The 140,948-nt window shown below is 55.9% G+C and overlaps 1 protein-coding gene and 1 pseudogene across 4 annotated transcripts; both read right to left on the bottom strand.

Moving 5' to 3' along the window:
* Positions 1-19,320: 19,320 nt before the first annotated feature.
* Positions 19,321-71,498, bottom strand: CD82 (CD82 molecule). Of its 4 annotated transcripts, XM_036029272.1 has the most exons (10): positions 71,377-71,443; positions 49,735-49,807; positions 43,838-43,920; positions 38,838-38,910; positions 33,732-33,856; positions 33,525-33,599; positions 24,643-24,744; positions 21,904-22,116; positions 21,519-21,602; positions 19,321-20,261 (listed from the first exon to the last, which is right to left on the bottom strand). In XM_036029272.1, exons 3-10 carry the CDS (start codon positions 43,898-43,900, stop codon positions 20,184-20,186), a joined length of 813 nt encoding a protein of 270 aa, XP_035885165.1. In that variant the 5' UTR covers positions 43,901-43,920; positions 49,735-49,807; positions 71,377-71,443; the 3' UTR covers positions 19,321-20,183. The 4 variants fall into 4 exon arrangements, 3 of the variants coding, with proteins under 3 accessions (XP_035885165.1, XP_035885166.1, XP_035885167.1); XR_004903969.1 differs by having other exon boundaries at positions 21,904-24,744; XM_036029273.1 differs by lacking the exon at positions 49,735-49,807 and having other exon boundaries at positions 43,838-43,923; positions 71,377-71,498.
* A 6,155-nt stretch (positions 71,499-77,653) lies between these two features.
* LOC114498996 lies at positions 77,654-79,349 on the bottom strand (annotated as a pseudogene).
* Positions 79,350-140,948: the final 61,599 nt, after the last annotated feature.

Below are 140,948 nucleotides of genomic sequence, written 5' to 3'. Positions count from 1 at the left end.
TTTTCTTTTAGTTTCATTTGTTGACAGTTGTGAGTTTGTTGTCATTTTACTGTTTGTATTTTTGATGTTCTTTTTCTTAGATAAGTCCCTTTAACATTTCATGTAATAATGGCTTGGTGATGATGAATTCCTTTAACTTGACCTTACCTGGGAAGCACTTTACCTGCCCTTCCATTCTAAATGAAAGCTTTGCTGGGTAGAGTCATCTTGGATGTAGGTCCTTGCCTTTCATGACTTTGAATACTTCTTTCCAGCCCCTTCTGGCCTGCAAGGTTTCTTTTGAGAAATCAGCTGACAGGCTTATGGTAACTCCTTTGTAGGTAACTCTTTCCTTTTCTCCTGCTGCTTTTTGGATTTTCTCTTTATATTTAATCTTGGGTAACTTAATGATGATGTGTCTTGGTGTGTTCCTCTTTGGGTCCAAGTTCTTTGGGACTCTCTGGGCTTCCTGGACTTCCTGGAAGTCTATTTCCTTCACCAGGTTGGGGGAGTTTTCCCTCATAATTTGTTCAAATAAGTTTTCAACTTCTTGTTGTTCTTCTTCTCCTCCTGGCACCCCTATAATTTGGATATTGGAATGTTTCATGTTGTCCCAGAGGTTCGAAAGTCTCTCTTCACTTTTTTGAATTCTTGTTTCTTCATTATGTTCCATTTGGATGTTTATTTCTTCCTTTTGCTCTAGATCGTTGCTTTGAGTTCTGGTTTCCTTCCTGTCACTGTTGGTTCCCTGAATATTTTGCTTCATTTCATTTTGGGTATCTTTCATTCATTTTTTCATTTTTTGACCAAGTTCAATCAGTTCTGGTAGCATTTTGATTACCAGGGCTTCAAATTCTCCATCAGATAGGTTGGCTATCTCCTCATTGCTTAGCTCTCTTTCTGAACTTTTGCTCTGTTCTTTCATTTGGGCCGTATTTCTTTATCTTGATGCACCAGTCTGGGCGTTCTGGCTGACTGTTTATTAAATTCCTTGGTTGTTGGAGTTCCATGCAGTTTGATTTTCTGGCACTTCTGGTTGTTTATTGATTTTAGATTGGTTGTTATCCTCCTTTTGGTTGTGCGAGGAAGTGGAGGGTTTCTACCTATGCCTCCATCTTGGCCGGAACTCTATTCTTACCTTCTAAAAAAATTTTTTTTTCTTATAACCACCCTAGTGGGTGTGCAGTGGTATCACATTGTAGTTTTGATCTTCATTTCCTTGATGGCTAATTATGTGACACATATACTTATGTGTTTATGTACTTATTGGCCATTCATATATGACAGAAAAATGCCTGTGCAAGTCCTTTGCCTATTTTTAAATTAGGTTATTTGTCTTTTCAATATAGGATTGTCATTGTTCTTTATATATTCTGGACACTAGTTCTTTATCAGATATATGATTTGCAAATATATTCTCTCATTCCGTGTCCTTTGAAGCACAGGAGTTTTAATGTTGACGAAACCAACTTATCCAGTTTCTCTTTTGCTGCTTGTGCCTTTGGTGTTGTATCTAAGAAGGTTTTGCCTCACCCAAGGTCACAAAGATTTACACCTGTTTTCTTCTGAGAGTTTTATCATTTTAGCTCTTATGTTTAGGTTTAGGATCCATTTCAAGTTAATTCTCGTGTGTGGTGTAAAGAAGAGGTTCCAACTTCTCTGTTTGGCAGGTGGGTATCCAGTTGTCCCAATACCATTTGCTGAAAACGCTACCCCCCACCCCCACCACGGAACTGTCTTGGCATGCTTCTGTATAAATGTGCTGGTCTATTTCTGGATCCCCGATTCTGTTCCCCTGATCTATATGTCTGTCCTTCTGCCAGTACTATATTCTCTTTCCAGTAAGTGTGCAGTAAGTTTTAAAACCAGAAAGTGTGAGTCCTCCAACTTTGTTCTTTTTCAAGTTTGTTTTAGCTATTCATTGTCCCTTAAATTTCCATATCAATTTTAGGATCAATCCAGTTTTAGGATCAGGATGATTTCTGTAAAAGAGCCAGCTACAGTTTTAATAGAGTTTGCCTTGAATTTGTAAGTCAGTTTGGGATGTGTTACTATCTTAACAATATTAAGTCTTCAAATTGATGATTAGGAGATATCTGACTATTTTGGTCTTCCTTATTCATTTATTTTGTGATTTTCAGAGCACAATTTCTGCCCTTCTTTTGTTAAAATATTTCAAAGTACTGTATTCTTTTTGATGTTACTGGAAAGGGCATTGTTTTCTTAAATCCATTTTCTGGATTGTTCTTTGATAATATATAGAAATACCATTAATTTTTGTACAGTGATCTTATATCTGCACCTTGTTGAATTTGCTTATTTATTCTAAGAATCTTTAGCCAATTTCTTAGGATTTTTGTACATACAAGAACATGTCCATCTGCAAATAAAGATAGCTGACACCGTTAATTTTTTTTTCTTGCCTAATCGCTCTGTCTAGAGCTTCCAGCACAATGTTTAACAGAAGTGGTGAGAGGAGAAGTCTTGTCTTGCTCTGGACTTTAGGGGGGCATGTCCTATAGTGAGGTCTGTTGGCGGTGAACCCCATCAGTTTTATTACATTTTGTTCTTGAAACAAAGATTCATTCAATAGAGAATTCTGGATTATCAGCTATTTTATTTCAGCAATATAAATTTCAAATATACTAAGAATATCAGTCTGCTGCCTTGTGGCTTGAATCACTGCTGTTGAGAAGTCAGCCATCTGCTTAAATGCTGTTCCATTAGAGGTGACTTTCGTCTCTCTGACTGCTGTCATGGTCTCTCTCTCTCTCTCTGTACCTAGGGTGGCTTCCTCTTCACTTTAAGAGTTACTGGGCTTCTGGAGGTAAGATTTGCTGTCTTTCCACAACACTTGAAACGCTCAGTTACACTCCCTTCGCACATTTCCTCCTCTCTGTACTTTCTCTCCTTTCTGTCCAGTGTTCTAATTAAACATGTTGGATGATCATCCATCTTTCTACTCCTTTCTGTTCGCCAACTGTTTTCTGTTGGAGCCGCATGCAGAATAATTTCTGCAGCTCTAGCTTATATTTTACTAGTTGTGTCTTTAGCTTCGTAGAATCTCCTGTTTGGCTTTGAATCCTGCAATTTCAAGGATGATATTTTGATTTCTAGAAGTTGTATTTGATCGATTTCCAAATCTGCCTATGTTGTATGGGCTCTTGTTGCGTGTTCATATTTTTAAGTGAGCTGAAGGATTTTATCTCCAGCTTTATATTTGTCTCCACTGCGGCTTGCTACAGTAGTCATGTACTATTGTACAATAAAAACACCCATGAAGACTCGAAGGGTTCATTGTCAGAAGCTGAGGTGGGGTTGGGCAGATGCAGAGCTTATGGGGAAGGATTTTTGCATCATTCCCCCAAGTTAGTGGACCAGGTGATCTCCCTGCTCTTACTCTGGGTTTGGCGGAGGTGTGTGTCGGTGTGTCTCTCAGGAATGAACACCTTGGAGGCAACGTGGGATGGACTCAAGCTCCCTTCCCCAGGGTGGGGTCCTGGTGGACATGACATCATTTAAACCTCACACTGGCCCTCGGAGGCAGGTTTGATTTTTATCCTAGTTCTAGAGGTGAGGACCAAGGAGATCAAGGCCCCTGCCCGGGGTGGCCCAGCTGGTGAGTGGAGCCTGTCTGTGCATTAGGGTCTGTCTGGCTTGGTGTCTGCAGCCAGCACTGCTTCCACAAGGCAGAGCCGCCTCTGGCTCGGGGGAGAGAGGGCAGTCTGAGTGTGACTGTCCCAGGGGATGGCCCCTCCTCCACCCAGGATATGTCATATTCTCAGGGGCAGCCAAGGGTGAAGGGTAAGCGGGGCCTGGGGCGGGGTGGGACCAGAGAGGGTGACGTCACCCCCAACTCTTAGTAATGATTTGGCACAGCCTGCAGCTCCCACCTTGGGAGGGAGAGGGTGGAGGAGGGGCAGTGCTGGAGCCAGAAGCTAGGAGGCTGCCAAGTCAGTGATCAGGAGTGGGCCCTGCGCCAGGAGCACCCAGGGGCCAGGCCTCCTGGAGAGAGGCCTCTGGCAGAGGAGAGACATTTTCAGAGACCTGGGAGGGGACTCTAGAAAGCAGCGTCCGTGTCAGATTGAGCCTGAGTGATGAAGGGTGGTCTCTCTGTCCTCAGCTGCCAGTGGCCAGCTGACTGTCTGATGGCCTGTTTCTTTTCTTCACTGGTCGGTGGACTGTGTGATTTATGTGACTGACACTTGGAGGCGGCAGCAGGGATGGCCCAAACCTCTGTCCACTGCTATGGGACCTTTTGCTAACCTCTCACAGGTGACTAATGCCACACCTTCTGAACAACCACCATCAGGTGGAAGGAAGGGAGGAAATGAACAGCTACAGATGGCCAGGTGCCAGAGGGACAAAGCTGAATCTGACAAGAGCCTGCTTTGAAGGAGCTCACATCCTTGGATGGTGGGGCGGGGGGGCAGGTTCACACCTGTGATGAGGGAAACCGGTGCCTTGGACAAGCAAGACCGATGGGCTGAAGGTGGAAAGCAACTTCATGCTTGTCTCCTGGCGTCCGTTGCTGGTTCATCCTCAGAAGCAAGTTCTTTCCACCTTCCAGGGTGAGAACTATGGCAGTCCCACACGTGTTCTGACCTCTGGGAGGTGACAGAAATTCTTAGGTCACTTCAAGTTGCAAACACAGAGTCAGGTTAACAACTAAAGGCGTCTAGTCTCAAGTGATAGGCACGGCTCTGAGCTCGGTTTAGAGCCAATACTTCCGCCCTTGCTCGCCTCTGCAGGCGGGGAGCCGGAGAAGGGGCTTGGACCTTCCTTCACCCCCGCGCACATCCTTGCTCCTTGCCCCTCTCCCCTCATCCTGCCATTTGCAGTTTCCGAGGCTGCCAGGGCCTAGAGAAGGAGGGGAGGAGGGAAGAAAAGCCTTTATTCTGTAGTCCTACTGTGAGCTGGCTGCTGCTCCCAGGGCCCTACATGGAGTAGGACTGCACTGGGGATCCTCAGGCCTCCTCCCCACCCGGCAACATTCAGCCATACGTCCTACAACACGGCCCATGTGCCTCCTTCATGTGACTGCTCCCCGATCCTTTGGCTTTCCAGGGCCACGAAGACCGTTCATTATTCCCCGAATGTATTAGACCACATAACCCCGATGACGAGGTATATGATGAAGATGGTGATGGCGATGCTCTGTCTTGTGAAACTTCTCACAGACTGGGCCCGTGTTTGGATCATAGAACACATATGTGTGTCCTGTGCTCTGACCAGCACTGGAGTCCTGACCCACCCACCCCCTCTTAGACACGCCTCCTTCCGCTCACCCCTGGCAGGTAGCAGCCCTTTCCTGACCCCTTTTGATTCTCCTGGTGAAGCCAACTATGTCCGGCCCACTGTGTGTCTGACCCACGAGAGACACATGGACCTGTCCTCTCTCAGTCCACAGGGTAGCCCCTGACCAAGCCGCAGCGAGGGGCGGGAGCTCCCACCTTAACCCCTTTGTCAGGATGGAAATCCCAGCACCCCCAGGTCTCACTCCAGAGAAGTCCTTTTACAACATCTCTCCCCTCTTCTGTAGCCGCCTGACCCTTGAATATCCTCGACACGGCGTGTCATCAACCAGCTCTTGACCCAGGGTTCCCTGTGACTCTCCTTCCATCGTGAACCCTTGCTTGCCTCCCCAATCACACCCCTTGTCCAGGGTCCCCGAGCCAGTACGTGGGGCTTTGCCATACTCAGTTGCCCGTGCTGGAACCTGGGAGCTTTTCCTGGCCCCTGCCCTGTAACCCCAGTCAGCCCCTTTGCTCTGTGGAGTCACCCATCTCGGGGTGACCAGCTCATCCCGTTTGCCCAGGACTCTCCAGGTTTGAGCACTGACAGTCCCACAGCCCGGGGAGTCCCTCAGTCCCAGGCAGAGCTGGACGGCTGGTCCCCCACTCAGTCTCCCCTGCAGCACCTGGTCCGAGTCCAGGCGCCTCTGTCAGACAGCGGGTCTCCCTGCCCCAACGCAGGCCCTCCAACCCATTCTCCACGCAGCCACTGGGGTGATTCTTCAAAGGTGCAGGTATGACCATGTCCCTCTGACACCCCCCATCTGCCCTTGGTTCTCACTCACCTTTTTCTCCCTCCCCTCTCCCCTGTCCCCAGCTCTGCACCCCCTGCCCAGCCAGTTCCTTGGAGGACCATCTCCCACCTCTAGGCCTTAGTGTCCCTCGTCTTCTCTCCCCTCCAGGGCCTGACTAGTATGGCTCATTTTCACCAAACCCTGGACGGTCAAGGGTGGCTCTGTCTCCTGCACTCACATCCCTCCTATCTCCCTAAGCAGCCTCAACTCTGAGAACAGGAGCAGGTCGGAGCAGGCCCTGTCCTGCCTGCAGCTCTCTGAGGGCTGCCGGTGAGTTTCATCTGACCCCGGACCGCAGGGCTGACGTGCATGTGGACAGGCTGAAACCGGCTGCATGCAGGCACCGTGCTAGGCCCTCAGGGCACGGTGGTGAAGCATCAGCGCCCCTGTGTGCATTCAGGAGCCCTGGGGTGCCTGTGGGGACACACACACACACACACACACACGGGCACAGAGACCCACAGACTCGGGCCTCAACAAAGACCTCAGCTTGCAGTGGCTTTCTGGGGGGGCTGGACTTCATGCAGCCCAAGACCATGGCCCATACCTAACAGCAAAATCTCCCTCCCACTGACTTTGCACCTTTTTAAATGCCGGTGGTCTCACCTTCCCCAGGTTCCCAGATACAGTCCACGTGCCTTCCCCGAATTCTAGCCCAGATGCCCACCATATAACTCTCTCCGGGCCATCTCTCCTCTGGACCGCAATAGAAATGGGGAATGGCGGCCATTACCAACCTCCTCTCCCTCTCCCAGCCGGTCAGAGCCAGGGGGGACTCCTCCATGCGAGCCCCCATTGGGCTAGTCACAGGCCGAGGCTTTTCTGAGTGGGCTTCCTTTAGAAAGTGCTGCCCCCCACCTCACTGCCCCCCCCCCCCAGGCAGGGCAGATGGAGGACTTCACTCTCTGGCGTTCCCCAAGGACAATGATGCACGGGAGCCCGTGGAGCTGCAGCCATCCTGCTCTGTCTTCCAGGTGTGGCCACTACGGAGGGAGCCGGGGCCCCACCCTTCTGGGCCACCTCCCACCCTCCCCTCTGCACTCCCAGTCCTCCAGGCTGGCCCCAGTGCCCTCTCCTTCAGGAAGCCCTCCAGGCTCCCCTGCCCCTGCCTCTCCCCTCAGGCAGCAGGGCACTCCTGACCCCAACCCTCTGGGATATGTTAGCGGTGTGTCTGCTCCCCTCTTCTGCTAATTTCATCTCTGAGCTTTGCTCTAAGCCAGCGTTTCCCAAGCTTCCCATGTATCAGAATCAACAGAGGTGCTTATTGAAGCACAGATTCCCAGAGCTTTCTACCTGCAGGGAACCAGGCCCCCCAGGGGTGGGCCCAGGAGTCTAGATTTCTAAGAAGAGGCTCCAATGATTGCCAAACACAGCAAGCATGGGGCGCTGCTAGGGGGACCGCAGCCTAGCAGCCTAAGCTCTTCTCTGCATCACCTTATTTCATTCTGGCACTCCTTCACATTCATTCATTCACTCACTCACTCATTCATTCACTCATTCACCCATGAAACATGCATTGAATGCCTTTAACAGGCCAGGCATTGGGGTCCAAGCCAGGGGGCAGGGCCAGGAACGAGCCAGAAGCCCTCCCTGCCCACAAGGAACTTGGAGTTCAGCAGAGGAGACAGAGACCCAGCCCGGATGACAGTGACTGCCAGGATAGCCCCGATACGGAGGACCGTGCCTGCAACCAGGCGCTGACCAAGAGCTCGCTCCCCATCGGGCAGGGGCTCTGAGCCTGCCCATGTGCTGCCCCGTTTGGTCCTTGCAGCGCCCCTGCGTGGTTGGGGCTGTCCTTGTGCCCATCTTTGAGAGGAAGAACTAAGAGGCTAGCCCATTTGCTGATGGTCACGTAGCTCGGGAGGGCAGAGTCTGGATTTGAACCCATGGGCCATGTGTGGTCCGACAGGAGATGGTGCTGAAGGAAAGGGCTGTGGGAGGGCACAGCAAAGCCGCCCATATCGTCACAGGCATGGTCAGGGAAGCTCCCTAAGGTTGACCTGAAGGGGGAGCAAGGATAGGCAGGAGAAAACCAGGGGGAGATTTTTCCAGAAGCCGGAGGAGCAGGACTCATTATCTGAGCCGGATGTCACAGCAGAGGAGTTCCGGGCACCACGGGAGCTCAGAGCTAGCGACTTACGATGTCAGGCAAGCTCGCCTGGGAGAGCGACCTGCCCGGCAGCTGCAGCATCTGGCAGGGCAATGTCCAGGCGTCTGCAAATATCTCCTTCCCCCAGGCTGCCAGCAGCCGAGTGGCTGAGCCAGGGTGGAATTCAAACGCCCTGGGGCCACCCACTCACCAGCTGTGTGACCCTGGGTAAGCTATTTAACCTCGCTAACGTTAGAAAGTTAGCATGAGGATGATGCTAAGAATTCTCAGATCTTTGTGTTGTTTCGGGGAATAGCTAAGGTAACAGGTACAGAGGGCTGGCCCGAAACATCAGTTACTAGTGTCTGTGGGATGTGGCTCTGAGCATTCTCTCCAACTTGAAGACGAGGAGACGGAGCGCCAGAGCTGTGGAGTGACTCGTCTAAGGTTTCTCAGCCCAGGGCAGGCATTTTGCGGCACCCAGAGGAGGTCCCAGAGGAGGTCCCAGAGGAGGGCAGCCACATGTGGTGCGGTTGTGGGACACACGTTCCCCCCACTGCCTAGACAACCCCAAGGCCTCATCACCCCTCACCTGGGTACCTCTCCTGCTCTCACGGACACAGCTGCTGGATGGAGCTCCTGGGCGGTGGAAAGGCCCCTCGCAGCTGGATTCTGATCGGCCAGGATGGAGCCTGCTGCCCGGCTGGAGGAGGCAGCCTTGGCAGGGGCTGGACCCTGGGAACTTAGGGGAGCCCTGTGGCTGTGACCCCCACCCCCCACCCCAGGAGTGTGATCACCGCTCTGGGAGGAAGAGACAGCCCAGATGGACCCAAACTCCCCATTTGTGAACAGTTCGGCCAGAGGCCTGGAGGTGGAAGATGGCTGTGGTCCAGTGGCTAGCAGAGGGGGGGCGGGGAGGGTGGGTGGGAGTGAACGGGGGCTGTGACTTGTCAGCCGTGGGCACTGGGGTGCAGGATGGAGCCTGTGGTTACCCCTGCCCCTCCAGCCCATGCCGCCCCTCCTCGGCCGGCTGCCGCTGCTCCTGGCACAGCCTGACACCTGAGCATCATGGAGGTAGGGAGCTGAGCAGCTCTTGGAGTTGGGGAATGCTTTCCACCCCCCCACTCCCCTTTCTTTCTCCCTCAGCCTCCCAGCCCCTTACCTATCACACACAGAACCCCGGGGGAATTTCGAAATCTCCTTTTAAAAAGCCACAGTTGTGGTAACAGAGAAGGAAGAGACCCTGCCTGAATTCAGCCAAACGTGGAACGGAACTCAGTCCTGACCGCTTACTCGTTGGGTGGCCCCAGGGTGGTCAGTGCACACCTCTGGAGCCTCCGTTTCCCCATCTGTGCAGAGGGGATGACCCTAACCACCCTGCCGTTTCCGGCAGGATTGCATTTGCTGAGCGAGGGGCTGGCGCGCGAGAGGGAACCAGGAAATGTCACAAAAGAAAAACCACTATGGAAACGGGCACAGGACAAGCCCCCAATAAATATTCTCTGATGAGCTGGGAGGGGGAATATAAAAAATGAAAAGTGATCTCAACATCCGTGCCTTTATCTTTCTTTCTAAAAGCACTTGGGGATTGGAGGCACGGGCTGGGGTGAGATACGGCACGGTTCTCGGGGCAGGGAAGAGGCTGAGAACATTCTTAATGACGTCAGCTCCTGTGCGTAGAATACATTACACACCCTCAAGCTCTCGCTGACATTGAGGCTTGTCTGGGAAGGAGATTTAGAACCGAGTGCACGAAGACAGACTCTGGGTCCCAGTCTGGTCTCCGCCTCTCTCTGGCAGGCAACCTCGGACAGGCCTGTGTCTCCTTCAAGCCTCGGTTGCATGTAATGCGAAGGTCCGAGTACCAGCTCTCAGGGCTGCCAGGAGGGTTAAAGGAGGTGACCTCCATCAAGAGCTGGGACCTGGGCCTGGCACACAGTAGGCCCTCTGCTCCTGAATGCTGTCGTTATTGCTATCTAAGGTCATCATTGTATTGGCTACTGCCGTGTCATAACTGCTCCCAATTTTAGGGACTTAAAACAACCACTATTTATCTGGCTCACAATTCAGTGTGTCCAAAATATAGTTTGGGCCCTGGCTGGCATAGCTCAGTGGATTGAGCGTGGGCTGAGAACCAAAGCATCGCAGGTTCGATTCCTAGTCAGGGCACACGCCTGGGTTGCAGGCCATGGCCCCCAGCAACAGCACATTGGTGTTTCTCTCTCTCTCCCTTTCCCCCTCCCTTCCCTCTCTAAAAATAAGTAAATAAAATCTTAAAAAAACAAAAACAAAATATAGCTTGGGCTCAGCTGGGTGGTTCTTGCCTCCCAGCCTTTTGCACGTGGTTGGCTGCAGGTGAGCTGGGTGGCTCTGCTTTCAAGGTGAGCTGGCTGCGGGCTGGGGCCATGAGGTGATTGGGCTCTTGCCTCTGACCCTCCAGCAGACAAACCAGGGCTTCGTCCTGTGGAAGAGGCAGGGTTTTGAGACGGAGAGTGGTAGGGCACAAAACCTCCTGAGGCTCAGGCTCGAAACTGGCCCCCTGTCCCCTCCCCCACATTCTTTTGGCCACAACAAGTCACGAGGCCAGCCAAGGTTCAGGGGGGAGCTGGCCGCACTGTTACCTGGCAGAGGGCATTGGTGCGGGAAGGGGGACCCCTTGACCCTTTCTGCAAACAGCCAACCACAGTGCAGCTAATCAGGGCACACCGGGGACAGAAACCGGGTTTCTGCAATTCCCAGAGCCGTGTCCCCACCTCGGCTTCCTGTGGCACAAGCAGCAAAGCTCATAGCTCCCCCAGGGGGCCTCACTGCTCCATTCTCCACCCCTGAGCAGGGCTGGGTTGCCACTTTCAAATCCCTTTCCCCTTAGGAGATGGGGACCAGACTCCCCACAGGGCCAGCCCCAGGCACCCCACTTGTGGAGTCATAGGAACCCAAGGACCCACCCCCCAGCGGGCCCCTCCCCACAGGGCAGCCCAGCTGTCCACTGAATAACTCATCAAACTCTCCCGGCGAGGTATTCCACTACCCCAGCCTCCAAGGATAGGTTCTCCTACCTGCATTGAATCAACAGAAGGCCATGTGCGTTCCCTCTGGGGGCGGGAGGTGCCTGGTCTTCACTTCTGTTCACATTCTGGTTGGTTCCTGTGCATCCTCCCTGGGCCAGTCAGCCTCCTGGTGGAGTAGTGGCCCCACAGTGTCTCAGGCAATGAGGATACCAGGTGACAAAAGCCAGTCTGGGGCAGGCTTCTTCCACCTTCGGTGCATTGCTGGTGGGCGGAGGCAGGGCCTTATCATCCGGCCGGACACAGGGTGCATTACCTGGGTCACGTTTGTGCCTGTTCCCTGTGTCGCCCCTCTGGACTGTCAGTTCCACGACATCGGTGACTTCAATCACCCCCGTGAGTCCTCAGGTCCTTCCACAGAGCATGGCATGGCGTGTGTGCCCTGCAGTTACGGCACAGATTAATGGCAAAACGTCATACTGGATGGAGTTGAGCCTCCTCGGAGGGGGCTCCTGCCTCTACCCCTTCTCAGAACCTCCGGTCTTCATTCCGATTGGCCTGAGGCCCAGTGGAGAGGGCGCTGACCACAGAGCCACAGGCCCTGGGGGCCAGTCCCAGCTTCTCCACTTTCCATGTGACCACGGACACAGGGCGGTCATGGACAGTCATACCAGTCACTCACAGCCAGCTCCAGGGGAGCCATTTATTTAGACTACACTGTGAATGGCTCCTCCAGGCCTGCTGCAAGCAACTTAGCTTTTGCAAGCCTTGGTTCCCACAACCGGACGGGATGCGGGGAGCCATCATTTCTACTTTGCCGGTGTGTAGGTTAAAGGTTAACACAGTGATTGGCTGCGGTGAAGGTGATGAGCCTGGCGACAGGGAAGGAGGCGGGGCACCAGGCAGCCACACCCACCCACCCACGCCTGGTGGCTCCCACCCTCCCCTCCCACTGCCCACCCCTGTGCCCCTTGGCCTGATGCCCAGTCACGCCTTGCCCTGCAGAGCTGGCCCAGCCCTGGTCCCCAGCTCCTCCTGTAGCTGTTTGTGATTGTAGCAAGGGCCGTGGGCAGCATTGTTCTCTCTCTCTCTCCCTCCCGCCCCGTTGCGGGTTCCCTGGGGTTTGCTGCCTGGGGAAGGGCCTCTCTCCTTCTGTCCTGCCAGGTCCCAGGGCAAGCACACCACTTGGCCCTTAAGGCCCTGAGTCCCCACTAGGACCAAGAGGATTGATTGGCTGCTGGGATCCAGGGTCGCTGTCACCCTGGAAGCCCCAAACGGGCCTCACCCAGGTGTGCAACGCAGGGGCAGAGGCTGGACCCCTTGGCTCCTGTCAGCTGCCGCCAGCTCCCCTTCCCACCCCACAGCTTCCCAGGAGGCTGCCGGGGCCTGTCCAGCCCCCAGCCCTCCATCCTCCACCCGGCCCCTCCGGCCCCTCTGCACTTCCAGCAGTTCCTGCCGGCCCCCCGCCCCCACATCCTGCAGGAAGCCCGTCTCTGTCCCCAGAGGGTGCTGCTTGAAGCATCTGAGGTAACGGTAGGGGGCAGGGTGAGGGGCTTGGCTCTGGGCCCCACGTTGCCCCCGCCCAGGAGGCAGGTGCCGGGGAAATGACTTCAGAGGGGTCAGCTGGGAGTGGGGGCGAGCTGCACCTTCCCCAGCAGCCAGGAGGCTCCCATTCCTTCCTGCCCCAGTCCCAGCCTCTGGACCTGGCCTGGAGGCACCGACGTTCCCCAGCCTGTGTGTTCCCGTCCAGGGTGGGCCCGTGCTGTGGGGTGGGGGGTCCCACTGAAGCTGGGGAGCCGTCCCGGGGACCCGTGGCAGTGGGAAGCAGCTCGTCACCTCATTTAATTCCCACAGTAACACTGGGAGGGAGCACCTGTTGCCCCATTTCACAGATGAGACTAAGAGAGGTGAAGTCGCTCTGCCAATCGCTGTTTTAATTTTATTGGGTTTCGGCTGGGAAGGACTTTGCTGGGGGAACGGCTCACTGTGCAGAGTGCGACTGGCGGGGGGGGGGGGGGGGGATGGCGGGGCCTGAGCGATGAGCGACGAGCGACGAGCGACGAGTGCTTCCACCCTCTATCCTGTTTGTTCCACCCGACGTTCATTATTCCGCTTCCTTCCACAGGATGCCCGAGGCCTTGGACGGGCCCCAGGGCTCCCGCAGCGACACTCTGCATGGGCCGTGCTGCCAGCGGTGGGCTTGGGTGTGGGCGTGTGCTGTTTGTGCGCAAGTGTCTCTTGGATCAGTGTGTATAGATGAGTGTGCAAGGCTCCCTGCTTTCACAAGCATACAGGTGACATGTGGGCTTCACTGCTGTGCTCTCAAGAACCCAGGACACCGAGTGGCACATGGTAGTGGGTGTCCATTGAGTATTCATGGAATGAGTGAGTGAAGGAATGAATGAACAAACAAACCTTAGCCCTCAGGTTCCAAAGACCCCAGGGGGTAGCCAGATATCTGCCCTGAGGCCGCTTGGCAACTTAGGTCTCTGTCCCCCTTCAGGGGAAGGAGGTGGCAGTGTCCTGGCCTGGGAGATGCCCTGGTGGCAGAATACTAGTGTCACGAGTGGCCCCCTCCATGCCGCTGCACTTCAGCCTGGGGGATCTGCTCACCTGGAAGGCCCCGGAGCAGAGCTGGAGGGGGCTGTGCTGGGAAACAGGCAGGGGTGAGATTGGTGGCCAGGGTGCTCTGTCAGCACAGGCCTGGAACATTCTAGGTGACAGACATTTGGCCTTTCCTGCCCACTGCTGGCCACCACAGCTTCGTCTGGGAGGGGAAGAGCTGGTGTCCCTCACCCTTGTAAATGGACTGAGCTCTCTGGGGGCTCAGAGCCCACGTGTGCGCATACATGCTCGCACACTAGACTGATGTTCAGCGGTGTCCGCCCATACAGCCGTGGCGATCACTGAGTACTTCTCCACTGATCGACTGCCGGTCCCCTGGGTCAACCCCTAGGTGGCCCCTGCCAATCCACACACAGAAGGCCCCTATTCCAGCCCAGGCCTGGCTTTCATTCCCATTGGTCAGCATCCGTGCCAGACAGCAGCCCCCAATTCTAGCTTCCGGGACTCTTCCTGGGTGCCTACACTGGCTCCCCAAGGGAGAGGAGAGCAAGCTGGTGCCCCCCTGTGCTTCCTGCCTGGCCTCAGGGAGCACTGCCCGGGGGACCCCTGCCTCCTCTGCCTACTGGTCCAGCGGCCAGGCCACCGCGGGGCTCCTGTGCCAGTCCTCTGAACAGCTCGGCCCTCGGCGTGGGCGTTGGTGGGTGAGGTGGCAGCCCGGGGTGGCCTCTCCCCCACAGCAGGCCTGGTAGCGGCTCCGCTGTCCAGCAGCTCGGGGAGGGAGGCAAGAAGGACAGAAGCCCCAGGCAGGCTCCAGACGAATGACCAGCTCTCGGGGCCAGCTCAGGATTTAGAGAAGGCAGACTGTGTTCCCTCCACATGGAACTGCAGCCTGAAGTGGGGTCCTCTCCAGGAGGGAGGACTAAGGGGCCCAGCAGGTCAGTGCTTAGTGACCAGATTTTGCCAAAGCTGAGGCCATGGTCTTGCCGGCGGTGGAAATTAGGCTCTCCCACGGGGTCGCGAGGAAAGCACTCCAAAGACCCATGCACGGGAGACTGTGGTGTGGCAAGGTGGCTTATCCATGGGGAAATAGAGGCTGTCCCCCGGGTTTCCAGTGTAGGCCTCCCCTGTGTCCCATCTCTGTCTGTCCTGCCACGGAAGAAGCCCAACCGTGTCCTCAGCAAGGCCAGAACAAGAGCCAGGTCCAGGGTCTCCGCTTCGTGTTAAAGCTCAGTCCTTTGGAGCCCACGCCACCTGCCGCGGGCCCTGGCAGCTGCCAGACCCACGAGGTAGTGTCCTCCTGGGCGAGAGCGTGAGCAAATGAACGGGGTGAGTCAGGGAGAGAGAGAGTGAGAGAGCGTGCGAGCACACACTTCTTTGTCCCCCTGGGATTATATTAGCTTGAGTTTGGGACAAACCAGGTGTTTTTTCCAAAAGAACCAAGCAACTTCCCAAGCTTTTGTGGGGTTTTTGATGGGCCCACCCCCTAGTTAGACTGACAGGCGTCTATGATTGAGCCCTCCCCCTGAGCCCCCCCAACAATTCCATGTGGAAGAGGGGAAGCCAGGGGTGTTAATCCCCTGGTGGAGCAACCATGGTCCCCTGGGGTGTGAAATCGTAGCTTCCTGATGAAGCAGGCAGGCTCCTGCTGCCCCGTCCACCAAGCCCGATGTCTCATTCCCTCTGCTCCCCTTTGATTCATACTCACCAACTGCCTGCGGTGACTCTCCCCACACAGCACACCCCTGGGGCGGTCCGGGGAGTCTGGGCAGCGGCAGGCATGGGGGCGTCTTCAGAGTCGGGTCCCTGCGGAGCCAGTCCTCGCGCTGGCTCTGTCCAGCTGTTTGGCCCTGGGCCCCGCCAGCCAAGGTGGCCCTGTCAGAGGAGGCAGGCTGGGGGGTTTAGCCCACCCCCCTTGGTAACCTGCATTTTTGGTCTTCTCGGACGTATCTTGCAAACAGTTTTGAGCCCACCCCCACTTCGGGGCCTGGGGCCACACAGGAAGACGGAGGTAGAGGTGAATTCCAGCCTGAGTCCCCTGCTCCAAATGACGCAGCATTTACAAAAAGCCATCCTGACACACTCCTTGTACCTTCAGGTGAAGCCGGGAGGGGATCCCACCATGAGGACACAGCCCTGCCTGTGAGGACAGGCCACATAGGACCTTTGATACTACTCTCTCCTCCCCCCACCCGCCGAGAGGGAGGTGGCCAAGGCCACAGAATGGACCTACAGCTGATCCCTCTCAGCTGGTCCCATTTAACCTGGAGGTCAGCAGGTGGCCAGGACAGGGTTATCTCAGGTCTTCCTGGCCCCTACCTTCTCAGGACGCCTTTCCAGGACGCCCAGCCCACGCCCCAGAGCCCCAGAGCCCCGGACACTGGCACCTGGCCCACTCAGATTTCATGCTCCATTCTTGGCCAGCTAACACCTGCTGCTGCTCTTTGGGGAGGGGACTCTCGGTTTCCCAGACCATCCCAGCACCCCTGTCTCCCCACCTCCCAGGCCTAGGGGGCGGGGAGAAGAGATATGGGGGACAAGGAACCCCCAGTTTCTCTGTGCTTATCTGATTGCTGACCCCACCCTGGGCGTCATCCCCAACTCCAGGGTTCTGATGGCCCGGGCAGGACCCCCACCTGGTGCACCCAAGCCCCCCTCATGGCTACTTCTACCCAGGTGTCATGCGTGGGGCTCCCACCCACAGGGTCGCTGAATGGCAATTAAGCCGCACCCTCTGACAGCCCAGACTGTCCTGCCCCCTGCCCCCTAGGGCCCTGTGCTCCTGAGTCCACGCCCCCTGCCGACCCTTGCCCTCTGTTCGACTCCCACGCCCTCCACTGCTGTGGTCTCAGCAGAGATCGGAAAGAGGTCTGCTCAGCGGGGGGCACTATGAGGTGGGCTGAGCCGAGGGCAGCCATGGCTCGCTGTGGTTCAGGGGTCTTGGGGGCCAGGCACCTTGCTAAGGGCTCTTCCCTTATCCTCCATGTGACCTGAGCCTCACACAACTGTGCCAACACCCCAGCGTTCACATGAGGAAAGGGAGGCTCCAAGAGGTGAAGGGGTCTGTCAGGGGCCACTTGGCTACAAAACACCGAGCCTCCGGTGGAAGTCTGGCCTGTCTGACCCACAACCTGCACCCTTCTCAGGGCAAAGGGGACGGGCAGCCGTGCCCCACCCAAGACCTAGTGACGTGGAATTGCTGCCCGTGCACAGAGGGACCCCTGAGCGAAGTCAGCCCCTTCCCCACCCCACACAGCTCTGAGTCCAGCTACGGCCCCAGATTCTCCTCATCTGCTACCAGGTGGCTAGGCTGTGGCTCCCAGCTCCTCTTACCGATGAACAATGTTGAGGACATTATTTAGCCTCTTGTCTTCATTGTTCTCTCTCTACAATGGGGGTCGTGATGAATGTGCACCTCACAGGACTGCAGGCAGCAGAGCAGTTAGCTGACGTCAGTGGGACTAGCACAGAGCAGGCGCCACCTGCGCACCGCTGTGTGGAGAACTGTCGCCCCACTGGTTCACCTGGATGCACTTGGTCTCTCTGGCTCGTTCTTGGCAGGGGCAAAACTGGTGTCCTCAGTGCCAATAACCAGCATGAGGTCAGACCCACAGCAGGCTCTTTCACGTCTTTGCTTTGGTCATGAGCAGCCCTCCAGGTCTGTGTGTCTGAGGGTGGTCTGGAGTTCTGGATGGTCGCCAGCCACACTCGTCCCAGTAGCTAGGCATGAGGAAACCTTGGGGAACAAGAGCAATGCAACTGACAAAAGTATCTTTTTTGCTTTGACCACCGGGGAGCTCAGAGGTAAAATGATAGACGGGGTGAGTGAAAGTAGGCGTGCAGCTGCGAGTGCACGGAACAGAGTTTATCCCTGTATTCTTAATTAATTAATTATTGTGTTGTACAAACAACGGTAGGCCTACTTTTGCCCACCCCTGTCTCGCTGAAACAGTAAGAGCTCAAGGATGGCAGCTGCTCTCATCTTGCATTCCAGTTCCAGCCTGACTAATGGGGAGTACGGGGGTGAGAAGGATTCCAAGGCTTCAGGGAGTGCTATCAGCCCTAGGAATGGCCAGGAGGCATCCGGGCCAAGAAGGTGAGACGATCGATTAGCGATGTCTGCCATGGGCGCGACAAGGGAGCGCACACTATGCGCATGGCACGCGTTTGCCATCACCAGGCTGGGCACTGCAGCTATGTGCTTATTTCATCCAAGTCCACACTTCCTCATGCAGTTTATATTTTCTCTGTTATGTTGTATATTTTATGACCTTCCTTTGTGGAATGAGGCAGGTTATACATCAAATAAGCTGACAGGCTTCACTTGCAGCCCTCAGCCCTCTTCAAATGATAAGTGCTCCAGGGAGGGTCCGTCGCGGTGGCAGAGCCCCCAAGGGGCTCAAGGCTCCTTCAGCCCCCAGTGCGGTGCCTGGCCCCTCCCACAGGCCCGAAAGTGAGTTGGCCCTGGACTTCAGCCACAGAAAGCTTCTTCCAAGAAATGAATCAAGAGTCAGATCAAGAGTTAGACTGTCACTGAGGTGTGCCCCCTACATCCTTGCTGAGGACCCTCACCCCCACCTCTCTCTTTGGGGTACGTCCGGCTCCATCTCATCAGGGAGGACTGAGAATCTAAGGTAATGAGATTCAGTCATCACCTCAGAGGGCGGCTAACAATGCAGATTCCTCGTCCCCAGCTCGAACTGCTGCGCCAGCATTCCTGGGCCCTGGGAGCTGCCTTTTTCACCAGTGTTTCCAGAGGAACCAGAGACCACAAGCCCGGCGCTGGCGAGGGCCCTGGAGACACCAGAACAGCCCTGGGCTCCTGGGCTGGAGCAGCAGCACCACCTGGTGGATTCTTCTGGAACACCTCCCTTCCGTAGCCCTCCATGCCCTGCTGCAGGGAGGCAAGTCCCCATTCCCCAGCCCTCCTCCTCCTCCTCCTCCTCCTCCTCCTCCTCCTCCTCCTCCTCCCGAGCCTCAAGAAGTCAGAGAGGAGGACACTGGGGGGGAGGGAGGAAAGGTGCCTCCTACTCAGGCTTCTCCCCCGCCTTCCACGTGTAAAGCAGCTGCCCAGGCAGAACACCTCCTCTGGGCTTCCGAGGCTGAGCACGGGGTGTGCGGGGCTCACCCTCTGTGACCAGTAGGAGCTTCCTTTAAAGTCCCACACTGCATCTTTGAAGTCCCTGAGTTCTTCTGCACACCTTACTCCTTCACATTTCTTTAATGTGAAAGTGATTCCTTCCTTTGTCGAAAACAGATGCTCTAGAGAGAACCCAGTCTTCCCCCGAGGCTCCGTCGTGCACCTGTTCCCGGGGCTCAGAGGCAGGAACCTAGAGGTACAGTCTATGCTCGTTTCGATACACAGATCGAACTCCAGCCACGTGGGCAGCCAGGCAGGGAGACCAGAATGGGGCGTCACGCACTCCTCAGGCGCCAGTCTGGACGGGGGGCCAGAGATGCTGAGAAAGGGTCCCTGCCCTCGGGGACAGCCGTGAGGTGCCCGCCGCTCTTCCCTGCGGACCCAGCCGTGCCGTTCGCCCTCTCTCTCCCCTCCGGTCCTCCTGCAGCTCGAGAAGCAGCACCCCCAAGTCAGGCTGGGTTGTTACAAATCATCTTTAATAGTCAGTCTTCATATCTTGAGTATGCTTTACAGAACTGTGCGTGGAGCCCCTTCCCACTCCCCTACAAAGCGCAGCCTCACCCACCCACTTCCCGGGAGGCAGAGGACGAGGGAAAGCATCCTTCCCGCTTCCCTGGACGGCTCAGGGGCCGGAGGACGCAGGGTCAGCTCTGCGCCATACCCCGAGGACGCACCCCTGATTCCCTAAGCAGCCCAGGGCCGGGCCAGGCCCTGCTGGGCCGAGCTCATCCGGGTCTTGCTCCCAGGACATGGCCCAGGCGGATCTGAGCTGCCTGGGCGGGGCGGGGCCAGGCCTGGGGAAGGTGCCGCCCCTAACATCAGGCGAAGCCCACCCTCTCCCACAGCCTTTCATGAAAATGTGAAAGCCAAAGGTCTAAGCATCGTAGTGGAGAAAAAGTTGACCCACGCAGTGGGCAGTCCCCTGACAGCCCAGAGTACCTTATCTACATCCCCCCCCAATTTTTAATACACTTTCCCCCATACAATATATACATCCCCAGAGGCAGGTAGAGACCCAGCCCACCTGTGCAGAGATGCTGCGGGGGTGTTTTCTCCGAGCTGCTCGGAGAACCCCGGTGGGCAGTGAGCGGAGGAGCCACAGAACAGCCGGGCTCAAGGCCAGAGGCGGAAAGGCAGGGAGTGGGGCCCAGGCCCCAGAAGGCCCCTCATTTCCAGCCAGCACAGAGCATAGAATGGGCAAGGGGCCTTGGCAGTGAGTTGGAAGGCAGGCCTGGGGGAGGGAGCCAGGGAGACGCCAAGCTCCCCCAGGGAGAGCCCTGAGGTGGGGGGACGGGCAGGGAGGTGGGGACAGCAGCTGCCTCAGTACTTGGGGACCTTGCTGTAGTCTTCGGAATGGATGTGCCGGCACAAGCAGATGGACAGGAGCATCCCCAGGAGCTGTGGAGGGAGAGGGCGAGAGTCAGAGGGTGTGGGGCTGCCCAGTCCCCCCAAGACCCCAGCTCAGCACACAGGGACCGAGAGGGGCCCCAGCCACAGCCTCCCCACCAGCCTGTGATTCAGGCAGTGGGGGGCCAGAGAGGGCCCATGCTCAGGCCAGCCTTGCCACACTGTGACGGGGTCCAGAACTTGGGGTGCTCCAGAATATAGGATAATAGGCCAGGCTGGGGGCAGGGACACATGGAGCAGGGCCATTGAGAGTTATTTTGCCGGCCAGCTTCATACCTGATATGCAAAAACAGATATTTTGTATATCAGTAACAGCAGACTAGTCTTCCAGCCAGAATGGAGCCAGAAGGCATGCATAACTTAGACCCCTGATGTACCTGGGAGGCAGCTCCCCCTGGTTACAGTGCCCGTGTGAGAGCTTGGAGACGGTTCGCTCCACGCCCCGGGGCCACGCCTGCCAGGACTTACTATGGCAGCCCAGAAAGGCAGAAAAATGCGGGAGCGCTGGCAGGTGTAGCCGATTGTGGGCAGAGTTGGAAATGGGGTTGCAGAGGAGGCTCTAGGCTGGGATTTAAACTTAAGGCAGGCCGCCAGGGGGGACGGGGAACAATGTGAGACCAAGCAGGAAGGAAAGGGGCAAAAGGACTCTTGCTGGTGGGCCACGAGGAGGTGCCACGGGGCTCTGGACTAAGAACTGGAGATGGCCCGGTGACACAGCCGATGGTGTGGGGGACCGTGGGAGACCTGCCCTGCCCAGCCCATCACGGAGGACTGGGAGGAACCGGGAGGAGGGAGCTGCGGACTTCTGCTCTTTTTCTCTGGAGGATGGCACTTCTGATCGGCACGTTCTGGGACTGGCCGGACTGGGCAAAGGCGGGAAAGTAAGGGCTGTGTGTGTTTGTGGGTGTTTTTAAGGGACTTTGGGGTTTGAACAGTGACATTCTGCCATTACCCTAAACCTATATAACTTTTGAATAAAAAGTTCCTTTCCTCTTTACCAGACTCTGGCCTTGAGAGCCACCATTCCTGAGGGCAGCAGGCAAAGAACCCACAGTGACAGAAGGACCCCGGGGGAGGGGACTCATTTCGATGACAGTGTCTGGGCCCCCCGCACCCCCCTACGGGTTCCATTCGGTAACAATGGGGCCTCTGGAAGCTGATGGCCTCAGCCTCCTCCAGGACACCCACAGAGCAGGGACAGTCCGGGGGGACAGAGCACAGACAGGGCCGCGGGGAGGGGACACAGACCTCAATGAAAGCGATGCCCACACACACGCCCAGGATGATGCCCAGGTTGTCCTGCAGCCACTCCTGCACCTTCTGCATGCAGCCCTGCAGGGGAGAACGCAGCCGTGTCGGCCCGAGTCCCGCCACGTCCCCCTGTCCCCGGCACGCAGAACCACCAAGAGGGGCCACTCCCCGCCCAGAGGGCTCTGCGTAAAGAGAGTTTCTTCAGCAGATAAGTTAATGGGTATGTAACAGAGGTGCAAATGGCGAGGGAACAAATGGGTCAAAAAGCAGGAAGAGCAGGTGGACAGAGGGAGCGGGAGCCCAGGGGAGCTGGGGTGGCCGGGGCACCTGAACCCGCGGGGGTCCCCGAGCCCAGCCCCTGGCCCCACAGCCCCCTACGTACATCCTGATACACAGGCCAGTAGTCGGGATTGTTGCCACTCTGGGTCATGTTGCTGCTGGGATGCTCGCAGAAGCCGTTACTCGTGAGGTAGCTGCTGCTGTTGTTGTTGTCGTCCTTGACCTCGCAGGAGCAGGGGTAGGTGACGGTGGTGCGGTTCATGAGCTCAGCGTTTTCCGTCCAGTTGTAGGGGCTGGCCCAGCCACAGCACTTGCCCTGGACCAAGAGGGGACAGGCTGCTCAGGCCCCGTGCCCACGCAGGCAGGCTGCCCCTCCTGGCAGAGGCGGGGCCTCCCCGGAAAGAGGCTCAGAGCTGCCACTTGCAGGCCTCCCTGGTCCCGGCCACACCGCCGGGATCCGAGTTTAGGTCTCACTGCGGCTTCCGTGAGCCACAAAGGGCTTAAAGGGGCTTTCAGGAAATACATACCACAAACTACTAAACAGTCGGAAGGAAACATCAGGACCAGCAAAAACATAAAGCAGAACAGGAGAAAAGTTCAAGTTGAAAGGCAGAACACAGGTGTGGGGACAAATAGGAGGGCAGATAACCTCTGGTTAAGAGCGTGGGGTCTGGAGTCAGGATACTGGGTTCAAATCCCAGCTCTGCCCCCTACCAGCTGCTCAGCTTTGGTCAAAGTACTGACCTCAGTTTCCTTATCTGCAAAATGGGGTAACAAGATTTCTATCTTCCAAGGGCTGTTACAGGGACCAAATGGCTGAGGCAGGTGGAGCGCCCAGCGCATGTCTGGAGAGTGCAGTAATTGCTCGGGAAAGGCTGGGTCCACTTTCAGGGGCTAAGAGTGTGCTGCCACTGTGGTTTGCCTCTGAGCTTCCTGGCTGCCCAAGTGAAAAGGGGGACATAGTCCATTCCGCCTTTGTAGGGGAGGAAATGCTCTCATTCTAGAGGGGACGAAAGACTTTCTGGGCTCCGTGTGCTACAAGGGGCCTCCATGGGGCTCAAGAAGGGGACCCCAAGAGGCTTCGGATCACATCTGGGCTGGAGTTCCCGACAGGATTGGGATCTCGGGGCTGGGCCTGGGCTGGGAACGGCCCGACTAAGCAGAGCAGAGTGGGGGCAAGGCTCCTTTCAAACCCTGGCCCTGCCCCATGCGTGGGCAAGCCGCTGCCCTTTTTGAGCTCGTTTGCTCATCTAGAGAATGGGATGGCAATACCCAGGACGTCAGGATCCCTGGGAGGATCAAATGAGCTGCAAGGGAAAGCTGCGGGCCAGTGCGCCCAGCGCGTGGTGAGTTTCCCACCTGCTTCCTATCCATCTCCTCGAGGAGCCTCGGACAAGCAGCCCAGTGGCCAGCAGGGGGCGTGCCAAGCATGCTCAGCGTTCTCAGGCTCCAGGTTGTGTTTTTTATGTAGCAGTTGCCTGGCTGCCTCCTCTCTGGCAGAAAGATTGGCATGGCAGAGCCACACCAGCCAGGGCTACAGTCTGCTTTCTTAACCACCACCCCAAGCAGCATCCGACAGACATCAGAATCATCTAGAGGACTTGCCGGCTGCAGGACCCCCCCCCCCCCCAGCAGCCAACCACCTCCCGTGGTGGGACGCTCATCTCCCCAGGGACCCGCTTTTCCCCAGGGCTCCTTGAGAGGTGGCACTTGCTCATTCTGGGGCACCTCGACTCCCTCGAATGTTAGCAAAGTGTCTCAGCAATTGTGCGTCAAGCTAAAGGTGTGATGAGAGGGCCTTCCTGGGTGCGCCAAGCCTCTGGCCGGCTCAGGCCCTCCTGCCTGGCCTCACCTGGTCCTCACGGAAAATCTGCGAGGCTCGTCAGCCAGAAAACATCCCCTTCCCCTTCCCACAGCCCAGAAAACCAGTGTGCCAGTGCCTCCTGGACAAAGTCCCCCTTCAGTCTCCAAACTCTCCTGCGGCCAGCCAGGGCCAGCAGGTCCTGACTTGTACCCAGTGTCCCCATTGGAGGAGGCTGCAGCCCAGAGGAGGCGGGGCCTGGCCTAGGACACACAGCACCTGGGGCCATGAACGAGGGGGCAGCCAGGACCGGATCAGTGATGCCGATCTGTGTGTGTGGCGGCTGGGCCACCACCAAGGCAGGCTGGGAACCCCGCGGATGGCCATTTATCCACTCAGCCAGTCAGTCACTCAGTTAGCCTGCCAGTCGTTCATCCTCCCGGTCATTCCGTCAGTACGCCCGTCTGTCTGTCAGTTGGCCGTCCACTGTTGGCCAGTCGGTGGTCTCCAGCTCCCCCACTCTAGCTGAGGTGGAGCACGCACACGCTAGAGCACACAAACCCGGCGTGCTGAGGCTGTACCTCCATCCTGGCAGGACCAGCGCCTGGACAGGGTTTGAATAGAACGTTCCTACCCCCCTACCCCTGGAGGTTTCCACGGGCTCCTCCCTAGAGGTAGTCTCCACTCACACCCGGCACCCAGTTTCTTAACCTCCAGGGCAGAGCTGCCAACACTCGCCCACCTGGCTTGAGATGGGAGGGCTGAGAGCAGCAACACCCCCCCCCCCCCGCGCCAGCCCCCTGCCATTGCAGGAAGCCCTGAAAGCCAGGGCACAGCTTCGAAGCTCTGGGGCCCCTGAGAAGCAGTTGTGGTGGGGGCTGAGGTGTCAGGATGAGAGGGCACCTCAGTGCCCCCCGTGCCCCTCAGATGCACACTCACACACAAGCTCGCTAACACACCCTGCTGGGCACGTGGACCCCAGACCCCGACGCACAGACACAAACAGGCCCGGACCTCACGCTGCCCTGCCCCCAGCCCTACCTGAGCCTGCACGTAGTCCCAGCCCTGCTGCAGCCTGTCCTTCTCGCCGTCCTTGTAGTCCCGGATGAGCTTGATCACGATGCTGCCCATCTCCTGCTTCACCTGCAGAGAGGAGAGCAAGGATGGAGGTCAGATTCCGGAATCCCATGCCCCACCTGTGGTCACAGCTACTCAGACTGCCTCTCCCCACCCTAACGTCCCGGCCTGGGGGCATGCTTACAGTGTGAGAGCATTTCATTGTCCACCCCAGCCACTTTCCTGACACTGCCTACCTGTCACCACGCAGAGCCCAGTGCAACCGGGGCCAACCACGCCCGGCCCGCAGCCTGTTCGGCACCCAGCAGCCACATGACCCTTTAAAGGTGAACCCTCCCGTGCCATGGCTGAAAGCCTCCCAGTGGCTTCCTGCGCTCTCAGGAGAAATGCCAACACCCTCTCAGTGGCCCGCAGTGCTCTTCCCAGACCTCGCTGCTTCTGCTCTTGCCTCCTCTGCTTCTGTTACACGGGTCTCCGTGCTGCCTTTGTGTGAGTCTCGCTCCTGCCCCGGGGACTTTGCACTTACTGTTTCTTCTGCCTGGAAGCTCTTCCCCCCAACATCAACATAACTCACTCCGGTACTTCCTTCAGGTCCCTGTTCAAATGCCGCCTCCTCCGCAAGGCCTTCCGGGACCACCCCTCAGAATACCATCCCTTCCCTATCCCCTCCCCAACCCCTCCCAGGCCCTCCTTATCCTACAAAGAATGCCCTGCATTTTTTTCTTTCTTTTTTTCCTCCCTCACCTCAGGACATGTTTATTGATTTCAGAGAGAGGGGAAGGGAGGGAGAAAAACATCGATATGAGAGAGACAGACATTGATCGGTTGCCTTTTGCACAGGCCCTGGCTGAGGACCAGCTATGTGCTCTGCCTGGGAATTGAACCTGCGACCTTTTGGTTTATGGGAAGACGCTCCAACCAACAGAGCCCCACTGGCCAGGGCACGTGCTTTCTTCATGGGATGGTCATTGCGTGCCCATTTGTTTCCAGGACTGGGCAGGTGTGCAGCGTCCACGGCCAGGAATGTGCATCACCACCGCTACTCCCCGAGCACCCAGCAGTCCTTGCGCACCCTCCGGGTTAACCCGCACGCCTGCTCCTGGGCCCCACAGAATCCACATCCTGACTGTGCTGCTCGCCACCACCACCATGCTCAGGCTGTCAGGGGCCCTCCCTGAGGAAGACAGTCACGCCCTGCTTTTCACTAACCCCACAGAGAAAACTCTGATTTACAAATTTACAAATAAGGTGGATGAGGGGTACAGTGATCAAAAGGACCCAGCGACCAAGGCCTTTCCCTGGGGCCCTGAACAGAGGAGCTCGCATCAGCAGCAGCAGCAGCTCCTCTGGAACGAGTCAGCTATGCAAAGGGAGGCAAAACCGGCCTGGAGAGCTGAGGGCAGGGCCTTCCGCCCAGGTGGGAGGGGGCCCCGGAGCCAGCCTGGCCTGGCCCGGCCCGGCCGCACCCAGCCTCTCCTGTGGACTTTGCCTGAGGCCCTTCTCCGCACACACGCATGCACCGGCTGGCCGTGGGACCCACAGTGGGGGGCCTGAGAGGGGCAGGGGCACGGAGGGGATGGCTGCCCACCTGCCCCTCAGTTCCTGAGAAAAGGGGATTAGGGAGAGGGGACAGGTGCTTCCAGGCAGGGGCTTTCGGAGCCTGGTTCAGAACCCTGGGTGCGGGACTTCCGCCAGCTCCCCACGGGCAGCCCCGAATGCTCGGTTCAGAGCAACCACTTCCTCCAGATGGACCTGAGGCCCGGATCCCGGCCCCTCCCATCACGAACCTGGGGAAACCGGCCCCCAGGACCTCCCTCTGCCCTTTCCTCTCCATAAAACTCTTTGCATGTTGCTTATGTTTACTTACTCAGAGCTCTCTACGATGTACAAAGCTTTCCTGTCAGTAACTAATCACAGCAATAGGAGTGGCTAACATTTATCAAATGCTTGCTCTGCACCCGGTGCTATGCTAAGTATTTTAATGTTATCTCACTTTAATCCTCAGAGCAGACCTATGGTCTGGGTGCTGACCTCGTTCCCTCATTTTACAGAGGCAGAAAACAAGGCTCAGAGAGGTTCATTAACTTGCTCAAGGTCACACAGCCCAAAAGCAGAAAAGCTGAGGTTTAGACTCAGGCCCATCTGATTCTAAACCCCGTTTTTACCCATTCCGCTCTACTGGCATTTTAACCACACGGCCGCACCTTGAAGTAGGTCAGAGCACTTTCAAGAGGGGCCCAGAGAAGCCCAGTGGTTTGCCCGTGTCCCATGGCTGGGGCTGCCGACCTGCGGACCTTGGCTCTCTGTGCCCCGACCATCCCCACCTCTGCCTCAACGATTTCTGAGGCAAGAAAAGAAGGGGGTTCCCCAGAAATATTTGCTTGGAAAACCACCCTTCCCACATCCTCCTCACTGGCCTTCCCCTCCGATCGGGCTCTATTTGCACCCCAGTGTGGTGGCCACAGCAGCCCCAACTTCCCTGTTTCGGGCCCTCCTGAAATGAGAAGGGGTGGAAACTGTGCTTTCCACCGAGACGGGGTGGTTTCCATGGGAACGCCGGCTCGTCCTCCAGCCCCGAATGTGGCTGAGGGCCACAGCTGAGCCACAGGGACCACGGCTGCAGGGGCTGGTTCAGCTTGGAGCTGGTGTCTTGGGATCCCAATGCCCACGTGGATGTCGCGCAGACAACCGGGCTGTTCCTGAGACGAGGAGGAGCAGGGAGACAGGGAGACGATGCTCGCTTCGCCCCTACAGGGGATGCCTCCGTGGTTCCTGACCGGCCTGCACCTGCCCTCCCTTCTTCCTGCAATAACAGTTCCTGTCCTGAGGGGTCAGCACCCTCAGCCCACCCATGTGGCTGGAAGTCCTGCCCCCACCTCCCTTCCTTGTGGCCACAGGCAGGTAGAGACCCAGGCTGCCACTTGGATGCCTTTCATGTCCTGGGAACAGCGAGGGGTTTAGGGGTGAGTCCATGTCCCAGGGTCACACGCGTGGGTCCTGGGCCCTCTCTTTCAGCTAATCTGATGGGAGGAGGGCCTGGGCTGCAGGTGGCCACCTTGGGCTCCACTGCGGGTGGCCCACCTGAGAGGGAGCCACGGAGGAGAGCAGGCTGGGGACGGAGAGGGGACGGGGTCCTGCTGACTGCCTGCGGGCACCTGCGCCCAGCTGGGCCTGCAGCCAGCGGCTGCCTTCCGCGGGATCGCTGCTGCAGGAGGTCAAGGGCCCTGCCCGGGAAAGAACTGCACCGTTTACAGCCCAGGGCAAGAGGAGAGCGCAGGGCCCTTGCTCAGAAATGACCAAGAATTTCAAAACAGCAGCAGCAGAGCATCACGCCAAGGGCAGGACCCTTGTGAGTGTGGGACCCCTACACTTAGGCCACACGCCTAAGAAGCCAGCCCTGGCCCCAACCAACGCCATCCTCCCGTTTCCCAAGAGAAAATGGAGGCCGCCCGGAGTCAGAACAGCTTCCCAAGATCACACAGCCGGCAGTCAGCAGAGGGGACCGTAAACTGATGTGTGCAGCCCCAGGACCCCGCGACCTCAACAAGCCGCTCACTGGGTCCACCTGCCGGGAGACCCCACCGTCCCCCGGGATGACTCCCCCCGCCTTTCTCTGCCAATCTGTGCTTTTATTTCATCCTGAAGTGTGGCTTTTCACAGAGAGGTTAAATATAATCTAAATATAAGAATCCTTCTCATACTTCTCCAGGCTCTGCTTAAATGCTCCCTTTGAGGGGGAACTCAGCCCCTCGCACAACAGCACTCTACAGGGTGGGGCCTGTCGGCACCAGCGCTTCGTTTTCAGTGGAGCCCCGAGGACTTCCACCGTCAGTGTGAGTTCTCACCCCCACCCCCACCCCCACCCCCACCCCCAGGCCCAGCTGGGACCAGACAGCACCGGCCAAGCCGCTGTCTCCGGGGACAAAGATGGCTCAGACGTCTGAGACCGACCGTGTCTCCCTTTACGCTCTCCTTTCTGGGGGAAGTTTCTGGGCCCCTTTGGCTACCCGCTGAGACAGTGTCCCGACCTCTCTCCACCCTCTGTACTCTAACGAGTCAAGTCCCCGTAGAACGAGGTGCCCCAGATGCAGTGCAGTGGGCCACGTCTCCCTGTCTTCTCCCCGGGGTTCCCACGGCGTGTTGCCAATGCTCTGAGGCTTCCCCCAGCATCCTGACAGGAAACGAGGCCCCTTAGCAGTGGTGCATGTGGTGGGGCGGCAGGTCCACTCTCAGTGACCACCTGAGTCTTTCCTGAAAGTCCGCTGTGACCCAGACAACCAGACACCCCAGGTTCAGTGGGGGGCCACTTCATGTCCTCCCCCCACTCCCCCCCACCCCCCAGTCACCTGGTAAGCTCCTGAGGGCAGGGCCCGTCCTGGCGCCCAGCAGGTGCTCACGAGTCTTTGTCCCATTTTTTTCCACAATCCCTTTCCAGAAGGACAGGCTGGGCGCAGCCCTCTGTCTTCCCAAAAGGGAAGACAAAGGCCACCTCTCCCCGTCCTGACTCTAGCTGCCTTTTCCCTCTCGGCCAGCAGACACCTCACAGACCCGCATTGTCCTCAAGGAACCTGTTTTGCTACCTGTACCTCAGGACGCCTGCGCAGTGCCTGTTTTGGGTTTCTCAGGTGGGAGAGGGAAGGAGGAGGGAGTCACAGCTGCCCTGACGCCCCCGTTCTGCAGAGCACACAGACACTGTCACCACCCCCAACCCCCAGCTCCCACCCAAGCCGTGCAAGCCCACTTCCCTCCAGGCTCTTAGCCCCTTTCTGCTGAGCCCCTGACGCAACCCCTCGGAGCCGCAGCACCCCACCTGTGCAGGTCGTTGGGGGCGGAGGCGGGTAGCAGAACGGACCGCACAAGTGCAGTAGGCCCCGGGCCCAGCACATTGTGGGAAGCACGGTCAGCCTGCTTGCTTCCTCCTGACCCGCTCCTCCCCTCCCCTCCCCTCCCCTCCCCTGCCTGCAGAGAACCAGTCAGAACCCCAGACTGGCAGAACTCAGAATGGCCCAGGAGGTCACCTGAGGCTCAGAGAGGCTGGGTAACTTGTCCAGGGACACACGGCAACTGGGGGCAGAGCCCACCCTAGAACACGGGGCCCCTGAGTCCCAGGTCAGCCCTTTGCCCACTGAACAAAAGCTGAATAAACAGGTGAGGAAGCAGCCAGGGGACCTGAGCTGCACACTTCCTGGTTCCCACAGCCCTTGCTAACCCTGGTATTGATACCAGCCGCAGCGGCAACAGCTGCCTCGTACTGGGCCCCCGCCCGGCATGAACGAGGTCAATGACGGTGACAATAACAATAGCCCTCACAAAGATGCCAGCAAACATCTGCTCCGGGCCGGCACCGCACTGCACCCTTCCCACGGGTCGGTGCCCTTCACCTTCGCCACGTCGCTGGGGTGCTCAGGGAACCCACGTGCTCCAGCACCGAGAAGTGTCCCAGTTTCACAAAGGGATCAGGGCCTGTGTCACAGCCCCGAGTGTCTCCCACTCACATCCCCGAGGGGCACCTGAGCGCAGGACACAAGGGCACAAATAGCCTCACTTCCGTTCAGGTCCATTTTGCCACCAAATGAGTTATGAATGGTTTTGTTTTGTTTTGTTTTGGCGGGGGGCATTTCAAAGTGGTTTCAGGTTTCCGAATTGCAGACAAGGAACAGGGGACCTGTGTGGTCACGGCAGTCGGCGCACGAGGCCAGGAGAGGGTGGGCGACGGGCCAAGGGTCTCGGCGCAGGGGCTCCCACACGGGCACTTGGGTTCCAGGCCCAGGCCCTGGCCACCACTCTGCATTCTATAAACACGAGGCAGCTGGTGGAGAGGGGCTACCCGCCTGGCCCAAGGACCCACCCCCCTACCCTGCCCCCGTTGCTGCCTTGGAAACAGCAGCGGCTCCAAGTGCCGGGCAGGGAAGACAGGTAGCAGCCTGGAGGCCGTTTCCGGGGGCTCCGTCCCTCCCACCTGCCCAGGGGGCCTGGAAGCAGCGGGAAAGACAGCCCTGCCTTGCAAGGGCCGTCCTTTCCCTTCAGGCGCACACACGCCCCGCCTCCGCAGCTGGGCCTCATCTGCAGGAATAAACACCATCAAGGGCATGTTTAGTCTCCCACTGGGACTCACAATGTGCCAGGAAAGAAAAAATAAATCGTTCATTCCAACTTGGGCGATAGGGTGGCGCCAGAATTTCCGAAGAAAAGCCAGAAAACTTCCCTCTGCCTTCCAGAAGAGGAGGTGGGCCAAGGTGAGGGGGCCTGGGGCCGGGGAGAGTGAGGGCCCGAGCCTGGGGCCCCCGGCGAGCGAGGCACAAAAGGGGGCAGGGGGTACAAGGGACAGAGTCTGGACTGGAGTCAGGAGAGGTGGCGCTCCACACAAGCCCTGCTCTGGGCCTGCAGGACACCTCGGGGAGGCTCTGGTCACCGGCCAAGCAGAGACCGCGCCACCTGGGGGAGGCCTGGGCCTGGAGTCAGAGGGAGCGGGAGGGACACCTCCACTCGGACGCCTCTGCCCTGTGTGTGACTGTGGCCCAAAGCCACTTCGCTCTTCTGGGCCTCGGTTTCTGACAGCGGAAAATGCTCGTAAAAGTGAAACGTGTCAAGTCCTGACATCAGCTGCTGGCACGCAGCTGGTGCCCACGGATGGGCACCGTCTTTGTCACTCTGAGATGGGGAAACTCGCAGCGGTGGCGAGGTGGACTGCCCGCCCCCCCTGCAGAGTGGGCCCGCGCTCAGTCACAGGAGCCAGCCCACCGGAGCCCCGATCCTGCCCACCCTGATGAGAAAGTGCAGCTGGCTGGGTCCCAGGGAAGCCCCAGGTGCTCGCCTCACAGCCCTTTCCCTGGAAAAGGAGTTTCCCTGCCCAAAGCATCCTCTTCCTGTGCAGTAGCCAAGTATGCTTCCTTTCATCTACTGACACTGTATTTCCCCTTTTGCCTTGGCTGCCAGGAAGTTCAGGTTCAAGTTAGCCCTCGTGTCCCAAGGAGCATTGTGTCCCGTGGCTTCAGGAACAATGGTCTTCCTCTCTCTCGGTGTGCATTCTGATCGCTCTCGTTTTGAGTTTAGTCACCCTGTGCCTACATTGGAAGTCAGGTCCAACTCCCCCGGGAAACCGGCTGGGTGTGGATTGTAAGTAAGTACAGCAGATTCAGGTAGGGGCCACAGTGAACATTTCACCAGCAGGAGCTCAAAAGCCAGGCTGCTGGGGCTCGTATCTCAGCTCTGCCATTTACTAGCTGTGTGACCTCTGGCCGAGTTGCTTAACCTCTCTGTGCCTCAGCTTCCACATCTGACAAGGCGGGTGCTCACATCCATGATCTGAGAATTTCTATGAAGTCCAAATGCTCAGTCAGCACGTGTGCAACGTTTAGTTCCAGACTGGTTCTGAGTGCTCGTTGTTGAGGGTGTAGTGCTTTCTCAGCTTCCTTCTCAGAGGGATTTGAGGCGATGTGACCGTCACGAGGTAAAACGCAGGAGCCCCGCCCCCATCTGCTGGCTCTGCCACCTGCTCAGTGGATGAGAACTGCAGCCCTGGAGGAGGGCAGGCCCCCAGGCTCAGCTGGGCCACGGCTGAGCACCGACTGGAGTCAGGTGCCTGAGCTCTCCCCTGACCTGGGCATTGACCTGCTGGGTGCCCTCCCCCCGTCACCTGTGGGACTGGGATTCTCACCCATCTTGGGAGAGTGTGGTGAGGATCGGCAAAAGAATGAATGTAAAGCGGCCAGCGCTGTACCCAGCCTATGATGTGTGCTGAACCGACACAGGGATGGCGGAGGTTATAGTTATTATTATCGTTGCTGTTTTGCTACTAATCCCTCTGAGTGTCCTTTTCCCTGTCCGACAACATAACGCCTACCGTACAGAGCTGTAGTGAGGAGGAGACGATGTGTGTAGTTTCTAGAAGAGCTCTGTGCCCATAGCAGACGTTCCAGAAACCCCTGTGATCGTCACGCTAGACTGGCTCACCCAGCGGCCATTCCTGGCTCCTTGTGTCTTCAGAGTCTAAAAGCTAGACACTTTCTCAGACACCAATAAAGCCAGGGGTAGCTTTGTAACCCAACCCGGGGAACATTTGTAGGGGGCTTGCTCTTCTGATAAAAGAAATGGCCATGGCTGGCACTGCCCCATTCCCTTTCTCCTGGCCACGGCAGCACAGGATGGTGCTGTGGCAGCCACCTTGGGACCATGAGGTGAGAGGTATGATGTAGAGAAGCCATTATGATGAGGATGCTGAAGAGACAGCCAGAACCACGGTCTCTGAGCTTCCAAACTTGCCTTCTGATTGTGTCCACAAGCGTCCTTAGATCTTAAGCCACAGTAAGTCTAATGTTCTCAAAGCTGGGCACCTTGTGACACAGCACTAATGCTTTTACTGACAGTTTCTTCCCAGGGCCTCACGCGCGGGTGCCTGGCGTGGGTGGGACGCTTGCTGAGGTGCCTCAACAATAACAAGGAGAGCAGAGATTTCCTGAGTTCTTACCCTGCCAAGCACTGGGCTGTGTTTCACTAACATAGTGTCCCTGAACCCTAGCAGCAACCCAAAGGGTTCAATGTCACCGTTGTCCCCAGTTGACAGAGGGTGACACAGGCAGGGAGAGGCAAGCAGCTTGCACACGGCAGCCACACGGAAGCCACACGGCTGGCCAGTGGGGCGGAGCGGCGTCCAGGCCCCGGAGACACTCTGCCCACAGACACTGCCTTCCCCTCTACCGCCCCCCATTTAACCACAGAGCGGTGTCCCGCGCCTCCTGCTGGGTCTGTCTGTGACAACTGCGGCTTCTTGTCTATCCCCCACCCCCAGGCCAATCCCCCAGGCGGACGGCCAGTGCAGGTTGGGGCCGGGGAGAGGGGGTGCTTACCTTGCCCATGTTGAAATAGAAGAGGACACCAGCAGTCACCTGGGCGATGAGGACCAGCAGGAGGAAGACAAAGTACTGGGAACACAGAGCAGGCAGAGTCAGCCAGGAGCCCCCCACACCAGGCCCCACTCCCCTCAGGGGCTCCCCACCCAGTCCGGGCCAGGCCGGGGCTCAGGGGCTGGGCAGGCAGCGGGGACGGCGACTCACCAGCCCCAGCAGGCAGCGGACCTCCTTCACGGCGCCGACGCAGCCCAGGAGGCCCATGAACATGGTGACGGCCCCCACGCTGATGAAGACATAGGCCCCCACGTTGAACACGCTGGAGGAGGACTCTGGGGGGACAGAAGGAAGGGTGTTCGACCCAGCCTGGCCGGCTCCCACTCATGAAGCACAAAACCAGGGGTGGGGCCCGAAGGCCCAGGACTGCCCCCAGATGTCCTCCTTAGAGTCGGGGTGCTGGGTCAGCGCCCCCTACCCCTCAGCAAGGAACCTGCTTGTCACCCTCTCTGGAAGCTGCCTGGATGTGCCCCCCTCAGTCCGTGCTAGACCCCGTCCCTGCTGAACCTGACCCCCTTGGCCCTGACCAGGGTCGGAAAGACTGCATCACGCTAGCTTATCAGGCTCATGGCCACGGCCCTACCAGAAAGCGAGTTCCAGGAGGGCAGGGCTTGGGGCTGCCCCTGCCAAGCCCCCAGCCCCCCACCTAGCAGTGTCTGGCACAGCAAAAGGGTGCATGAATAGCTGCTGAGTGAACGAGCCACAGGCCTGCCTTCCTCCTCGTCCACACGGCCAACGCCAGCCTCTCTTGCCCAGGCAATGTGCCTCGGGGGCTGCGCACACACTGTTTCCAACTCTGACGGAACTCGGCACAGCCATTCCACAGATGAGGAAACTGAGGCCCAGAGAGGTACGCCGCACAGGCCGGAGCTGGGATGGGGAAATACGCAGGCCTCCAATGCCATGCTCTCTCCTCTAGTGTGTGGGGCCGTGCCCTGGCCTGGGGTCACCAGGTGCCAGGCACTGTGGCAGCTGCTGGGGATACAGAAGTCGGACTGATGAGGTCCCCACACCAAGGAGCTGACGTCATGCAGGGTGTGGACAAAACGTAAACAGCACACCCTCCTGACTGTGTAGAGGGCCATGGAGGTGTCGAAGCTGGCTCATACAGAGAACTGTTAACGCAGGGAGTGGCTGGGGTGTTGGGAAGGCTGGTCTGGGCAGGTGACATTTGAGCTGAGGTGAGAACAGGGAAGTCAGTCAGGTGAAGACCCGAGGGAAAAGCATCCCAGGCCGTGGGAACAGCAGGTGCAAAGACCTGAGGAAGAAGTAGGCTCGATGTATGTGAAGAAAGGAAAGGACGTGAGAATGAACAGACCAGTGTGACAGGTGACACGCTCGAGGCACAGAGGAGGGGCCTGATGGCAAGAGACCCTCTGCAGGGCTGGCAGCAGACAGAGCCCACCCTGGTGGGGGCGGATCAGAGCCTCTGTAGGGGTGCTTGGCCAGCATTTTCCCGGAAGCCCAGCAGAACACACAGGGCAGAGCTCGGGGCCCCTGCAGCCTGCTGGCCTGGGCACACTCTATGCCGAGGCTGGGACACACCGGGAGGGCCAGGGCCGGGGGCTGTGGGCTCACACCATGACAGCCCCGCACTCCTGGCAGGCAGCCCAGGAGGGGGGCCCTCGGAGGCTGGAGAGCAGCCTGGAGCACACCAGCGATGGGGGTAGCGTCTTGGGGATGCAGATTCTTGGGCCCATCATGAGGAAACCGCCCAGAATCTGCATTTTCAGCGTGTTTCCACAGTGACTTGGGTGCAGTCAGGGCTGGCAGGAATGCCTGTCAGCAGGAAGCATGACCGCCTGCTGCCGGGGGGGCTGGGAGAGGCCACTGAGGGGGCGTTGGCACCCTTGATGCCTAACTACAAAGCTGGAGTGTGGGTGGAGCAGGGCCTGACCCAGCTCCCCTTTCTGGTGGCAGACAGAATGTTCTGGAGCTCAGGAAGAGCCCTGGCCCACCCACCACTCTCAGGGTGCCAGGGTAGGGCTGCCTCTGCCCTGCTCCTCACAGCAGCCCCCAGGAATCTGGGCTGAGCCCCGCTGAGTCAGGGTGGGGCTTCCTTTTTACTCCTGGCCCTCCCTGCCCTGGCTCTCAGCGATCGGCATGGCAGCAGGAGCCGCCAAATTTTACTTTTCCCGAACTTCCTGGGTTTGAGTTCCGACAGCGCTCCCGGTGACCGCACTGCAACAAAGGGGCTGGCACCGCCTGGAGACCTGCCGCATGCCAGCCCCGGCCAGGCCCTCGACCCCGATTGTTCCACAGCAGCCCCAAGGGTGGGGGTTCACACCCCGACTTGTCTCTAGGGGCCCTGATGGCCAGCAGGCGAGCGAGGCCCGGGGCTTGAGACCCCGGCCCCTTCCCCTGGGAGGCTAGCTGAGCTGTGGGGGCTGGTTTCTCAGAACGTTTTGTGGGCGCCAGGCCCTGTCGCCCGCCAGGGTCTCAGACCAGCCCCAGTCTGAGCAACTGACTTAGGAAGGGACCTGAGGACATTCCAGGGTGACCCATCCGCTGTGTGCGGCAGAAACATCTCAATCCTACTGGGTCAAGCAGGCCCTGGTGACAGGGGGGGGGGGGGGGGGGGGGGGGGGGGGGGGGGGGGGGGGGGGGGCGCGGCCCAAACTGAAAGGGACTGGGGACCACAATGGGTGAGTGCTGCCCCCAGGGCAGCTGCTGGCCGCCCCTGAGCTAGGCAGGCTCTTCCTCGGCCTCTGTGTCCTTCTCTGTGAAAAGGAACAGAGTCCTGCTTCTTAAAGATAGGATAGCTTTGTAAGGACAGATGGTATTATAAATGTTGCTATTTAACAATTTTAATACTTATTATAACAATTATTATGAACATTATTTAACCATCACTATGTAGGGTTTACTCTTCACTAGGAGTTGTTCTAAACTCTTTTTGGATAATAATTCATTTAATTGCTCACAATAACCTTATGAGGCGCATTCTCTCATCACCACTTTGCAGACAGAGGGGCGCAGAGAGGTGAAGGCGCTGGCTTGGGATCACGGAGCTCACAGGCCGCAGAGCCAGGATTCGAACCACGACAGTCTGTACCCAGCACCTGCCCTCTGAGCCACTGTGCTGGCGTCTGAGCGCCCTGCAAACCCGTGGTGCGCCACAGAACCCTGCAGGGCAAGGGCTCAGGGGCCCCGCCCCCTGGTTCCCATCCCAGCTCTCCACCTGCGGGCCGTGTGCCCTCCGATGAGCTACTTCCCCTTCCCGTGCTTCAGTTTCCTCCACTGTAAAACGTGGAGCCCCCGCCGGTGTGGCTCTGCTGGTGGGAGCATTGCCCTGGAAACCGACAGGCTCTGGTTTCGATGCCCAGTCAGGGCATGTGCCTGGGTTGGAGGCTCAGTCCCAGTTAGGGCACTTGAGAGAGGCAACCAATCGATGTTTCTCTCTCATATCGATATTTCTCTCCCTTTCTCTCTGAAATCAATAAGCATGTCCTTGGGCGAGGATTGAAAACAGGACAGTGATGCAGCGAGGATTCAATTAGGCTAAGAGCAGAGCTGTGTCGTGCAGCCCGGCACACAGTAGGTCGGGAGCCCCGGGTTCCCAGACCTGACCCCTACTTGCTATGTGACTCTCAGCAAGTCTTTTTTCCCTTTGCCAAGCCTCAGTTTACCCAACGGTACAGTGACCGGGCTAGGAGATCAGCTTGGTGCTTCTGAGCCCTGGCCGCCTGGGAAACGCCTGGGGAACTTTGTAAAAGCCACGGTGCTCCGGGCTCCCGCCCACACCGAGAGTCAGATCCCCTGGGGTGGGGCTGGGCCCTGTGTCTTTAAAAACACCCAGGGTACATGGTACATGCGGGGGGCCTCTGAAGTCTGGCCAGCTCAAGATTCTCGGACCTGAACAGGGGAGAGGCTGGAGGAGGCAGGAGTAGCAGGCGGTCCCCGGAGCCCTGGGGTGGGGTGCAGAGGGCAGAAATGCCGTGGGCGGGCTTGGCCTCCAGACTTTGCCCGGTGGCACAGCGCCCACTGGGTGTGGGCCGTGGCCCAGGAAGTAGGGAGCCTGGGCCTAGTCAGGGTCACAAGAGAATGGGGCGAGTGTGGGCACCCGGCAGAGACAGGAAACCAGGACCCTGGCCCCAGAATGGGGGTGGCGTCTGCTGCCCCCCAGGAGGAGGAAAGGCTGACAGCCGCAGGCCGAGTCTGATGTAGGTGGGGGGTGAGTCATCCTTGCTTCCATTACCCTCTGAGGGGAGGAGGCCTAGCCCCCTGGGACCGCAGGGACAGGTGTGACCCCACTGCAGCCGGTTCTGTTTTATTCAAATCGAGCAGCTGTCATGGGCCCCAGTCCAAACCTGCTACCTCCGGCAGCTGCTGGAAGGGGAAGTGAGCCAAGGATGACACGCTCACTGATGGGAGTGGCATCACCATGCTACTTGGGGCCACGTGCTAGGCCTCCTCCCACCAAAGGGCATCCAGGAGAGGTCAGTGCAGCGAGCCTGGTAGGCTTCCTGGAGGAGACTGGGAGTAGACTCAGAATGGCTCTTATCATCTTGGGCTTCTTTCCGCCTGCTTCCAAACAGCGAGAGAAGGGGCTCCCGTGTTGCGGCTCTCTCACCATGTGCAGCATTTAGGACCAAAGCTCTCAGGGTTCAAGTCCCACAACTACCACTGAGAAGCTGTGTGAACTTGAGCAAGGAGCGGAAGCCCTTCGGACCTCATTTCTTCCTCGGAAGGCAGGAATAGAACCGTTCCTACCTCGCAGAGCTGTTGTGGGATTAAGACAACCCATGTATGCAAAACGCTTAGCCCCGTGAGCTCGAACAATAGAAGCTGTGTCTGGTGACTTCCTCCTCAGTGCATGTGCCCAACGCCCCTAGACAGTGCAGGCACACAGTAGGCACTTCACCAACACCCCACAATCTGGCATTCCTGGCTCTTTCCTACATCTCTCTCAACTGGGAAAGGGAGGGACCGTTGCCCGCATTTTGCTGAACAGGCTAGTGGAGAGTGTAAGAGGCATTCTCAAAGTCGGGCTGAGGGAAGGGGCCAGGATGGGAGAACAAGCCTCCCTGTCCCCCAGGGTTCTCCAGACAGCAGACGCTTTGTTTCAGGAGGGAGAGAAAATTCCTTCCAGAACCCCCTGGAGAGGTCAGCCGCAGGACCTGGGCAGGGCCCTGGAGCCAGCTGGGAAAGTGACCGGCGGCGCTGGGGCTGCAGCACCGGTGGGGGCAGCGCGGCCTGTGGCCTGGCTCGCCCCTCCAGAGCCAGCGGGGGCAGGGGAAGCAGAGGGCTCCTTACGCAGGACAAAGATGAAACTGCTCTTGTCGGCCAGGATCCACACCCCGAAGCCCAGGATCACGCCGCCCAGGATCTAGAAGGAGAATGGGCCAGTTAGTGGGGCAGTGAGAACAGGTAGGGCGGGAGAGCACCCTGCCCACCTGTACCTACAGTCCGGCCAGGGGGGTACCGGGGAGCCACCTCCATCCTTGCCCAATCCAGGGATGTCCAAGTGGCCTCAGGCCCCGCACTCCAAGTCCCAGTGTACCCCAGCAACCCAGACAGTAGGACCACCGTAGAGAGCCCCTTCTGTCCCCCATCTCCCCACCCTGCGACCCTGTGTGGTCAGACCAAGCTCACCGGCTCTTTGGGGCACAGCCTTCTGCCAGGGGTACCCCGTACTCATCTCCTGGCCCTTTTCTGTGCTCGGGGCTCATCCCCTCCACTCCAGCCCAGCCTGGGAGCTGAGAGTGTCCCAGATAAGCCAGGCTCTGAGAAGTATCCCTGTGAACTTGCACATCAGAACCCAACATGTCCTTCCGAGCTTGGCTCCAAGGCCACCCTCCGCTGGAGCATTCCTGACTCTCCCGGGCAGACTGAGGGGCCTCTCCTCTGTGGCAGTCCCTGTGGGACCCATCTTAACAGGCGTTCCACTGGGTTTCACTACCAGGTGTGGCTCTCTGGTCAGGCTCCCGGAGGGCAGGGCAAGGTTGCATGCAGTTCGTATCCAGCACCAGGGGCTGGGGGCTTGGGAAATAAATGAGTTCACGAACCTAACTGTAAACGCAGGAGTGGAAAGGCGAAGGAGGAGGGGGTGGCTGCCAGAGGCCCAGACCCAGCATTCCCTGCCTCTTCCCTCCTCCTCCGGGGCCAGGCCCACAGGCTGAGCCCTCCTTCCCAGACGGAACCCCAGCCTTGAACCACCATGCCACCAAAGCAGCTAAGGCAGGGGAACAAAATGATGGGTTCTCCCTGGTGGCAGGTGCTGCATCACCCCGAATGGCTGGCCCTCACCTGGGGCCGGGCCTGGGCCCGCCCAGAGATAACCTACCTTGAGGGTCCCAGCGTGTCACCACCCACCTTTACCACCAGCCTTGGGCCCCCTCCTCAGCCATCATCCTGTAGCCTCAGGTGCAAGACCAGCAGCCACTGAGAAAGCCCTCAGCCCGGGGTCCGGCCCAGGGTCTTGACCAGCCCAGCTCTACCTCATTAAGACCAGGTCTGGGACCCTGAGGGAGGGGAGCAGCGCTTTTGCTTTGGGCGTTAAAAATTACAGGGTCACCAAAGACTCAGTAACCAAGACAAATAACAGCTTACAGCAATTATTTTTTAAAAATTAGTGGAAAAAACCCAGGATGGACAAAATATTTTAAACATCTACATAAAAACAGGCTCAGTATTACTGATTTTTCCTTTCGACAAGCAGCGGACGCCCCATGGGACACTGCATGGGGCTGTCTGTGGCCCTGTAGCGAGCGCCTCACAGCCTCACCCTGGCCCAGCCCCTTAAAGACAATGGCAGGGGATGGCCATGGATGCAAAGGCACAAAGGCACGAGGACCACCCCCCACCGTCCCCAGCCTTCCAGCAGCTCACCCGTCCGCCCTCTCTCCTTTGTGGGTAGACCCTGTTATTATCCTCCTTTTATAGCTAGGGAAACTGAGGCCCTGACCTTGCTCAAGGTCACCCAATTCATCCACCAGGGGCTCAAAGCCAGGTCTGACTGTTAAGCTGGGTCACCGGGTGGCAGCTTAGCTGCAGGGATACTTGGGGTCTGTCTTGGGTTTTAGCCTTAGGAAGCCAAGCATGAGGGAGAGGAAGGCTACTGAGACCCTGGGGAGGGGGAGGGTGTACCCCCATGTGGGAGTGCCTCAGACTGCACAATTGCTGGGAGGAAGGGGGGCTTTATAGGACCTGGCAGTTAGGTTCCCAAAGACTCCAGAATCCCGGCCCAACCCACCCCAAACATCACAGCGCAGCGGGGCAGGGCCAGCGGTCAGGCCCACGGTCTGGCCCTGCTACCACAGACCCACTCACCCATTAGCACTCACGGTGCAGGGCTGGGCTGGGTAGGGGTGGGGAGGACTGCCCTTCCGGGGAGAGGGAATGAGAGGCAGGGCAGAAAATCCCCTCCGGGCAAATATAATCCCAAAGAGAGTAAAATTCCCAGACTGCTGGGCTGAGCTCCTCGTCGGGCCTGGAGAAGCCCAGAGGTAAGTCCCGGGTCTGGCCGTTTCAGTTTCTCAGAGTGTCTGCTGCCTGCAGCCTGGCGGTCGGGTGTGGCCGGGCCAGCCACCAGGTCAGGAGACAGCCAGGAAGGAGGGAGGCTGGGCCTGGTGGCTGACCAGAATGGGGGAGACACCCTGGTACCCCCTTTCTCTGTGAGCAAGGCTGGGGCTCTGGGACATGCCCCACGTCAACCACGCCTGCCCTGCCGGCATCTGCCCCCAGGGCTCAGCAGCTCCGGTCGCCTCAGGGCTCCTCTGTGCGTGAGAAAAGCCGATGTGGCAACTTGGTGAGGAGTCTGGGGTCAGGAGGGTGTGCGGACAAAAACGTGTACATGTACACGTGTGCACGTGTGAGCACGCTCGGCAGCCAGAGTGATTTTTCCAAACCACGAGCCCAATCACAGAAGCGCTTCCCACTGTGCGGCAAACAGCTCGGAGTCGCTCTGGGGAGCCTGTGCCCCCGACAGACGCCCCGGACAGACGCCCCGACAGACGCCCCGGAGGGGCACACCCTGCCCCTCCCCCGAGGGACCAATGTTCTGCTGCTCAGACCCCCTCTCCCCAGACCCGAGGAACTCCGGGAAGCCTCTGCTGGCCGCCCCGACAAGCACAAGTGCCTTGGTATGTGCTGTGCTCGGGGCCGCGTCCTTTGTTGCCAGCACCTACCCTGACTGCGATTTTATCTCCCACTTGAGCAGCTGGTCAGAGGCCATCGCCGCGCAGACATAAGCCCCAGGAGTGCAGAACCCGCCGCTCTGCTGCCGGCCAGTGTGCGCCTGGCACCGCCAGGGAGTCTGAGCACACAGAGGTGTCAAACACACGCTTGGTGCGTGAGTGAACCACACACACACTGTCACCTCTAACTCTCCTTTCCCTCTGGTCCTCCTGCGATAGACGCTTCCCGCCCCCACCACACACGCCCCCCATCCTGAGGGGCCATCCGGAGCCCCAGCGCACAGGGAGTTAACACCTGATTCCCACCAGCCTCCTCCTGGAGCAGCTGGGAGGGAGCCAAGCCCCCAAGAGCAGCCCCCAGAGCTCTGGCCGGAGAGAAGCTTTTCCAGTCTCTGGGCAGCCTCGCAGAACAGGAAAGGACACCTCAGCCAAAACCATCAACCCTGCTCCCTCTCTCCAGGAAGTCTCTGCCCCTCCTCCCTCCCGCTGCACGGGTGCCGGGGGGGTGTCTACAGCCCTGAACCCCGAGCCCTGGCACCATCGGGCTATGGCCAGACCCGCTCTCGTCTCTAGAGCCCCGAGGGATGGGGCCGCAGCGTTCACTCCCCACCCCTGGCCCCCACTGGCCCTTGCAGCCGGGCCTCAGCCTGGGAGCCTCCTGCCTGCCAGGGAAAGCTTGGCTCTGGCTGCTGGGGCAGCTGCTTCACAGCAACCCGGGCCAGCCAGCAGGGACCTGAGCGCCAAGCCAGGGAAGCCCAGGTGCCCAGGCCCTGCCCGGGGTGGCGTCCAGGCCTGGCTGCCATCAGTGGAGGGCAGAGCCGCAGCGGGGCCTCAGCACGGTCCTCGGGGGAGGGAGGCGGGGCTGGAGGCAGGGTGGGCGAGAGCCGGGCAGGCGGCACCAGGGCTGTCTGTGTGTGTGCATGTACATACACGTGTGTGCTCGCATGTGCCCGGAACTCACTCGTAAGGATCCCCATGTTGAGTTACAGTTATGAGAAGGGATTTAGGATGATTCTTTATTTCCTAAACTTTCCATAATCCTATGGAACTTGTAAAACAATTTTTTTCCCACAAGTAATTCACGTCTGTTGTAGAAAATGTAAAAAATGAAGAGGCAGAGAGAACAAACCCCAAGTTTCCTGGAAGCCCGACATTAGCGTCCAGAGGTATTGTTTTTCTCTTGAAAATATTCATGTATGTGTGCAATGTCTGAGAGTAAAATTGGATCCTAATGAACATCTTCCTGTAGAACGTGGTTTTTTAACAGCACAGGGCGGGCGAGCCAACGCGGAGAGGCTGCGGCCCCAGCTCCATGGGCTGCCGTCACCGTGGCCCCTTCACACACACAGTCTCACACGTGCACACTCACACACGCCCTCTCACACACTCACACAACCCCTCATACACACCCCCACCCCCCCACCCCCGCACCATCCCGGCGGCTCCAGAGCGGCAGGAGCTGGGCGGTGCCAGGCCGGAGCGGAGATTCAAGGGCCCGGGAAAACCAGCTCCAGATGTGCGTGGAGCCTCCACTGGGCGTCCCCTGGCTCGAGGACCTGGTGACGCCCGCCGGGGAGGGTCTGGGGAAGGGAACTGTGTCTCCACTCTGGCCCGGAGCCCAGCCTCCTCATGCCCACCCTCTGGGGAGCTCCGGACACCCTCTCCACCATGGAGGTGGGAGTGATGGTGGGGGGGGCATCTGAGACCAGAGCGGTAACAGGGAGGTTCTCTGAGGGGCAGAGGGAGGTGGGGGGCAGGACAGGGCAAGAAAGACTCCGGAGACTCCTGTCCAACAATTCCCCGACGCCAAGAATTGAGGAGGCCCCCTGAGGGCTTTTCTTCCCCTCACACCTGGCGCCCCGGACAGCTGGCCTCAGCGCCCCCGGAGAGGGGAAGGCCGGGCAGGGGTCCAGTGCTCCGCCAGGGAGCCAGCCGGGAGCGCCAGCAATCTCTTCACCAGCCTGGCCCGGTCCCACTCGGAATGGCCTGCCGTCAGCCCCTGCCGACCAGGACCCACCTCCGTCCCCAGGCCTGGCTTCTCCGGAGGGTCTCAGGCTGGCACGCATCAGGGACCGGAGTCCCTGTGGGAGGCAGTCAAGCGGCGCTGGCCATACTTACCAGGAAGAGCAAGCTGAAGAGGAAGAGAAAGTACTTGGTGATTTTGATGCAGGCTGACCCCATCCTGCCGGCCCTGGAGCTCCCTGTGAGGAGAGAAGGCAGGCAGGTCAAGGTCAGTGCAGGGTGGGACTGGGCAGGGCGGGGGAAGAGAGAGAACCAAGGCCCAGGGGCACCCACCATCTGCTCGCCCCAAATCCTCCTAGCTCACCCTCACAACAACCCCAAACGCAGGTACTAATGTGAAGTCCCACTGGACGGCGCCTTGAGGCCCAGAGAGGTTAGATGACTGGCCCACAGCCACACAGCTGGGGAGTGGTCCTAGGAGTACTCTGGGCCGCTTGATGCTTGACAGTTAGGGTCTGGGCCAGCCACTCTGCGGGGGGCCAGGCCTGGGGCAAAATTGTATAGGAGAGCCTTGGGTTCGAATCCCGCCCAGGTGGGCTCCCGGAAGTCAGGAGACCAGGGCGTTGGTGAGTGACGGCTGGAGACCCGGAGGCCAGTCCTGCGGCTTGCTCTGCACATCTGGGGCCACACCTGGGGCGTGGGGGCTGCCGTGGGGGGAAGGAGAGTTCCGGCCTCTCAGAAAACGGACCGAGTGCTCCACCTACCTTGTTACAGAGGGAAGGAACGTGTGTTGTGAAACATCCAACAAATACAGAAAAACACAAATTCAACAGAAATTCTTATCTCGCCCCAGAGATAAAAACTGCCCTCCTCTGAGTGGCTGCGCCTCCAGCGTGTGGGAGCACAACAAATGGCTCAAACAAGGCCGGGCCCGTGCTGCACGCTGAGCTGCCGACTGCTTCTCCCATTCCACAGCACACCCTGTCTGCGCGTGGGGGGGTGCCCTCCCGCCACACAACCCTCCGCGCTGCACAGGGCCCCTGGTACTGCGCTGTAACTCTTATTAACGTGGCGGGGGGGGGGGGGGCGGTCAGAGACTCTCCCAGAAAACTCAGGAATAGGTAACATTTTGGAAACAACTTCTAGGGGTTCACAGACCCCATGCAGCCCATTCGGGAACCCCCCCCAGGGACTCCCAGCTAAAGTCTCAGATGGAGATAACAAAGCATCAACACTGAAGATTGAACACCCAGGTTGTTTACAACTTTGCAGTCACCCTGGGTGACACAGCCCATGCTGTGTCCCTTTACTCAGAGGACCCCAGGCAAGGGCAGGACCTGGGGCGGAAGAGGGAAGCTGGAAGCGGAAAGCCGGCTGCCTATGAGCCCTCCCCGAGGCCAGACACCCCGGGAGAGACAGCAGCCAGCTCTCAGGCCCTGTGGGGCGAAGGGACCAGCGCCAGGCAGCTCGGGCCAGGACAGCTGGCCGGGGACAGCTGCAAGGGTAGAGCCAGGCCCCGAGGGCAGGGGTGGGGATGGGGAAGCAGGCGGCAGACCGGGTCTTGTTCCCCCTGCTCTGTGGAGGGGGAGAGTGGGGGAGGGCCCAGAGCAGAGAGCATGGAGGCCCTCTCTCTGCCCCTCGCAGGGGGGGAGCCAGTCCTAAGTCATGGGAATCTCCCGTGTTCGCACAGAGGCCTCTCGCCCTCCTCTGGACATTCTAACAGTCTTCCCACATCCTTGCCAGTGGGAGCTCGGCTTTGACTTTCTGCACCTCCAGTGACGGGGAAGGGGGTTTAGAGGGAGGGCTTACCACCTCCTGAGGGGTTCAGTTCAGTTATCTAATATCCCTGTTAGAGAAAGTTTTCTTTAGCTGCCTTTGTATGGGTCAGATTTGGGCACATGAAGCAAAGGCACCTAAAAAAGAAATTAAAAAAAAAAAAAGCTGCCTAGTTGGTAGTGAGCACCCCGTCACAAGAGGCGTGGAAGCAAAGTCTGAATAAAGACTTATGGAGGAAGTTGGTTCAAGTGCTACATGGGGAAATGACGCTCTTCTAAGTCCCTAGGGTCCAAGATCTAGGTCTGAGAAATGCAGGGGCAGCAGTGACTCAGGAACCCTGAAAGCCCAGCCTCAGCAACTCTGCCTGGGACCTCCCCCAGACCCAGAGGCTACCCTCATCCCCAAGTCAGGAGACCCAGAGGTCTGAGAGGAAGGCCCGACGGGTGGGGGGGCGGGGCTGGTCCACGTACAGGAGACTACTGTTTTCCTCTCTCCCCTCCCCACATGGCACCAGAGGCCCCTCAGAAACTCACAGGGGGCAAACGGCCAGAGAGGAAAGATGCCCCCCACGGACAGAGGCGTGCTATTCTTTCCTACCAGGGACCTGCTTGCCTGTCTGGGGTTCCTCCCAGTAAAGGGCAGGGAGGGGAAGGGGTGGGGGGTGCGGATGCCAGCCCCAGGGGCAGACACAGGCCCAGCCCAACAGCCTATAGATAAGTCACCACTTCACCAGAAGCACTCTTCACCAACCGCACCATAGCCCAGGGGCGCAGAGGCCCCAGCGCGCCAGCCGGCGGTAGTGCCAGTTGGTTCTTGTGAAACTGGAGAAGTGGGGAAACAGCCCTGCGGCACCTGCGGCGGGCCCAGGGGGTCTGCGGCGCTCGCACACTTCCGGCTCCCACGTCCTGCTCCTGGGCCGGGTCTGCAGCGCAGCCTCGCAGGGCTGGGGGTGTTCAGAAGGGGCAGCTTTCAGACCAGAGCGAGACCCGGGCCTGCCAAGTAAAGGGGGCAGGGCTGCCTGTGGACAGCCATTGGCGCCAGGCCAGTCAACCCCTTTCCTGGTCGCAACCTGCCCGGGAGGTGCAGAGGGCACTCCTGCCCTGGGGAGGGGTGGGGCAGGCTCAGGCGGGTGCAGCTGACTTGCCCAAGTCACACGGCTTGTGAAGCAGCCCAAGGTCCAGGGCGCGAGATCTTCCCACTGTGAAGCGCTGTGTGCCAGGCACTGGCTGTGGACTGTCTCTGGGGATGGCTGGGGTTCCGCTGACCAAGTGGGTGGTGACGGCCCAGGTGACAGCTCGAAGGAGCTCTGGTTTAGTGGGCTGGTGGGCATCCCCGACGCTCCGACCCCTGGGCACTTCTCGCTCTCTTGGTCACTCACACAATTTACACCAGGCATTGGGCAAAGCCTTTCAACATCCTGTGAGCAAACGAAGGCCCGGAGGGCTAAAGGAGCTGGTTCAGCCACCAGTATGTGGGCAGGCCGGGGACAGAATCCAGGCTGCTGACCCCTTGGGTCGCCCCCTTCTCTCCAGGGGGAAGCTGGAAGAGGAGTCAGGCAGCCCCATGACTGGCAGGCAGCTTGGCCAATCGGGATGGGTCCAGAGACCACCTGAGAATCGCCAGAGGGAGGAAAAGGTACTAAGAACCAGAGCCTGGGGTGGGTGGCTCCCAGGCTTGTGGGCCAGGACCCTGGACATGAAGTCTTTCTGCCCTATGAGTACAGCCATCTCCCCCTCACAGCCACAGGGAGCAGGGGATGAGCGACAGTCCCCACACCTGGCAGATGGGCGGTTCCACAAAGGGCGGGTGGGGTGTCAGTGAAGGCTGGGAACACGCCCAGGTCAGCCTCTGATGGGGTGTGCTGTCAAATTTGGGGAGCCCTCCACCCCCACCAAGCCCCGAGGAGAGCCCAAAGTTGGAACCAGGGGGCGTGGGGTCACATTCCGGCTCTGCCTACCCGTGCTGACGGGACGAGCCTTGGTCTCCTCACCCACGAGACGGGGATGAGGACCCGGGCAGCACGGCGGTGGCCAGCAAGGCCTGCGGGTCAAACCCAACCCACCGCCTATTTTTTGTATGGCTTGTGAGCTGGGAACAAATTCTACGTTTTTAAAGATTTTTATTTATTTGTTTTTAGAGGGGGGGGAGAAAGGCAGGAGAAAGAGAAGGAGAGGAACAAATTGTGTGAGAGAAACACCGATCGGTTGTCTCTCGCCCACCCACAGCCAAGGGAGCTGGCCCGCAACCCAGGCACGTGCCCTGACTGGGAATCGAACTGGCGACCTTTCCGTTCACAGGCCGGCACTCAATCCACTCAACCACACCAACCAGGGCAAATTTTACATTTTTAAAGTTGGAAAAGAATTTTAAAAAAAGAATACTTTGTAACACATGAAATTCAAATTTCCAAGTCCATAAATAAATTCGGGTTGGCACCCAGCCACACCCCCTGGTTTGGGTCCTGCCTGCAGCTGCTTGGCGTTGCCAGGCAGAGCCGGGCAGTTGCGGCAGACCGTTGGCCCGCAGAGCCCTCAACGTTCACTGCCTGGCCCCTTACGGAAAAGGCTTGTCATTTCCTGGTGTAGGGGATCCTGTGGTGGTGCACAGGCTCCCCAGACCAGGGTTCAAATCCTGGCTCTGCCAAAACATGGCCACAGGGAAGGGACTTTCGGAGCCTTGTTCTCCTCACCTATAGAATGGGGGCTCCCAGCTGAGCCCCCTGTTATGAAGACACGGTGAGGTCAGCACCTGGCCGTCAGAGCTGGGATAAGCATCTTCATTAGGCCTTGGGGAAGAAGTGAGGGTGAGCGCTGCATTTGCAGACGCAGTGAAACACAGACCAGGGTCTCCCAGGGTTACACTCGCTTGTCCATACTCCCTGCAAACCCTGGAGGGTCTGCCCCTGCTTTCCTGCAAGGGTGTCCTGACAGCCGCAAAACAAGCACATTTTATTTGGAGAATGCCAGAACAGCCACTGACAGCCGCGTGAGCAGTGGGAAGAAGGTGCTGATTTTGTTATGCTTCGTAGCAGGTAAATTGACCATTTCTACGCATCTATAATTTAAATGGACCAAATATATAATTTTATGCCAAATCAGTTTGTACAGTGAAATTCTATTACACTGATATGTCATTAACCCCTCCTCATCCTCCAGTGTTCACCTCGGACTCCCACCTCCTCCAGGAAACCTCCTGCTCCAGCTGGCTGGTCAGGACCGCCCGCCGCCCCCTCCCCCTCCCTGAGAACACACGTTTGGGGGAGGGGCGCTCCCAATCCGCTTCCTTCCGACAGCACCGCACGCTGCAGCGGTTCCCAGCACAGGCTCTGGCATCGGGCTGCCTGGCTGTAAATGTGATCCTGTCACCTTCCAGCTGTGTGACTTTGGACAAAGAAATTAACCTCTCTGAGCCTCATTTTAGTCATCTGTGAAATGAGGAAAATGAAATCTCTTTTGGCAGATTTGCTCTGAGATTGAATCAGATGATGTGGGTAAAGTGCCTGGCACTGGGTAGGTAGGCTTTCAATAAATGCAGATTCCTATTCCAACTCCTAATGCTGTGCAGTGATTTTCTACTCACTTGTCCATCTCCCCAATGGGTCATGAGACCTCGGGGGGAAAGACTGTGTATTATTGATGAGAACAAAGTGGGATCCCAGAAAATGTTGCCACTGGGACTGTGGGTGGACAGAGGGATGGGAGGATGGAAGGAGGGGGTATGGAGGATGGGGTTGGGGAGTGGGGGGGAGAGGCGAATGGGAGGGGCAGGACCTCCCCACAGAACACTAGGACTTTCCACACTCGGCCACCTGCAGGGGGTCTGAGATCCACTGCCCCTGGGTCGCTGAGACTCTATTTTCAGGCCTCTCGTGCCCTCACCTAAGGGGTGGGGTGGGGGTTGTGTAGGGTTCGCACCCGGAGCCAGCTCTGAAGGCCAGGACCTACAGCCAGGGCCCCCTGGCCTTCCCCAGGGCCCCTGGTCACATCTTCGAGAGAACCCCTTCTGTGCAGCCCTCCCATGGGTTTGCACCTGTGGCCCAGGAGGCTGGGCTTGTCCCTCAGCTGCGGAAGGGGGAGGAGCCTTCCAGCCCAGCCCTGGAAACTGGATGTCCCCATACAGCCCTGGGGACACGGAGTGGCGCCTGCAGCATTCACTGTACCTGGAGGCCCAGAGTCGGAGGTGCAGGCTGTGTGCCTGCTCTGACAGGTCACTCAGGAGGAAACGGAGCGCAGGTAACCGCCCCTATCCTCCCACCCCACCCCACCACACTTCCTCACCTGTCAAACAGCAGGACCCAAGCAGCCTGTTCTGGAGCGGTTCCTCAGAATAGGAGTCCTAGGAGATGCTCTGTTAAGAACAAAAAAATTTGCTGTCACCAAGTCTGTGAAGCAACAGTTCTCCCCAAGAGTCACCGTACCTTCGGCTATTAAGGGCCGCACACCTGACTTAAAACCATCGTTCACCTCACAGCCCTTCACACCACGTGGAGCACAGCTTAGGAAACCCTCTGGAGGTCTCTTAGGGCCCAGGCTCCAGGGCTGTAAGTGCTGCAGGATTCCGAGGTGGGGAGGGGACAGCCTTGACCCACCAGTGGACTCAGGTAAATTGACCATTTCACACCTAGGAGCTCCCAGTCGGGTCTCTCTGTGCCTCGGCGCCCTTGTCCCACCCACAGCCCAACCCAGCACCCCTCCTGGCCCCCGGCCTCACCTCCCACCTGCACCAGTGCAGGTCCCCAGCTGGGCACAGGTCCCCCTCCCGCCCTCGCTGTTACCCCCACCTCGGGAAGGGCTTTGAAAAATGCAAACTGGATCTTGAAACTCCCCAACCCTGCAACCCTGCGATGGCGATACAGCCGAGATATCTGCTATAAAATTCATGCTCTCGGGGGCCCTGCCCCTCCCCGCTTCTCAGGCACACACTCATTCCGCAGGACACAAAGGCCACTCTTTCCTGTTGTTCCAATAGAGCAGGCCCTTGCCCACCAGGCCTCCCACCTGCGCTTCTTCTTTCAAGATCACTCCTCCCCCGAGGCCCGGGCTGGCTCCCGGCTCCTGGAAGGCTGAGCTCCCCCCTCCAGACGCTTTTCCCTGAACACCTGATCTACTCAGCAGGCCTCACCTCCAGCTACACATTAGAGTCAAAATATGACAATGCCCAGCGCCCACCCCCCCACAATTCCTGACCCGCAAGTCATCACAATCTTGGGGGGACTCCCCCGTGACTCGAAGGAGCAGCAGCTTTGACACCTGGGCCTGTCTCCTGTCTCGTGCCCCGCTCACTGCATTTATCTCGCTGGTTTATGGCTGTGTCTGCAGTCCCTGCTGCAGCAGGCTCCTTGGGGGGAGGGGCGGTGTCTGTCTCGTTGGCCCCACGCCCCGGAGCCTAGAGCAGTGCCTAGTCCTTAGCAAGTCCTCACCCGCGCTTGCAGGAAGCAGGAAAGGAAAATGGGGGCAGTCTGGAGAGGGGAGGAAAGGTTTCTTAGAGAGGACAGACCAACTTTTATCGTGCCACTGGGGAAGAGGCGGCCTACCCCGAGGCTGGATTTTAATCTCTTTTGGGGCAGAAAAGCCAACGCAAGCTGTGAACTGTCTCCCAACAACGATGCACATAGCAGCAGGCACGGGCTGTCCCCTGGTCAGAGGGTCACCTCACCTGGTCAGAGGGTCACCACGCCCAGAGAGCCAGGAGGTTCTTACTTCCCCGTCTCCACGCCGAGAGAGCCAGGAGGTTCTTACTTCCCCGTCTCCCATTTGTTGGGAGTAGTGGCCCCTGATCCTGGCCACACTCTGGAATTCCCCTGGGGGCTCTAAAACCTGCTGGTGCCTGCGCCCTCCTCCCAGGAGTGCTCATTTAACTGGCCCAGGGTACAGTCTGAGCTTCAGGGCTTTTTAAAAAAGATTTTACTACTTATTTTTAGACAGAGGGGAAGGGAGGGAAAAAGAGAGGGAAAGAAATATTGCTGTGCGAGAGAAACATTCATCAGTTGCCTCGCTCATGACTCCAACCAGGGGTCTGGCTGGCAACCCAGGCACGTGCTCTGACTGGGAATTGAACTGGTGGCCTTTCAGTTCCCAGGCCGGCGATCATGCACCAAGCAACACTGGCCAGGGCCATCGGGACTTTTTAAAGCTCTCCCGGGGACTCTAATGGGGCCCCGTCCCTCTGCTGGGAGTGGGGTACAGGCAGGCCTGGGGTGCCTGGAACAGCAGGGCCTGGCCAGGGAGAGTTTCCACGAAGCTCTTGGCACCTCCGCTCCACCCTGACTTCCTGGAGGCACATGCCCAGAGCAGTGTCTGCTCTGAAGGGGGAGAAGCCCTCTGGGATCCATGCATTCTTCAGAGGGGCCGAGAGAGCAGGGGCCCACAGGTCACAGTGAAATCGGGGCTGAGCACGCAGCGGAGGACTCGGAGATTCGGGGTCCAGAGATCCTCTCTCTCTGCCTCCTCCTGCCCTGCCCTGGTCCCCAGGCCTTCAGCACAGGGAGGTGTTCGAACTGAGCTCAGAGTCACTCGGCGACCGTTGCTTTCCTCCCCTGGGTCCGCCACATATCGGCCACAAAACCTCGGGCTACCTCCTTGTCAGAGAATGGGGACACTATTCATGATGCAGGGTGACCTGCGACCGGGCTAGCACCTCGTAGGGCTTACTTAGCCTGAGCCGGCACCCTAGCCCACTCCTCCTACCCTCCGTGCCTGAAAGGCCAAATCTGCCGCGTCTTGCCAGCTGTGCGGCCTTGGGCGATCGCGTCGCCACTGCGCCTCAGCTTTCCCACCTGTAAAACGGGCTTAATAATGGGTGATGGTGAGACGTACATGAGTTAGTATCTGTAAAGCACCTGGCACCAGGTAAATGTCAAATAAATGCTACCAATTACGATGATGATGATTGCTATCCCGAAGCTGTCAGTTTCCTGTCCAGAGCCCTCTGAGGGGCCCTGATCCAGCCTGCAGATCTGTGCCCAGGCCGGAGGGCTCCCGGCCAGAGGGCGAGGACCACTGCCCTGGGGCAAGGGGCCAGGACTACCTCAAATAGGGCGGGGCCGAGCCGCCGGAGGGAGGAGGGGCCTCTGTCTCCGAGCCTCTGGGCTGTGCGGAGGGGCCACCGGAGGCCTGGAGGTCCAGCCAGTCTGGTGAGTGGGACAGCTGACCCCACGGCAGCGCAGCCTGCTTACTTGGGTACAAAGTGGAGCGAGAGCCTGGCGTGGCCACCGTGCCCTGGAAGCCACCAGCCCTCGGGCACTCTGCCTGCAGCTGCTCCTTGGTGACCCAGCTCTCCCGTCCTCCGGACTTTGTCCCAGTTGCCCCTGAGAAGAGGCTGGTCACAGGTGGCTGTGTTTGTTTTCACGTGACAGGTGATGTGTTTCCTGCAAACACAGCCAAGTCCAGGGGCTGGCTTTTTGAACTCTTCTCTTATTTCCCAGTTTCTGGTCTTACCTTTCTATTGTTGTTAAAACAAACAAGAAAAACTCTGGGCAACAGGAAAATCACAAGGCCAGAGGTATGATTGGGATCACAAGGCTCCTTTGAGACCTGGGTTCGAATCCCAGCCCTGCTTCCCAGCAGCTGTGCTGTGGCCTCGAGCAAGGGAGGCACCGCTGAGCCTCTCTGAGCAGACAGCTCCTCTGGAACTCAGAAACACCAGCAGGCCCCGACCCCCAGGGTTCCTGGAACACCTAGGTAAGGTGCATCATTTGGGACACTGTCGGCTGCTCCACTCAAGGGGGCGAATGCCACCGCCCGCACCATCACGGCTCAGAGGAAACTCGTCCAGATCAGACCCTCCCAGGAATCATGGGGTTTCAGAGCCCCAAGGCCCCCTTTGGTCTCGTGGATGCGGACCCCAAGGCCCGATGAGGAACAGCTCCTGCCTGGTGACTGATTCCACCAGCCAGGGTAACAGGCCCCCATTCCCCAGAGAGTAACCCTCTGGAGCTGGAACGGACCCCTGGCATTTGGGGGAAGGAGGCCAGGGGGACGCAGGCAGCGGCCCCCCCTGGCCAGACTGTGGTGGAGGAGGGACAGCACGTTATAGTTTGTATCATGCCGTGCCCACTGCCCCTCAGTTAATTTCTCTAAAACCCCACCCGTGAGATGTCATCCCCATTTAACAGAGGAAAAAACTGAGACTCAGAGTCTCCGAGGCTTGCCCACGGTCACACAAGTAAGCCGTGAAACCTTGACTGAAACCGAGGTCTGATCTGAGGCCAGAATTCCTTCCCCCTCTCCTGCTTGCTGCCTGGGGCAATGAGGCAGATGGTGGGGCTGCCCACCCCACCCTTCCTACCTCCCTTTGCCAGCCTGACTCTCTGTCCTCCCCCAGCCCCGAGGCATGACTCTCGGCTTCCTGTCAGGAAGGAAAAGGTCAGCCCCACCAAACCTGGCGAGGGTGTTCCTTCGTTGTGGCTGATGAGTCTGACAGATGTGGCCTTCCCAGCAGGCTTTGCTCTGAAACCTAAGCAATGAGCCTGGAGAGCCTCCAACAGTATCAGGAAGGGGGCCACTCTGATGGAGGACGCAGCGTGGGGAACAGCAGACACCTGCAGCCTTCCAGCACCCCCCAGCCTCCCCACCTGGCCCCCATGCAGCCAAAGACTCAAGCTGAGGCACAGCCATAGCCTCTGGCCTCTCCTTCTCCATGGCTCCCCTTCCTGACTGTGTTTGGCCTGTTTGGGCCCCGTACGGACCCTGCTCCCCCCAACACTGTGTTCTAAGGCTCACGCACTCAGATTCACAGTGCCGGGAAGGCCTTTGACATCGCCCACCGCAGTGCCCATTGCTTGGATGAAGAGACGGTGGCCCAGAGGGGACCGTGAATCCCCACCCTTCTGGGGACAGTGTGCATTCCGTGTGCACGGTCGGGGCTGAGGGGGGATTGGTTGGAGCCATCAGTGCTTCCCGACTGATTCACACCACGAAGTGCACAGAGAAGGATCCGTATTTGTTCAGCACATGAGAGATGAACAGGATTGTGCCTGGTCTCAGCTGAGCGGCCCAGGGCTCTGTCCCAAGGGCTAAGGAGATATCTCAACACATCTGTAACCCATTTGGGCGTATCTGCTGGGAGGGCCTAATTCGCAGGGAAATTCAGGAAGATGAGAGGCTGTTCAGGAGTCCCAGATTCCAGGGGCCCTCATCAGAGGACCCAGATCCCCAGGTGGCCTCCCAAAGCCATCCGCCTTTCAAGGACCCCCCCCCACAGCCCCATGGAGGGAAGCGGAACAATGACCCAGGTCGCGGTAGGGACTTGGAATTGAGAGAGACGTAATTCCAATACCATTTCGTCGAGCTGTGTGACCTTGGACGAGTTGCCCACCCACTCTGAGCATCATCTGTGAAACGGGGAGACCACGGCTCGTCCAGGGGGACGGCAGAATCAGCTTGTCACGCCCCAGAATGTGAGCGTGACGAAGACAGAAGACTCTGGGAGGAGGTCATGTGTGAGAGACAGTCCCCTCCTCGCGCGTCAGGAGGAGAGTATGCATAAAGGCTGTCCCCTGAGAGCCTCGGGTTCCTATGAACGGCCCTGGAAAGGTCACCACGGGCCAAGAACTTGAACTTCCAGTTGAGCAGAGGGGGGGCTGGAGGATAAAATGAGCACACAGGAAAGCCCCCCATGGCAGCGTGTCTCGCTCATCTCATTCTCACTGAACCTGTACCGCCCTTCCAGGTGGGGGGCATGGCTTCATGATCCCTGCTCCAGAAGCAGGACCTCTGGGGCCCAGGGAGACCGTGGCACTTGTCCTGGTCACATGAAGAACAGTGGCCCTGCTGAGATTTGTGCTCCAGACCCTCTGACACCGAAGCCGAAGGTCCCCCCTACTTTGCAATACTGTTTCCTGCCACAGAAGGCCTGAGGGGCCGCCATCCCCAGGGGTAGCCAAGTGGCCATCCTCTGCTCGGCATTTCCGTCCCGAGCCACTGCCACTGCAGTTCGCTGGACCCCCACTCCCGGCGGGCCCCGGGCTGGACACGGGCAGGGGATGAATGAGACCCATCTCCGCCCCCGGGAAGTGCCAGGTCCAGAGCAGCAGAGCCGTGAAGATGAGTAATCGCACACCAACGCACATCATAAAGCAGCACGGCGGGTCCACCCAGCCTCCAGCTCTCCTTTTAAGGGACACAATAGGCTCTCAAGAACATAGTGTCCAGTATTTAACAACGAAAGTATTTAATAACAACATTTCTGCAGCACACTTGCCAGAGAGTGTGCTACGTGCTTCGTGTGGCTCAGTGTATCCTTGCAATGCCCCTCTGAGGCCAGCACTGCTTTCCCCCTTTTACAGTGGAAGACACTGGGACGCAAGGCCCAAGGTCACAGCCAATGGAGCTGCAGGTCGAGCCCCAACAGTCTACCCCAGAGGCCCTGAGCTTTGCTGTCTTGCTATGCTGCCTGCAGAAGCAGTTATACATGGTAGGCAACTAGGATAACCTAGCCGAGGCCCAGGCTACGTGAACTGGGTTTCATGGGCCAGGCTCACCAATCAACTGAAGTCAGCTTCTGGCTGCACTGGGCCCCAGGGGCCAGCCTGCACACCAAGAGGCTGGCCAGCTGGGGCAAGTGGCTAACAAAGTGGTAACATCTGGACCACAGCTGGGGTTCCTAAGAGACTGACACTGGGTGCTGGGGTGCTGGTGGGGTGATTAGGAAGGAGGGGGACGATAATTAGGGACCCCATATGGCAGCAAGCGAGCAACTCAGTTACAACACACCCTCCCCAGGCACTGGGCTCGGGGGCGAGAGAGCTGCTGAGATGCCACCTCCTCCAAGCAGCCTTCCCAGAATATTCTCCTGCACAGACCCTCACAGAGCACTATCTGACACACCTCGGCATGAGGAGCTAGGGTGGGCATCAGATGGATGTGGGCTCAAACCATGGCTCTGTCTACCCCTGTGACATAACTTTTCGGAGCCTCAGTTCCTCCATCTGTAAAATGGGCTAATACTCCCTACTTCCCTGGACTGTAGTTCTCAGCAACTCCCTGGCCTGAGAGCCGCTGTGGTTTTAGGGGCACTTGATGGAGGGAGCGGGAGGCAGGGAGGGGAAGGGAGAACGTGAGCGAGACGCAGTGAAGACACGGCGTGGGCAGCACATGCAGCTATGGGCACTCTTTCTCCCGCGTGTCCTTGGGTAGAAACACAGGAAAGATGGGCGACTCTAACTGAGAGCTCGAAGGTGGGCAGAGGGTAGCCTTCCTGGTGGAGACCCACGTAAGGAGAAGGCAGGGCAGGGCTCTCGGGGGGCTCACCCTCCTGTCCCTCGGTGCTTCCCTCTCACCTGTCTCTGTCTCCGCCAGCGGCTTCCTCTGAGCCTGTCCCTCTGCCCTGTCTCTCCCTGTTCCCAAGACCATCTGTTAAGTCTCCTTCTCATGCCCCGAGAGCCTCTGAGCATCCAGTGTCCAGGGCAACCTCACCCAGCACACGGACCTGGGCTCCGGCCCAGCCAGCCCTCCGCAGGGTGGGCACGTGGCTCCAGGGAGGAGTGGCCCCGAGAACCCCGTGTCCAGTCACCTGCAGGGCCCCGGATTTCTGAGGGTGGGGTGAAGGGCTGCGCTGTCCACATGGTGCTTAGATCCCGAACCCCAAGGCCCGGGCTGGGCGACAGCATTTCACCAGACACCTGGGGGTTGGGCCAGAAAGGGGTGACAGCCCAGCACAGCCTGTCGGGGCTCCCCACACAGGGGGAGGGAGCTCTGGGCCTCTCAGGCCCTCTGGGATTGCTGAGGAGCCGGACGGGGGCTGCTCCATCCACCCAGCTCCGCCTGGACTCAGCCGGGTGGCCTCGGGCCTCAGTGCCTGCCAGACCCTCCAGAGATGCCCTCGCTTCACAGGAAACCAAGGGGGGGAAGAAGAGAGAGAAGGGAGGGTGGGGAGGGGTGAGTGCCAGAGGCAGGGAGGGACAAAGAGGTGGGGAAAGAGAGATGGGGATGATGGAGAAAGGGACGGAGAAACAGACGCCAGGAGCAGGCAGCCTGCTGCACACCCGGGGCCCCAGCCTGCCGACCACGGGCCCCCTCTGGTCTCCGTGCACGTCCCCAGGGGAGCCTGAGGCAAAACCCGCTCAGCAGTGCAGCCCTGCTGACCCGGGCAAAGCCTACCCTGGGAGCCGGCCCGATCGACCACCCAAATGCCCAGCCCCATCCTCTTCTGTAGCCAAGAGAAGTGGTCTTCTGGAGGGACCAGGACCCTCTGGCTGTTTCCCACACCACCCTCCCCCCACCAGCCACCCGCAGTGTCCCAGCCGCTGCCCAGCCCATTCCTCCTGGCCTTGGCCTCCCCCGGATTCTGTGAGCGCTGGGCGGTGCCTCGGCTGGAACCCCTCACAGCCCCCCTCACTGAGATTCCTGAGGAGCCTGGGTCTCCAGCGCTAGCAGGCCCTGCGGGAGTTGGAGCAGGGAGAGGGGCTTGACTTCGCCAGCAGGGCCCGGTCAACATGGGCGTGAGGTCCCAAGCGGCCAAGCGGCCGCATGAAATCCCCCCTCCACTGGAGCCGCAGGGCCCTGGGGAGGAAAGAAGAAAGCGACCAAGCCCAACAGGCCCTACCCTGTCATCAGCCCCTTCCCTAAACCTCACCGTTCCTACCTGTGCAAGGCAGATGGTCCCTACGCAGCCCCTAACACAGGGTGAGCATCTAGGAACCCCCACCCTGGAGACCTAGGTCTCTGCCCGCCTCCCCTTCTCTCAACCCACTTCCCACTCTGGACTGGAGGGGCGTGACCCTGGAAGAGCACAGTCAGCCAAGAATGTGAGCGCCCACTGCGAGCTGGGGGGACGGCAGGGAGGTCAGGAGTCCCAGCTGTGGGCCTCGGATGTTTCCCGACGCCCCAGCTCCATTGGCCCCAGACCCCCACCACCACTCCAGACCAGGGCACTCAGCGGTGGAGTTTGGGGTGGAAAGCCCTTGGGCAAGGAGTTTCAGCCCCAGGCCCCTCCCTCTCTGGGAGAACAACCGTCCGCTCCTAGGGCACTGCCAGGTGTGAGGACTGAGGTGCGCAAGCGAGGAACACAGTCACTCTGGCACAACGGAGGTAAGCGGGGTGACTATTATTGCTGCAGGAGGTTCTGGGCCACAGAGAGTTGGCAGAAAGGGCTACAGAGACAGAGAGAAAACAGAGAGGGAAAGGAAATGTGTTTGGTGCTACAGGAAGTGGTCTGGCATGAGGTTCCTGAGGCCAGGCACGCGGTTTCAAGAGCTCTCAGCACAGGGTCCTTGCAGTGACAGACCTTGGTCTCAAAGGGCCGGGCAGGGCCCTGTCTGCACAGGAGAGAGCTCAGAGAGGGGCGGCTTCCCCTTGGGAGAGGCCCAGCACCCGGGCCGAGGGCCAAGAGCATGACAGCCTGGTAAGCCTCCGGGTATCCAGGGGGAAAGGAGGCTCTTTGCTTTGCAACAGGAAAACAAGTGTGTAAATGAACCACTACTGACCGGACTCGAGGCTCCAGGGAGGGGGCGCTCAGAGCTTCAGGTCCCTCACCTGGATTCCCACCCATACTCATCCAGCTCTACTGGCGAGCCCTGTGTGGCCCCGAGAACGCAGGAGACATACGAGCCTCTACCACAGATCTGGAAACTGAGGCCCAGGGAGGCACTGTGCCCAAGGTCACGCCTCGGAGCTGGCCTGAGCCTGCTTGGAGCCGATTCTGTCCTTCTGCCCAACCTTTCCCCCATTGTCAGCCTAGAACACCCCTAGCTGGAGCAGACAGAGTTGAGGCTTAGATCAAGGCCCAGCCAGACACCCCACTCGAGGGGGCTGGGTGGGTGGAGGTGGAATGAAGCCCGAGCTGATTGCGGGGAAGGGGAGGGATCGGCATTTCCTGAGCGCCTGGAATCCACCAGATGTCCGCGGTAGGTGTTTTGCATGCTTTACTTCATGCAAGCCTCCCAAGGGGTCAGTGCGGAATATGGCTTTTTTATTTTCAGGACAAGGAAGCCAGGAGTCCAAGAAGATAAGTGGCTTGCTCAGGGTCACAAAGTCTGGGGGTCACAGGTCTGAGGCCAACCCTGAAGTTATCAGCTTCCCCCAGCCCGGACAGACCCAGGACCTTGAGCTCTGCCAGCCTGGGAGACCCCTCAGGGGCCTTGAACCCGCAGCAGCGGCCCCAGCCCTTGCTCGCACAGCCTCACTGCGGAGTGAATTAACCCAGCTAGCCAGTTCTCCCAGCGCACAGACTTGAGACAGCTGAGTTGGCTGGCCAGAGCACCAAGGCTGTCCCGAGGGAAGAAGTGGCTGGAGCCAGGCCTGGAAGAATGAGGAAGACGCAGGCAGGTCAGGAGACAGGGAGGAGGTGAGGGCATTCACGCAGAACCACAGGGCTGGGGCACCAAGGTCTGAGAGCCTGGAAAATTCTGTGCTGTGCATCTGGTACAGTTCCCAGGGGAAGCCAGGGGCCGAGGTAGAGGTCAGGGGGAGCGGGGCTGGATTCCTCTTTTCCCCACCTCCAGGGGTCCCAAACGCCCAGGCCTGGGTAGGGCCTGGTAACAGAGGCAGCTGGACCACCCTATCTTGTGTCTCCAGGTTCTTGGCCTAGAGCGAGGATCTCAAGCCACCCTTTCCTGGAGATCTGGGCCCCTTGCACCCAAGGCCCACACCCCCAACCCAACTAAAGCCCTTGGGATCCATAATCTCAGGCTGAGAATAGAGCAGAACCCAGAATTCTCCCTCCTTACTTAGGAGGCAGGGTGGGGTGAGGGACCAAGCTCGGATGGGGAGCAAAGACAACATGCGTTTAAGTCCCGGCTCCAGTCCCTCCTTAGCTGTAGGGTCCTGGGCATCACACTCACAGCCTCTGTCACCAACTGGAAAATGGGCTTAATGATCATTCCCTCCCCGCCCACCTCACACGGTGCTGGGAGGCTTGCGCGATTAAGTGTGTGAGGAAGTGCCCACTGCTAAAAGCTGTAAAGCACAAGGTGTCATCAGGAGAAATGAGGACTTGGATGCCTCAAGCACGGGAGTGACTTGCCCAAGGTCACATGGCCAGGTGGCCGCAGAACTTGATTTTAACTGGGTCTCCTGATGGCTAGGCCGGGACGCTCCCACTGAGAGACTCCAAACCCCAGAGAAGCCGTGCCTGTGGGGCTGACCCTCTGTGCACGGGTGGCGGGTGGGGCACAGGCTCCCGCCCCCACATCCCAGCTCCTTTAGGCGGAGACTCACTACTGCCCTGGACCAGAGGACCCAGCCTCGGACTCTGGGAGGGAAAGCCCAGCCCTGCCCCTGTTAGCTGTGACCTTGGGCAAGTCGTTTCAGCTCCAGGACCTCCAGTTTCCTCATCAGTAAATGGGGGCTCAAAGTCACGTCTGCTTGGGGATCTGGTGGGAGGCTGAGCCGGCACCGTGGCTGCACAGCGCCCAGGGCAGGGTCCGGCACACCTCAGGTGCTCCGCAGATGAGGGCCCGCTCCTCACCCTCGGCTGCGCCTGCCGGGCATCTCCCCGGCTCAGCAGGAGGGAGTCTCCTTTCCCCGGAAAACCTGCCCAGAACAATAACTGAGAACAGAGACTGGCTGGAGGACCTGGATCTTGGAAGAAGATCATGTTACTGAATGCCTAGTGGGAGCGGGGGGAGGTAAAAAGTAGAGCAAGACTCTGGCTCAGAGACGGTGTGTGGGGGTTCCTGCCTTCCCAGCCCCCTCACTTGGGATCCCCTGGGGCAGCAGTGTTCAAACAAGGTACCTCTGCTCCCCCACTGGACCTGCATGGGGGAAGCACAGAGTGAGTGAGGGGAGGGCAGGGAGAGGAGACAAGGCCAGAGTTCCGGTATCAGTGTCCCTGCTGGCTTGTGGGGCACACCCTTGGACATATCAGGTCACCTGCCAGAGCCTCGGCTTTCTTTCTGTTAAATTGGGATGGTGATCATCATCTTAGCCTCTGCACGTGAATACATACATAGCACACACAGGAGGCTTTACCAAGCAGGGCAAGGCCCAACTGCCAGCGGCACCAGGAGCTGAAATCCACCACACAGCCTCCACCCCGCCCCGTTCCACAAATCTACTGGCTCTCAGAGTGTGGTCCCCAGACCAGCCGCAGCAGCATCTCCTGAGAGCACGTTAGCGACACACGTTCTTGGGCTGTGCCCGCCCACACCAGCACAATCAGAAACTCTGGGGCTTGTAGCTTCAACAAACCCTCCAGGAGACTGACATACGTCAAAGTTTGAGAAGCACTGCACCGCCCCATGGCCCGCCTCCTACTCCAGAGAAACTGCCTCCCACGGACTCGTCTCCCCATTCCCTGGCTCCCAGAAGGCAGCTGGGGAAGAAGGAGTCACTATGGAGAGAGGTCATTAAATAGTAAAGAGATCCCATTATTAGTTAATGACTCCACTGGCTCCTGGAGGGGAGGGTCAAAAGTCAGACCACGGTTGAAAAGAGAAAGCGCTCCTGTATGTCTTCCTCTTTCTGTCTGTCTGTCTGTCTGTCTGTCTCTCTCTCTCTCTCTCACACACACACACACACACACATGCACACACACACCGAGAGCCTGCCCCCTTCCTTCTGTGGGTCTGCTAACTAGCACTGAGGGGCACTGTCTGTCCCTCTTCCCAGGGGGGCTGGAACTAAATGTGGGGGTACCTTCTGGTGGGTGTCAGGGAAAGGGCTTGTCTGAGAACCTGGCCCTCAGACTTCAAGTTTAAGAACCACCTGACTTAGAAGCCGATTCTAGGAATTCACTCCATGGAGAACTGAGCACAAAGTATATGTCTGGATAAGGTGATCACTGTAGCAATGTGGATACTAATAAAAAATTCAAACCAGCCTACATGTGCCACAGCAGGGGGACACTTAACTGGGTCAGGGTCAGAATCTACTGATCCATGTGGCACAATGCTATGGACAGAGAGGCGTGCTGTAAGAATCCTGAACAACGTGGAAAAATCCTCCCTTACAACATTAGCTGAAACGCAGCAGCACAGGAAATGGTTCATATGTCTGATCTCAATCATGTGCTTGTGTTCACACTACTTATCTCTGAGCGGTTATTTCCTTCTTTCACCTGTTCTTTACCCAGCAAAGTTTTCCACAAAAACTACTTCTTCAATAATTAGTAAGTTATTCTTTAAGTGCTCATTTGGCTCAGGTGGAGATGCAGTTCTTTACAAAAAGTTGACAGAAACATGTGTTTCCTACATTAAAGCCACCGGCCTGGGGTGGTCCTGGCCGCAAGGGAGACTAGGTCCTCTCGGTGAGTATCCACATTCCAAATGGCCCCAGCGAGCACGATCAGGATGAGTGGCCATGGAGCGAGGGTGGGTTTGCTTAAATTCTATACCATATTTTTTAAAAGTTAGATCTGTCCAGAGAGGAAAGATAGTGAGCTCTCCAAGCCTTGAGGTATGTAAGCAAATGCTGATATTTTCCATGGGATCAGACTGGGTAGGTAGCTTGACTCAATGAACTACAGAGCCCCTCACAAACCCACGAGCCTGTGAATCTGGTCACAAGCACCCAATGCTTGGCCCTCAACTCTGAGCCGAGAACACTCAGGTGGACACTGGGCTCGCACAACCTGCCCAAGGACCAAGCCCACAGAAGCCTAAGGCCCTCCTGACCCCCCGAGCTCCCAACAACCCTAGAAATCTCCTTCATGCCAAATCAGGGACCTCATTCTTTCTCATTTCCCCAAAAGAGTGACAGGAGCGACCACTTCTCATCAGCCTTTTTGGCCTCTGGCTTGTACAGAGGACGCATTCTGAGCTGGGCCCACCACTAAGCATCTTAAGTATACTAATGATCCCATTTAATCCTCATGCAAGCCCAAGAGAGAGCTACCATTATCACTCTCCATTTCACTGGTAAGGAAACCAAGGCTTTGAGGGGTTGCAAAACTTGCCCAAGGGTGAGCAAAGAGTTGGCAGGAAGAGCCGGCCCATACCTAGCTCCAGCCAACATCAAATCCCAAGAAGCTGGAAGAAGCCCAAGCTATAAGTACAACCTCGGTTGTCCTGTATGTGCTGCTTGCTCCATGACTCCCTCACACCCGGGGCGGGGGGCAGGGGGCGGATTTCTGATATGAACAGAGTTTGAGAGGCATGACTCTTCCTTTCCATACAGTCTCCTGGCCAGAACAAAACAAAACACGTCTGTTGGATCCCGCCGGGACACAGAGAAAAGGAACTGAGAGGCTTTTGGGGGAAAAAAGTAGATGACACATCCTTCCTGCTCCAGTTACATGTCTGCTGCAAGGTCAGGCAGGCCACAGGTCAGGGAGGTCAGTGCCCACATGACCAACAGTAACCCAAGGCCTTATCACTCACTCGACACAGAACCTCATACAAAGCAAGACTCCTCACCCAATGAGTTTCTATTTCCGTTATAGAGGAGGCTGTCTCATCAGATCTCATTGCACAACGTTCTGATATTCCATTTCCTAAGACAGTGAGTGGGGGTGTGATTTTCCAACCATAGTAGAATGACTCATTGTTATCATTATCAGCAAGGACAAATTAATACTCACTGAGTGCCTATTGCATAGCCATCTTTCAAAGTGCTTATGTTTATGAGGGGGAACACATATTCCCCTCTCCACTTGTTTCCTTGAAGAGGGACCTCTACTGGGAGAACACCTGTGGCCTCGCTCCGCCCCCTTCACACCAGGACCAACAGTGGCTTATCTGATTGGCTCGTCTGGGAGACACGCACTGGGCATGCTCAGCAGGGGCCCAACTCTGGCAGAGCCAAGCTGCCAGCAGGAGCATTCCATCCCAGCTCCTCTCTGCTGCTACCACCTGCTTCTACTGTGAGGCTGGCACCTGTCCAGCATCGCCTGTGACCAGATGGGTAACTCTGCCGGTGCCAGGGAGTATGGTTAGCAAGCCCTCAAGACCCCGGATCTAAAGCCACGTTTTCCGGCTGTCCTCAGTGATGACGCTAACGTTTGGCACTCCATCTTTGTCAATTGTTTTCTTTTCACTTGCTTCCAAATTCAGGAGGAAAAAGGGGGGTTCTCTCTGAAACCTCAACATGTTTTAAGCTCCTTTAGCCCTCACAGCACCCCCCTACATTATTATTATTATTTGCCCTAACTTTGACATGAGGGAAATTAACCCCATCTATACCAACGACTGTTGAAAAGCTGGTTGAAAAGTTTTCCAAACACCAGGCGCACGCAGGGTGTGTCCACCACCGTGGAAGTGGGTGACACTCCCATCTCTATCAGGCTCTTGTCTCCCAGGATCTGAGGCTGGTGGCCAAAGCCACTCCTTCCATGGACATTCCCTCAGTCTTGAGCCTTGACAAATGGATATTCATTTCAAACCAACACCCCACCCCCTTTGGGGAAAAAATATGCTTTATTAACAACAACAAAAAGCTCAGTATGATCCCAAGTTCATATAATACATTTTTGTTTAAATATGTACAGTAAGTTTTTTGATAGCTTTATTGTATGGGTGTTCTTTCTTAAACGTGAAAAGAATATGGGTTACTAGATAAGAATCCGAAAATAGGGGAAAGTAAAAAAAACAAAGGTTCGTAATCTGATCTACATAATCTCACTGTTATATGAAGATTTAAATGGATTCATCTACTTTCTCGCTTTGTTGAGGACAGTCTGGGGAGGGGCAGCTCTGTCGTTTGGTGTCTGCAGTGTCTCCGTGGCAGCCAGGGCCTGCCCACCTGTGGTGGCTGTCTCCACGCAGAAGAATGGGCCAAGCACCCAGAGGTCCTTTCAATGAATACAGCCCTGCAGATGCCCACAGTGACAGCGCACGTGCCTTGCTCAACAACACCAAGTGAGGCCAATGCAGGATCATAGGTACAGTTTTGCAGCCCAAGAAGCGTTGTAACCTGTCAGACGTCGCCTGGCAAGTAAAAGATGAGCTGGGATCGAAATCCAGGTCTCTGGATCCCCAGGCTCAAGCTAGTCACCAAGTTTTTCTGCTCCCGAAGACTTAAATCTTGCTTCCTATTAGTAATTGCAACAGTATCAAAACCAGCTCGCACATGTATACTCTGTGCCAGGTACACTTCACAAATGCTTTGTATACGTTGATTCACATCATTCTCAAACAACTCTGGGTGGTAAGTGCTATTATCATCTCCGTCTTAGATGTTGAAACGGACACACAGGGAGCTTAAAACACTTGCGGAAGGTCACACCCTGCAGGTCAACCTCTGCAGGCAGAGGTGGGAATTTTTTACAGGCAGTTTGGTTCCAGAGCCCGTGACATTGCCCGTGGTTCCTTCCCTGCTCTTCTGGGCCAAGCTCAGCTGGTCCCCAGGCAGGTTCTGGAACACTTGCTGCCTGAAGAGCAAGAAAACCAGCCTAGAGGGCCGCCTCCCCGAAAAAGGTCGCTCTGCAACTTCGGAGCCGAGTCAGGGTGTGAAGCCAGGGTGTGAAGCCAGGCTTCCCAAAGCCCAGCCTCCGGCACTCTGTCTGCTTCTCTGCATTGGCTCTGTGAGCCTAGGTCTAGATTTCTCAACAACTTCCATCCCAGATCCCCCTTCAACATATCAGGAAAAATCAGGAGTGGAACCCAAAGAAGGGGCAGATGCTCCCACTTCAGGGAAAGAAGATGGGTGAGAGTGGAAGCGCTTCCCACTCGGTGGTCTGGAGGGATAATAATACCAGGTGGACTTCCTGGAAGAATGGGCCTTCCATTCCCCCAGCTCTGAGCCTGTGCCCTCACAGGGCAGTAGCACCTTCCTCAAATAACTGCTGACTTAAAGGTGCCTTTTCTGGCTGAGTCAGAGTTCACTGAGGACCAGAGTGACCCCTCGGCTGGAGGAAGTTCAGTTGTTCCCCTCTCGGGAAGGGAACAAGGGAAGCTGAAGCTCCAGCTGAAGCAATCCCAGACCAGCGGACCGATCCCACCTCCCTGGACCCAGGATCCAGGAGCCGGGGAGGCAGGCCTGAAGGGCAAGGCAGGGACACCCGGACCCTGCTTCCAGGCTTTGCCTTTGCCAAGGAGTCACCAAGGATCTGGTGCCAAGCTAGGTCCTGCTGAGCTGCCCCAAGGGGAATCACTTATTCATTCAACTATTATTTCCTGAGTGCCTGCTGCATGCCCGGCCTGGAGCCAGAAGTCAGGACACAGAGACAGACAGGGCAGTCCCGGCCTGGGGACAGTTCACGGAGACACTCAGTATGCCGCAGACCAGCTGCGAAGAGGAAAGTACTCGGTGTACATAAGCACAGAAGAGGGGGCTGGAGAAAGTCTGCCGTTGACGTTCAGACCTACTTCCCCTCAGGAAGCTTAGAGTCACGCTGGGGAGACCCAGCCACCCCCAGGAAGAGCTGGGGAGCACCACACAGCCGGAAATGACTAACGTCTTGGGGTACGCACACACTCGTGTCGGAGAGGCACGGGGAGCCCACGCAGAAGTGCCTACTAGGGAATGTTCCGGGAGGCCTGCGAAGCAGCCTGGTATAAGCTTTGAAAGATGGGCCAGAGGCAGAAAAGAACAACGGCTCTGACTTACGGAGCACCACTGCGTGCTAGGTATAAAACTGCTAAGCTTCACGTACGCATTTTTGTTTTATCTCACCTTCCCCTGTGAGATACAGTAGTTACCATTATTATCCTCAGTTTTCGGATTCGGAAACAGGCTCAGAAAGGGTCACAGCTCGGAAGGTACAGGGCCAGGATTCCCGCGCCTGGTCCAACTCCACCACCACCACGCTGCACCACGTCCCTACTTGCAGACAGGCTCCAGGTAGGTGCGCGTGCCTCTGGCGGAGGACAGGCCAGGGTGAAGAGTGGGACCCATTATCGCATGTTTGAGAGGAGTCGCCCACTTCTGGTCAGTATTGAGAGCCTGCGTTGTGTATGTGTGTGTGTGCTCACAGGTACCCTACTTTACAAATGACAGATCTGGTTATAGAACTCCCTGAGAGCCTGGAAGGGGATGGGCCATTGGCAGAGCAGGGGAGGGAAGCCCAGAGAGGAGAAGAAACTTATGGAAGGTCACATGGCCTGTCAACACAGGAGTTGGAAGGAACTTCAAGAACCAGAATACAGGCCTCTCCCCTCCCCTCAGTGGCTTCACCATGTCAGCACAGAGTGAGTCAGCTGCGACAGGAAAATCGTGGTGTAGGGGGAACCCTGGGGGTGAGTCAGGAACCAGCCAGCCCCCAGACACCAACTGGGTCTGTGTCTGGCTCCTCCTCACAGGCAGCAGCAAGGGCGAAGGGAAGAGGGAAGCAACAGGTACCGAGCCACTTGTGTTTACCTCTGGACTTCCCTCCTGGCCCCTCGGATCCAGGCTGGGAGGCGGGGAAGCAGTGTGTGCAGGGAAGCTCCTGCTGAGATTAAACCAGCCCTGCACGCTTGTCCCCGCCTGGTCTCACACGGGGGCCCAGACTCTCCCCTCCCTCCTGCCTCTCCCAGGGCCAGTTCCTGATGGTTTGATGTTCTTTATTAAATCATAACCACCCCCCTCCAGCTTCCCATGAGGTGGAGGAAGTGGGTATAACAGTTTGGAGCAAGGGGTCAAGGCCAAGCCCAAAGCAGGAGGTGCCAGCTGGCCCCAGAAGCTCCAAACCCGAAGGAATGCTCAAGGCTTGGGTCTGCTCAGCCCTGTGCCAGGAGGGGCTGCCTGGTCCTGGGTCGGGGGGGGGGGGGGAATGGGGCTTGGGCCTCAGGGTCAAGGGTGGAGGGGAAACGGGGTGGGGGTGGGGGGTAGAAGCTTCCATTCAGTGGCTTAAAACTCTGAGGTCTCAAGAGAGAGGGGACTGTCCCACATGGCAGAAACTTCACAGGAGCTGGGGAACCAAAATCCACCCCCACACATGGGAAATTTGTGCCCCACAAGCTAACCTCTGGCCTGGGCCCTCCCTCGGCTGGGGCTGGAAGGGGAGAGCCACAAGCATTTCTCCCCATCCACCCGCTGCCAGACCCGCTGCTGACTGGCCGAGCTCCGCCGCTTGGCCCAGATGTCATGGGAAACCATGGGGCCTCCTTGGGTGACGCCCTCTCTATCACTCTGCAGCACTCATCACCCTCCCTGGCACCCCCGCCCACCCAATCTAGCACCTTCCTCAGCCCCTGCTGTGCACCATGGCCTAGCTAGGGTAGGGAACAGAAAGGAACAGTAGGGTGTGCACTGGGGCACTCTCTCCTCTACCATGTCAGCCTGAGTCCCTCCCACCCCTTTCACAGCCACTTTACTTTCCCCCAGCTGCAGATACCCCCAAAGCCCACAGGCCCCTTCTTCCCCATCACCACTGCCATCAATTCATTAGCCCTTGACCACTGGGTCACCCACTCCAGCAAATCTAAAGTGCCATTCTGGCCCTGGCTGGTGTGGGTCAGTGGATTGAGTGCTGGCCTGTGAACCAAAAGGTCGCCAGTTTGATTCCCAGTCAGGGCACACTCCTGGGTGGCAGGCCAGGTCCCCAGTTGGGGGCATGCCAGAGGCAACCCATCGATGTATTTCTTGCATATGAATGTTTCTTTCCCTCTCTCCCTTCCTTCCCTTCTCTCTAAAAATAAATACAGTCTTAAAAAAAATAAAATGCCACTCTGTGTCACTGACCTGCTCAAAAACCTTCAGTAGCTATTACTTTCTACAAAACAATCCAAATAGCTCACCTTGGCATTCAAGGCCCTAGATGAGTTGATCCAACCTACCATTCCCCTTTCGAATCGTTGCATAGTCCCAACACTTCAGCTGGACTGAACAACCTGGAAATGTCTTTAAATCTCCCTGAACACACTGACCTCCTTGCCTTTGCCTACACAGTTTCATCTGCACCTCACGCTGCCTTCCCTGGAGCTGCTGGAACCCTCCCAATCCTTAAGGCGCACCCAAACTCCATCGTCCCAAGAAGCTTTCCTGAAGACCTCTCTAATCCTTTCTTCGTTCATCTCCTATCAGAGTCAAGGGTATCCTTGTCTTAGCTCTTTCCCAGACAGCAAGCAACTAAGGATGGGATCAGTGTGTCATCGTTTGTCACCCTCATGTGGGGGAGAGAGTGGTGGGGAGGACTTTCCAGTGATGCTTACTAAGCCCTGTTTGAAACGAACACCTTCCCCCACAGGCACCACCTACTGACCTCTCCCTCCCCACCACACCACACTCCAACCTGACGTCACTAACATGCTGAAGAGGGGAGTCTGTGGCCCCAAGCTGATCCAAGACCATCCAGGACTTGGGGACCCAGGCAGAAAGTCCCACTCAAGTCTCACCAACTCTAGGAAGCTCCCTCACTCCCTACCCTGCTTTCTCCAATGTCTCACTTCTTTTAAGCACCACCACCCCCTTCATTCTCTCTCTCTCTCTTTCTACTCTACTTAGTGCAGCCTTCAGTCAGACTTTGTCCTGTTGTACTTTCCAGCTGGTTCCAAAGTGTAGAGCTCATTTCCCCAGGAGATGCAGGGAGCCGGCACCAGTATACCCAGTCTCCTCCAGTGCCCAGCCCTGATCAAACAGATAACAGGTACCCACTGCTCCTCCTCTCCACCCCAAGCCAAGTGGGCAATAGAAGAGCTGGACTGCAGCCACCAGAGCAGAGCAGATCCATGGAATCTCATCTGGTCCGGAGCCCGCATCTGAGTTATCCCCTCCGTCAGGGGTTTGGTGGGGATGGGGAGCCCTCACTGGCAGCAACTCAAAATGAGGGCAGAGACCAGGTCTGACTAGTTCACCTCTCAAACAGCACCCAGTATATAATGGGTGCTCAGGACACATTTTTGTGTTTATTTAATTGGATACCCACCAACCTCAAACAATAGTACGGAATGCTCAACCACTCTTTGGTCCAGATAACAATCTAAACCTCAATCTTGAAATGGACAAACTGATGCTGGTGGCAGGTGGCAATTTCTGGCTCTTGCGGGGTCAGGAGGGGATGTACCCCGTCTCCGACCCTCCAAAAGCAGGCTTATTCCCAGGCAGCAAGCCAGCCCACCACCTGCTCATCCACATCAGAGCAGCTGGCATGTGGTGAGGCCTCACTATGTGCCTGGAGCCTTGCTAAGTACTGTACACCCATTATTCTATTAAGTCCTCACTACTGACAATGGCACTGTCATTATTCCCATTTTACAGATGAGGAAACTGAAGCTTAGTGGGTGAGTGAAACCCAAGTCATTTTGGTCCCAAAGCCCAAGCCCTTGACCACAGTCTGGGCTGCCCAGCGACCATGGCCCTGGCACAGAGCACACACAACCACGGAAGACAGAAACCTCTAGATCCAATAACTAACCCCCCGGGCATGCAGCAAGAGCCCCAGGCCCTGAGCTTGACTCTGGGACCAATGTCTGGCTGGGATTTCCCTTCTTTTCCGTCCACATTCACCAGATGATAACTTGTCCCCTGCTTTCTGCCCTGGATCTCTCAGGCCAACTCACCTGGAAAAGCCCTTGGAGGGGCACAAAAGCCCCTTTGAGTTTCCGACCCAAAGTCATACTGGGCTCTCAGAGTTGGGGAAGGGGAGACTGAAATCTCCCAGACTTGGGCCCCATTCTTCCTGGGCTTGTGGGTTCAAGCCCCATCCAAGTAACTAGTGTGACCTGTATAGCAATCCGCTTCATGTTTACAGAGACTTGGCTTTGCTCAGTGCGACTCTGCAGGCAGAGAAACCGCGGTCTGGGCACGGCGATCTGAATACCTGTGGCTGAACTGCATCGGTTCTCACCTGCCAGCCCTCACCTTCCCGGATTTTAATAAGAAAGGGCAACAGGATCCTGAAGTTCATCTGGTTCAAACGCCTTTTACTGGAACTCGAGAGGTCCAGAGCCCAGGGCAGGGATGAACCCGGGATCACACAGCTGGTACATGGCGGAGCTGGAGAACTGGGGTTCAGAACTCCAGAACTTAAGCTCCTTCTTACCCACCAGCTGCCTTCGTGGCCCGACCTGTCACTTGTTCCGAGAAAGGTGCCCAAGCGCGCTCTGGAAGTGGTGGCGAAAACCAACTTTGCTACTGGTTGTCCGATCGACCTCCCCCACCCCCCTGTCCCTTCTCACCTGCTCGCTCGTTCTGGTTTTTGCTCGGCGCTGCAAGACTGGCGTCGCCCTCTCGAGCCCCAGCCAGCGTCCAACTGCGCAGCGCTGGGTTCAGCCACTTGGCCCCTCCCGGCGGTCCTCAGAGAAAGCAACGGCTTGAGCCAAGCCCCGCCCCCGCCTGAGAACACGCCCTGAACACGCCCCCTGGTTCCCGACGCGAGTCCGCTAGCCCCGCCCCAGGGTGCTGCAGGAATGTAGCCTGGCAACAAGCCCGACCGGGCTCCGCCCAACCACTGCCTCCCTACTGTAACCCAGCCAGACCCGCCTCGGGCCCTGCTGGGGGTGGAGCCACGCCCCTTGCCCCGCCCCACTATGGCCACCAGTCTATCGCGTCAGCCCCGCCCCTTGGCCCACCGAGGATGAGGTTCGTCCCTGGGTCCTCCTCCTCAGTCCTGTTCTCCGTGTCCCTCCAGCTCTCGGCGATGCCAAGATAAAGCTTAACCCCGGACTGGAGGGGTTTCGCGCTCGAGCCCTACCGGGTGGGAAGCCCCACTCACAATGCTACCTAACGGTCCCGCCTCTCCTCGGCCTTGCCCCCGCCTCCATCCCATTCCCCTCCCCGCGGACCCCGGCCCCAGGCCCTTCTAGGATGAGGCCACGCCCCAGGCACGCCCCTTCCCCGCCTCAGCGCCTACCTAATCCGGTCCTGCCCTGCCAACCCAAACTGCACGCGGGGCGGCAGGCGGAGGGGCCCCCACGCTGGCATTCCAGGGAGGGTGTATCCGGGTCCAACCGGTGCACAGCGTGGGAGCCGGTTTGCGTTCCAAGTCCGAACCTCTATCAGGAGGAGGCTCGGGCCCAAGCGCTTTTTGAAAATACTAACAGTACCGCTGATTAAACTCTTGCCAGAGGCCCGGCTCTGTGCCAAGCACTGTAAAAAACTATTGGCTCCTGAACTTGCACAACTCTATGCGCACGTTGCACCCATTTTACCCAAGAGTAACCTGAGGCTGAGAGAAGAGAAGTCGTGGCCTCTGAGTCTCACACTGGAGGTGTGAGCGGGATCTTGTCCCAAGCCCTGAATCACAGGCTTGGTGCTGCCCCAGCTTGCCTGGGCTGGCTGGCCCCTGCAGAAGTGGCCTGGCCAGTCAGTACTGGAGCAGTGCCCAGTAGGCTGCCTGAGGTGAAGGAGGAGGCGTGGGTTGGTGAGGAGGGCGGCAGGAGGGATTGCTGGTCTGAGCCCTCAGAAGCTGGCTTTCTCCCTAGAGAAGGAACCAGCCAGAATTAAGATGGGCTACAAAAGATCTCCAGATGACAGTGGGGCCCCCACCTGCATTCCAGCCCTCTGCATTCCTAGACTCAGAGGCCAGCTTCAGGCAGGTTACTGACCAGGGCCATTTACCTGTGCAGTTGACAAAGCTCTTTCATTCCCATTATCTCATTGGCATCTCTCAAGGATGTCATTCTGCATGGGTGGGGCAGGTTGGGAACTAGATCCCAGGCCAGCACGGTCCTTCCCAAAGCATGGTCTTTGGACCTGCAGCAGCAGCGGCACCTGGGAACTTGTTAAGGAATGTGTGTTTGGGGGCGCCTCCTAGACCTACTGAATGAGAAACTGTGGGGAAGGAACCTAGCAACTTGTTTTAGCAAGGCCTCCAGGAGATTCTGAATCCCATCAAGTCTGAGAAGAAGTTTGGGTGGTCTGACAATCACACAGACCAGGGAGCCTCCTGGGAGTCTTGTGGCCCAAGGCAGGCAGGGTAAGAATCGTCCAAACCTGTAAAGGATTTTTCTGAGTTTATTTGAGCCCAAACTGGCAACTATTACTGGGGAGCAAGATCTTGAATGCTTTGGAGGACAGTTTTGCCATTTCTTTTCTGCATTTGAAATTCCGAGGGAAGTAAGGAAGGTTAATGAAGGTGGCATGAAAGCAGGGTGAGGATGGGATTACAGGATGGTTGAGATCAAGAGGGTGATTATGATTATTCCCAAGATGTGTTAACCTAGATGCACAAGAACAATGCACAGGGCTTGCTTCCGACTGATGTGAACTTTCACTAAAAGCATCGTGGGCCTGGGGGTGACTGCCCACCGCAACCTGCGCAGTTAGGGATTTATGATCAACCACCCTGTGAGGTGACTTTCTGTAGATCCCCTCTTTCATCCACAGCCCTTCACTTTTCTTTGATAAGCCCTTAAACAGGTAATAATAATACCAATCTTGAGTGTCTGTGGAGGATCAAATCTGATATTATGAACGAACCATTCGCCCACTCTTGGACACTCAGCATGTTCGAGAAGTGTTCTTTTTCCAGTCTAGAGTTTTCTCCAGAGAGTCTGCACACGAATTGTTCTTCTCGTGGAGGGACACCATCTATCTCGCAAGAGGCCAAGAGCTTAACTAGCTCCCACTCGATGTCGATGCGGGTGGTTCCGGGGCCGTACTTTGAGAACTACTGTGCTATTCTGTCCTGGGCTGGCTTCCTAGCCACCCCATGCAACATGGGTCTAAAATGCCCTCCTCTTCAACTGTGCTTCACGTCCCCTCCCCTCAAGCTGGGGGTGTTTGTGCTGGTAACTGGAACTTGGGAGAACAGCTGGATTCCATTGCCCGCCCCCCTGCCCGCTTCTTCCCCCAGACAGGCCTCTCATCACACTAGTCCCATCTGCTGCCCCTTCCTGTCTCTGTCACTCCAGATTAGAGATGGGGGCAGCTGTGGCAACGTGGAGGGCAGTCTGTAGGCAGCTTCTGGAATCTCTGCCATACTCCACCACCACCACCCCTGTCCCCACTGTTACTGTCCCCCGGAACTACCCTGACATGTAAATAGTGCAAATGAAGGCCCACATGCCTTATGTATAAACCTTTAACAGGCTCAAGAATAAAACACGTTCATTCTCCTGCTTTGAGAAATATTCTTTACAATGACCAAGAAGGCCATGTTCGCATTTAGAGTTCCAGTACTCTTTGGGATTCCGTGCAGGGACAAGACAGTGCGGGGTGGGTCAGCCCTGACCCCAGCCCTTAGCCCGCCCACCCTGATTCTCTTCCTGGCTCCACATCTGTCTTGTGTTACATGTGGCCGAGGACCTAGACATACGAACATCCTAGTCCACATGACCAAACTGTACACATGTCATGCCTATAGTCACCACTCGGTCACCCCTCCAGGGTGCACACAAGGCCACATTACACCCTCAGAAGTATGGGCCTGGGGAAAGTGTTAGGTAAGCCGTAAAACTGGTCTTGGGTCCTTCAGGCAGAGGTTTCCAGGGTTTTAGACACCTAAAGCACGAGCAAGGTGACACGGGTGACCTCTCTTTCCCAGGTCTATGGGTGGCACGGCCATTTACCCCCGTCTCCCAGCACCCAGCACAATGCTTGCGCACGTTGGAAGCTGAAGGGACGGTAACTGAGTGGATGTGCGTCTGAGTGCTTTACCCACGTGTCAGATCGGGTTGGTTCTCCCGGCATCTCCCATCTTTCCAGCAAGAGTCAGGCTTTGTCATGGCTCACCTGGGCATCTTGCCAGGTGAAGAGCAGAGCTGCCTTTAGGGAGAGACTACTTCTATCTTCTGGGAAACTCTTCCGTCCGTCCAGAGGTGAAGCTGAGAGTTCTGGAGGCAGGAAAAGGGACAAGAACTACTCTAGAAAGAGCCAATATCGAACACCCAACTTGCAGGCAGGGAAGATGGTAGGAATAGCAAGACCTCAGAAGGATATGGCCATAGGGTTCCCAGCTTCTCAGAGATCCCCCACACCACACATGGCCCAGGAGCTGCAGAGCAGGAAACCCGACGGTTCTTGTGGGCAAGAACATGGGTGTCAGGGTCTCGTTGACCCCTGGGCCTCGGTAAGGCCCCAGGACTTACACAACCCTGCAGGGAGAGAGGGAGCGTGGTGCATCTGTTTCCTATTGCTCTGCAACAAACCACCCAATCATTTAGCCCCTAAACCTGCGATCTAGGGTGGGTTCAGCGGTAAAGGCTTATCTCTGCTCTGTGCAATGTCAGCTGGTTCAGAGGATCCATTTCCAAGATGGCGCACTCAAATGGCTAGCAAGTTGGTGCTCAGCCAGACCTGTGGACCAAGGCCTCAGTTCCTCTCCATGAGGTGTCTCTGTGTGTTGCGTGGGCTTCCTTATTGCAAGACAGGGAACAGGGCAGAAGCACATGGCATTTTCTGACCCAGACTTTTGTCATGTAACATCTCTTCTTTTGTATTCTATTAGTGGAGGCAATCACAAAGGCCCACCCAGTTCAAGGGCAGGGGACATAGTTTCTCTCTCTTGATGAGGGGGTGGCAAAGCTCAGGAAGAGCTTGCAGGATGGGAGATATTGTTGTACATATTCTCGAGGGTCAGGGCCTCATCTGGAAAACACACCCTGTCCCAAGCAGGTTGTCGGAGTGACTGGAGTAGAAATTCCTCTGTGGGAACTGAGAGCCTGAATGAAGCTGATTTAGACCCAGTGATTCAGCTTCTGGGGACTCATCCAAAGAAACCCCAAACAGTAATTCAAACGAATACACACCCCCCTATGCCCACTGCAGCACACAGTAGCCAAGATACGAAAGCAACCCAAGTGCCCACCAGTAGATGAGTGGTTGAAAAAGCTGTGGCATGTATGAATTGAGCCGATGTAAAGAAAGAAGCAGACAATTTTCTTATGTAATGATCTGTGCACAAATGAATAAGCTCCTCGGTGGATGAGTAGTCGTCAGTACTCGGGTTATGGGGGGTCTTCCTTCTGCAGAGTCCTCAGAATAGAGTTAGCACCGCCCTCCCCTCCCCCCGCACTGTTTCCCTGAAGCTCCAAATTTAAATAGTGCTCATTCGGCCCTTATAACAATGACCCAATGGGGTACGTATGATTATGATGCCCATCTTCCAGACGTGGAAATAGAGGCACTCAGAAGACATGCAGCTGGCCCAAGGTCATACAACTAGTAAGTGGCGGAGGAAAGAGAAATGAAAGTGGGTGGTAACTCCAGTTTTCTGTTGTGGAAACTGAGCCCTGGGGGAAAGGGCCCAGCTGGGAGGGACACAGGTGCCCAGATTCTGAGCACCCAACAGTGAGCCACGTGGTCTATCCCTCAAGGCTCACATTGGTCAAAGAGCCGCCACACCCCATCCCGCAGGGCCTCAAAGGGCCCCTGCTCCTGCTGGAGGACCAGAAAGAGTGCTACTCCCTTTTGCAAAAGTCTGTCCCACACTTTGCCCTTTTGCTGAGTCTCTGGCTAGGAAGTGGTTAATAGCAGTTCCTCAAGCAGGGCTATTTTTAAGCGAGCCAATTTCTGCATTCGAATGGGCTCCGCGGGACCACACTTTTACTTTCCTCTCCAAAGGACCGAATGAGGATCTGAACTCTAAACCCATTATAACTGGGTGGTAGCTGGGACCTGACCCAAGTTTCCACCGGAGAGACTGAGCCACTGGTTTCTTCCATCTCAGGCGTGTAACAAAGATCTTTTAGACCCCTGCTTCGCTCCCACCCCACCCCCACCACATCTGAAGGTCCTGCTGTGTCCTCAGGGGGGCTTTTGGCACAGTGGGGAAGCTGACCCATACCCCTTGCAGAGGTGCCCTCTTTGTTACAATAACAATAGTGATGACAAGGACAATAACAGAAGTTACCATTTTTAAAGTAAGTTGTTTGTTTCCATGCACCAGATGTTTCTAAATGTCTTTGAGGTTTTCTTTTCTTTTCTCTTTCCTCTTTCTTTCTTTTTCTCTCTTTCTTCCTTTCTTTCTTCTTCTTTCTTTCTTTCTTTCTTTCTTTCTTTCTTCTTTCTTTCTTCCTTCCTTTCTTTCTTTCTTCTTTCTTTCTTCTTTCTTTCTTCTGTTTTTGAAGAGAGTTTAGTAGCTAAACACGGCAGCACGTGTCCCAAGGCCGATATAGATTACAGCATGCCAAACATACGGGCTGCTTGAGGTAAAACACATGGTTCCTCACCATGAGGGGAAACGCAGAAACCTTTGAAAACATTTTGCTCATAAACAATGTCCGAGGGCCAGAGCCCACGGCCAGGGGCTTCGCCCAGGTGGCTCCGGAAGTGTTCGTTCAGCGTCATGTTGCCGAGGCCGTGGATGCATCCTGTCGACGTAACAAACCTCCAAACCTATAAAAATTTTTATCAGTTTCTTTGAGCCAAACTGACGACAGTTGCCAGGAAACAAAACCTCAACGGACTGAGGAAATGCTCCAGGAAGTGGCGGTGTGCGCCTTATTTTATACACTAGAATCAAAAGAGAAGAGGTAAGTGGGTCGCATGAGCTCCACTGATGACAGATTAGGGCAGCGGGAGACAGTGAAGGGGGGAAACCTCTGCGGCCGGAGAAAAAGTGAAATGACAGACACACGCTTCGTTAGCACAGGTGGGTACAGGATCGTTAACACTCAGCGATGGACATGATCCAGTAACAGTGCGGGGATTTGAGGTCTCCTTCTGGCGCGGCACCTGTGCTGGGAAGGGCCCCAGGGCAAAGGAACTCTGACGTTCCAAAGGAATGTTGTATCGATGCAAAAGGACAGTGGGCAGGCTCAGTTAAGGTAAAGACTGACTTAATATCAGGGCAGGTTCCAGCCTAGGACCTGACTGCTTGCCTAAACTGCTTTTAGTTAGTCCGTTTTCATTTCAGGCCATCCTTTGCGGTTACTTTAGGCCTCTGAGTTGATAAAGCTGCCACACAGGCCTCCCCAGAGCTTGTCAGGTCTACTATGTGGTCCCCTTTGGTCCACAGGCAGCCCAGGACTCTGGTCGTGGCTCCGCTCCCCACCGTCTGAATGCACCCCTTCTCCAGGGGCTGGGAAAACCTGATGGGCCCTGACGCGGTCCTGGCCACGCGTCCGGGCCGAGATGCTAGCAATGGCAGCATGGTGCTGCTAGGCCAGCCTTCCGCTGCTCCCCATGGTGGCGGAGACTGTCCCAGGAGTAGCCTCGGCTTCAACGGTCTTTCCATCTGGGCAGACCAGCATGGGCGTCATCAGGCCAAGGGGCCCCAAGCCCGGGCCCAGGATGTCCCACTGCACCCCTCCACTCCAGGTCTCGCAGGCCCACACACGGCCCCCCGAGGCCTTGAGGACCCGAGCCACCATGTCATCAATGAGCCGGTACTCATTCCAGCTCTTGCTCTTGCTGCGCTCGGTCTTACACGGCTTGTCCAAGACGTCCTGGACGATGTCCGAGAAGCGCCTGCTGCAGGGCGACATACTGGAAGCAGCTGTGCCCAAAACCCCAGACAGACTCGTGGTGTCAGACGTGCCGAGCCCACGCCGGCGACAGGGAAGCCTCGCACCTCCTGCTCCTTGGCACGGTGGCTGTCCTTTGGGGTGAACACCATCAGGAGGGCGCCAGCCAGGCTGCCATACAGTCTATGGCCTTGCACCGGTCGTCATGGGCGTGCCTGCCAACGGTGAGGGCCTTGGTCCAGCCAGGGACCAGGCAGAGGGTATTTCTGCAGAGAACGGGCTCCCAAAATACAGTCCCACCGAGAATGTTCCGGATGGTTCTGTTGGGACTCTTCCACATCTTCTTCAGCTCAGACTCTCCCACACGGACCTCACTAGGGGTGAGGGGGGCACATTGGACGGCCACACTGTACTTCTGGGGGCCACCGCAGAGTGGACGGCAACCTGGTCTCGCCTGGGTTTGGGAGCCCCAGGTCAAAGTATGTGAGCTGGACAGGCGAGCAGGACAGGACGGGTTTCTCCCTGATGAGCTGCCAGTTAATAATATACGTCATCCGATTGTGTCCACCTCCACTGCTGGCTTGGCCGCCTTGACCCCTTGTAGGCGTGGTGGCGCCACGGCTGGTCCTGCAGGTCAGGGCCTGTCCAGGCTGCTGGCGCCCAGGCCACCCAGAGCCTGCAGCTCTGCGGAGCCAGTGTGGGCCCCGCAGGTGGCCAGCCACCCCGAGCCAAGCAAGCTGGCAGGCGATGTCCCAGCACGGCCGCTGCTCCGGCTGCCTGGCGGCGGGCTCAAGAAATGTCTTTGAGTGTTTTAACCGACGGATAACTAGCATTTGTGTAGCACTTTGCATATTATGAAGCTTTTAAAGAAAAAAACTGTGGCACTTGAGTCACTGTTTGAAACTATGAAATGATGCCTCCCCGTCCGTAATTTCTTTCCAGTTATACCTGCTGTTTTCCCTTTGGGGGCATCTGCTGAACCCTGGCAGGGGCTGGGCACCCCACACAGTCATGAGCCCACACCCCAACACAGGTTCGCTTACTTACTTACAGTTAAGATGAATGCACTAATTGGCTAGCCATTTTGCATATTCAGAACCATACACAAACACAACATTTAAGAATTCAAATGTTTAAAAATGACTTAAAATATTCAATATGTTAAAAAAAATAAAAGAAATTCCAGCCTACGGCCATACCACCCTGAATGCGCCCCATCTCATCTGATCTCAGAAGCTAAGCAGGGTCAGGCCTGCTTGCTACTCGGATGGGAGAAATTCTAGCACTTTCTCCTTGAACCTTAGCAGAGCAGCCTGGAGACCACCCCCCCCCCATGGCCTCCATCCCCACAGGACACCGTCGTTGCAGCAGAAACCAGGACAGCCTTCTCAGGACACCCCGTTCCCAGTGCCCCTAGATGCCCGAAGTCCCCGGGATGGACAGGGAGATGCTGCAGGAAGGTGGGCAGACAGGGCAGCTCTCACACCTGCCACCGGCTGGAGCGGCCGGGCCCAAGCTGAAGCCCTTCCCCAACTAGGCCAAGGTTAAAGGGGTGCTCCTGTGGCCCAAGAAGCCCCTGTGGGAGGCATTCTGCCCATCGTTACAGGTGGGAACAGCAGGACTCAGAGAGTTAAGGTGAAGAAGTTTTGAATTTGTCATCAGTCTTTCAAAATTGGGAAATTTCACATTACCGTTTAGATTTCTAGCTTCTTTGAAAAATAGAAAAACCCAAATAGCCTGATGTGTGTTTCCACGAGGCAGCAGCTGGCTGGACCTGCGTGTGGGTGCCCCTTCAGCCATGCTATACAGCCCCCAGCCGGCCACGGGTCCGCACCACTCCCTGTGGCCCACCAACCTGCCTTTCTCCCTTGGTGGCCTGCCTGTGCCTGTGGGCAGCTGAGTTTGCGATCCCGGTCTCAGCGGAGGGATACCAGCTGAATCGGCGAGCTTTCTGAGCTGTAGCAGCAGCTCCACGCAGACCTTTGCAGAAAGATGGGGACACCACGTTTTTTTGCTCCCTACTCTCTACCACTGTCCCCATGAAAGCTGCGGTGTTAGCACGGCCCTTGCGTGAGAGCCTATTTGGCGCCAGCCCCTTCTTGGCTAACTTCCTAGCCACCTGACCGTAGGCACGCCTCTTCGCCTCTCTGGGTCTGCTTCCCTACCTGTAAGCTGCAGGCAATGCACACCCTACATTTGCTGTTTTAGGGCCCTAGGACAGACTAGTTAGTTGTCTGCAAGTCATTACTGTCACAGATAGGAATAGAGGGAGAAAAATCCAACTCTCCACACTCTTCCCTTCCAAATGAACATTTATTGCCCTCTGGTGTCCATAGCACGCAGCGCAGCAAATCAAGAGAAACCTAGAGAGAGGCGAGGAGAGGAAGGGCTGCAGGGACAGGGAAGGTCTCCACCCTGCCCTGGCCCCAGGAGCAGAGCAGAGCCCTGGCAGGAGGGCCAGGTGAGGGCAGACATGGAATCAGGTCTCCTTAGCAGGTTGCAACGGCAGACTGCCCACCCAAGGGAACTTGGGGTGTGGGATTTACAAGCTGATGTTAGCCAGCCTATGGTCCCCCTGGATATCTGGAGGCCTCAAGGACCCAATTACTCTTAGTTAATAATGGTGATGAGATAAGATGAACTATTGGCATTATATGCACAGGAAGCATAATCTGGTTGTTAATGCAAAAAAATTTTCTAAAAGGCACTTGCAAAGCCCCCTAAATTGTTGAGGTGGGGGGAGGGTTGAGGTGGGCTGGAGAGCCAGGTTCAAGCTCTGTTTCCAGGAATAAGGCCTCAGATTATGCTGCAGAACTAGCCTAATAACACAGCTGTCACCACTATTCTCTGTCTGACACCATTTGTCCCAGGAAGCCGACTTTGCATAATCCCTAGAGGGCTATGCAAACGACCAGGAGGCCACCTCTGTCACACCAGCAAAATATAGAGGCTCCTGGCAGAGCCTGTTCCCTCCACATCCGAGCCTCGCATGGGAGTGTCTGGCTGGAGGAGCCCAGGGCCACTTGCCGGCGAGTCTGGCTGCAAGGGAGGCTGGGAACTAGACTGCCGATGCCCACTTGGGGAGGTAGAACTTGTAATGTGGGGATTTTGTCAAGTCTAGGGAGACTATTCATAGGAAGCGAGGCGGCTACGAATAGGGCAGAGGCCCACCACAGCTCCTGCTGCGGGGGGTGCGCTACCCAGCATGCACTGGGTGCTGACCCAGCAAATCCTCACACTGACCCCCTGCGGTGGGAACACTCACCATCCCTACCTTATAGAGAAGGAAACTAAGGCTCAGCGAGTTTATAAATAATTTCAGTAAGATCTCACAGCTGGTAAGTGGCAGAGCTGGGAGCAAGGCAGGACGGCCTGCCTCAGAACCCAATGCAGATGCTAGAGAGCCTCCTTAAAAGTGCCTCCTTAAAAGTGCCTCCTTTTTCGGGACCCATGTTCCATGTACCGAGAATGGGCCATAAAGTCCAGGTTGAGGGCCTAGAGGGGACTTCAGAGGGCATCTATTTTATTTTATTTTCTTAAAAGACTTTGTTTATTTATTTATTTTAAGAGATGGGAGAAGGGAGAAAGAAAGAGGGGGAGAGAAATATCAATTGGTTGCCCCTCTCATGCCCCCGACCAGGGACCTGGCCTGCAATGCAGGCATATGCCCTGAATGGGAATTGAACCAGTGACCTTTTGGTTTGCAGGATGGTGCACAACCCTCTGAGCCGCACCAGTCAGGGCTAGGTCATCTACTTTAACTACTTCTCCAGTGCTAGCACTTAGCCCTGGATCAGTCAGATTTGGCGAGGTTAGGCTGCAGTAACAAAGAACCCCGACAATCTCACTGACTTATGACAACAAAGGTTTATTTCTCACTGAGGTTAAATGGCCACTGAAGATTGCTGAGGGTGAGGTGAGGCACTGCTTCCTCGAGTCTTCGTCACTACCAGATTGAAGATGAAACATTGGCCCCTACACGGGATATGCTGTTCTTATTGGAGAAGGAAAAATGATGGCCAATCCTCATGATGGCTCTCAGAACCTGCTCAGATGTGGCATCTGTCCCTTTTGCCCACATTCTATTGGCTCAAGCAAGTCGCAGAGCTGAGCTCCACATCAGTAGACAGAGAGGTGATTGGTTAACCCCTCTCTCGGGTTAACCAATCACAGGACAATGGGCAGGACTAACTAATCTTACAGGGAGTGGGAGTGGATACTTGGGAATAAAAGGACATTCTACCACCGGCCCCTCCAGCACAGATAGCTGTATTCCAGGTAGCGGAGTTACCACCTACATCAGTTACAAAGCAGCACAATGCAGGAAATCCTGCTTCATTCTCTCACTCGACGATAAATCATTCCTTCATTCCTCGGCTACTTGTTGAGTGCCTGGGGCTGTGTACTGGGCAACATCCTAGCACTGAGGAGACAGCTGTAAACAAAACAGTCAAGGGCCCTGCCCTCTTGAAGCGTCTAACCTTCCAGTGAAGGACGGACAATAATATATAATGTGGTGGGTGGCAATAAGGGGATGGGAGAATAGCAAAGCAGAGTAAACAGCAGGGAGTTTCTGGAAGAGGGACGCTGCTTTGCACAACAGGTCAGGGAAGCCCATCTGAGGAGATGATGTGAGCAAAGTTCTGAATGAAGCGAGGCAGTGAGACCTTGAGGATACCTGGGCAGAGGGCATCTCACGCAGAGGGGTTGCATGTGCAAAGGCCCCGAGGCCAAAGCGAGGCTGGAATAGGTTGCATGCAGGGAAAGCAATAGGAAAGGAGGCCAGAGAGGTGTTGGGGGCCCGGTGATGGAGGGTCTGATGGGCTTGGGCTCGTACTCAGAAGAAAGGATTTCAACAGGGAAATGGCATGATCTGCCTTATGTTTTCACAGGCTCCTCAGGCTGCTGGCTTGAGAACAGACTGTGGAGAGGCATGCCCAGAGCAGGGGACACCAGCGGGGAGGCCACTGCACTAATCTAGGCTGGACAGTTGACCTGGACCAAGGTGGTCTAATGAGCATGCACAACACATTTACCGACTGTAACTATTGTTAGCAACCCCAATGACAGGAGACCAGAAAACATCACTAACCAGAGAAGAGGTGGAAACCATGACCTAAAGGAAAAAGGAAATCACACCCATAAAAAGCCCAGCTGAGAAAAGTTCTGACGAGCGAGCACAGAGCTGCGCCCGGGGCTGTCTGGCAGCCTGGGCAAGGCTGGGATTACGGGCACAGTCTGGTTCAGGGCTCTTCCAAGGGAGCTGGATGGTGATGCACATCTTTGCGTCTTTGTGGACCGGCCTGGAGTCCAGTGTGGTGGTTCAATGGGGAGGGGCTTCAGGCTCCACTGCCCCCTCCTCCGGCGGCTCTGCTCTCCGCTGTTTTGAATACATCTGAATTAGATTTCTTCTGAAGAAACGTTGACACAGCCTTCTGTCACTCTGACTAAGGAACCAAATGCCTGCCCTGGTGATTCTGCAGAAAAGTGGCGTAAGAACGTCTGTGCTGCGGATGGGGCCGGCGAGAAGACTTGGGTGAGCAGTAGGTCATCACGTCTCTGCGGTTCCCCCCCACCCCCAGTCCCACGCCCACTGCGCTGTCATCTTCTGACACTATCAGTTGTAAACGTTTCCCAGAAAAGAGGAAGAGCCCGTGAGTTGAGACATCCAGAAAATCGGATCTGGAATAGAACTGGTGATGAAAGAGATGGATGGAGCTCGTTTTCGCTGCTTGCCCCCTGCCATCCTGGGTTGCACGCAGTTCCCTGGAAGGGCCCGTCCCAGTCCGCACCGTTGCGGCGCCCCCACCTGGCTGAAGTTGACATCGCATGACGAGAAGGAGCAGATCTACACGCTGGCGGAGAAGGACCTGACTCCCTCACAAATCGGTGTGATCCTGAGTTGAACAGGTACCTCTGTGGCAGTCAGGCAGATCTGGGAAGTCCTTCAGTCCACAGGACTTGCGCCTGACCTTCCTGAGGATCTCTACCATTTAGTTAAGAACACAGTTGCTCTTCAAATGCACCTTGGGAAGAGACCTGGCTGGTGTAGCTCAGTGGATTGAGCGCAGGCCTGTGAACCGAAGCATCACTGGTTTGATTCCCAGCCAGGGCACATGTCTGGGTTGCAAGCCAGGTCCCCATGACAGGGTGTGATAGAGGGAACCACACATTGATGTTTCTCTCCCTCTCTTTCTCCCTCCCTTCCCCATCTCTCTAAAAAATAAATAAATGAAATATTTTTTATAAAAGCACCTTGAGAAGAACAGAAAGGATAAGGATGCTAAATTCTGCCTGATTCTGATCAAGAGCCTCATTTGCCAGCTGTATTCACCAGCAGGCTCAGTATGATAAGACCAAACGAGTCCTCCCCCACTGAGTGCAAATACAAGTCATCCATCCACAGCCTCTGCTCTGGTTGTGTGAAATGCCTACGTACTCAAGCAACACAATCATTGTTTAACCAGAAAAAAAAGAGAGAGACGAAGAGAGAAAGAAATGTGTGGATACAGCCGTGCATTGGGCCACACGTGTGTGTCCGTCTGCTGCACGCACACACACATGTTTTTGTGGGTAAGAAAGTAAAGACGAAGTGCAAATGTGTTGTTGGTTCTGGAATGCATTACCACAGTTCCGGAGCATGACCCGTGTTTTTGAAAAACCTAGAGAAACGGTTGCTGAGGGACGGACTGATAACCTTCACCGGCCAAGGACTTCCTCATCCTCGTGTCCACAGACTGTGTGCCAAGGAAACACACACACACACACACACACACACACTAGTGGGCCCACTAAGGGTTGAGTCATCAGGCAACTGGTGTTTTAGCCGCTTTATGTGACGTGGAAATCCTCCGAGGATTAGTCTATGTGTTTTTAATATTTGGGGACTTGGTTGGGAATTTTGGGTTGGTTAGGAATGCATTATTTTTGCCACTCAGACAAAGAAGCATGTGGTTTCTCAGTATGTAAAATCTACCGTCTCACACTGCAGGCATGCATGAGATTTTCAGGCTGAGGCATACCTCGATATAGAAAATTAAAGACCTGGTCATAATGGTATCTAATATTGCTGAGTCCTCCCCATGTCCTGGGACTTGCTAAGCCTTTATTTTAACATGGTGTAATATATTTGATACGTGAAACAGGCCTACAGGTTAAAAGTGTTTGTTACAGTCAATGCTAGTTTGAAAACGAGGAAAGAGAAGAGAGGTTGAGTAGCTGTCCCAAGGCTGCAGCTCCTGGCTCGGGTGCACAGACGTCTGTCCTTGGTGTTGTCCTCACGGTGGACATAGACGTTTTCACACGCACTTGTGTGTGTTCTAGATTTCACCATGAATGAAAGTAAAAGAAGGTAGAAGCAGAGGGGATCATGCCTAACTCATTTCAGGAGGGCAGCATTACTTAATACCCAAACCAAAGACATCACACACACACACACACACACACACACACACACAGAAAAGAGAAAGAAAAAAAGCTGCAGACCAATATCCCTCATGAACCTAGAGGTAAAAGTCCTTAATCAATCAGCAAATCCAATCCAATTATGTATAAAAGGAATTATACAGCATGACCAAGTGGGATTTATCTCAGGTCTGCAAGGCTGGTTCAACATTCAGAAATCAATTAATGTATTACACCCCATTAATAAACAAAAAAAAAAGAAAGAAAAACCACATGATCATATCTATAGATGCAGAAAAAAGAATTGACAGAGAAAGCATTCACCAGCCTGGAATTCTGAGGAAGAAGAACCAACACCCATTCATGATAAAATCTCTCAGTAAAACAGGAATAAAGGGGAACTTCTTCAACTTCATAAAGAGTGTCTACAAAAAGAACCCCACTGTTAATATTTTACTTAATGGTAGGAAACTCGGAACTTTCTTACTAAGATCAGTTACAAGGCAAGGCTGTCCCCTCTCACTGCTTCTTTTCAACACTGTATTGTAAGTCCTGCTAGTGCAATAAGACAAGAAAAGGAAATGAAATGTATGCACATTGATAAGAAAGAAACAAAACTTTTTGTCAGTGATGACATGATCATCTACGTAGAAAACCAGAAAAAATAAACAAATCTCCTAGAACTATTAGGTAATTACAGGTCGTGGGATTCAAGGTTAATATATAAAAGTCAATTGCTTTTCAACATACCAGCAACAAACAAGTGGAATTTGAAACTAAAAACAATACTATTCCCATGAGCACATCCACAGATGAAATACACAGGCATGAATCTAAAAGATACGTACGAAATCTATATGAAGTAAACCACAAAACCCCGATCAGTGAAATTAAAGAAGAAATAAGTGGGTGTTGGGAATAGGGACTCACATGGTGTTGGCAGTGAACACGATGCTGATAAAGGCAATGGGTATGGTAGTGTCGTAGTGAGGGTAGTGACAGTAGATGGTAGTGGTCATGGAGAGAATGGTGAGGGTGTTGATGGCGACTTTGATGATGGCAGCTGGTAATGGTGATAGTGGTGATTGTAATTATCGTTATAAAACAACAATATCATAAGCTGAAAAGTTCTTGAGGAAACCACCTCCCTTATGTGGGAAGTCTTCTTAGGGAAAGAATCACATTCAGTTCTGTGTTTCTAATACCTTAGATTGTACCTGACACATAGTAGGCCTTCAATAAATATGCACTGAGTGAGTGAGGAAGGAAGTGAGGGAGCCAATACGCTCAGGCATTTTCCAGGGAAACTCCGGTAACATTTAGCAGGATACCATGCTCATAAACTTCCACCAGGGGTCGCCCTTGTCTCCAAAATTGGGCACCTCCTGGCCCTGCACACAGCAACAAGGATCTGGAGGGGCAGGTGACACTTGAGGATGCTGCTGACCCAGCAGAGAGGGGAGGGGTCTGGGGTGGGGCTGGACTGCATCCAGGAGGAGGCAGGGGGAGAGGTTTGAAAAGCCTCACCATAGCAGACCTAGTGGGGGTGGAGTCTTAGGCCTGGGTTCTGGAGCCAGCTGGAAACACGTGAGAGTCCACGCACCATTCTGGGCCTCGGTTTTCTCATCTGCTAAGTGGGAGCAATAATGCTATGACGGGACACAGGTAGGTTGCCAGACCCTGTCTGATAGTTGATGATGGGGCTTGATTTGCTCGTTTCTTTGCTTGTTTTTGAGCTGGCCTTGGCCTGCCCTGCCTTCGCTGCAGAAGGCCAGGGCGTGGCCAGACTTCCCCACCTCACTGATCTGCATCTCTGAGCGGAACTGACATGAAAATTCACCAGCCTGGGGTGCTGAGGAAGAAGGGACAGAGAATGAGGAAGTCACCCAGTCAATGAGACAGTCTGGGTTCCCAAAGCCGTCAGAGCGCCAGGGGCCCGGGAGGACCACACCTCTGGGCGAGTCCTCCGTGGCTATACCAGGTCCCCTGGGCAGATTAACACCCTTTCCCGAGAGGCAAGTGCGCTGAAGTTAAGGGGATGAGGTGGGCGGTGTCGGCGCCCCTCCCCTGCTCTCCTCACCCTCCTTGGTGTAGGACCCATATGAGTCCCTTCCCCTCTGTGGGCCATTCTCTCTGTGAAATGGAATGGGCCCAGGTCAGGAGTTTTCAAGCAGATCTTGAGCTTCAAGCCATCACCTGTGGCAGTCAGGCATGGAGGCAGATGAGCAAAACTGCCAGGGTCAGCCCTTTGGACCGCCTGTCCCCTGCAGTGACTCAAACCAAGGTCCCCTCCAAGTCTTGAGGATGCTGCTGGCTCTGTCTGGACTCCCCCCTCAGCCTGGACCTGCCCCGCCCCCGGGGGCCAGGCACCAAACCTGACCAGCAGCTCAGGGGAGGCCAGCATGCAGACCCTGCAAACTTAAAGACCAAAAGCAACCACACAGGACAGCCTGAGCACACACAGTCCTAACTAAAAGTGGACCCTGGTAGGTAGTCACATCCTAGGCCTGTAGGTTCCTTGACAAAAGTCAGTCTTGACCTGAACTGAGCTGTCCATTGTCTTTTTGCATCTGAGATAAGACCTTTGGAATGTCAGAGTAATTCCTTTTTCCTGACCCTCAGGGCACACCCACCATCCCAGGGCATGAGACCACAGAACTCCTCATTGTCACCTTGTTCCCCAAACACCTTCTCTGTGTGCCGTCAATGTTAATTATTAACTGTCTGGCACTCACTAAGGTAAAAGCATGTGTTTCTCCACATTACTTTTTACCCAGTTCCAGAGATTCCCCCACTTTGCTGTCCTCTGCTCCTCAATCTACCACAAATGAATTTCATGTAACTCACCTTATATCTCCTCCTTCGATTCTAATGTATAACATAAACTTCAGTATTGCCATGCTCCAGAGCATTTTCTCCATCCGTTGAGGTTCCTTTTCCCAGTAATTGATATCATTTTGGCTGAAATAAACTCATAAAAATCCTCTACAGGTTTGGACGTTTCTTACGTCAACACTGGCCTTTCCCCACGCTCACCTGCCTGGGGGTTGGGAGACTTGGAAGGAGGCCCATGGAAGGGGCCACCAGCTTCACCCATCACTTTTTGCAGATGGGGAAACTGGCTGAGAAGGCAGCAGGGACTAGTCCAAGGTCTACAGGGCCTAGAAGCTGAGCTGCGTCTGGAAGCCAGGCCCCCTGACTCCCAGGCCAGAGCTGGGTTGTCTCCACCAACCTGCACGCGGCCTCTGCCCCTCCCTGCAGAGCCGTGCGCCAGGCCACCTGAGAGTGGGCCGGATGTCTGTGGGTGCCGCACCTGGTGTCGGGCCCAGCGGGACACCAGCCTGCTTCCAAAGGTGACTGCTGTCATGCTCCCATCCCATTGGCTAGTTAACCCCAGCCCAGGCCTGCCCCAGCTCCCAGGATGCTCCCAAGCTGGGACCTAACCCCGGCCAGCCTCTCACCCCCGGAGGAGGGGTGAACCAACCTCCAGGTGCCTGCTGAGGTCTCAGTCCAGACCCAGCCAGCCCCTTCTTCTCCTCCAAACCCATCTCTCTGCTCCTGACCACTTTCCTCCAGCTGCCCCTTCATTTCCTAGAGAAAGAGCAGGATCCCAGTGAGGCAGAGACAGAGCCCAGAGCAGGCCTGTCCCAATTCCCCCCCATCCAGCATCCCACACGGCTGTTTCTCTCTGCGGAAGGGCACCCCAGAGGCTGGGCCAAGGCTCTGCTCCCGCTTCTACCGCCTCCCCACTGTGTGACCTCAAGAAAATCACTTTCCCTCTCTGAACTTCAGTCTCTTCATCCCTCACAGAGATAATAGCAGTTGTTGATAACAAGAGGGTTCTTTGGAGTATTAAATGAAATGATATGGACAAACACCTGGCACCTGAGATGCTATTGTTAAATCATTTTATTCTTTTTTCCAGGGGCTCCCAGTGAAAGAAACCACCCAAATAGGCACCAGTCACATGGAGTTCAGCACTAGGGGTGCCCCCTGGAGCTGTACCACCCCACCCGTTGGTCCAGCCAGCAGTGCCCTTGCGCTAACCGGTGTCTGTTGGTGTCTCTTGTACTCACTGGAATTCTGCCATCTTGTGGACGTATTAGGAATTACCTGTGCTCTCTTCCGTTACCTTATTTCACGCCCACCTGGCCTGGCCTCTGAAGAGGGCACAAGGCCCAGTAAGACCCAGACCTGCCCTGAGTTGCTCAGACCACTCCACACGTGCATGCACAGGAGCACAGGTAAGTCCACTGGGACGTCTTCCAACCCTCCCTCAGGTCCCCTGCACATCCCGGCCACCTCCAGTGCGCCCACAGACCGGCTCACGGGGACAGCTGTGGCTGTGTCCCCGCTCCTTGCAGTGTGTCTCCCAGCGGATTCTCAGCCAGCATCGGGGGCGTCTCTTGGGGAAGAGCCCGTGCTGCTACCACCTGCTGCACACTTGTCTCCATTCACCCTTCAGGCTCTGCCCCCTGCTCTCCTCGCCCCCTGGCCCCTGCTCCTCCCTCCCACTCACCCTGCGCCAGTTGCACTGGCCTTCTCTCTATTGTCCAAATACACCAGATCTGTTCCTGCCCCGGGACCCTGGCACTGGCTGTTCTCACCGCCTGTTATGTCATCCAGGCGTCAGCTCGGACATCTTTTCAAGCAGGCATCTGTAAGGGCCCTAAGGTAGCCTGCCCCTCCCCGAGTCTCATACCACAGTGTCTTCCTCGCCGCTCTTGCCCTGGAAAACCATCCTGCCCTGTTTGTTATCTCTCACCTGCCCACCAGGGGGCGCTATTTGTGAGTAGAGGACCAGAGAACACCAATCAGGAAATGTGTTGCTTCATAGGAAGAATAAATGAATGAGTGAATCCAGAAAGGGCATTTTTCTCCCTTTGGGGGTATTTTGGGTACGTACACCCAAAGGCGGTCAGAGCGGGAAAGCTAAGTAGCTTACAGACCAGATGGTCCGTCAACTGAAAATAGATTTCTGGGCCCCTCCGCCCCAAGACTCTGATTCGGTGGGTTTGAGGTGGAGACCTGGAATACGTAGGGCTCCCCCACGCCACCCCTGCAATGTGTCCCAGGTGATCTGATACTGTGGCAGTTTAATCCAGTTTCACTTCCACGGATGGGGAAACTGAGGCTCAGAGAGGGAGGAGCTGGCCGGAGAGTGCACAGAGGTGGTGGCAATGGCACCCTGTTCGTGAGCCGTGTCAGCTCAGCGAGCCCCAGGTGTTGAGCTGCAGGAAAGGGTGAGGGGCGGGTAGGTTGCTGCTGTCCTGGCTGAAGCTAGACAGTGGGGCCCTAGATCAGGACCAGGACTGGGGTGGGGCAAGCAGGCACCAGGGAGCCAAATGTAAAGAGGGGTGTGTGTGTGTGTGTGTGTGTGTGTGCTCTCACGCGCGTGCCCACCCCACCCAGAGTGCCTCCTTCGACCTGTGCCCTGGGCGCCTGGCTTGCCTCAGCCTGGTCCCCACTCTGGACCTCTCCCTCAGTCCCTCCCCCAGCCTAGAATCTTCTGGAGAGAGAAATTTGGGGGCTGCCTCCCTACTTTGATGGCAGCCCCAGAGGGAGCTCGAGACTTTGATTTCTTCGACCTCTCCAGCCCTGGAGACCCGGCTGAGCAAGAATCCCCCAGCTCGCTCTACCCTGGGCTCCTCGTGATTTCTCAGACACGCGAGCACACTCTGGCCTCAGGGCCTTTGCACTTGCTTTTGTCTCTGAGCCAGTGCTTTCGGCTTAGGCGTGCGCACGGCTCATGCCTTTGCTCCCTTCAGAGTTTTGCTCAAATTCACATCAACGCCGCCCCTGGCCACTCTGGGTAAGGTGAGGACCCCTTCTCCACCTGCCTTGCTGTGCCTCCAGAGCACGTGACTACCATGCTGTGTTCATTTTACTTACTGTCTGTCCCCCTCCACCAGGGCAGGAGCTGCACCAACCAGGGACTCGTCTATTATTTTTGAAATTTTTTTACCTCCAGCACCAGAATGATGCCTGGCACGGGGCAGAAGCTCAGGGGACATTTATTAGAGGAATGAATGGAAGGAGAGCAGGACGCCGGGACTGCAGCCTGTAGCAGAGAACAGTTTTCAGTGCGGCTAACAACGCTATTTCGTCTTCACTGTTTATTTTTCTGGTCACCTTTTGTTTCTTATGGCAGATGATACTGATTTTTTTTTCATTTGTGGAAGTGATTTAAAATTTCTTTTTAAAACAAATGTATTGAACTGGGAAAGTACATTTATTTTAAGAATAATATTCAGTTAACAAAGTTACAGGGGGTAGGTGAACATTGAGAAAGTCCGGAAGGTGGGACTAGAGTGACCGAGGCTGCGTGGTGGCTGGAGTTCGGGCCTCCCATGTGGCAGAGGCAGCAGCTGAGGCCCGGCAGCCGAGTGCCTTGTTCAAGGTCACACAAGTTAATGACAAGGTGAGCGCTTAAACCTAGGTCTTCTGATTTCAGGCATGGTTTTTCCATTTTCCTTCTAAATTCTCTTCCTCCCTCCCTCCTCTCCTTCCTTCCTTCCTTCCTTCCTTCCTTCCTTCCTTCCTTCCTTCCTTCCTTCCTTCCTTCTTCTCTCTCTTTCTTTCAAGATTTCATTTATTTATTTTTAGAGAAAGGGGAAGGGAGGGAGAAAGAGAGGGAAACTTCTAAGTCCAAAAGAAATATCAATCAGTTACCTCTCACACAACTGGGGACCTGGCCCACAACCCAGGCGTGTGCCCTGACTGGGAATCGAACCAGTGACCTTTTGGTTTGCAGAACAACACCCAATCCACCGAGCCACACCAGTCAGGGTGTTTTCCTTCTAAACTTTCTATGTCACCCATCAGTGGAGATGTAAGGGGAAAGGAAGGTGCCACAGGCAAACCGGGCTGGAGACAAGGGGCCTGAGGACATTTTTGAAATGACTTTATCTCCATCATCAGGACGGCGCCCAGCACGAGGTGCTCGTTAGATGCACGAATCAGAGAGGGGACAGGAGGCCTGGAGCCGCATGCCCTGCCGGATGGGCACCCAGTGCTGCGGGGTGGGGCGGGGAGGGGGGCAGCCCAGGCCCACGCCGCAGAGCCGGGCTGCGGAGGAAGGCTGCCACCGCCGCCGTATCAGCCAGCAGTCGCCCCAGGACAGGGGAGCAGTGGAGGTGGTGGGCGCTGCAGACTGGGAGGTGGGCGTGCCCTTGGGACTGGGGAGAGGCGGGGCCGCCCGCAGGGGCACAGGAAGCAGAAAGTGGGAGGACCCCTTCTTTCTGACGACGCCCGTGGCCTCGTTCTCTGCCGCGTGGGGGTGAAGGCTCAGGCCCTGCATCTGACCGCTCTGGCTTGGAGTCCAGCCTCTACCACTCGCCGACACCATCCTCTTCATCGCCCTCCCTCCCCGCAGGGCTAAGTCAGGACCCAATGAGCACTCCGCGGGGCGCTCACTGTACCTTCGGGTCCTGGGGTGCAGCTCAGAAAATGCTGCTGGCTGGCACGTTAGGGTCGGGGTCAGGTTCAAGGATGGTTTCGGACAACCAGAATGCCTGCTCTGCACGTTTCCCGGTAACAGCTTTCTCGGGGTGTCCATCTGCATTTCCCAGGAGAGAATCGCTGACGGGAAAGGCCCTGCCCGTGTGGGGCTGGGACAGGAGTGGGGGAGGCTGGGAGGCGGACCGGGAGCAGAGGGTGACGGAAGCATCTCCGAGGGTGAGACCCGTCGCCGTGACCACACAGCTGTTGGGGCAGAGTCGGGACTGAGGCCAAGTGTGTGGGTCCCACACCCCGTGATCTGCCCATTTCCAGCTGCTTCCGGGCTCGAGAATTAGAAACTCACTTGGCCTGGCCAGGCCTTTGAGACATGACAGCCTCCCTGGGCATTGCTGCTGAGTTGACCCTCGAGGACTCGGGACTGACCCTGAGCCTCAGCCTACCTGTCTGCACAATGGGGAGAAGCGTCCCAATTCACCTCCTACAGGTCCAGGGGAATTGTTCGTATTTCCCTTTTTTTCCTCTTCCAATTATTTTGATTGCTCTGATTCTCAGCTGCCTGGCTCACCGTCTGGAGGCTGGGGGACACCTGAGGACACCTGAGGACAGGCCAGACACCCTTCCCCACTGGACGCTTGGAGAGTGGGGTCTCAGAAGCTGGGCCTCGGGGCTCTGCTGAAGTGTGGGGAGCTCTTTCCCAGGGCGCCGGCCAGGGAGGATTTACGGTCTGGCCTGCAGTGCAGTGAACGGCTAAGTATGCAGATTACGGGTACAGACCCGGGGGTGGCAGGGAAGGCAGCCAGGCGGGGTGGGGGCATGCCGGAGGCCTAGCTGCAGGACCATGTGGGCCGGGGGCAGGGTGGGGGCGGCTGCTCCAGATGGGGCTGCACATGTGCCTGGGGCGGGGGGGGGTGGGGGCTGCCCACCACGGCCTCCTCCCCCTGCCCGCCTCCTCCGGGCCTCCAAGCCAGACCAGCTGACTGTTCTATCCGCAGGCAGCAGCCGCTGAAACCCTCCTGCTGGCTCCTTTGAGGGTCTGGGGCAATGAGAGAGATGGGTGGGGTAAGAAGGAGGGGCCCTTTCAGTGCTCAGATGGGTAAACCCAGGCACAGAGTCGTCGAGGTATGCACCCAGGCCACACAGCGACTTCGGAACCAGGTCTGAAACTGAAGGCCGGTGTCTTGGCTCCTGGGCGGCAATGGGCAGGAGCCGGGGCAGCTGAGACCACGGCAGCTCAGGCCACGTCCCAAACAGGTCCCCTGGGTGGCTGTTGCTGCCATGCCCGTGTCCACCGCCGTGACACTCATGTGGCCTCTTCTGCAGAGCCAGGGAGGGTGGCCTCAGTGAGGAAGGGCGCTCACCACGGGGACACGGGGCGGCGTGTCTCCTCCAATTGGCTGGAAGTTCCGCAGCAGACACAGCCGGGCAGCCAGAGAGAGGGAGAGGAATCAGGCCCAGGCCTGTTTCAGGGACAAGGTCGGGATAATGAAACTGGAGATGGGGTGGAGCGCCGAGGCTGTCACGTAGGGAGGACAAGGCAGAGAGAGGGGCAGCCATTGATTTGGGGAGCACAGCGGCTGGGTGGACGCACAGTGGCTGGGTGGACGCACAGCAAACGGACTTGATGTCCTGGGCTCCTTCCCAGGCTGCTGGGGTGGAAGGCGGCGCTGCTGAGTGCTGACAGCTGGGCCCCCCTTGTCCTCGGTTAAGGGGCAGCTTTGGCCAGAGCCCCCTCCTGGCCCCCAGCACCTGCGACCCATCCTGAAGATTACGCAGATCAGGGGTGACTGGTGTTTTGCTCCCCAATCAGCCAACCCTCTTTCTCTCTCCACTCCCCTCCCCCCGGGAGTCCCGAGTCATGGGAGCCCCACCCAGGGTCCCTGACTACAGTGCAGAGGAAACGGGCCACCGGACTCGGCTGTCCCCAGCTTCCTCTGCTTTGGCATCCGAATGGGGACCAAGGTTGCACAGAGAAGTGGACCGTCAAAATTCAAAGTGGCAGGGGCTTGGGGTGTAAGGACAAATGCACCAGAAGGAAATAAGACACAGTCGGAAACAGGGGGGCCTGGGAAACAGACCCCATTCCTGTGTCTGAGACAACACGGTGTTCCCAGGATGCTTGGTTCTCCCTCGGGGGAAAGGGCAGTGGCCAGACTGTGTCCGTGATAGGGGAGGGCAGACAGGCCACTGCTGGGGGCCCTCTGCCCTGACCCACCCTCCCCTACCCCATTCACTGCAGGATTCTCACCCAGGGCCTTCCTCTGCCCCACCCAGGCTTGGAACCCTCTGTCCCCCCACCCCCATCAAGACTCACTCTGCGTGGCTTTGGGGGAGGCGTCCTCAGGGGTGGAGGAACCCCAACACGAACTGGGAACCCGAGGGGCCCAGGTATGGATTTGGGTCTCTCGTTGGCGGTGTGAACTTGTACAAGTAACCTGGCCTCTCTGAGTGTGCAGAATAAGGGTAGCTGGGTGCCGTGCACATAGTAGGTGTCACCCCTGTCGTTTGTTTCCTCTTGGGAGAAAACGCTTACTGTCCCCGCCAGCAGTTGCCAACATCCCATAGACTCCTTCTCCCCGCAGCTTGCATCTTCCCCAGTGCTAACGAGACCTTAGGGAAGTTAAGACCTAAGTAGCAATAGTAGCTACCGGGCCCTGTGCTGGGTGTTTCCACCACTGCCGAGGAAGCCGAAGCACAGAGAGGTCAAGTCACTTTCTCAAGGTCACACAGCAACTAAGAGACACAAGTGTAGATCTGGGCAAGTCCAAGGCCTTGTCTGTCCAGTCCACCCTGCCACCTGTCTCTTCTGATGAATCATAGACAAATTTCAAACAGATCAACAAGGTGGGGGTAGGGGTCAGTGGGGGGGCACTGGGGCCTTGGGGGTGAGGGTCCAGGCTGGTGGGGCCTGGAGAAGGGAAGTGGCACTCTGCGGAGAGGGGGCACCAAAGGCTCAGTTTGTCTCCTCCCAGTTCACAGAAGGGGGGAGGCCAGGGCCAGACACCGGCCCGCACCTTGGGCCTCCAGGGGCACAGGTTTTTGCTCCCAGGAGGGCAGGCACTTCTCCTTTGCCTCCAGGAAGCTGGGCTGCTGAGTTTTCAGAAGAATCTTCGAGCCTCAGAAAGTTTGGCCCCGGCCCTCCAAGTGAGCCACCAAAGGAGGGCTTTCATTCTGGGAAAGGAACACCCCCCCCATCCTCCCACCGCCCCGCCTGTGTCCCTGTATTGAATTCGGCGGAGCCTTTTATTTCTAATTCAGGAAGTGTCCTGACAATAAAGACATCATCGATATATCAACTCACTTCTTCAAAATTTCAAGCACATTCTGGAGAGAGGTTTTCCAAATGAAAAACAACACTGCAATAAAATGAACAGTGTGGTCCTGGCTGTCACCGCGTTTACGGCTGGGCTTCGGGCAGGGAGGGAGCGTGGGGGGAGAAGAGATGGTGGAAAGCCAGCCAACAGACGGACAGACAGACGGGAAGGGCGAAATCCCAACCACCGGGTGCTCCTTCCAGGATGGGCCTCCGGGCCTCCGGGCCTCCAGGCCTCCGGGCCTCCGGGCCGAGGCACCGCTGCATTTCCATCTGCACAGAAACGACAAGAAGCATTCGCTGTTTGTCGGAGCCTTGGCCATGCTTTTAACTCCACCGACAGCCACCCAGGAAGACACACCGGCTCGCCCTCTGACCTCCCAGGGTCTCCAGTGTCTGCGTGGGGTGAGGGGGGCCCTCCGCGGCCGGCAGGGCAGGTGAGGCCGCGTGAGGAGTGTTTGCAGGGCCCCCTTCCATGGAGGGTTCTCAGCACGCTGTGGAGGGCCCGGTCAGCCTCCACACGGGCGGGGGCGGCTGAGGCTGGCGGAGGCCACAGGCTTGTCCGATGCCACACAGAGTCACGATGGTGTCCCAGTGCTCCGGCCGCAAGCCCCTTGCTGAGACAAAGAGGGAGGGAGCCGACAGAGGAGAGAGGGGCCTCGAGGCTCTGGTTCCAGTCGGGTGGGTGGGGCGCCTCCAGCCCCATACCCGCTTCACCTTCGGCGTCCAATTTAGGCCAACCTCTCCTTAGTGGGAATTCACTTTTCATTTATTCAACAGACACTTTGGAGAATTTTCTAGAAGCTGAGGCTTGTGCTAGGGCAGGGATAAAGTATTAAAAACAGTGAGAGCCCAGAGCTTCTTTGATTTTTCAGGGGTCAGGCCCCTTTCCCCTGCCACTCCCAGGTCCCTCCCCCACCCCTCCTCACTAGGGGCGGGGGGGGGGGTGGGGGCAGCTGCTGCCCTGCTCAACTCAGCTTTCTCCTCCTCCCACGGGAACAGTCCCCAGAGGGCACGGGACCGAGGTCCACCCCGGGACTGTCTGCTGGTGTCTCTCGCTGCTGCCCCGTAGCCACCCCGCAGCCCCCACCCTCACTTCTGCCCCAGAACCTTGGGCCGTATGGTTTCAGCTCTGCCTGGGACAGGCGGGGGGCAACGGACCCCCCCCCCCAAAACACACACAACACACACTTCCCGCCCCGAGCTGGAGCAGAGGCCATGAGGGGATGGGAGGAAAGCGGGGGCAGACAGAGGTGTGTTTTGAAATCTGCTTCCTTTTGGCCACGCTTGAACTTCCAAGCGCTGGCTGTGACTGACAGGCGGGGAAAGGGAGCCCCGGCTCCCCGCGGAGCCTGGGGCTGGGGTGGAGGGGCTCCACGGGGGCTCGGGCTCCAGGGCCAGCATCCTCTGCCCTTCCTCCCCTCCCAGGAGCACTGGGGGCTGGGTCCCGGGGTGGGGGGGGGCAGGGTCTGGGTGGGGGTCCTGGCGTCTCTAAAAGAAAATTCCAGAATCCCAGCAGGACTGAGCCTTTTGGCGTAAGTGTGACAACAGCAGCACCATCCACAAGGAGGGACAGCATTTATTGAGTGCCTACTGTTTATTCTTTAAACAAAGGCTTATATTCAACAAGTTCATCTTTATAAGAATCTTAGAGCATTGCCCAGTGCCTGGTGAGTACCAGCCATCCGTGCGTTTGTGAATGAATGATGAGCTGAGGTGTGGGCCTGCCCTATGCCCGTGCAACCCAGCCCTGGGCCCTGCTCTTCCTTGGTTCCACTCTGTGTCTCAGCGCTGACGCCTGCCCAACTACATTTCCCAGGCTCCCTTGCCAACCAGTTTCCTGCCAGCCTCGGCCAATGGGAGGAGCTGGTTGAAGATCAGAGGGCAGGAGCCAGGATACTTTACCCACCCCCTCTTTTGGTGGCATCTGGGACAATGCCTGGGGCATCTCTGCGGTTCCAGGCCCTCTGTCCAAATCCCCCACCCAACTCTGGGTCCCGTGTCCCCCACTGGTCTTGGCTCCCGGGCTGTGGTGTCATCACTCCCTCCTTGGTCCCTCCAGTCTCTGAGATGTTGAAGCTTCCCGCTGCCATAGGTCCCTAAGTCACCTCACCATGCCCTGTGGGCTGTTCAGCAATTCCCCCCCCCCCCCCAGAGTGAGTTCCCTGCATTCAGTTCCCCCTGTTGAAATACCTGCGGGAGTTCTGGTTCCCCAACTGGATCTAGGAGAAGCCCCCAGTGTGTGCCAGGTCCAGGCCCCTGCCTTCCAGAGCCTCGCAGTCCGGTGGAGAAGAAGGGCGCTCACCCAGCCATCACATCCGGGCGTGTGTGCTGCACTTGCAGCCAGCCCAGTGCTGTGAGGGGCAGAGTCCATGAGGAAAGGTCCTGCCAAGGGGCCCGGCTCTCACCGGGGGTCAGGCAGGCGGCCCTGGGAGGACTATTTCCCGGGCACTGCGTGATGGGCTCTCCACACACTGCTTCCCAGCTGCGTGGCAGTTCTGCAACATAAGGTTATTGTCCCCATTTAATGGGGCAGCGGGGAGACGAAGGCCCAGCAAGAGGTCGACTTCTACCACAAGCCACGCACTTCTACCACAGACCCCGAGGGGCCCGGGCTGTGACCGGGACCCGGCTTAGCCTGCCCTGTGCGTGGCTCCACGCGACCCACTGCCTGGAGCCGACATTTCACAGAGGAGGGAATAAACGCAGAGAAGGACAGTGACTTCCCCAGAGTCGCCGCAGGAGGAGAAGCCAGGTCACCCCGTCCTGGTGTGGGTCCCAGGGCCGCCTCCGCCCCGTGCAGTGTTCCATCACTGCTCAGCTGCAGACTCAGCGCTTCCTCTGCCCCCGCCCCCCCCAAGCCTCAAGGCTGAGACAGCATCTGAAACCACAGTCTGGGCCCCCTGCCAGGGCCTGCCCCCTCCGCGGCCCCCTTCCCACTGTCCTGGGTTTCTGAAACTCACTCTCCGTCTCGGGGGAAGGCCTTGCAGCCCTCCCGAGGCCATGCGCGCGTATGTGGGTGCATGTGTGCTTACCTGGGGCAGGACTGCCCCCTGAGGTGGGAATCTTTTCTAAGATGAGAGAAGCCCCCCTCTCTGGGGAGTCAACCCCCTTACAATTAATTACTGAGAGTAGGGGTGTGACTTCCTGCTGCAGAGGGCATGGACGGATGGGAGTTTGGACGGTGGGTGATGGGGGTCCCAGGGACTTTTTAAAGCAGAGCAGCCCCTACAGCAGGTGCTGAGGACAAGAAAAGGGGTCGTTGCTTCCTGGCTGGGAGCCGGTGGGGACAGAGAGCAGGCCCAGAGAGAGCCGGAGAGGCAAGACTCCAGGACATCTGGGCCGGGGGAAGGTGCAAAATGTTTGTGCAGGAGGTGAAGGCCCGGCTGTGCACGGCCCCGAGATCTCCCGAGATCTCCGATGGGAAGGGAAGGCCGCAGAGGACAGAGAGCTCGGCCGGGAGCGGGCCAGGGGAGGGGCCCTTGGCCGCGGAGGGAAGCCAGCTGACGCCTCCTCGAGCAGATGGGGACACTGAGGCTGCGCGGCGGATGATTTGTTGGAGGCAGAGACCGAGAATGAGCTAACCCTTCCTTTCAACTTGCTACCCCATCACTCCTAGATCAAAGCCGACTAGGAACTGCTTCTTTAAAATCCTGAACGCTGTAGCCTGATTTCCGTGGGAGCCGAGAGGCAGCCCCCGGCGACTGTAGTCAGCATTTATTAAGCTCTCGTCGTCCAGAAAAGCTCTCGGCTGTTGTTCCACGCGTCCTCCCAGTAACCCCAGGGGGCAGACGTTATACTCATTTCCGTTTTGCTGATGGACACACTGGGGGTGAGCGAGGTCAAGTATATGCCCAAGGTCATTCGGAGAGGAGGTGGCAGGTCGGGGGGGTCATCCAGAGATCGAGAGCCCCCTGCGGTGCCAGCAAAGGCTCCCTGGGAAACAGCCCCCCTCGTGTGCCCTGGAGGCCGCTGCACGGGCCTCGTCGGTTCCCGCCGGCACCCTGTGTCCTGCCGACACTCACTCACTCCCCCTTCAACAGGTGTTTACCGGGCACCGACCACACGCCAGGTGCTGGAGACTGAGCGCCAGGGAGCCATCACCTCCGCTCCCATGGGGCTCACGTCCTGGTGGGAAAGACAGACAATAAAGAAACATGTAAGCCAACACCAAATACCCATCCTCCTGCACACTGTCAGGAAAGGGGACGGCAGTGAATAGGGTGGCATCGTAGACGTGGGGGCCAAGGACCGTCTCCCTGGGAAGGTGGCATCTGAGCAGGGCTGTGGGGGACGTGATGTATCCCGGCTCGAACTAACCGTTCCCTCGTGGTCTGTGCAATGCCTGTCTTTCCCACGGGACTGCCGCTCCATGAAAACAAAACGTTGGCCTGTCTTGTTCATGGTGGTATCTCGACACCTGGAACAGCGCCCTGCACTCAGTATGTGCTCAGCAAACCGTGTCTTGTGTGCAGATAGTGAATGGACGAGTGAATGAATGAATGAAAGAATGAGTGAATGATGGAATTAATGGATGAGGGATGAATACATGAGTGTATGACAGAGGCAGGAAATCTTTGTAGACTCAAGTTCTAACCTCACTCCAGGTCCCAAGATGTTGCAGAAATGACAATTTTCTCCCTTCCCTCCCAAATAGTGAGGGAAGGGGGAGCTTGATGGACCCTTTGGGACAGGTGTGAAGAGTCCCAACTCACAAAATGCCTGGACCCCAGATAGACAGTCAAGAGAGCCAGCAAGCAGCAAGGCTGCAGGGACTGGAGGGCCTTGGGGAGAGCTGGAGGCAGGAGGAGGTTGCTGGGCTCCAGCTCCGCCCAGACAGCCTCAGCGGGCCGTCACCCACACCCCTGTGTGCGGTGCGTGGAGCAGAGCCCGCACCAGGGAGACCAAGCTTGTGGGAGAAGGCTGCTTGCTAACAGCTGTGCCGGCTCTGGGGCTGCAGGCCCGGACAGGAAGGGGACCGTGGCGGGCACTCCAACCCCAGCGTGGACGGCTATCGGTGGGCAGGGGGTCAGGGCCACTTGGGGCCATCCTGGGCTCGAGAGAGACGGGGCTGGCTGGCTGCCAGGAGCTTTATTCTATCAAAGGGAAAGCTCCCTCCCAGAGTTGGGGGTGCTAGTGAGGGCCTAGGCTTTTGGGGGAGCTCCTCTGGTGCCCCCATGGAAAGGCTGATAATCCACGCACGGAGTCCTGGCCTCCCCCAGGCTGACCCTCATGCTCTGCTATTGGCCCGAGAAGGAGAAGGTGTGGGAACAGCTGAGGGCTCGTGGGAAGAGGGTGGGGCATCTGACAGCCCTGGCTCAGCTGCCCGGGGCCTGTGGCCCCAACAGGGCACGTCCCTTCTCTGGACCTCCCTTTTTTCAACGTGTAAAATGAGATGGTCCCAATAATACCGACATCACAGGATTGCTGTGACATCACATGACCCACAGGGGGTCAGATGGGGGCACATACAGGAAGCCACATTACTGTTCGAACGCAAGGGGTGGGCATTGGGGGGTGGACTCAGAGGAAAACCAGAATGCTTCTTCCACGTTTGCTGATTTTTCCCCCCAGGTGGGTGCCTAGCTGAATAGCCAGACGCTTGTGTTTTGGAATCAGACAGACTCAGTTTGAATCCTGGCTCATGATTCTCTGAGCCTCAGTTTCCATGCCTGTAACACAGATAAAAACAGCCAGCAACAGTCAAATATTAAAACACTTTGCTCAGCTGCCATGGAGTAAATTCTGGGGTGTCCAGATGAAGAAAAACAGGCTCCCTGTGCTCAAACTCGTGGTTATTTGGAGATACAAACCGAATGATTGTGGGAAGAAGTTGGTGCGGACCAGGAGGGGCGTGGGACCCTGGGGAGATAGCCCGGCACTGCCTGGATGGCGCAGGGTGACAAAGGGCGCCCCCCACAGAAGGTGGTACAGACGCCAAGGCTGTGAAGGTGGTGGCACTTTTATGGGATCCCTCCGCCACCCCGGCCCTCCCGGCAGACGAACCTGCATGGGAAAGGCCAGGGGCTGGGGAAGCCCGAGACCCGCGTTGACCGAGGACCCGCAAGACAGGGAGGCACCTGGAGGCTCTCTACCCAGAAGTCCTCAGGGGCCAGACAACAGAAGGAGGGAAGCCGGGCCTCATGCCCCTGCGTGCGTGACCCCGAGTCACCGCAGCCCCGTGGGGCCTGGCCTGGCTTCCCCTCCACGGCGCAGAGCGGAAATCCAGCAGGGGCGGCCGGCCGACATCAAACTCTCCCACCGCAGGCCTGGCCTCGGCCCCTCTCAGGGCCTTAACGAAGCCATAAATCCTCGGACCGGGCGGTGGGAGGGGCAGCCCCCGCATGTGTCCTGGCGGCCGGACAGAGGCCGGCATCTCTGGCTGGCGGTGACTGAGCGCCCCGGCACCCCATCACTCATCCCCCACGCCCAGCTGCCCCCGCCTCGGCAGCAGCCCATCCATCTCGGCCCGAGGCTTTCAAGTCCGGCCCCAGGCCTCTCTGCTCAGTGTTAAGATGAGCCCCGGCTCACGCGGACTGTTCTTATTTATCTTCGGGTTTGTCCCCCTGTGGCCATCGCTCTGCAGGGCGGCCCCGGTTCTCGGGACCGGCCCCCACACGCGATCCTCCTCGGGCTTCCTCTCCCGTCCCCACCTGGCAGCGCGCAGGGAAGGCCCGCAGCTGCGGGCGATGCGTCTTAGTCACGGGCCGCGCTCGCTGGGCGTTTGCGCTTCTGCTATCTCTTGGCAGCGTTACAACAGCCCTTGGAAGCATTAGTGTCTGTGTTCTGCACTGGGGGAAACTGAGGCACAGAGAGGGGGGCTTCCCTGGCTGCCTGGCTCTGCTGTGGGCTCCAGCGGCCGACCTTTGGCCAATGACATCCGGCCTTGTGGAGCTCGTGTGGCTGCCCTGCAGGACTGGGTGGATCAGCTCACGCCCATGTGCTCTGCTAGACTGGGGAGCCCTTCAGGTGGGGCGCAGGCTGCTTCAGGACCCCCGGCCCAGTCTCAGGATTCCAGCCTCAGGCATGGAAAGGGGGCTTAACGCTGAGCTCAGGGGGCTCATTCTGGACTCCCACAGGGCTCAAACCCAGTCTGTCCATATCCTAGCTCATGACCTCCAGGAGCTGCCATGCCCAGGTCTCAGTTCTGCCCGTGCACGTGAGGGTGAGCCAGAGAGCCTGCGGAGTAACCCACGGAAAGGTCCTGGGGCTGTGAGGGGCACAGGAGGCCGGTGACCACGTTTATCCTCACGACCACCTTCCCGGGGACTCTCTCCCTGGGGGGTGTCATCCGTAGTCCGGACAGTCCTGGGGCCCCAACAGCCCCTCCCGGGGAGCCCAGCTGCCCAGGGGGCACTGTGTCTCGAAGGTGATTGGACTTTCCACAGCCCAGTGTGGGCACGCCCGTCATCTCAGAGGATGGCTTAGGCATCCCTGAGGCAGGAGAAGAGGGACACACATTATTATTTGAAAACGAAGTTTGTTCAAGAGATAAGATCTTTCCAGGCACAGGCTAGGAGAAGCCGCCTTCCTTGGAGGAAGGCTGGGAAGCGCTAACGTGGTGCAGCCCGGAGCCCCGCGTGCCCGGCCCAGCTCTGGGTCCGAGGCCGCTTCAGCCACCCCTCCGTCGGCCCTCACGGTGCGGTCCCACCTGCAGGTGAGGAAGTGGAGAGCTGTGGAGGTGGCGTGACTTGTCCACGGTCACCCTGGCAGAGGCGGGGCCAGGCCCCCACTGCAGAGGCAGAGGGGTCAGGCAGCCCCGGATCTCAGGCTGGCTCTGCCACCTGCTGCTGGGAGGTTTTGAGCAAACCACATCTCCGCGTCTGGAAAGAGGGCGGGAAGCCACTTCGGTTAGTTAAAAAGCAAGTCTCCAGGTGATCTGGCTCGTGAGCACATTCTCAGAGCTGGGGCCGGGCACCTGAGGCCCTGGCAGCCCGGTTCCCACAGCCTCCACCGGCGGCCGAGGTGCCTGCTCCTGGAGCCGAGATCCACAGCCTGGCCTCCAGGGTGAGGGGCAGCTGCCAGGGTGAGGACAGCGGCTCTTATCTCCTGCTGCTGCCCAGATGAGGAGATTTTATCTGTCAGAGAAGATGGACTGAATATACTTTACTAATCGCCCTGACTAATATGGCTCAGGGAGCTGAGCATTGTCCTGAGAAGTGAAAGGTCACCGGTTCTAGTCTTGGTCAGGGCACGTGCCTGGGTTGTGGGCCGGTCCCCGGTTGGGGCATGTGCAAGAGGCAGCTGATCAACGTTTCTCTCACACATCTCTGTTCCTCTCCTTCTCTTTCTCCCTCCCTTCCCCTCTCTAAAAATAAATAAATAAAATATTTTAAATAATAATAAATAAATAAACATACCTATGTTTTTGAATCTCTGGTTACAGCCCCCCTTAACCTCGAGGGGAGGGGGAGTGAGGAGAGGCCAGTTCATGGGCAGACAGCGCAGACCCCAGGCCTCCATTTCCATGCCTGTGACAGGGCGGGTGAGAAGGAAGGCAGTCAGGTGACCTCCGAGGACCTGCTTGGCGGAGGGCTGGGTGCGGAGCATGCCGAAGCTGGGGCAGAAAGTAGAAGTCCTGCACTGTGTGCCACCCAGAGACGTGCAGCCCCCATGAATCCAGAGCCAGGGGAGACTGAGTGACCACCTCCGTTTCCAAACGAGACACAGAGAAGGAAAGTGACTCACGCAAGGCCACACGGGATGTGCACGGTGAAGACAAGGGGGTGCCCCAGGTGTCCTGACCCCAACCTGGGACTTACCCACCACACCATGCTGTGTGCCCGCCAGAGCACGAGGGAGCACCCCAGGTGTCCTGACCCCAACCTGGGACTTACCCGCCACACCATGCTGTGTGCCTGACAGAGCCTGGCTGCTGAGTGAGTGAATGAGTGAATGAGTGAATGAATGAATGAATGAACATTGAAACCTGTAATCTCCCTCTTCCCTTTCTCACTCCCTTCCTCATTCCTTCCTTTATTTTTTCCTTTCTTTCCTCCTTCCTCCTGTCCTCCCTCGGTCTTCCTTCCTTTTATGTAACCCTCCCCCTCCATCACATGGGGCCACCAAGCTAAGCCGAACACATACCTGTCGCCTGGTGGCTCTTAGACAACTGAACTGATCCTCCTGGGGACACCCCGGCCCAGACCGGCCTCCAGGCGTCCCTCTCTCCCCGCCTGGCCCGCCCGGGGTGGGAAGGGGTTAAAAAGCAGGGGCAGAGCAGGCGCACTTTCCTGCCCAGCCAGCCCGGCAGTTTCGGGGGGCTTGCTGGGTTTCTTTTTCTCCTCCTCTCTCTCTTTTTTTCAGAAACATATGTCACTCGCCATAACTCATGTGCTTATTATAATCATGACCATATGCTTAATGGGATGTAATAAAACCACCGCTAACCTGGCCCTGCTCGCAAATCTCCCCCACTCGCTCCCGCTCTGTGGCCAGTCCGTCCGCCTGCCCCTCAACCACTTCAGCGTTTCTCCGTGGCCAGACTGACCTCAGGAAAAGGGGGAAAAGGGGGAGGAAACCCAGTCATTCACCTTTTGCTCGTTTGTTCATCCACTCACTCATTCATTCATTCATTCACCACTCGTCCACGCACCATTGATGGAGCGCTTACTGTGCACCAAGCACTGAAGAGGCAACAGCAAGTGAGGGCAGTCGGGGCCTCTGTCCTCACAGCCTCTGTCCTTTTGCATCCTCTGGCAGGAAAGACGGATGTCTTGTAAACAGGTCATTGAGCACTAAATCAATTACAGCTGATTCCAGAGGCGAGTGCATGACAGGAGGACCGGCTGAGACTGGGCTGTGGCCTTCCAGAGCAGAACCGCGCCCACTTACACTCGGCCCCCGGTAGGTTCTCTATGAACATTTGTTCAGTGAGTGAGTGAGTGAGTGAATGAATGAATGAGTTGCAGCTCAGAGGAGGCTTTCTGGAGGACCAGAGGCTGAGCTCTAAAACAATGTCTCCGAGGTAGAGCGGGCAAGGGGGTCCAGTGTGCAACATAAAGAAACCAGCAGAACTTCTGCTTGCTTTGAGTTCTCAGTCTTGGAACTAGGGTTTTCTCGGATGCTGCGTGTGCAGGTTGATGGTAGACGTGTGGGGTATGTAGGAGACTCGTGACCACGCAGGGCGTGTGCTCAGTGTTTCCACTGCGGGGGAGCGGTGTGTGATTGGGGAATGGGAGACCCTTTGCCTCAGCTCAGCTGCCATAACGAAACACCACAGGCTGGGCGGTTTAAGCAACAGACATTCATTTCTCGGAGTTCTAGAGGCTTGGCAGTCCAAGATCGAGGTGCTGGCCACTTGGTTCCTGGTGAGAGCGCTCTGCCTGGGTGGCAGACAGCCGCCACCTCCCTGTGTCCTCACGGCCCTGTTACGTTAGGGTCCCATCCTATGACCTCATGCAACCTTAAGTACCTCCTAAAAGCCCTGTCTTCAGATACAATGACCTTGGGGGTTAGCGCTTCAGTATAGGCATTTGGGGGGCACACCCCTGCTCTAAAGGACGGGGGTGCTGAGGTTCTGGGTGAAGGTACCAGAGGGGGAAGCTTACACCCTGCAAGCAGTGGCTGATTCCAAAGTCCTGACACGGGATGAGTTTGGGGATATTAGGCACAAAAGTTCCTCCCTTTTCATTTTTCCTTCTCAGAAAAGCATTTCTTCCCTCTAGTCCAACTTCACGCTGGTGGAACCGAACAGCCTTTCGCATGCACAAAGCGACGTGGGAGGTGGAGCCAGAATGTGAGACGAGGCCCCAAGCCCGTGGGGTTTCTGGACAGTGGGATGGCTCAGTGGAAGTGATAATAATACAAAAACGCAACAGAGATGTAACCCCACAGTGCATGCCCCAAACACCTGAGGCACAAAGCTGGAGTCCTGAGTCTCCTCATGCCAAGAACCTGCCACCCTCTCCTCCCTCTGCCAGCTCAGGCGCCCCCGCCCGGAGAGCCCCCGGTCCCACTCAGGCCCTCCTGGGGTCTGTCTCATGGGAAGAGAGCACACGGAATGATCCCTTTGAAACATAAGGACAAGCATGTCGCTTCCTGCCTCAAACCCTCCGAGCTTCTCCCGCACCCGGAGCGCATCCAAAGTCCCTCCCACGGCCCACAGACCCTGCCCGAGCTGGCCTCTGCCCACCTCTCCCAACTTCACTCCCGTCCCACTGTTCGCCTGGCACGTAGGCCGTCTTGCCCACGTCTGAACGCACCTCACACACTCCCAATGCAGGGCCTTTGGACACACTGTCACCTGTCCCTGGAGCACTGTCCCTCCTTTCATCCCACGGTCTCACTCCCTCACTTTGGTCTGGTCTTTGCCCAAATGACACGGCCTCAAAGAGGTCTCCTAGGGCCACCCCATCTGAAATAGTCCCCGTTCACTCTCTAGCCCTTCCTCTGATTTCTTTTCAATAGCACTTGTTACAATCTGACCTGTAATGTATGTGTTTGTTTATAATATTTCCTCTCTTGCACTAAATGTAACCTCTGCAAGGGCAGGAAATTTGTCTGTTTTCTACTGTACTCCAAAGGCTTATAAAAGGGGCTGGCGCCTAGCAGGTGCTCATTAAACATTTGGCTAATGAAGGAGTTAATAAGTAAATGAATGGAAAGTACTTTTGCAGCTTAGACAGCAAAGGGGGAGCTGTCCAAGGCGAGATGAGAGAGAAGGGAGGGGCTGGACCCTGGGGGTCTGTAAGACCCTGGTAGGGGGTGTGGATTTCATAATAATTACTATTGGAGGCTTAACATGATTTTTTTGGGGTTGTTAAATTTTGAAGATAATCCTCCTTATGTGTACTTGGGCAGACCAAAAGGGGAGAATTTTTGACTATGGAATTAGGGGAAATTAAGGACGATCTGGTAGGATTATAGGGAAAGCCATAATTTCAGCCTCAGTTTCCCCATCCATCCTTCCCCTCTCTCTGACCCCCCAAAGGATCTCTCTGAAATCTCTTTCTGGTTAAAAAACAAAGGGATTAACATGGGGGCAGCAAAACCACCGCTCGCCACATCCAGCCCTCTGCGAAGTTTCCCTCTGTTCCCTGAGTGTCTTCCCCATCCTCCAGTGTGCAAGAAGAGGGTCCAGTCCTGATTTATGCCGCTGACAGAAAATCTAATGAATTGAAGACATAAAAGCATAACAAGGTCCCCCTGGGATAAATCCATTCTGGATGCAGGCCTTTGAGGGGGCGCGTGGCCGTGCTGACAGCCCAGTGTCCGTGATGGATGTGGCTCTGGACGCCCAGCCCGGGGGCACCGGGGACCTTGTTGGGGGTGGTAATGGGAGTGGCCTGTGTAGACTTAGGAGGCTCTAAAACATCCCAACCTTGTAGCAAAAGGAGCTTAAGGCAAATCCAAAACGGAGATTCCGAGCACGTGCGGGGAGTGCGCAGGGCCCGTTCCGTGTACAGGGAGGGAGGGATGCGTGGAGAATGCCAGGCAGATGGTGGAGCCGAGCGAGCACCTGGGGACCTCGGTCCCTGTCCTGGCCTCGCCGCTGAACGCAGCCTCACACAAGCCTCACAGGGCATCTCTGTCCTCTGGTAAAAGAAGGTTTCAAACAATCAGGGGCTGGAAAAAATGTCGGTGCTCACAGGAGCCCAGGACTGATTTTGCATGAATGAGAGAAGTGGACTGGGGAGCAGCTATAAAAGAAGAAGAAGAAGAAGAAGAAGAAGAAGAAGAAGAAGAAGAAGAAGAAGAAGAAGAAGAAGAAGAGGAGGAAGAGGAGGAGGAGGAGGAGGAGGAGGAGGAGGAGGGGGAGGAGGAGGATGAGGAGGAGGAAGAGGAAGAGGAGGAAGAAGGAGAAGGAGAAGAAGAAGAGGAGAAGAAGAAGATTCACTGTGTGTAAGAAGTGGCCACCTCGACTCCCACCGACAGGATGATGGTCAGAGCCGGGCTCAGGAAGGGGCAGAGCAGCTCTTCTGCTGGTTGAAGAGGAGTCGGAAAGCAGGGTTCATTTCCATGTGGAATCCTCTCCCCTTCCCTGCTTTAAAAATGCTGACAGCTGGTTCAAATGGTTAAATTATGCCGACTAGATCCAGCCTCTTGGCCACCCGTCTGAGACCTCTGAATGAGATGACCATCGGGGGCCTGTCTAATTTTAATTTACTTCATTCAACAACATTTACTGGGAGCTCAGTGTGTACCAGGCACTGTGCTAGACACTGTGGGTGTTGTCAGGACAGACCCAGGGCTCAGCATCCCACACAGGTTTGTGGGTAGGATGGTGGGACTGGATGCTCGAAGGTGGGGGTCACTGGGACAGTCCTGGGGTGGCCAAGAGAAGGCCGGACTGGAGCCGAGGCCACAGGCCGATCCGAGGGGCCTGGCAGAAGAAGGATCCTTTGTCCCACAGGTCACCCCAGTTTGGAGGTGAGGGTAGGTCAGTTTCCACGTTAGAAAGCACCTTCTGGTGGCTGTGTGCAGGATGGAGGAGCAACTGAGGGGGCCACCTGGGTGGCCGTCTTAATAATCCCAGGACAGAGGATGTGGCTTTGGACTCAGGCAGAGGCAGGGGAAAGGAAGAGATGGCACCGTTGAAGACCATTGAATTCCTCCCCATATTTGCTGGGATGTTTCCCCGCTGGTTGGTACCAACTGCACGCAGTTCCTGGTGGCAAGCAACAGAAACCCAATGCGGCTAAATTGGACAGACAGTGGCTGGGACCAGGCGGGGAAGACGTGCCAGGGGGAGCAATGCCTCAATCACATAAAATAACTGGTCCGTGAAGAGAGACGCCGCCACCGTCCTGGAGGGGATTTTTCGAACTCAGATACGATGGTTGGCTTCAGACTCCGAGGTACTGGGGAAGTGAGGATAATAGTTCTCACTTCCCTGGGATTGTCTGAGGCTCAAAAGCAGTCACACCTGCAAGGTGCTCAGCACGGTGTCCCAGTGCCTGGCACACAACCACTCGGGTAATGGCAGGTGTCACTGTTAGCTTCAAGTCCTCATCGTCATTACGGTCACTTTCTTGTTCTGGTCTCCTCAAGCCAGGCCAGAGGAGTTGTTCCTGAGAAAAGTCCCCTGTACGGTGCCCTTGTGCCCTCAACAATACTTGGCACTACACTCCCAAGTGTCCTCTAGGGTAGGGTGTGAAATGATCCTTGAATAACTGCATGGATGGACCGCATGGTGGAGGGATGGGTGAGAGACACAGCAAGTTAGACAATTCCAGCGTTTCTCTTCGGTTGAACGGCCACCCTCCCTTTCCAGTCACTTGAACCAGGCAAAGGGAGAACAGATGTCCCCTTCGTCATACCAAGGATGCTCCAGAATTGACAAGACACTATCTGTGGCCAACTGCAGGCCTCCCACTGGGAAAGAAGAATTCCAGATGTTCCTGAGGAGCTGGATGCTCAGCTGAGTGGTGGTAGGTATGGAGAAGAGGTCGGGGTCCCTGAGGGTCCCCTGAGGGTCAGCTGACACGCAATTGTGAGCAAAGGAGAGTGCATGGGATGAAGCCCAGCTTCAGGGCACTCCCGGGAAGGTGCTAATGCTTATGGATTGCAACGAAGGCTCACCAACCCAACATCATGTCATGGAATGTGTGAGAGGTAGTGGGACCCACCACATATTCCAAGTGCTCCTTCCATCTCCCAGAGTCCCTTGCAGCTGGGGTGGGGCCAGAGTGCTCCTTCAGCCAGTGGACTGTGAATGGAAACTTTGGGTGTTCCTTCCAGGCAGAGGTGGTTAGAGCCAGCGTCCCTTCCTCGTCCTTCTCTCTTCTGCCCTGGGATCCTGCCGGCCATGTGTTACAGATGATGCAGCTAACACACAGCAGACTTCATGGGAGCGAGAAACACATTGTGACTGTGCAAGCCTCTGAGACATCAGGGTTTATCAGTTATCACAGCACAGCCTAGCCTAGCCTGACTAACAGATTCATACCTAAATGCATCTCGTGCATTTTTCAGAGAGCCAAGAGCTCATAGTTTTATCAACATGAGAACTAATTGCAAGGATTCTCATTCAGCCACCTCCTTTCCACAGACAGAGCAACTGAGGCAGGCCCAGAGAGTGGAAGAACATGCCCCATGTTGCAACTGGGTGGTACATGGGCGAGTCCGCAGCTGGGTCTCTTGATCCGAAGCCCATCTTGGCCCCACTGATCAAACATGAGTTTCAGTGAAAAACACTCTGAGAGCTCAAGAGACCGGCCCCTTAAAAGAAGTCTAACAAGGCATCTCATTTGCAGGTTGGGCTGCTGGTCTCCCCAATACTGCCTGCCCTGGGGAGCTCACTGTAGACCATCTTGGCTTCCTCCAAACCCTGCTGAGGCTCCTGCTTTCCCTGCCGGGTCCTTGACCGCCCCTCCCTCCCCTGCCTTCTGACATCTGCCTGTTGGAGGTCTCGAGTGAGGCTCAATCCTGTGGCTGATGCTCAAAAATGGGTTCTGCCGTGTGTGTGTGGCCGAGAACCCAGCAGTTCATGAAACCATTACGGCCCCTTCAAGGAGACATGAAGTTGATCACGCCATGAGTAGCCCATACAAACGGAGCCCCTCCAGTAACACATAGGTTCCCAACTCCCGTGACAAAACAGAAATCAGCGTGTACTAGGGGCTGACCCCATGGCTACTGACTAGGTAACAAAAGAAACTGAAACAAGTTTCATTTGACCACGACTATATTGTTGCCAGAAAAGGAAATCGACTTTCCCAAGGTCACTGCTCAGACCCAGGACAGCACTGGCGGCCAGGCCCCCCGGCCCCCAGTCTGGGGTGTGCCCCCTCCCATGTCCCAGCAGGGACAGAGACTCTTGGAGGCCCCGGCAGCTCCCCCTCCCTCTGCCTCATGCAGTAGGCATCTCTGCATCCGGGACTTTTCCAGCAGCCTGACTGTGCTGGCCTGGCTCCTGTGACCCCAGGACACCATCCCGCAGGCCTTTTGTCCTTGTCCTCCTTCCGGGCCAGCGTCACCCCGAGCAGCCAGTGGTCTGCGTGGGAAGAGGGAAAGGGAACAGGGGCCCTGCTGGGGACAGGCCTCGGGCCACATCTGGAATTACGAGCTGAAAGCCCAGCTCAGTGCTGATAAGGCTTTACTGACAGGAGATGAAAGTGGCGGGGCAGCCGCTCTTGGTGCCCCAGTGCTCGCGGTTTTACGAGGTGCGACCCACTCTGCTACCTTCAGCGGCCCCGTCCCGCCCCCATCCCTGCTCCTAGCCCGTGTCTGAGCCATTTCAGGCGGAGCACTCCCTCTCCGGGCCAGGGGCCGGGGCAACGGGTCCTGCCCAGGTGTCTTGCTCCCACCCTGCCCCATGGGGAGTGAAATTTGGGAGCTGCCCATTGGTCGACGAACCTTAATTCTCCCACCTTATAACACATCACAGGCTTTTCTGCCCATCACACGGGGTCAGAGCGAGACTCCTGAGTATGTGTGTGTGTGTGTGTGTGTGTGTGTGTTTACATGCAGAGAACTGGACATTCCAGCAGGACTCAGAGTGTGTGGGAACAGTAAAGCAGGTATAAGTCTGACAGGCTACAGATAAATGTAATCTCTTCACTTTTCTGTGGTGACCCTGGATTTCTGCCCAGAGCCCTCACTCTGGCTCATGCAATAAAACGTCGGCCCATCCAGGCAGACCCTGCCCGCAATGTGTTCCCGGGGCTTTTCCTGGGCCAACGTGGGAGGCAGGGGCGACTCAGTCTGGGCCACTGCCCCACCACCCTTCCATCCTTTGGATGTGGCTGTCAGCGGTCAGTCCCTCAGGCTGCTGCCCAGGGGTCTCTCCTTGCCAGCTCTTCACAGCCTGGGGTTCACAGCACCTCCCAACTGGACCCGCTTGGGGCCCCCATCTCTGTCATTTGGCCGCCTTGAGCCCCACAGACGCAGTGGGGAGGTGTCCCTGGACATCCACCTAAGGCTCTCTGCCACATTCTGGGGCCGCAGGAGACCCCACACAGCTAGCTAGCTCAGGGGACATTGGCACAGGTCCTCGTGAGGCCGTCGTCATACCTTGGGACAGAAGGCTGAGCCCCGGGCCTGCCTGGGCTTCCCCTGGGCAGGCGAGGTTCCGCTTGCTTCTGCTCGCCCAGCTCCCAACGTGAAGGGGACCGTCATTCCCACCTCCAGATCCTGCCCCAGTGCTGGCAGAGCCCATATTCCGAGACAAAGCCCCTGCCACCTCCCCAACGCTGCCTTTCCTGAAACAAACCCCCTTCCCCAAGTGCTCAACTGATCACCGAAGTCACAGCGGATTACAGAATTTCAGAGTTTGTGTTCTTCTGCAGTTGATTGTGCCACACCCCTGGGGACAACAGCTAAAGACTATTTATATGTAAAGCCAGTGGCACAGCATTCAGAAGTAAGAGGGGGGGAGTGGCAAAGGGTTGGGAAAGTTACAAAAATACCTGTTAGGATGTCACATAGTGGCCTGCTGTGGTCCTGGCATGGCGAAGAGTGGGGCCCCCAGTCCCATTGCCGGAGCTCAGTCTCCCTTCCTGTGGAATGGGTACAGGGGTGTTGCAGGTACCTCGGAAGTTTGTCCGAGGCTAAATGGGAGCACGGGTGTTAACGCGGCAGCCCGGAGCCTGGCAGCCTCCACAGGCTGGCCACTGGTCACAGCTGCTATGCTTGGGTGACAGGTCAGTGGTACTGGGAGACTTCCCGTTAACAATATGCCAAGTTCACAAGTGGTTTACTTACAGCAGATTGAAACTTTGCTCCAAGCACATTGATTTTGTGATCTTGCTCAGATTCTTTTTTTAAAACCCAGAGCTGCGTAAAGTTGACAACATGGAGTGCATGCCAGAACAGGTTACCCCAGCCGCTTGTCCCTCTCCCTGAAAGCAGCGACCACTGGCTTTGGGGAGAGTCCATGGGTGTGGCTTATGTGGCTTTGGGATTTCTCTCCTGCTTAAGTGCAGGGTGCGTGCACCGTGCCCGTCTTCTGCATGTGTGCACTTCGGGGGCTGTGTGCCTCGCATTAAATCTAGAAGGACTTCACCTTTTGGAAAGGCTCGCAGAATCACACTGGATGGATGCATGTGGCACCTCAGACCCCCACGGCCACCAACACCTGCCCATTTTACAGATGTGGATGGTCACGTCCCGGCGTCTTAGAGGCACTGTAGCACCACGGCCAAAGGTGTGAGTTCCAGGGCCAGGGACCCTCAGGGTTAAACCCCAGCTCTGCCATTCCTCATGCTGGGTGGTCTTAGGCAGGTGACTTCACCAGCCTTGGTCTCAGTCTGCCCCTCTCACACGTGAGGACCCTAGAATCACCTGTTATGGAGAAAACGCCTCCCTTCCGCTGCTGTCAGGAGAAATAAACGAGGTCGTGCACAGGTCCGTTTTACAGACGGGTAAACAGAGGCCCGCATCATGATGCCAGAGACTCAGCGAAGGCTACGACAAGTCCCTAGAGAAGAACTGGGCCAAGAGTCTGGGTCTTCACATGAAAACTTGAAAATCCCCGGAGAATGAACCAAATCCCTGGAGAACCAACTTCCGCTCTCAGACTGGGCACAGGCCTCTCAGCCTTCCGCCAGCCTCCTTCCTTGCCCCTCCCCTTTCTCCATCGGTGTCTTCCTCCCCATCACAGTGACGTCATGGGTGTCCACGTCTCCCTAGCTCTTCGGGCAGCGTGACCGTGCAAGGGGGCAGAGCATGTGCAAAGTCCTTCAGCTGGAAGGGCTTGGCACGTTCACGGTGGACAACCAAAGCTGGTGTGAGTGAGTGGCATGTGGTGGGCTGGGGAGAGAGGGGAAGAGAGGAAGCCGGAGAACTCAGCCGCACCAGGTCTTCCAGGGCCTTGCAGGCCATGGTGATCTATCGTGTAATTCAAATTATACAGCCCAGGCTGGACTTGTAAAATAGCCACTCACTGTGGAGTGTTGTGTGCACGTGGGGAGGGCAGAGAGGCACGCGAGAAAGCAGAGAGCCCGGTTCAGAGGTGTGTTTGTCTGCTAGGGCCGCGGCAGCAAAGAGCCATGCTGGGCGACTTAGACAACAGAGACATATTGGCCCGCCATTCTGGAGGCTGGGAAACTGAGATCAAGGTATGGGCAGGGTTGGTTCCTTCTGAGGACTGCGAGGGAGAATCCCCTGCATGCCCCTCCCCTAGCTTCCGGGGCTTCGCCGGCCATCTCCTGCCTTATGGAAGCTTCCCCTGACCTTCACATGGCCTTCTCCCCGAGTGCACGTCTGTGTGCAAATCTCCCCCTTCTATAAGGACACCAGTCCCACTGGACTGGGGCCCATCCTCCTCCAGTATGACCTCATCGTAGCTGATCACATCTGCAACAGCCCTGTTTCCGAACTCGGTCCCATTCTGGGCTTCAGTGTGTGAATTCAAAATGTTTGAAAATTGTGGCCCGTAACAGGAGGCTACTGCGGGTGTCCAGGGGAGATGGCATGTGGCTGGAGATGACAGTGGGGACAGGGAGAGTGGTTTGACAGGGCACATCCCTTAAAGGCAGAGCCTATGGGTTTTGCCGATGGATTGGGTATGTGCTGGAGACTGGTGGCAGCAGGGAGAGGAGACCCAGTAAGACTTCAGATTCTGGCCTGAAGAGCCAAGGGGAGGTTGAGTGGGGGTTGGGCAGTAGGTCTGGGGGCGAGAAGTCAAGAGCAAGGTTTTGCAGCCAGCTGTGGCAGACACATCTGGCGTTTGCCCCGGCTTACCTCGCGGGTCCACCTTGTCCTGGGCCGGAGGAAGCAGGCTCTAATGAGAGGCAGCTGTGGCCGGGCGGCCGGCTCCCATTTGTTCTGCTTTCAGCATCAAAGGCCCGAGGAGAGGTTGTCCAGCCCTGAAGGCCATGACCATCCATCTTGGAGGCTACGCTGCCAGGAAGCCAGGTCCCTGTGGCCAGCGTCTGCTCCCTCGGCGTGCAGAGCGGCCCCCTTCCCAGCACACTCTCGGCGCCACAGTTTTTGGAAACTTCCCCTCCAGCCAGGCCCTCAGCCCTGCCCAGGGGGATCAGCCACCTGAGAGGAAGTGGGGTGCTGGGGAAGCGAAGAGGAAGAGGCTCATGGGGACAAGGAGGACTGTCCCCAAAGCGGACCCTTAACACGGGAAAGTCTACTTAATAACAAAGAAGGAAGCCTTTTAGCAAGAGGGGTAGAAGCATGAGCTCTGCTACCACCCACCTGTGTCAGAGCCCAGCTCTGCCTCCCCCGGCTCCCCTGTAAAACGTGGGGAGAAATAATACCTGTGTAGGAGGTAACTGTGAGGCTGCAATGAGGTGTGACCTATGGGAAGTTCTTGTCCCTCCGTGAGTTCTTGCAAAGGTAACAGTGATAGTAATTTATTAAATAGTAATTAGATTTTATGAAATAGTAACAAATTACTATTACTTTTATTCCTGTTATTTGAGGATAGTCGTGTCATATTGAAATTTTATATTTAAAATGCTCACACTAACAAACCAACAAAGGCTCACACTTCTACACTGACCTGCTTCAGTTAGAATTTAAGCAGTTACGGTTTGATTCAACCCCCAAATCAGCACTAAAATATTTACACCCGAACCATGTGTGGGTGTGGAAAGGTCCCTCACTGCTGTTGGCAGGCCCGGGAGCCTCCTCCCATCCCTGCTGTTCGCTAGCTGTGGGACTCGGGGCAGGCGCCGCCCCTCTCTGAGGCTCTGAGTCAGGGACCAGATGAAGGCACTCATGAGTACCGAAGATCACGTACATAAAGAACCTGGCCCAATGGCCCTGGCTGGCATAGCTCAGTAGATTGAGCGCAGACTGCAAACCAAAGTGTCGCAGGTTCGATTCCCAGTCAGGGTACATGCCTGGGTTGCAGGCCACGGCCCCCAGCAACTGCACATTGATGTTTCTCTCTCTTTCTCTCTCCCTCCCTTCCCTCTCTAAAAATAAATAAATAAAAATCTTAAAAAAAAAAAAAAGAACCTGGCCCAAGACGTGGCTCATGGTAAATACACAATAAATGACAGGTATTGTGGTAGATTAATGGCCTTAATGCTTCCTCTCCCTCCCCCCCACCAAATTCTTTGCCCCTCCCTGCGTGCTCACCCTCCACCCATTGAGTGTCCTTCCTCTCTGACCGTGGGCTGCCTTGACCAATGGCGTGTGAGCAGATGTGATGCCAGCACGCACTTCCAAAAGCACTTGCCTGTTTCCTCTTCCTCCCTCTCGCTCCTCTGCACCTGCCACAGCACCCCATCCAGGACATGCTGCGGGCCGACGCGATCTGTGCCGCCCCACCCAGGCCAGCCCAGTCCTCTCAGACAGAACCGCCCTGGACCAGCGGAGAGCCGGCCTGCTCCAGAAGCATGTGCAGATACGGCCAAGACAGCTGCCCAGACACCCTGTGGCTGGCTGTAGGGGCAGGGTGAGTCCAGCCCAGGACAGCCAAACCCAGCCTGGAACAGCAGAACCCTACAGACCTTTGAGCCAAATACACATTTATTATTATATGCAGCCAAGTCTTTGTGGCTGTAACTCAGCATTATTGCGGCAATAGATAATGGTTACGGTATTAATGTGCCATATCGTTGATGCTTGCTTATGAAACACAGACTCTTCTGGATGGATCTTAGGGCCTCTGGGACCCAAAGATATTGACATTTGTAATGAGAGTTCGCCCTTCTCCTAATCCCCATAAGATTATCTGACAGTGAACCCATAAATCTCTAAATCTGAAATATAGTAAACAAGCCTCATTGTTTTGTTTTGTTTTGTTTGCGGTAAGGAGCCAGGAACCAAAGTGCCAGAAGCAGTATGATGTTGGCCAGACAGAAGGAGTGAGAGTGGAAAGCAGGCCAGGTCACTCCCTCTTTCTGTCTTCTGACCCAAATTTTGTAGACTTCCTGGCCCCGGAATCAGAAATTAGGGCCCTCTCCTTAGGACCTTCTTTGCTGATTATACAGATCTGATTCTACGCATCTTAATATGATGGCTTTAGCCACGTAGCAGACAATTGTTCATTGCTGAAACTAAAAAAATATCTCCCCATGAGTCTGGCAACCCACTTGGCTCCCACCAGCCTTATCGTGGAGGGAGGCTAGCACAGGGGGTGAAAGGGTGGCTTGGTGTCTAGTGCCCTGAACTTGAAGTCCAGTCCCAGCCCCTGCTCTCCGGCTCTGCACCCTTAAGCAAATCACAGAACATCTCTGCAAGGTTTCTACAGAGGCGCCTCTATAAGGATGGGCATAAACTTGGTACCCGACACATAGGGATAAGGGACATAAAACAAGGAAGGTGTCTGCGTGTAGCAGGTGCTTAATGATTTGGAGCTGTTGTGACAAATAGGTCCATCTACCCCAGGCACAGCACTTAGCCCGTATGTCCCCAGACTGTCCCAACAGGGCCTGTCCTGGCGCCAAAGGGTTATCATAAATGCATTGCCCCTTCTTTCTGATTTTAGATTTGTTGTTTCTCCTCTTTGAATTTCATGACAATTTTATTTCTTGGGTTGCATTTTCAGGATCATCAGATGGTTAAGTACCCATTGACAACTAGATCAATTAAGGCCAAGTTAGTTGATGTTGCAGATCTTAGCGGTTTAACAGATAGTAGTTTATTTCTCATTCACCTGAAGTTTACACAGCAGCAGGATACCAGAGAGATGCTTGTTCTGTGTGCTCGGGGGCCCAGGTTGCTGAGACTCTGCTGGCTTCACCTTCTGTGATCAAAGTTCACCCCGAGCATCAACATTCAACCAGTTGACAAGGGAAGGAGGGTATGGGGGCCGGTCAGTGGGCCCAGCCTGAAAGGAACTCATTCATCACTGCTGCCCACATGCCATTGGCTAGAACCCATCATGTGACCACACACAGATGCAAGTGAGTCTGGGAAATGTAGTCCCTGAATGGACTGCTGTTTGCCAGAAATGGCTATATTCTGGAAGGGGAGCATGAATCTTGTGGACAGATGGCTGTCACTGCCTTAGTGGCTAGCACTTCCTGAGCACCTACTATGTGCTGCACCATGTGATGCCCTTTATGCCCATCATTCATGGATGCTCCTGGCAGCTCCATGAGGGAGGATCCTAATGATCACCTCATCTTCCAGCCTAGGAGTGAGGCCCTGAGAGATGCCCCTTTGCCGTGGTGCTGGCTCTCAGAAGCAGCAGTTTCTCCTGCATTCTCACTGTGCTGGCAAGGTGGCCGGGGTCCACTGTGGACTTGGGCTTTAAGGCTGACCACTGGGGCTGTCTTACCAGCACAGCAGTGTTATCCTGTCAGGTTCCTCCTTGCACACAATCCATCACCCACCCATGCAGCGACCCGGGGCTAATCTCCCTGCCCAGCATCACTGCCATCACCAACCCTCAGTTCTCACCAAGCTATTAGCTTTCTATGGCTCTGAATTCACACGGCTTTGCCCTGCTTTCTGTCCTAGTCAAGATCAGGCAGACTAGCCTGCTGAATCTCAAACAGTGTGTTAGAGAACTATGGGACCCCACAGTTCATGCGATCCTGGATTTTTTCAGGGGTCCTTAGGAGAGGAAGGCAGGAGGATCAGAGCCAGAGAGGAGATATGATGACGGAAGCAGAGGCTGGAATGACGTATTTTGAAGATGGAAGAAGGGGGCTGAACTGCCTTTGCTCTAAAGTGTGTTCCCCAGTCCTGGGCAGCGTTCTGCAGGGTCCCGCGTGGGTGGATGAGCACAGGCTAGAACCTGAGTACTAGTAGGTGTCGGCTAGCCCTCTGGGCAGAAAAGGCAAACCCATACCTTGAGTATATGTCGATTTTAGTCGAGATAAACCTGCTCCTTCCCAGGCAGAAGAAATCCAAGACAGTCCGATGCCACTGAATGGCTGTTTGATCCCCTTGAGGGAAGGTGCCACATCAAGGGCTCAGCATTGGTCCCTTGCTGGCAGGTTGGCTATTATGTAGCAGCAACAGCTCGGTCAGCCTTGAGGAGTAGGGTTCTTCCACAAATTCCTTCCATCCCTGCTCCCATAGCTACTCCATTCCAGTGTCATTTTTGCAGACACTTGGGTGCTGACACCACGCTCGTTGGCATCACCTGTTGTTGCCTGAGTCCTTCTGTCTGCTTGGCTGTGCAGGGCTGTCCAATCTTTTGGCATCTCTGGGCCACACTGGAAGAAGAAGAGTTGTCTTGGGCCACATGTTAAATACACAAACACTATGAAAACTGATGAGCAAAAAAAAGATTTTAAGTCAATTTATGATTTTGTGCTGGGCTGCATTCGTAGCCATGCTGGGCCGCAGGCAGCCTGCGGGCTGCAGGGTGGATGCCCCGATTGCCTCTCCCGAAGTGGGCAGTGTCTGGTTATCTCATCACACCACAGAGAGGTTCTCACACTTCACGTCCTCAAGTCCATCCGTGTCTTTCTTTCCAATACCTCCTTGTTCCCACTATTCTAAACCTCGTCCTCCCAGTCTCTCGAACAGCCAACCAAGCCATTCCCACTGCCTGTAAGCCCGTTTACATACTCCATCCTTGAACCACATCTCTTTCTGTACTAAGTGGATGACGAGGTCATTGCCCAAAACTCCACCCAAGGCAAGAACCATCATTTTTCAGTACTGACCTTGAGTGGAGCCATAGGCAGTTAGAGTCAATTTGCAGCTCGCACCCACACACCAAGCTAACCCATCTGTGGAGTCTTTCCCTCCTCTGCCCACTGTTTATAAGGGGCACTCCGTGTGGACAATGGGCAAGGGCTGAGTGAGGGTTGCCAGTGGAACCATGGCGGGTGATGTGGGGATCCAGGTTGTTTGCTTGTGCAGCTCATGCATTCCCTCTCTTCCCATTGGGCTACCCAGATGCACAGCTTTGCAACACTGTCTGTACTCAGCTCATGATGGACAGCCCTGGTCACATGGAGACTTGGTGTCCCATGGCCGGGTCCTCCATCTCTATCAGGGAACAGTGTCATTCCAGGAGCTATTTTTGAAAGGTGTATGATTTTCCACTGTGGATGACATGACCTTGCTCCAGAACTTCAGAAGTCTACCCTGAGGTTCTCTTGCAGGGGCTTGCCACAAAATCTACACAGCACTTTTTCCACCATCAAGAGCTCCAGCACCATAGGGGCTGTTGAGCTATATGACACAAGCAGCTGGGTTTGTTGGGCTACAGCTTGCATCTGCTGCAGACAGATCCTGCCCTGGTCTCCACTCAAAGTTAGCAGCTTTGCATGTTATTTGCTGTACGGGCTGGAGAACCTCCAGAACCTGAGGAGGCAAACCAGTCGTACTTCTCGGTCATACTGGTGACAAGTGTGAGATGCAATAATTTTTCCTTCACATTCAAGGGAATTTCTTGGAATGCCCTAGGCTAAGAACCAACACTTCACTAATGTGGCTACTGAATCCTCTACAAAAACCTCCTACCCCCTGGAGCACACGTCACACCAAGGCTTCCAATGCATTTGCTGCTTCTTGTTCATCTAGTTTAATTAACATGATGTCGCCAACACAGTAGACTAACGCAATGTTCTGCAGAACGTCTGGATGGTCCACTGCCTTCAGATTATATTACGACAGGGGGTGGAAGAACGGGCATAGCCCTGGGGCAAGATAGTAAATGTGTACTGTTGTTCCTTCCAAGTGAATGCAAACTGTTTCTGATCCTGCTGGCTGAGAGATGGGAACACACACACACATACACACACACACTCACCCGTGTTCAGTTGCCTGTAAACGGCTGTAGCGTAGGTCCCTCTGGTGAAAGGGCTGCCCATATAGAATTTCCCGGAGGCCACATTAGCCTGTTCCAACAAAGAAACCACATCCGGCACAGTAGCTACAAGAGAGGGCACTACTTGCTTAAGTTTGGCGGAGTCCATTGTCCTCCTCCCGATTCTGTGTGGCTTTGACAGGAGCCGGACTAATGAATTCAATGGAAATGTGATGGAGACCACCGTCCACGCATCCTTTAGAACTTGAAGAGGGGCACTAATTGCTGCCATTCTCCATCCCTCATCCCAACTCGGGGACACAATATTGGTTTGTTTCTTTTTTTAGCTACTATCTTTATTAGGGCAAGGGAAGCATTTCCAGAAGTTCACACTTGCATTGCTAAGGAAACAATGTGTTTTGCCAGCTTCTAAGTAAAGACATTCATTCCAGTGATAAATTTGGGGTTTTGGGCAAATGATCTGAGCAAGACTGGAATAGACCAAATGGACCGTCTGGGCTGGCCTGGCTCCGGTGTGCTCCCATTCTAAAGAAGGCCCACGATGGCGCTTTGAGCATCAATGTCAACTCACACCCTGTGTCTGATAGTCCTCATAGTCTTTAGGAATAATCCCCTTCCCTGGTGTCCAGTCACCCAAGGAAACGGGGCTGGAAAAATCCCTACCAAACACCATGGTGCCATGGTGTTGCCAGCGCCTTTCTCCAGGAGACCCAGCCTCTCCTCCAGCCAGTGGGTTCTAGGTCCGAAAACTGACTCAGGATCACAAACTGGTCAAAGAATCATGGCTTTGTCTTAGGGCGGCTCCTCTCAGACCCCCGGTCATTCATTCCTGAATTTAAGAAATGCTCTTGTTGGTTGTCCCCCCAGCCCCAGGGAGGCCACTTTCTCTTAACCAACTCCGGTCGGCTCTCCTTCTTCAGGGCAGAGTGTCTTCCCCCTCCCCTAGCCGGTACATCCCTGCCTGATTTCTGTTGTGAATTGGTCCCTGTTATTGGTCCCATAGTCAGGAGAGACAGTAGGGGCACATCCTAAGGGAGGTGTATATTGCCTTGTAAGTTACAGGCCTCTGTGTTGCCTTCAAGCAATGCCAGAAGATCCTGGGTTGTCTGGGGACAGATTTTCAAGTATATCAGTCCAGCTATCCCATTTCATATCTCAGGGTCCTACTCCTTTACAAAGCTCTGACCTTTCATAGAAACTCCTTTCCTGGAGCTCTTCTACTTTTAAAGAAAAAAAAATTGTATTTTATTACCTCAAAGAAAAAAACTTTTTCTTAAAGGAAAAGTCCTGGATCTGATCTTCAGTTATTGTCTTCTGACCTCAAGAGACTAGAGTCTCTTTTTAGATTGACCATGAGAACCTCTGGCTTTCAAATCAGCCTTGAGTTGCTGATGACACACGCTTAGCCTTTGCTTGTCTATCTCCAACTCCTCTATTGTCCCTAGCACCAGTCATTCGATTCTGTGGTCATTAGAATTACTTCTCCCAGACGTGCCACTTTTGTCACGTGGTCCAAACCACTGTTCCCTTGCACTCACAACCTATCCCAGTTCACCACTCGTCAAAGGCCAATGACGTCATTGCTTTATCGCTCTACTGATTGTCAGCACTCCACATACCGACAGTGACGGGGCGCTCATTGCCAGTCTGGCAGCAGATAATCCAGCTCCCAAAGCCCATTTTCAAGTCTGCCTTCTTGGACCACTCACGGCACCAAATATCACAGGTTCGAGTCTCTGGGACTCAGACTCTGAGACAGACATTTGCCTGTGGGAGGTTCACTGGAGATGCTGTCAGCATCAACATCTGCAAGGAGTGAAGGAAGCATGTTTGGATGCAGAAAGAAGTTGGGCTTTGCTGCAGACACAACAAGAGCCTCAGCCAATCCCACAGGGAGTTCTGGAACCTGCGGTTACCCCAACTGGGGCAACAGGGCGAGGTCTTTATAGACCTCCGTTAACCATTCATTGGATTCAGGCTGCCCCTTGGGCCAGCTGTTTCTTTTCAGCCAAGAGTAATCCCTGGGGTGCAATCCGTGACATGGGTGTGATACTCAGTCCCCGGCTCTCAGATGACAGCCCTCTTAGTCGCTGGGTGGGGGTGGGGGGAGGATCTGGGTAATGCACCACAGCGTCTACTACACCAGTTTTGCTCACATGAAAAGATGTGTAAAAGCCCCTCCTCCCCCCAAAATAGAAATGTATTCTACACATTTTGCATGTTTCAAATGCTGATTGATAGTGCCAAATTTCTCTCCGAAAAGCATGAACCATTTATACATCTATCAGCGATGTATGAAAATGCCTGTTTCCCAACCTCTTAGCCAACTTGGAGTGACTGATCTTCGAAAACTATCAGCGTGATGGGTGGAAGTACTTTCCATTGTTTTAGTTTTCAATTTTATTATTAGCCAGGTTGCTCATTGTCTTGAATGTTGCTCATGTTTCTTCCTCTTTTCCCTCACTGATTCGCAGCAGCTATTTCTATCTCATGGACGGAGAGCTTATTTCCATCATATGTTTCCCCGAGTGAACCCTGTCTTTCAACTTTCTTGGCAACATGTTTTACTATAAAATCTGTAAAACCTCAGACTGCCCATCTTTTCCATTATGGCTTCTGGGTCTCATTTGCTACTTAGAAAGGCTTTATCCATATAAAATATTTTTTCAAAGTTTTTTTTCTAATGTTTTTATGGTTTGGGTTTTTACATTTAAATTTTATTCCATCTGGAATTTATTCTGGTGAGAGAAGTATGAATCCCTGTTATTTTTTTCCAAATGGCCAGCCAGTGGCTCACATCACCTATTAAATAATATATTCCTCTCTTCTGACTGGAGGTACCTCTTCTGTGCACTGAGTTCCCACATTAAGTGGCACTTTCTAAAGATTTTATTTATTTATTTTTAGAGAGGGAAGGGAGGGAAAAAGAGAGAGAGAAACATCAATATGCGGTTGCTGGGGGTCATGGCCTGCAACCCAGGCATGTACCCTGACTGGGAATCGAACCTGCGACACTTTGGTTCGCAGCCTGCACTCAATCCACTGAGCCACGCCAGCCAGGGCTATAAATGGCACTTTCTACTCTGTTATAGTGCCCTGCCTATTTTGACCCCACATCAAAGCATCGATATTATTCTATCTTTGTGTTTCAATATCTGTTCATATGACTTCTTTTCTCATTTTTTGCCCCAGAGTTTTATTCTATCCTATTCACCCAGATAAAATTTAGAACAATGCTGACAAGCTCCGAAAATAATCACACTGGCATTTTGGTTGGGATTGGGTTGAATTCTTCAATACATTTTAGGAGAATTGAATAACTTTGAGTCATTCTAGATAAGAACAAGATACATATCTATTTATTCAAGTCCTTCTCTCTATGCTTTTGGGGAATATATGTGTGTGTGTGTGTGTATATATATATATATATATATATATATATATGTTTTCCTGCACATTTCTTATCAAATGTATTCCCAACATTTTATTTGTGGTCATTGTTACTATTGTTGCCCTTGTGAGCAGGCTCTCTATTTCCATTATCCTGGTTATTGTTGCTACATAAGAAAGTGAGTTTTGTATATTTATTTTGTAACAAGACACCATGCCAAGCTGTCTGATTATTTATAATTGTTTTCCTATCAATTATCTTGCTCTTCCCAGATAAATAAAAATACTCTTCTAGCCTCCTGGATCTATGCTTCAGAAAGGTTGTTCTCTAGGAAAAATGAGGTGGGGGCGGCTGGAGGCAGAGGGGCACCTCGGCCCGGGCCGGTCTATAGTGTCAAGTGTGCTTTCTTCCTCGCGATCTGCATCAGGACAGAAGACTTTCGGGCTCGTCGACAAGAATCCAGCAGTACTGACTTTGGAACTGGCAATGAGATAAAAATGAATCTTCGATTCCTTGGGAGGTTACTTGATCACAATGCACTCTGGTTTTGTATCATGGGAAGTCAATCTGTATGATAAAAGATAATAATAAAAGTGGACCCTGACTGAGCATGAGCTGCGTGCTAGACACCGTCCTGAGCACTTATGTACTGTAATTCTCTCATTCAATCTTCAAGGTGTGCCTTTGAGGTGGGTACCATTATCAGACCCATTTTACAGATGAAGAAACTGAGGCCCAGAAAGATTGAGCACTGGTAGCTGGTAGAATCCAAACTTGAATCCAGTGACTCCAGAGTCCATTGCCCATAGCAACTGCAGCAATATGTGGCAGCACGGTACAAATCTGCTCTCTATTTACAGCTCCAGAGTGTAACCCCTGAGTCCCAAGTTCAGATTAACCACAGGGTTTGCTTTATCTTTTTTGCATTTCCTTTGACCTGGCAGCCACCTCAGGAGGTCATGCCCTCCCAGCTTTCCAGGCAGCCTGAGGACGTGGGACTCACTGAGCAGCGCCACTGGGCAGGTTCCAAGTGCAGGGCGGGGGGGAAGGGTGGCAGTGTGGCAACCAGACACGGACGAGTTAGGACCAGGCTGTGGAAGACCGCAGTTTTTAAAAAGCACATTTTCTCTGGGTGGCTCCCTCATTTCATCACTTTGTGGTCGATGATTGAAGTGTTCTCCCTCTTTTGAACACTGTCTCTAGCTTTTCATCTTGACCTCTTGCTCTTTGATCCATGGACCAGCCCGTTCCTGGGCAGGGTTTCCAGGTCTCTTAGGCAACAGGACAGAGCTATTCTCTCAAACACACACACACACACACACACACACACACACACACACCCTACAGCTCCCCTAAGCAGCTCGGGACCAACTCACCTAAAACCACAGGTCAGCTGGCCACTGCCTGTATGTCTATATGTCTACAGGCATGAGATGCCCTGGGGAATCAGACAGCTTCAGAGAGGAGGTGACATGGGAGGTATTGCCAAATTAATCTTATATGACTAGAATTGCTATTGATCCCTTCACCGAACAACTATTTACCAAGCCCTTACTATGTGCCAGGGATGTAGTGATAAATCAGAGAGAGGGGTCTTTGCCCTCAAAGCACTTACGTTCTAGACACTAACATGTAAACAAGTAAGTGAATAAGATAAGTTCATATAGTTGGAAGTGTTATGTAAGATAAAGGGACAGAAGGTGAGCGGTGGGGAGCGGGGACTTAAGACGGGTAGCCAGGGTTCTTCCCTGAGGAGCTGAAATGACATTGCACTTGAAGATTAAGAAGGAGCCAGAGCTGTGAGGATGTGAGGGTCCCTCGGGCCACCGTGCGGAGAAGGAACAGTGGGGGCAGGGACAAGTGGACGGCTGCTTAGGGAGCAGCGCAGGGAGCCAGGGGCGACGATGGAGGATGGGAAGGACGGGGGGTGGGGAAATGCCGGGACACGGTCCTTTCGGGACAGATTTAGGATGTGGTGCCTACATGTGTCCGTCCTTGGAGGGCGTAAAAAGTGCGGGGTCAAAGGTGGCTCCTGGAATCTGGGCTCGAACAGGATGAGACGCACGGCGAGGCTGTTGTCCAGGATGAGGAGCACAGAGGCGGGGACAGGTCTTCGGTGGCAGGGAGCGAAGCGCTCGTCAGTGACAATGACACCAACAGTAACTGCAGGTCACGGGACACAGTGTGCTCCATGTTTGCTTACATTCGTGGTCTTGTTGACGTATCGGTTAGACTGAGACATAGATACTTCCCCACTTTCCAGACAAGGAAAGAGTTTTGGAGAGGGGGAAGTGACACTCAGTTTATGAAGGACGGACCTGGGATTCGAACCTCGGTCTGCCTGCTCATAACTGTTAGACCCGATAGTAACTTTATAATGAAACATTTATAAATAATAGGATTTAAAAAACTGTTATGGAAACATTTACTATATTTCAGTAACTTCTTGTCACTTGATAAGTTATTTGACATTTGTTTAAAATACCAAAAGAGTGGACAAAAAGAGACAAAATAAGTAAAAATCTATATGGATGCCAAAATCCTCCAGTGAGGGGTGGACGCCAGACGCTCTGGTCATTAAGCAAGTTGCCCAGTAGGCACACAGACTCAGGTGAAGACATGGGTCGCCCCTGGATGGCTGGGGTCCAGATCCTTAATGCACCTTCCAGGCCCTGCCTGGCCTGCCTCCCCCACCCCTCCTCCAGCCCATCCCATATGACCTTGCCCCTCATCTCTGTCCTCCCACTGGCTGGGACTTTTTTCCTTTCCTCCCAAACTCCCCGCTCATCTAAACCTGGAACCCTCACTTTTCTGCCCGCTTCCCTTGGTAAACTCCTACTCATATGACAGAACACAGTCAAGAATCACCTCCTCCAGGAAGTCTTCCCAGAACTCCATCAGGTTTTTTATTTCGGGCCTCACAGAATCAAGCTCTTCTTCTCCGAAGCTCTTTCTTAGTTTTTCATTCCCACCCATCACTGTGATTTCTCTGTGATTTCTCCCACTAGGAAGGGAGGCGCCAGGAGGGAAGAACTGAGGTACCCCAGGTCTTAGCTCAGAGCTGGCACCAAGCGGGAACTCAGTAATTGGCGAGTGAATGAATCATGTTTCTTGGCGACTTCGAAATACTCTGCCTCTTGCCTGTGGGTCCTCAGAGGAGACTCCTGGCTGAGCCTCCTGCCCTTGCAATACCTGGCACTTCCCTCTGGAAGAACCATCCTGGTCTCTGCACAGCCAGACCCTGGTTCCCAAGTCACTTGCTTTCCAGGCCACAGTGCTCCACAAAGGGCCCAAATGGCTGCCAGACCTGGGGGAGGGAGAGCCGGGGAGGGAAGTTATGGGAAAGAGGAGTGGACGGCTTTCACTGAGGCGGCATGGGTGGGGTCTGAGGTCTCAGCGTGGAGGGCAGTCACTGAGTCCCCTGCCAGGCTAGCCCTGTTACCTGGAGACACGGCCTGCCTCAGGGCTCCAGGGCCCCCATGGCCCCGTGCGGCTGGCGGGCCGGGCATGCAGTTTCCATTGGGGGAAATGATGCCTTAGACAGAGGCCGCCCCCTTTCCCAGCCTGTCGCCCCAGCTCGGGTCCCTTAGAGGAAGGCTTCTTTTTGAGGCCCGAGTGAGGCAGAGTGGGGAGGGAAGCTCCACAGCCCAAATATTTGTAGACGGAGCTGTTTTCCCAAGCAAAGCAGAACCAGATGCCACCACCCTCTGGGGGCGGCCCGGCCTTGGCACTGGGCAGCAGCCTCGAGGCTGGGAAGCCAGACGCAGAGTGGTAAGGTGACGGCTGGCCAGGATGGCACCATGGGGTCCTGGAAGGCTGGTTGCTTATTAGATAAGATACTTTTAGGCTGCCTGTCCAGACAGTGAGCCAGAGGAGGGCAGGGACCACGTCTCGCTCAGGGCCGGGTTCCCAGCACATGCTCAGGCCAGGTTCAGAGAGGGACCTCGGTCAACATCCCCTAAGACACTGGCTGACTGGCTCCTGGAGTGGCTACAGCTCTCGGGTCAGTCAGACCCGAATCACACTGGGTAGGTGCACAGCCTTAGCCCTGTCACCTGATGGCTCTGGGTCTCAGTCGCCTCATCTGTGTAATGGGCATGACAGCGTGCTTGCCTTGCAGCGTTGCTGGGGGCTCGAGACGTCCGCGTACCTAGCCCTAATCCCACGCCTGGCCCAGCACTGGCTCTCAAAAATGCTCACTCTTAGTAACCCCTAATAATCTGGGGGGCCCACCAGGAGCTGGGGCAAACCGGCAGAACAGGAGACACAGTTCCATGAGGTGGCAGGCAGCACACAGACTCTGTGGACATGGCAAAAACCCACAGGTTCAAATGCAACAGGCAGAGGCCTGGCAGCTGGCGGCGGTGGTCACAAAAGAAGCACACATCTCAGAGGCTCAGGCTCAGGGCTTAGAGGGAGGCCAAGAGCTGGAGCTCAATATTTGTTAGATTCCTCTTTTCTATAATTTTTTAAGAAGTAAAAGTCTGTGTGGGTTGGAGAGGACAGAGGGGCGGTGCAGAGAGGAGGGACGAGGCAGAGGCTTGCTGTGGGCGACGTCATGGTCTAGCCGCCGGGATCGAGTCCCAGCTCTCCGCTGGTGCCAGCCACCACCTGCTCCTGCTGCGCTTTCCCTTCCTCCTTTGTTCAGTGGGGGCGTCAGAGGTAGTGCCCTCATAGGGCTGCTGTGGGGATTTAATGAGTTAATACCTGTCAATGCCCAGAGTGGTGCTGTGCCTTGTTGGAAACGTCTCTTGTTGTTCACTTGGAGAGACAGGGTGCATACTGGAAAGTGTGTGGGTTTGGGCCCCACCTCTGAGTTCAGATCCGGTTTCCTCTGCATCCGGCCACATAATCTTGGATGAGAGGCCTTAAGCTTCCCTAGACTGCGGGCACCTGCTCAGTGAATCGGGATGGATGCTGCTGAGGCTGCGAGGAGTAAATCGTAGCACGCAGCAGGCGGCTGTCACAGGTAGCCAGTGTGGCCTGAGGTGCTCCTGGGGTGCGAGGTCTTGCCTGTCAAGGAAAACCAACCTAAAGGCTGGGCTTTCGAGGATCCTGTGACAGTTAATTGTGTGTGCCAGCTTGACTGGCCACGGTGCCCAGATATGTGGTCACATTTTGTTCCTGATGTTTCTGTACAGGGTTTTTTTGAATGAGACAAACACTCAAATCAGGGGACTTGGAGCAAAGCAGATTGTCCTCCGTAATGTGGGTGGGCCTGTCCCGTCAGTTGGAGGCTGGAATAGAACAAAAGACCGACTTCCCGCAAACAGGAGGAAGCTAGTAGACGGCTTTCACTCCCGAACTGCAACAATGGCCAGTCCCTGGGTCTGGAGCGTGCTGACCTGCCCTGCAGATTCTGAACTTGTCAGCCCCTATCATCCGATGAGTCAATTTCTTAAAATTTCTCTCTCTTCCCCAACACCCTATTGGTTCTGTTTCTCTGGAGAACCCAAACTGACACAGATCCTATGTTTATTGATAATAAGAAGTATGCCTAGGACAAGCCACCTCATGGATGAGAAACGGGAAAGGGGGAGCCCTTAGCAAGGTGTCTTTAGAACTGAACTGAAAGTGTATCCTCAGGAAATAGACCCTTAAGACCCCAGACCTTGGGGAAGTCCTGCAGGGCCTTAGGGGTGGAGGGTGGAGACCGGCCCCAGACCTGGGTCTGGCTACTCTGAGAAACCACAGCAGACTCAGCAGAAGGCAAGAAAGCACCTTCTCGGTGGAAATGTCAGGGTAACGAGGTTGGTGAGAAATCCGGATGGAGTCCACACAGATGTCTACACCAAGGACCCTCCTTGGGAGAAACGCCATGGAAGGAGCAAAGCCTGGGGTCCCAGCCTGAGTTCCCTCCTGTGTCCCAGGGTGTTGGTCCACCCATACAGTGACTATAGTGAAGGCTAAGGCTTTATGACGTCTAAGGTACCTGCCAGCATGGATGCTCAGGGGTGCTGGGCGGGATAGTGACCCAGGCGGGGGAGGCTGGGTAGGAGCAGACACAGCTGTAGGGGCTGCAACCCAAACAGCAGGCTGGGAATAAGTCCACTGAGGGGGGGGGCGTGTCCTAACCCCTGGTGGTGCTCCATGGGAAAAGCTACTTCAAGGCTTGCAAGAGAGGGGAGGAGCCACTCAGGGCTCAGGGATCCAGAAGAACAAAGGTTTTTTTTTTTTTCCTGTGCTATCACATGTTCCTATTAAAATTTTCTTCAAAAACACTTTTAAATTATGCAGGCGCCCTCCTCTCTAACCATCTAATTTAACTTTTTTGTATGTTGTTATTAAAAATATAACTTTGATGTTTGCTTTTTCTTCTTACAAAAGTAATAAGTATTTATTATAGAATGTTAAGAAAAGTAGCATAAGGGGGAAGGAGAAAATCGCCAGTGCACTCATTAGGACGGACCACCTGCTGTTAACAAACACTCTCCAAATTTCAGCTGCTCAACATAATAGATTATTTCTGCTCCTGCGAAAGTCCAGTGACAATGTTTGCTGTGTAGCCTTTCTGTTGATGGTTCAGGGACTCGGGGTCTTTGTATCTTGTGTCTCCGTCACCCTGGGGCTCTGGGTGCATTGTCTCTAACCAGTGGGTGAGGGGAAAAAACGGAGTAAAAGTTGTGAAGCAGGTTTTATGGGTTAGGCTTGGAAATGGCAAGCATTATTTCTGCTCACATTTCATTGGCCAGAATTCTGTCACATGGCCACATCTGACTATAAGGGAAGCTGGGACATGTAGTCTAACTCTGTGTCAGGAAAGAGGGATGGGTTCTTGTGAACCTATCACCTGGTGTCTGCCACAACCTGAACTTCAGTATCCTGAAAGAACCACTATTCACAATTTGAGGGATCTCTTTCCGTTCCCATACATTTTGTGTAATAAAGCATGTAGCTGGCCTAAGTCACCGGTTCCTGGGAGGCAACCTCTAAGCCCTTGGAATTTTCTGGGTAATAGGAGCATCCTTAACATTCCTAGTGTCCCCTAGGACCACACCTGGCAGGTGATGCTAACAGGATGGCTCAGGGCGGCAGTTGGCCACACCTGTAAGACCAGCCGTGTGATTGGCGGGCTGGGGCTTTGAGTCATCTGACATCAGCCCAGCCTCAGCGAAGGGGAGGGGCATAGAGTTCCCTCACTCAGGTCTATGTGATGAAGCCTCATTAGAAACTTTGGACACCAGACTCTGGGGAAGCTCCTGGTTGGCAGCACTTGTTGTCATCTGTCGATGCCAGGAGGGTGACACGGTCCCGGGGATGATGGTGGCTTTGTGTCTGGACTTCCCCAGGCTTAGTCCCATGAGGCTCTTCTCATTTGTACCCTTTTGCCATAATGAAATAGTAATTGTGGTTACAGTGCTTTCCTAAGTTCTGTGAGTCTTTCTAGTGAACAATTGAACCTGAGGGAATCCACAGGGACCCCCAAGTTTGTAGCCAGCTAGTCTGAAGGGAGGGGAGCCCTGGAGACCCCAAAACTTATGGCTGGTGTCTGAAGCTAGGGCTATCTTGCCGGGGAGGTCATGCCCTTCATTGCAAAGTTTGACCCAACTCTGGGTCCGTATGGCTGTATAGATTCACACATGGACATTGAAATGCACATGTTTAAAAATATGGGCTCGCTCTAGAAACCTTATTTTACAAAATGCTTGTCTTCACCTGATTTGTTGATGTCTTTTCAAAAAGCTGACCTCAATTCCAGGTTACTCTAGGAACCCAGCTGGGACTCTGGGATTCCACGTGTTTTCCCAAGAGGGGAGCAGATGGGATGGCCCTGGCCCCACGCCTGACCCTTGTCCCCGCCAGCATCCTGAAGCACCTCTGAAGGAGGACTGGGCTGGCGCAGCAGAGCCAGGTGTGAGCAGAGAGTGGCCCGGGCCCGTGGCCAGCCCTGCAGAGCCGGGGATGGCCCGTGCCCCCGGTCAGAGTCAGGGCGTGGGGAGGGGTCCGGAGCAGACTGGGACGACACGCGCGGAAGCAGTGGGTCCAGCCTCAGTTTCCTCATTAGTAAAACAGAGATGACACTAACTCCCGTCCTACTAGGTTGGTGCAAAACTCTGAGAACAGCCTGGGCCCTCAGATCTGTGCCCTGTCAGGGTGTGCCCGACGCTGGGCAGGCACAAAGGGACCAACAGTCACCCAAGGTCACCATGCCCTCTTCTGGGGCCAGAATGAGTGGCGCTCTGGGCCGCCAGCCCTGTTTGCCAGAGCCCTTGGCCCTCAGGCATCCCTGGGCCTTGGGTACCACTGAGGGGAAGGCCTGGGCATCCCAGCGGGGGTTCACATTCTTCTCGGGTTTTGGCGTCTGGAAACAAATCTCTGCCCTTTCTTCTCTTTAGGAAACAACAACAACAAAGCCAGACTCCTGTCCTGGGGGACAGCGTTGCCTCCACCCTGGTGGAGGGAAAGCTTTCCCCGCCCCTCCCCCCAGGCTAACCACAATTGTGCGGCCCCTGTGGTTCCTCCCTCCCTCCTCCTCCTCCTCCTCCTCCTCCTCCTCCTCCTCCTCCTCCTCCTTCTCCTCCTCCGGCTGGCGGCCAGCAGGGTGGAGGTCCCTGGGAAAACTAGTTGGAGCCGGAGCCGGAGCTGAGGAGCCGGCAGACGGTGCCTGGGGCCTTGGCAGGGGCCTGGATTCAGGATGCCTCCTCCGCGGCTCAGCCTCTGGTGGGGACGCGCTGACGCGATGTCTGGTGGACGGGTCCTGGCCGGGCCGGGCTGCACTGCACAGGTGACACTCGGACGTGCTGCTGGTGTTCCATGGACCAGGCTGGCCTGGCTGGGGAAAGAATGGCCAGAGAGTCCGGTGCCCTGGGATGGAGAGGGAGTGACAGGGACGGCAGGGACGGGGGCCAGGCACGATGCTCTGGACTCAGAAGACGACCAAAGCCTCCTGTCTCTGCCAGAATGCTCCTCCGTCCCACCTCCGGCAGGTGCCGCTCATCTTATTACTCGAGAATGCAGTCCTTGTGGCAATGCTGAGAGACGAGTAAGAAAAAGAATGAGTTATCACCCCTTCCTCAGTACTGAGAGAAAAACACTCTTGAACTTGTATTGTGTTTCTCCCCAGGCTTTTATATAAGTCACAAAATAGGGCAATCCAAAGTGTGGGCTGGGAACTGTGCGTTCCCGGGGCCTGAAGAAATGTGTACGGAAAACAAAAGTAAGCATTTAGAAACATCTACAGTGACATGACATACAGTTTTACAGTTTTACTTACTGTGTTTCACAGAAGGGTCAGCTTGTAGCAGGTGGGAAGTCACGAGTGGCCCCTCAGCCTAGCTAGCTGGAGAAGCACTCATGTAAAAGTGGGTTCATGTCCTGTGCTGTAGCCTGCCCCCTACCCGGTCTTCACGTGTGTCTCCTTTGCCATGTCACATGTTTAGCAGCCGTGAGTGGCTGCTCCCTTCTGTGACACGGATTGCTGCAACTTGGTCTGCCACTCTTGCGTCCTGGCAACGGTTTCCGGTTTTCAAGGGAAGGAGCAATAGCTGATGAGCGTCTTCGTTCCCTCCCTCTTTGTGTGATTGTGCCATTCCTTCCTTCAGGTAAAGTTTCAGAAACGGAATGGCTGAAGCAAAGGATGCACACCTTTTCAAGATTTTAGGCCCTTTTGCTAAAATGGTGGAAAGAAGGAAGCTTACCCAGCTCACATTTTCGCCAGTAAGTTAAAACAGCCGTCTCTGCCAACGACAGCTTTTCAGGGATTTGGAGACCGTGACCATGAGTCCCCTTTTGCAGGCTCCATGTCCCCAGGTCCTTCAGCGACTCCTCATATGGATCCAAGAATGACAGGGCCAGAAGCAGCTGTAAGGGTCCCAGCCCAGGAGTTTCCGATTTGGGTTCCACCAGATGCTAGTTCTTCAGGGTAGTAGTAGTTGTTACTACTTGACAAAAGGGTTCTATGAGGAAGTTATCTTGGGAATCAGCGAGGTAAACAAATCCAAGATGTAGGACTTCTCCGAGCACTTGCTATGTGAACGTGCATTATTTACCTCCAAGAATGGGCTATGGTGAACAATATTTCCTCAAGTTCATTAGACTATGGAGCCCTTGAATGAGGCACAGCTTGAAGAACCAACGGTTCGTGGAACTCCCTTCCCCAGCACAGTGGCTTTCAAATGTTTAAAGGGCCACAGACCCTCTCTTCCAATTATTTTCTGTCGGAAACCTCAACGTGTGTGAAACAGATCACAGTAGAGACAGGACAGTACGGATGCCTAACGATGCATTGTCATTCCTGGGTCCGGGGGCCCTGGGGAGATAGCCCAGACTCCTAGGGAACCAGGTGATGCCATTTGAAGAACACAGTCCCCCCGCCCTGTGCCCCTCCCCAGCAAGGATCACTCGGAAGGTCAACGTAGGGGGAGGAAGACAACTCTAGGTACAGTTAGTAGCACTTACTGAGTGCTTAAGGGGTCAGACCCTAAGCCAAGTGTGGGACTACACAGAAAAATAAGGCACACCCCCTCACCCCCAAGGGGTCCAAGTCTGGCATGTGAGATGCCTAGAGACACGTGTAAAGGGAATTATAAATACAAAACTTATGAGGACAAGGGGTATAATGGACGCTCATTTCTCATTTGCCAAACTCCCTTTTCTTTGGGAAGCTGCTTCTCCCTGACAGCATTGCCGGCAAGGTGCCAATCACAATATCCTTTTTTTTCTGGCCCACCAGGAGGTTGTATGACTGTTGCCTGGGAACCACAGTGCCCTGCCCTGCTGGTCCCAGTGACTGACCTGGGAGGGCACAGGACCCGCACCCGGCCCATCAGAATGATTCCCTAGGGCTGTCGGCAGATGCTCTCTCTCATGCGGAGCCACGGGACCCGGATGGCGGGAGCCTGCCATGGACCACAGCCGGGCGCCCTTCATGCCCCCGCAGCATGGCGGTGGTCCCCCCGCAGTGGGCACGAGTGAAGCAGGCCGGCCCCTGGGGAGCAGAAGGGCAAGTGACGACAGGCAAGACAGTCCAGATGTCTTCATGGTGGGGACCCGCCCCCGAGCCTGGCCTTCGCAGACACACAGGTTAATCAATCCCCTGTGGTGCTTAAGCTAATATCGGCTGGACTTGTGCCACGTGTTATTGAAGGTGTCATTAACTAACGCAAGAAACAGAAAAGGTGAAGGGGGGAGGCTGTCTTCCAGCCAGGAGAGTCAGAGAAGGTATCTCAGAGGCTATTAAACTTGAACTTGACTCCGGAGAATGCAAATCCTCTAGATAGAAGGTGGTAGAGCATTGCACGCAGAAGGGATGGCTTGAGCAAAGCCGGGGGGGGGGGGGAAGTAGTTTAATGTTGACTAGAGGACAGGAGGATGGCAGAAACACAGGTCTGGGCTATTCCACGGGATGGCCTTGCGTACCAGGTGACAGGCCTATACCTCGTCTGGCTGGCCGTGGGAGCCGATGGACATGGTGATGGGGTGGAAAAGGAATGGCCCGGTCTGATCAGTGTTTCAGGAAGACCTCTCTGACTGCAGGTGACAGGTGGGGTATAGAGACGAGGGACAGGCAGGAGGTACCACCACTGAACGGCTGGGAGCACAGAACTGCCGCCAGTGGGAGAGAGAAGGAAGGGGGTGCTGATCTGGGGTCAGGAGGACGTGCTGGGTTAGGCCATCCCAAGGCTGAGGCCTGCCGTGGGCTGTCTTGTGCCTCCCAGCCCCCCAACTCCTGTGTTAGAGCCCCACCCGCAGTGCTGGAGCAAGGGAGTGATTAAGGTTAAATAAGGTCCTCAGGGTGGGAGCCCTGATTCCATAGGATCAGTGTTTCTGTAAGAGGAGATGCCCGAGGGCCCACAAGCCCTCTCTCTGCTGCGTGAGGACTCAGCGAGGTCTGTGAGCCAGGAAGAGGGCTCTCAGCAGGAACCGAGTTGGTCCACACCTTGATCTTGGGCTTCCGGTCTCCAGAGCTGTAAGAGCAATCCATGTGTATTGTTTAAGTTACCGGGTCTACGCTACTCTGTCATGGCAGCTGGAGCTGACTCAGATGAGACGCTTCCAGGTGGAAGTGACTTTGGGTGAAATGCCACCTGGGGACACTTTTAGGGATGCGGCTCCGGGGCCAGGTACCCAGAGGATCAGGTGTAACCATCACCGCTACCTGTATTCAAACTTTTTATTAATCACCCCAAACAAAAACTCTAGACCCATTAAATAATCCCCTTCTCACTTCTTCCTTCTCCCACCGCCGCCCCCCCCCGATAACACCTGTTCCCCTTCGTGTCTTTATGAGTTTGCCTATCTTAGGTACCTCACATTAAGTGGAATCATAGCATATTTCTCCTCCTGGGGGCAAATATTTGGCTCACTCCATTTAGTGTAATGTTTCCATGGTCCATCTAGCATATAGCAGAATTTCATGCCTCTTCGTGGGTGAACAACATTTCGTTGAGTGAAGATAATACCTTTCATTTATCTGTCCATCTGCTGGTGGGCATTTGGGTGGTTTCCACCTTGGGCCACTGAGAATCCCGTTACTATGGACACGGGCGTCAGCAGCTGCGGCCTTAATCACCGGGCTAAACCATCGCTGTGTTTTCTTCTGATTCAGTGGAAAACATTTCACCTACAAAATAGGTACAGGAGGAGTCCTTGTGTTGGAATTGAGATTTGATTCTTTCCACCATCTTCCCACACACTGCAGCAGCTCCGTAAACCTGAAACACCTTCCTGAACTTTCTGTGAGAACGTGAGTCTGGCCCAAACCCCTCGACATCCAGCTTCCTGCTGAAGGTGGCACTCCCCGACCCCCAGCCCCACTGCAGCAAAAGGACATTATCATTCTCCCAGTGCTCAAGCCTCAACTCTTAATCCTCGACTTCCCATCACATCTTCCGTCTGGTCCATCTGCAGCTCCCTGCAGCTCAGCCTCCAGGACACAGCCTGGTTCTGCCCACCGCTCTCCCCCTGAGGCCCAGCCCTCATCTTCTCTGGGTGGAAGGGAAATAGACCCGCCAGGTCTCCCTGCTTCCTCCCACTGCCCCTCTACAACCCACTTCCCTTCCACCGCTGGAGTGGGCTTTTGAGGACAGAAGCCAGATCACACCGTGCCTCTTTACAGCTTCCTAGCAGCGTCCCACTCCATTTACAGTCTAGCCCAGGCGCCCCCTGACTTGCGGTGCTCCGTATCTGCACGGCCTGGCCTCGGCTACCCCGCCAAGCTGTCGGGTGCCTTTCCCTGTGCACGCTCCAGTCCAGCCACTCTGCCCCTCCCTGCTCGCTCCTTCCTTAGGGCCTTCACAGTTTGATGGGTTTGTGCTCGAAACACTTTCCACCCCAACATTGCGTGGCTGGCTGCTTCTCACCTCTGAAGCATCCACTCTGATGTCACCTCCTCTGAGGAGCCTCCCAGACCACCGGACGGAAGCAGCTGCCCTCTGCCCCCCAGGCCGGGACATCTGCATCCATCCCCTAACCATGTTTATGGTCTTCCTACCACCTGCCTGCAAGGGTCTCCTGTCTTTCCTTATCTCCTGGTTCATGGTCTCTTTTCTCCCTCCTAGTTGTAAACTCTGTGAGAGCAAGGGCCTGTCCTGTTTGTCATTCCATTCCCTCCTGACACGGAGGCACCCACTTGCTGTCAAACAAAGAAAGGTGAAATGCACAAGGATGTGCGACCAGGGACGGGGCTGAAGTCCCCGTGTTTTCTACGGTTCCCAGTGGGATCCAGGTTCTGCCGACCCTTTCTTGGGGCCCAGGGTCTCACGTAAACAATACACGCGTGCACTGTCTTCTGATGGGCAGTTCCAGGAATGGCACTTTCGTGTCACCTACATCAGCTGCAGAGGAGGGGGTCTCTCACCGAACACAAGCCAGCACAGACACGGGCCCCCTTCAGGAAGGTGCCCACCCACGTACAGGGCTTCGGGACCCTTCAAGGGAACTCGGTCTACCTGGGGAATGGCCTCTGCTCTTAGCAGTTCCCAGAAACCTCGGGGCCTCCCAACATGTGGTCTTTTCTGCTCCGGGGAGGAGGGCTGTGCTTCAGAGACAGCGCCTCCCTGTCTTGTGGTCGGGCTATTCTTGTGCCTCGGAATGCTCTCCTCCCCGGCGCTGACAGCCGCCACCTCTGCCGGTGGTGCCAGGCCTCTGGAGCCTTGCTCGCTGGGTGGCAAGGGTTTCCAAGTCCCCCACGCCCACCTGGGCCCTGGCAGGCACTGTAGGAGAAACGCAGAGCATGTGGCGTTGGGGTGGGGGGACTCCTCTCTGGAGTCGCTTGGCTTTTCCTCCTCCTGCCAAACAAAAGCTTCCTGCTCGGGCAGGGACAAGAGCCCATTTCTAATTGTGGAACAAACGGCGGACCAAGCCCTTTGTGGCAGGGGGAGAGGCAGGGCTGCTCAGGGCCCCTGCCTGATATTTGCTCGGTTTTTCCCAGGCTTGGAGCAGTGCAAGAAGCTGTGTGGAAATGTCCACCTTCTTGAAGAAGCAGGGGAGTCTGGTTCTGGCCTGTGGGCAGGGTCATTTTCTCTACCCCTGCTCTCCGCTGGCCGTGTCACCTTGCATCTGAGCTCCTCCCTCCCTCTTTCCTCTCTGGCCTCTGGACTGATGGCCCCTTTCCTGATGCTGCCCCTTACTCTTCCTCCATCACCCAGGCTCTCATGTCTGGATTCTTCCAGAAACTGGTAGTAGTTTTCTTTTCTTCTGCCTTGTTCGCTCAGTCGGCAAGCATGCAATTATCATCGCCATCATCATCAGCATCACACTCATTGTGTCATCACATATTACCATTTACCACCTTTATCTTTCTCCCCATGGTTACCATGGACCATTACCACCGTGGATGCTGTGTGTATGGCACTTTATGTGTCTCATTTACTTCTTGTGAAATAGTTTCAATTCTTCTCTTCATTTCACAGATGAGGGACGTGAGCTCAGAGAGGCTGAGTAGCCTGCTCAGGGTCACACAGCTGGCACGTGCCACAGCTGGGATGCTGACCTGACACCAAAAGGATGTCGAGCTCCCAGGCCATGTGGCTTCCCACGACGAAGGGTTTCAGAGGTCAGCTCTGGAGCCAGACCGCTGGAGCTCCTCATGTCCTGGTCCTAGCTTGCCCTTTTCTACCTTCGCGACTTCTGACCTCTCCGTGCCTCAGTGTGTGCCTCTGTGACGTGGGGGTAAAAGTAGTGCCTACCTCCCAGGGCTGCTGTGAAGACTAAAGTTGCTGATACGTGGGAAGCACAGAGTGTTCAGTATATGAAGTAGATGGCATGTTGTAAATGCTCTGTGACAGGCACAGAAATGCAGGAAGACACAGCCGCTTC

This window comes from Phyllostomus discolor, chromosome 6 (assembly GCF_004126475.2).
Source record: "Phyllostomus discolor isolate MPI-MPIP mPhyDis1 chromosome 6, mPhyDis1.pri.v3, whole genome shotgun sequence".
NCBI lineage: Eukaryota > Metazoa > Chordata > Mammalia > Chiroptera > Phyllostomidae > Phyllostomus > Phyllostomus discolor.
Note: the sequence above shows the minus strand (reverse complement) of the source record. Positions and strands in the feature narration are given on the sequence as shown.

Excerpts from the sequence above, each read along its gene's own strand:
- CD82 (XM_036029273.1), bottom strand. The coding sequence starts at position 43,900 with ATGGGGTCAGCCTGCATCAAAATCACCAAGTACTTTCTCTTCCTCTTC. Across the intron at positions 33,600-33,731 it reads TCCGCTGCCTGCTGGGGCTG|TACTTTGTCTTCCTCCTGCT; the intron begins GTGAGTCGCCGT and ends CTGTGTTCCCAG. Across the intron at positions 24,745-33,524 it reads TCTATTTCAACATGGGCAAG|GTGAAGCAGGAGATGGGCAG; the intron begins GTAAGCACCCCC and ends TCCTCTCTGCAG.